The sequence below is a fragment of the Tamandua tetradactyla genome, chromosome 26 (genome assembly GCF_023851605.1).
Source record: "Tamandua tetradactyla isolate mTamTet1 chromosome 26, mTamTet1.pri, whole genome shotgun sequence".
In the NCBI taxonomy this organism is placed as follows: domain Eukaryota; kingdom Metazoa; phylum Chordata; class Mammalia; order Pilosa; family Myrmecophagidae; genus Tamandua; species Tamandua tetradactyla.
The window spans coordinates 44,608,671-44,744,125 of NC_135352.1; the positions used below are offsets into that span (position 1 = coordinate 44,608,671).

General features: G+C 40.2%; 1 protein-coding gene across 1 annotated transcript; it reads left to right on the forward strand.

Moving 5' to 3' along the window:
• The first annotated feature begins 1,266 nt into the window (after window positions 1–1,266).
• LOC143669770 (putative ATP-dependent RNA helicase DDX60) lies at window positions 1,267–112,501 on the forward strand. The gene is given in 39 exon segments (XM_077144370.1): window positions 1,267–1,405; window positions 1,496–1,605; window positions 1,780–1,849; window positions 2,401–2,590; window positions 3,546–3,887; window positions 11,792–11,908; window positions 23,022–23,189; window positions 32,033–32,191; window positions 36,616–36,757; window positions 37,747–37,902; window positions 41,651–41,756; window positions 42,175–42,290; window positions 43,467–43,627; window positions 54,179–54,431; window positions 56,535–56,701; window positions 57,202–57,360; window positions 58,667–58,816; window positions 60,900–61,019; window positions 62,767–62,862; window positions 64,395–64,510; window positions 65,273–65,415; window positions 65,516–65,625; window positions 75,560–75,664; window positions 76,230–76,358; window positions 76,650–76,774; window positions 79,768–79,889; window positions 79,892–79,919; window positions 89,663–89,810; window positions 91,161–91,313; window positions 95,456–95,560; window positions 96,375–96,575; window positions 98,137–98,241; window positions 98,546–98,687; window positions 100,466–100,587; window positions 101,520–101,667; window positions 102,868–103,010; window positions 104,859–105,010; window positions 105,963–106,025; window positions 110,727–112,501. Coding segments are annotated over 38 exon segments (5,136 nt in total). The 5' UTR covers window positions 1,267–1,405; window positions 1,496–1,601; the 3' UTR covers window positions 110,827–112,501.
• Window positions 112,502–135,455: the final 22,954 nt, after the last annotated feature.

The window sequence follows — 135,455 nt, forward strand, 5'->3', positions numbered from 1 at the left end:
AGGATCCACCCCCTGCAGCTGATTGGGGGCGGGGGGGCTCCTTTTCAAGGGTCTCGTGCATTCCTGGGAGAAATGATTTTTGCCAAAGCACCCAGCCCTTTATACTGTAACACTTGATTTAATTCTCTGTGACCCTTCACCAGGTTGTGAGGGGATCAGACTATGTTTCATGCATTTTTGCAGCAAGTACAGTGCTTGGCGAAGATTAGATGCTCTATAAATCTTTAAGAAAGAATAACTGGGTCGGTGAGAGACCATGCCTAAACCCATATGTCCATTAAGCGTTTTCTACACATCCAGCCTCGAGTAATTTCTCACACAGGGCCTGACATGCCCATTTCATAAGTAATCAGTATGTACCTCCTGTTAAATTGCTCCTCAATGGCATGGAATATGAATCTCTATTCCTATCATTTATATCTAAATATTTTATGTTTAACACTGTTATCGCATTATATGGCATATATGAGGAATGTATTGATACTTGGTTTCCATAACAAAACGCTCAAGTGCATTTTTCTACCTTTCTGATAGTTCTTTCTCAATTATTTTTGTAGACTCTTCCTGCCCTCTCCTGCCATTTATTGAAATTAGTGGCCCTTAAAACTGCATTTCCATTCCTCTTCTCTTCCCCCATGTGGTCTTAGTATTTGTCCAAGTAAACTCCTGCACCAATGTCCTCAGTTATCATTAATACTCCAGTGACTCACGGATTCATATCTAGCCTGGACCTTGTGTTTGCCCTTTCGAGCAGCTTATTCACCTACTCACGTGACGTTTCCGTGGCAATTCTCACAAGCAGCTCGCACTCCAGCTGTGCGCAAGCGAACGCATGATCGTTCCCTGAGATGTGGTCTCATCCCAGGCCCCCGCCCCTGGGGCCATCATTTATATCCTGGAGGATAGTTTTCCCCCACCTCTGCCAACAGGAACTTTGCTCCATCCTAACTGTATTCTGTGCCGCAGCCAGGGCAGTCCTTTCTAAATGCAAAGCCAATCACAGTAGCACATGCTTAAAATTCCTCATTGGCTTATCTTAGATTTTTAGGATGAAAAGCAAATTTCATAACGTCTTCAAAGGCTCTGTGTCCTTCTACTTGTCTGTCTCAGTCTAGCACACGTGGCTCTCCCCTCCACCGTCTCTGCTCCACCCACACTCCTTTACACCACAGGACTTTGCACCTGGCACTCCCTCTGCCTGGACTGCTTAAGGAATTATTGTTACATCTTTCAGAACTCAGAACAAGCTTTGCTTCTTTGGAGAAGCTTCCTCTGACCTGTCTGACTTTGTCACATTCGCAGTTTTCCATTGCTTATATGATTATGTGATATTTGCCTTTTCTGGTAGAAGTAAAGTCCATGAGATCTGACATCAGATTTACTGCTGTTCGTTCTTGTATTTCTAGTACATAACATTTTGCTTAAAACATAGCAATCGTCATTCAACACATATTTGTTGATGGAGTAATTTCTTATTTTTCTTCTTTTATTGCAGGTCTGCTATGTACATTCATAACCACCATTTAGAGGTACCAAAGTAAAGGATATCTGCTCTATGTTATATCTGCCGGTTCAGTTTGGAGGCACATACAGCAGCAAAAATGGGTAAATTTAAATTTAAAATATTTATAAGTTATAAAACAATGATTCTGTAAGTTACACAAATTGAATAGGATAAAAATAACTATATTACTATTTCTTCTTTCCCAAGTGACAGCTAAATGATAGCACCATTAAAAAGGATTGATGACTGAAACTAATGTATTCTCTTTTTTTTAGATTCAAAAAAGTACACGAAATTTTTAGGATACATGTCATGTCTGATTATGGAGGAATTGCCACGGGCTGAGTGAGTGCAACTGTGATAATAAATAGGCGTGATATCATATTGTCTGTATATCTATTTGTCCTTAAATTGATATGTGTGTGTGAGTGCATTGCTCAACCATCCCTATTAGAACTGTTTGATGGTGGTAAAAAGTTTTCTCTTATTTCACTTGTTCAGAGTTATCAGTGAACCCATTGTTTCATAAAAGAATATAATTGATTAAGCAGAACAGTATTATAATATAGCTCTATTTTCAGAATCCAGGTGTTAAAGGCAAATGTTCCTGAGTTCAGTCCTGGCACTGCCGTATGGTCTTGGATAATTTGGCCTCTCTCTCTGAACCGAAATTTCTTTTTCTGTAAAATGGAAATAATCCTACCTTCTTCCTCTGGAGGACAGTTGTGCATATGAATATATTCAAAGTGCTTTGGCAAAGAACCTGCCATATGATAATTACTCAAAAAATTACTGCTATCGATAATAATGATGATGAAATAATGATAATGCTGTTGCTTTTTCTGGACACTATTTAATCCACATATGATTTTTGTTATAACCGTGTTTCATTTTAGATATTCCAGTCTATTCAATGACTTTGTGGAGTCTGACTTTTTTGTGATCGATGGAGATGCACTGTTTGTCATGTGCCTGTGTGACAGGTCCCTGGGGCAGGGACAGAACCTGCACTTCTTCTACCTGGTTGAACGCTACCTTGCGGACCTGATGAGCAAAGGAGGACACTTCGCCATTGTTTTCTTTAAGGTAACAGCTGACAGTGGAGTTCTTTTCCATGAATTATGGAGGCTAAAATCCCTTGAATTATTTTATAAACCATTACTTCCTATTGCAAGTTAAAATGTGCCCACTAAAATCCAGCATATTTAGAGGGAAGAACAGGGAAAATGCCTATCATCCCAGTGCTCAGAGAGGAGTGCGTTTAAGAGTATTTTCCTGCACCATCATGAAGCTGTGTTGGAAGGTCACACAGGATCACGAGAGGGTGAGGGACAGCGTGCACAGTGCTCCAGGCCACCTTGCATGCGCGCGTCGAAGAGCACTTCTGCCTTTAGACTCAGCGGTTGATTTATTTGTGCCCAGGCGAGCAACAGACTCCCCAACCCTACTTCACTACTGTTTGCGCTAAAGTTATGTCTCCAGGAGAATGCTACACTTTAATTTATTTTTAAAATTATGAATATAATTCTATCAAATTATGTGCACAACCAGTACCACCCGTCCCCAGCCTGTCCCTAAAGATAAGGCATCCGAACCTCCTGAGGACATGGGGCCTGTCTAGTCATCGTGTAATGCAGATTTTCGGTGTTTGAGCACCGTGGCTGTTTGAAGCCGGGTTCTGGGTAAAGAGCAGGGCTCTGGTCTAAGGTGAATACCGAGTTTCCTTCCTTCCGCAGCCTGGTCTAAGGAAGATCTATTGTCTTAAGGCGGAGCAAATGACCAGAGCCATCCTCTCTAGCACAGGGGTTCACCTCGGCTTCCCACCTTCCCAGTTTCTATCCACCAGTCGCTTTTCAAAGCTCTTTTGTTCTTTTTCTTTCTAAAGTGAGACTGGAGGGAAAAAAGCCGAGTGTGGGAAGGGAAAGCGTGACACACCCTGTACCGTGCGCCTGTGAAATGGCACAACTGGATTATTAAGTGTTACTCTACTAAACTCATAAACCGCTAAACGGTAATCTCAAAACAATACTCTCTCCCCCAGGATGCTGAATATGCGTATTTCACCTGTCCTGGAGTCCTCCCCTTGAGGGCCGCCCTGATTCTCCACCTCCAGCGGAACACGGGCGTGGAGGTGCGCACTGAATTCTCTGGATGCCTGACCCAAGAGTGGGAGCTTTTCTTGGAAGAGCGCTACCCGTATTTTCTGATAGTTTCGGATGAAGGCCTGAACCATCTACAAACCTACCTTTTCAACTTCTTAATCATTCAGTCGTGGGCAGTGAAGGTCAACGTCGTGCTTTCCTCCGGGCAAGAGTCCGACCTTCTGCGGCTCTACGCGTACCTCATGCCCAGCAAGCACACGCACCGACGGTTTTTCAAGGAGGTGAGTCACACCCCAAAGCAAGTCCCTTCTCGGCTTCCACACGGTTCCTAAACGACTTGGCTCAGGTCTGCTTTCTCCTTCCCCGTGGAAGCGCCGTGGGCCTAATGCAGCGGGCTGCAGCCGTGTATGAGCACTGAGGCCGCGGTGCTCCGTGTCTCCCTGCCTTGTGCCAGCACCCTCTCCGCGCCCGTGTGAGCAGCCGTCGGTGCCATCCGTGTGCTCCACACGAGGGTGGACGCGCCATGGAGGCCCCTCCACGCGGAGGCTGGCGGAGGGAGAAGGGATGTGCAGGGCAGGCCGAGGCCCGCGGGCCTGTGCGGCTGCTCATAGCTGGGGACCGGCCCCACCCCCCGCAGCCCCGGCCGCCCCCCTCCGCGGCCCCGGCCACCCTTGCTGGGCAGACACACGCGCTCGCTGGCCGTCCCCACGCTGCCTTTCCTGAGAAAACGTAGAAGAGCTTCATGAGTGAGGGAGATAAACGAGGAAATTGTATTTCTTAATACTAAGACATGAATTCTGTGGACGTTTCAAAAATACTTAGCATTTCAATTCCATGATCTTCCTATTTCCCTATGTTGGCGTATTTGACAATTATTGTCTCGAAATTGTAGGAATCAAAAATGTGTACTAAGGGACTTCCTGGAAGATGGCGGCTTAGTAAGACGCGCGGATCTTAGTTTCTTCTCCAGGACACCTACTAGGGGAGTAGAAACGATACAGAAAGCGCCCAAAGCCACAACAGAGATAAAAAAGACAGCGTACCCCATCCTGGAACGGCTGGCTGGCTGAGAGAAGCAGCTCGGGTGAGATCGCCGAGGCGCGCGGGCCTCACCGGGCGGGCGGGAAGCGGCCGGAGTTACTCCCTTCCCCCTTCCCGGGCCGGCTGGGAGAATTGGAGAGGCGGTCCCCTGAAACCAAGGCGACTGGCGCCCACACCACGTGCAGCCCCCGGACCAACTGAGAGAATTGGATCGGAAACCCCCAGGCCGCGGAGAACGATGACCCCGTGACTCCCGGGGAACGTGCACTCTCTCGGGCGGGCCGCTGCCGCTGGCGCCCTCCCGCCACGCCTGTTGCCCAGGGCCGACTAGGAAATTCGGACGGGCTCTTTCCCTGGCTGCGGCGACCAGCAACCCTCCCTGCGTTCGGACCCCGGGCCGGCTCAAGCCGTTTCGGCTAGCGAACCCCCAGGATGGCGAGAGTTTTCCAAAGTTTAAGGTCCCACAGCACCTTTTACTGGTGGGACCCGCAGACAAACGGGTGCCACGAGCGCCACCTACTGGGCAGGATAAGAAAAACAGAACCCAGAGATTTCACAGAAAAATATTACAACCTTGCTGGGTCCAACACCAAGAGAAATCTGAATAAATGCCCAGACGCCAGCAGCAGAAGATAACTGTCCACGCTCAAAAGATTGAGAATATGGCTCAGTCAAAGGAACAAACCAATAGCTCAAATGAGACACAAGAGCTGAGACAACTAATGCTGAATATACGAACAGAAATGGAAAACCTCTTCAAAAATGAAATCGATAAATTGAGGGAGGACATGAAGAGGACATGGGCTGAACATAAAGAAGAAATAGAAAAACTGAAAAAACAAATCGCAGAACTTATGGAAGTGAAGGATAAAGTAGCAAACATAGAAAAAATAATGGATAGCTACAATGATAGATTTAAAGAGACAGAAGATAGAATTAGTGATTTGGAGGATGGAACATCTGAATTCCAAAAAGAAACAGAAACTATAGGGAAAAGAATGGAAAAATTTGAACAGGGTATCAGGGAACTCAAGGACAATATGAACCGCACAAATATACGTGTTGTGGGTGTCCCAGAAGGAGAAGAGAAGGGAAAAGGAGGAGAAAAACTAATGGAAGAAATTATCACTGAAAATTTCCCAACTCTTATGAAAGACCTAAAATTACAGATCCAAGAAGTGCAGCGCACCCCAAAGAGATTAGACCCAAATAGGCGTTCTCCAAGACACTTACTAGTTAGAATGTCAGAGGTCAAAGAGAAAGAGAAGATCTTGAAAGCAGCAAGAGAAAAACAATCCATTACATACAAGGGAAACCCAATAAGATTTTGTGTAGATTTCTCAGCAGAAACCATGGAAGCTAGAAGACAGTGGGATGATATATTTAAAATACTAAAAGAGAAAAACTGCCAACCAAGACTCCTATATCCAGCAAAATTATCCTTCAAAAATGAGGGAGAAATTAAAACATTCTCAGACAAAAAGTCACTGAGAGAATTTGTGACCAAGAGACCAGCTCTGCAAGAAATACTAAAGGGAGCACTAGAGTCAGATACAAAAAGACAGAAGAGAGAGATATGGAAAAGAGTGTAGAAAGAAGGAAAATCAGATATGATATATATAATACAAAAGGCAAAATGTTAGAGGAAAATATTATCCAAACAGTAATAACACTAAATGTCAATGGACTGAATTCCCCAATCAAAAGACATAGATTGGCAGAATGGATTAAAAAACAGGATCCTTCTATATGCTGTCTACAGGAAACACATCTTAGACCCAAAGATAAACATAGGTTGAAAGTGAAAGGTTGGGAAAAGATATTTCATGCAAATAACAAGCAGAAAAGAGCAGGAGTGGCTATACTAATATCCAACAAATTAGACTTCAAATGTAAAACAGTTAAAAGAGACAAAGAAGGACACTATATACTAATAAAAGGAACAATTAAACAAGAAGACATAACAATCATAAATATTTACGCACCGAATCAGAATGCCCCAAAATACGTGAGGAATATACTGCAAACATTGAAAAGGGAAATAGACTCATATACCATAATAGTTGGAGACTTCAACTCACCACTCTCATCAAGGGACAGAACATCTAGACAGAGGATCAACAAAGAAATAGAGAATCTGAATATTACTATAAATGAACTAGACTTAATAGATATTTATAGGACATTACATCCCACAACAGCAGGATACACCTTTTTCTCAAGTGCTCATGGATCATTCTCAAAGATAGACCATATGCTGGGTCACAAAGCAAGTCTTAACAAATTTAAAAAGATTGAAATCTTACACAACACTTTCTCGGACCATAAAGGAATGATGTTGGAAATCAATAATAGGCAGAGTGCCAGAAAATTCACAAATACGTGGAGGCTCAACAACACACTCCTAAACAACGACTGGGTCAAAGAAGAAATTGCAAGGGAAATTAGCAAATACCTCGAGGCGAATGAAAATGAAAACACAACATATCAAAACTTATGGGACGCAGCAAAGGCAGTGCTAAGAGGGAAATTTATTGCCCTAAATGCCTTTATCAGAAAAGAAGAAAAGGCAAAAATGCAGGAATTAACTGTCCACTTGGAAGAACTGGAGAAAGAACAGCAAGCTAACCCCAAAGCAAGCAAAAGGAAAGAAATAACAAAGATTAGAGCAGAAATAAATGAAATTGAAAACATGAAAACAATAGAGAAAATCAATAAGACCAGAAGTTGGTTCTATGAGAAAATCAATAAGATTGATGGGCCCTTAGCAAGATTGACAAAAAGAAGAAGAGAGAGGATGCAAATAAATAAGATCAGAAATGGAAGAGGAGACATAACTACTGACCTCACAGAAATAAAGGAGGTAATAACAGGATACTATGAACAACTCTACGCTAATAAATACAACAATTTAGAGGAAATGGACGGGTTCCTGGAAAGACATGAACAACCAACTTTGACTCAAGAAGACATAGATGACCTCAACAAACCAATCACAAGTAAAGAAATTGAATTAGTCATTCAAAAGCTTCCTAAAAAGAAAAGTCCAGGACCAGATGGCTTCACATGTGAATTCTACCAAACGTTCCAGAAAGAATTAGTACCAATTCTCTTCAAACTCTTCAAAAAAATCGAAGTGGAGGGAAAACTACCTAATTCATTCTATGAAGCCAACATCACCCTCATACCAAAACCAGGCAAAGATATTACAAAAAAAGAAAACTACAGACCAATCTCTCTAATGAATACAGATGCAAAAATCCTCAATAAAATTCTAGCAAATCGTATCCAACAGCACATTAAAAGAATTATATATCATGACCAAGTAGGATTCATCCCAGGTATGCAAGGATGGTTCAACATAAGAAAATCAATTAATGTAATACACCATATCAACAAATCAAAGCAGAAAAATCACATGATCATCTCAATTGATGCAGAGAAGGCATTCGACAAGATTCAACATCCTTTCCTGTTGAAAACACTTCAAAAGATAGGAATACAAGGGAACTTCCTTAAAATGATAGAGGGAATATATGAAAAACCCACAGCTAATATCATCCTCAATGGGGAAAAATTGAAAACTTTCCCCCTAAGATCAGGAACAAGACAAGGATGTCCACTATCACCACTATTATTCAACATTGTGTTGGAGGTTCTAACCAGAGCAATTAGACAAGAAAAAGAAATACAAGGCATCAAAATTGGAAAGGAAGAAGTAAAACTATCACTGTTTGCAGACGATATGATACTATACGTCGAAAACCCGGAAAAATCCACAACAAAACTACTAGAGCTAATAAATGAGTACAGCAAAGTAGCAGGTTACAAGATCAACATTCAAAAATCTGTAGCATTTCTCTACACTAGTAATGAACAAGCTGAGGGGGAAATCAAGAAACGAATCCCATTTACAATTGCAACTAAAAGAATAAAATACCTAGGAATAAATTTAACTAAAGAGACAAAAAACCTATATAAAGAAAACTACAAAAAACTGCTAAAAGAAATCACAGAAGACCTAAATAGATGGAAGGGCATACCGTGTTCATGGATTGGAAGACTAAATATAGTTACGATGTCAATCCTACCTAAATTGATTTACAGATTCAATGCAATACCAATCAAAATCCCAACAACTTATTTTTCAGAAATAGAAAAACCAATAAGCAAATTTATCTGGAAGGGCAGGGTGCCCCGAATTGCTAAAAACATCATGAGGAAAAAAAAACGAAGCTGGAGGTCTCGCGCTGCCTGACTTTAAGGCATATTATGAAGCCACAGTGGTCAAAACAGCATGGTATTGGCATAAAGATAGATATATCGACCAATGGAATCGAATAGAGTGCTCAGATATAGACCCTCTCATCTATGGACATTTGATCTTTGATAAGGCAGTCAAGCCAACTCACCTGGGACAGAGCAGTCTCTTCAATAAATGGTGCCTAGAGAACTGGATATCCATATGCAAAAGAATGAAAGAAGACCCATCTCTCACACCCTATACAAAAGTTAACTCAAAATGGATCAAAGATCTAAACATTAGGTCTAAGACCATAAAACAGTTAGAGGAAAATGTTGGGAGATATCTTATGAATCTTACAACTGGAGGCAGTTTTATGGACCTTAAACCTAAAGCAAGAGCACTGAAGAAGGAAATAAATAAATGGGAACTCCTCAAAATTAAACACTTTTGTGCATCAAAGAACTTCATCAAGAAAGTAGAAAGACAGCCTTCACAATGGGAGACAATATTTGGAAATGATATATCAGATAAAGGTCTAGTATCCAGAATTTATAAAGAGATTGTTCATCTCAACAACAAAAAGACAGCCAACCCAATTACAAAATGGGAAAAAGACTTGAACAGACACCTCTCAGAAGAGGAAATACGGATGGCCAAGAGGCACATGAAGAGATGCTCAATGTCCCTGGCCATTAGAGAAATGCAAATCAAAACCACAATGAGATATCATCTCACACCCACCAGAATGGCCATTATCAACAAAACAGAAAATGACAAGTGCTGGAGAGGATGCGGAGAAAGAGGCACACTTATCCACTGTTGGTGGGAATGTCAAAGGGTGCAACCACTGTGGAAGGCAGTTTGGCGGTTCCTCAAAAAGCTGAATATAGAACTGCCATACGACCCAGCAATACCATTGCTAGGTATCTACTCAAAGGACTTAAGGGCAAAGACACAAACGGACATTTGCACACCAATGTTTATAGCAGCATTATTTACAATTGCAAAGAGATGGAAACAGCCAAAATCTCCATCAACAGAAGAGTGGCTAAACAAACTGTGGTATATACATACGATGGAATATTATGCAGCTTTAAGACAAGATAAACTTATGAACCATGTAATAACATGGATGGACCTAGAGAATATTATGCTGAGTGAATCCAGCCAAAAACTAAAGGACAAATACTGTATGGTCCCACTGATGTGAACGGACATTCGAGAATAAACTTGAAATATGTCATTGGTAACAGAGTTCAGCAGGAGTTAGAAACAGGGTAAGACAATGGGTAATTGAAGCTGAAGGGATACAGACTGTGCAACAGGACTAGATACAAAAACTCAAAAATGGACAGCACAATAATACCTAATTGTAAAGTAATCATGTTAAAACACTGAATGAAGCTGCATCTGAGCTATAGGTTTTTGTTTTGTTTTGTGTTGTTTTGTTTTGATTTTACTATTATTACTTTTATTTTTTTCTCTATATTAACATTCTATATCTTTTTCGGTTATGTTGCTAGTTCTTCTAAACCAATGCAAATGTACTAAGAAATGATGATCATGCATCTATGTGATGATGTTAAGAATTAATGATTGCATGTGTAGAATGGTATGATCTCTAAATGTTGGGTTAATTTCTTTTTTTCCGTTAATTAAAAAAACAAAAAAAAAAAAGAGAAAGGATAATTGGAGATGAAGGGATACAGACTGTACAACGGGACTGGATATAAAAACTCAGAAATGGACAGCACAATACTACCCAATTGTAATGCAATTATGTTAAAACACTGAATGAAGCTGCATGTGAGGTATAGGTTTTTTGTTTTTGTTTTTTTTTTTGTTTGTTTGTTTTTGTTTTTTTTCTTTCTATTATTGTTTTAATTCTTATTCTGTTGTCTTTTTGTTTCTTTTTCTGAATCGATGCAAATGTACTAAGAAATGATGAATATGCAACTATGTGATGTTATTGAGAATTGCCTATTGTACATGTAGATTGGAATGATTTCTAATTGTTTTGTTAATTCTTTTTTTAATTAATAAAAAAAAAAATAAAATAAAGATAAAAAAAAAAAAATGTGTACTAAGAATACACCTAGTTAGTTTCTGTTTAATTTTCCTTACTTGTAGTAAGACGTGAGTGTGCAGACGTTCTCTCTTTCATCAAAATGGTTTTGAATCCCACTATTTGCGATTCTTTGTGAGTTGTGTGGCTCCCCTCCTGGCATGCTGGGGACTTCCAGACGGGCGTTGTGACATCGGAGACGATGGCTTAGTTCGCCTTAGTCTGGCCTCCCACTCAACTCGCTCAGCTCTGTTGATTTTCTGTGAGCAGGAACAGTGTTGGGATTCAGTTTTATGATTGGAGCAAGTGCTGTTGTCAATTCTGTTAAAGCAATCCTTGAATCTGGGTTTTAAGAGAACTTCCTGCCCTGTCTCTCTGGGAGCAGAATACTTAAAATATCATTAAGATATTTCATAGCAAAAATGTAATGCGTCAAATGGACGCAATATTTGTTTTGTGGTTTTGGAAATGTTCTAAAATTAGATGGTGTTCATGGTTGTACAACTTTTGAAGTTTACTAAAAATCACTGAATTAGTACATTTAAAATGCGGGAATTTTAAAATATTGATTATACATCCAGAGAAGCTGTACTAAATTAAAAAACAAAATGCACTATATCCCTAAACAAAAATTAGTTTGGCAAAGGGGAAAATAGTGCTGTTTAACAGGCTGTAAAAACACTGTTGACTGTCTGCAATTATGTTAGTATAATTTTTTATATAAGAAATATATTTGTAACATAATTATAACTTAAATATCTGATGTTATGTAGCTAGAAATCCATGAAATATTTTATTTATGACAATTTTATGTAACTTTCCTCCCTTTGCAGAATAAACAGATGATTGAAAATGCTTACAAATGGCTGATTAAACAATTGGTAAAATGTACAGTTTCGGAATTAGCATCGCTTTTTGGAAACTTAACACAGAAAAATATGATGGAAGAGGTACAAAAACTTTTAAAAACCCTTTGTATTTTGAACTAATTTTAATTTTGTTGTTTTGTTATGATTACTTATTATTTGAACTAATTTTTAATTATGGAAAATAGTATAGACTTTCTGGATGGTCTGACCCACTTCCCCGAGGGACAGCATCATATAACTCCTGTGCATTAATCAAAACCAAGAAATGAATGTTGATACCATGCTATTAACTAAACTTTAGACCTTGTTTGAATTTCACTTGTTTTTCCACTAATGTCCTTTTCTGTTTCAGGAACCCATCCAGGATTCACATGCATTGATCTTTCGTCTCTTTTGACCTACAACAGTTTCTCTGTCTTTCCTTTTCTCTCACAGCCTTGACATTTTTGCAGAGTACTGACGATTTGTTTTTTGTGTGTGTGCCTCAATTTGGGCTTGTCTGGTGTTCTCTCGTGATCGGGATGAGGCTGTACTTTTTGGGCAAGAGGACCCACAGTTGATGCTGTGCCTCAGGCCTGATATCAAAGTGCTTGGTCTGCCTTACGCCCGGCCCAGGGGTCCTGGCCAGCTCTCTCCCCTGTGTGGTTGCTGTCTTTTTCTTTGTAGTTAATAAATATCATGGTGGATTTGCCTCCTGACTTTACAAATGCTGTTTATTCTCAATCATTTGCTAATTTATTGTAGCATCCAAAGTGGATCTCATCTGCACAGTCATTACTGATGTTTTTCACTATTAGTATTTTCTATTTCACTCTTTCCTTCTATAAATGTTAACTGTAATCCTACTATAAAACAGAGTTGCCTTATTATTTAATTCTTCATTGGGTTATTTATTTATTTCAGTGTAGGCTAATGGGCATTTACTTTATGGGTTAAAATTCAATATTTTCATTCTTTGTATTGATGCTCAAATTGTTCCAAGCTTGCCCATTTAAGTTAGCCCGTGCATTTGTTTTGCCAAGCCCCTATCTTTTTGAGCACTTTTTTTTTTTAGCCTTCTGAAACATAAGGTGTTACAATCTCATCTTGTATTTTTTGTACCCAAGCCCTGAAACCAACCAAGAAATTCTGGTGGCTTCTATTAGAAAATATCATTTGGAAGCCGAGATCTGGGTGCCGTGTTTGTGTTTTGCCTCGAGGACATTTCAGCAGACAAGGCTAAGAAACACATGTGTATGGGCTAACTCGTGCCTACATACACATCTGCACTTTAATATCTCTGTTCATCAGCATCATCTATCCTCTATCTGTATGGATATTAAATATTATGCATTCATACTAGCTTTTTTTCCAGTCCAACTGCATATGGTTCATTTTAGCACTCCCACTCTTCCTTATTTACAGCTTCTTTTTCCAACAATGGGAAATTCATCTCTCATTAGCTACAATGTATTTACTTTTTAAATTCTAGTATGCATATAAAATAGTTTTATAATTGCTCGCTCATCCCTGTGAGAAGCAGTTTCACTAAGTAGACTACAGCAGTCACGTGCAGTTCTTTTCATCGAGTAGCCCTAGCACATGTCATAGACTACCTATCCATGCATTAGGGGGGTTCTTTTTTTCACCACACTCTTTTGCATTCTGGGTCAATTGTGATTATGTTATTCATTTATAATACAGGTGGACTCATTTGTTAGTGTTTGGGTTTTGTTTTGTGTTCCTCTCGCTATATAGTGGTTGGTTTTCAGTGTCTGTTTACTTTGGAGGGTGTTTCAGTGTCTGTTTACTTTGGAGGGTGTGCGAAGGCTGTATTGAATATTATAGAGTTCTAAGAATCAGAAGTATTAAAAAAGTTATACTCAAGAAACACTTTCTTCTCTCCTCTGCTACTCTATCCTGTTTTCCCTTCTATCTGCTTCCTTGCCCTGTACTTACAGTAGGCACCCAGCCCCTTTGGTCTCTGCTTTACCTTTCCTATATTTCTGGTACACAGAAAAGTAGGTATGTGTGTATTTTTCTTATATCCATTTCTTTCTTAAAAGGAGGTAGCATATCATAGATATTCTTTAGCAGGTTGATTTTTATAGCAACAGAATGTCTTGAAAATCATTCCACACTAGTTTATAGATATATTCCCCATTACCTTATACAGCTGCATAGCACTCCCTTATGTGCAACTACTGTAGTTCCTTTAATCAATGTTTGTATGGCATTTATGTTGCTTCTGATATTTTCACTTACCAAGTGCTGTAATGGTTAGGGGCATACTTTCAGAGTAGATCTAGAAATGGAATTGCTGAATTAAAAGATAAATTTATATGTAGTTTAGATATTGTTAAATACCTCTCTAGAAGAATTGTACCAATTTACATTCTTACCAGCAATGTATTAGGGTGTCTGTTTCCCTACAGCCTTAACAACAGAATGCATGTCATGTTTTTAAAATTTTGCCAGTCTCTGATAAGTAAGAAATGGTACCTTATTGTTGTTTTAGTTTGCAGTTGTCTAATTATGAATGAATTTGAAATTCTTTTTTTATGATTTTATGCTGAGTTGATTTTTGAATAAGTTGATAAATGTATAAGTATATATATATATTTGAAAATGGAGATTGAGTTTTCTCAGCACCAGTGGTTGAAGAGACTGTTATTTCTCAACTGAGTGGTCTTTGCCCCTTGTCAAAAGATCAGTTGGCCGTAAACATGAGCATTGACTTCTGAGCTCTGGATTCTATTCCATTTGTCTGTGTGTCTGCATTTGTGCTAGTACCAAGCTGTTTTGATTATGGCAGCTTTGTAATAAGTTTTAAGACCTGGAAGTGTGAATCCTCTAGCTCTGTTCTTTTTTTTTCCAGGTGGCATTGGTTGTTCAGGGCCCCTTAGCCATTCATATAAATCTGATTCTCTTTTTAATTTCTGAAACGAAGGTTATTGGGATATTGATTGGAATTTTGTTGCATCTATAAATCACTTTAGATAGGATTGACATCTTAACAATATTTAGTCTCCCAATCCACGATCACTGAAAATCCTTCCATTTATTCAGATTTTCTTTTTGCAGTGTTTTTGAGGTTTCTGTGTATAAGTCCTTTACAAGCTTGGTTAGATTTATTCCTACTTATTTGATTATTTTAGTTACTATTGTAAATGGATTTTTTTATTGACTTCTTCTTCTAACTGTTCATTGCTGTGTATAGAATTACTGCTGATTTTTTGGTTGTTCATCTTGGATCCTACCACATTGCTAAATTCATTTGTTAGCTCTAGGTACTTTTGCAAATTTCTTAGGTTTTTCTGCATATAGGATCATTTTATCAGCAGGTGGTGGAAATTTTACTTCCTCCTTTACAATTTGAATGCCTTTTATTTTTTTTTCTTGCTTAATTGCCCTGGCAGAAACTTCCAGAAAAACGCTGAGTACCAGTGGTGACGGTGGACATCCTTGTCTTGTTCCAGATCTTAGAGGGGAAGCTTTCAGCCTTTCATCAAGTAGGATGTTAGCTGTGAGTTTTTCATATATGTCTTTTATCATATTCAGGAAATTTTCTGCTGTTCCTAGTTACATGAGTGTTTTATCAAGAAGTGGTCTGAATTTTGTCACATGCCTTTTCTACATCAATTGAGATGATCATGCAGTGTTGTCTCTTCATTCTGTTAATGTGGTGTATTACAGTAATTGTTTTTCTCATGTGAACCACCCCTGCATATGAGGGCTAAATCACACTGGAGCATGGTGCCTGACTCTTTCAATGTGCTGTGGTATAGTGCTTGCTAGTATTTTGCTGAGGATTTTGCATCTATATTCATAAGAGATAATGGTCTGTAATCTTCTTTTCTTGTGATGTCTTCTCTGACTTCTGTATGAGGGTGATATTGACCTTGTACAATAAACTAGGGAGTTTTCCTTCCTCTTCAGTGTTTTTGAAGAGTTTTAGCAGACATGGAGCTAAGTCTTCTTGGAATGTTTGGTAAAATTCCCCTTTGAAACCAGTCCTGGGCTTTTCACTCCTGGGAGGCTTTTGTTTACCAGAGTTTTCCTTCCTCTTCAGTTTTTTTGAAGAGTTTTAACAGACCTGGAACTAAGCCTTCTCGGAATGTTTGGTAAAATTCCCCTTTGAAACCAGTCCTGGGCTTTTCACTGCTGGCAGGTTTTTGTTTACCAGTTCAATCCCTTCCTGTAATGGGTTTGTTCAATTTATCTATTTCTTTTTGAGTCAGTGGAGGCAGTTTGTGTGTTTCCAAGTATTTGTCCATTTCATCTAGGTTATCTAGTTTACTGTGTTGTATTGTTCATAGGCTCATCTTACAGTCCTTTTTATTTCATTGGGCCATTAGTGATGTCCCCCTTTAGATTTCTGATTTTTGTTATTTATTGCCACTTTTTTTGGGGCAATCTAGTTAAAGGTTTTTCAGTTTTATTTATCTTTTCAAACAACTGACTTCTGGTTTTGTTGATTCACTCTCTTTTTTTTGTTCCCTATTTCATTTATTTCTATTATACTCTTTGTTATTTCCCTAGTTCTTCTCACTTAGATTTAGTTGTCTTATTTTCCTACTCATCCAGTTTTGAGAGTAGGTCTCCGTGGCAGTGAGGTTCAGGTGTCAGTTTGGCCAGGCGATGGTGCCCAGCTGTTCGGTTGCTGTGAACATAAACCACTAGCAAGTGAAACATCTGTAGTTGGTCACATCTACAGTCGGCTAAGGGCAGTGCCTTCTTCAGTGAGTGATGCTTAATTTAAACAGCTGGAGGCTTGAAAGAGAGAGGTCAGAAGCGAGCTCAGCAGCTCAGCATACCTCATCTCAGCACTTGCAACTCAGCCCAGATGTTTGGCAATGCAGGAAGGAATCACCCTGGGGAAAGCTTTTGGAACCCAGAAGCCAGGAGAGAAGGCTACCAGACATTGCCCTCTGCCTTCCCGTGTAAGAGAACCTCAGGCGAGAGCCAGCTGCCTTTACTCTGAAGAACTATAAATTTTTAACTAAATAAGTCCCCTTTTATTAAAAGCCAGTCCATCTCTGGTGTGCCGCATCTGGCAGCTTTAGCAGATTAAAACAGTCTCTGATTTGAATTTTTTCTTCTTTTTTAATGTAAGCTTTTAGAGTATTAAATTTGTCACTCAGCAGAGCCCTTGCTACATTCCATACTTTTTGTGTATGTTGTATTTCATTTTCATCTGCCTCAAGATATTGCTCACTTTCCCTTGTAAATTCTTCTTCAACCCATTGGTTGTTTAAAAATATGTGGTTTAATTTTTCACATATTTGTGAATTTTACATTTCTCCCCCTTTTCTTGATTTCTATCTTCATTTGATTGTGAAGAAGATACATTGCCTGATATTAATATTTTTGAATTTGTTGAGACTTGTTTTGTGCCTGACGTGTGGCTACCCTGGAGAACGCTCCACACGCGCTGGGGAAGGGCGTGTGTTCTGTTGTTAGCAGCTGGCATGTTCCGTGAATGCCGTCACGCCGAGCTGTCTTAGAATATTGCTCAAGTCTTGTATTTCCTCACTGGTGTTATGACTAAATGTTCTGTCGTTATTGATAGTGGCGTATTAACATCTCCCACTGCCAACATAGAACTGTCAATTTCTCCCTTCAAATCTGTCATTATTTGCTTCATGTATTTTGGGTGCTGCTGTTAGGTGCCTTTATGTCTACAGCTGTTAATGTTTTCTTGGTGAATCGACTAATTTATCAGTATTTAATGACCGTCTTTGTCCATCATGACTTCTTTTGACTTAAAGTCTGTTCTACCTGATATTAGGATGGCTGCCCCACCTCTCTTTTGGCTACTACTTGCATGGTGTATATTTTCCATCCTTTCACTTTCAATTTATTTGTGTCTTTCAATTTAAGTTGAGGCTCCTGCAGGTAGCATCAGTTGGGCCTTGCTTTTGCATTCATAATGCCAATCTTTGTTTTGCCTGGAGAGTTTAATCCACTTATCTTTGATGTCACTACTGAAAAATGCAGGGCTTGCTTCTGCTTTTTTTCTATTTGTCCTTTGCAAGTTTTACACCTTTTCCCTCCTCAATTCTGCCGCTAATGCCTACTTTTATATTTGTTTGATTTTTTGTGAGTACCACATTAAGTGCTTTCTCTTTTCTAGCTGGATACGTTTTTCGTATATTTTCCTTGTGGCTACCATTGGGCTAAAATTTAACATCCTAAATATAAAACAATCATACTTGGTTCGACACCAACTTAACTTCGATAGCATATGCGTATGCTTTTCTAGATCCCTCCAGCCTTCCGCTTTTTCTTGGTATTTGTTATCAATTGTATCTTTGTACATTGTATGTCCAAAACCATAGATTCATTATTACTTTCTGCACATTTGCATTTTAGCACTTTTAGAAAGCAAGAGGCAGAGTATTATATAAAAAAAAGATTAATACTAATGCTTATAAATACCCAATGGTTACCTTTTCTAGATGTCATTATTTCTTTTACCGCTTTGAATCCCTATCTTGATCCTTCCTTTGCAGGCAGAAGAACTCTCTTTATTATTATTGCTTATAACACAGGTCTAGTTGTGAACTCCCTCAGCTTAAAAAACAATCTGGGACTGTCGTCCTCTCTCCCTCACTTTTGAAAGGAATCTCACTGAATATAAAATTCTTGGTGGCAGTTGTTTTCTTTCAGCACTTTAATATTTCAACCCACTGTTTTCTTGACATGTTTTTTGATTAGAAATCAGAAGTGAATCTAATTGAAACTCCCTTGTATATAGCATGTTGCTTTTCTCTTATTGTTTTCAGAACATTCTCCTTGTCCTTTGCTTAAAATAGTGTGATCAATATACAATGGGGTATAATTTTCTTTATGTTTATCTTGCTTTATGTTCTCTGTGTTTATTGGATGTGCATATTCATATCTGTGTTAGGTTGCTAATGCTGCTGAAAAGCAATATTTCAGTAATGGAGTGGCTTTTAAAAAGGGAATTTAATAAGTTACAGGTTTACAGTTCTAAGGCTAAGAAAATGTCCAAATTAAGGTACTGGCAAGATGTTACCTTCACTTAAGAAAGGCTGATGGGTCAGGAACCCCTCTGTCAGCTGGGAATTCATGCGGCTGGGATCTGCTGGTCCCTTGCCCCTGGGCTCTGTTGCATTCAGCCTCTGTTCCTGTGGGGGCTCCTCACTTGGCATCTGAAGGCCTTCGTTGAGCTCCTCCAGGACACGTCTGGGTTCTGGACTGCTCAGCATCTCATGGGAAGGCATATGGTGACGGCTGCAGGGCCCTGCATCTCCGAATGTCTGGGTCTCGTGTTGGCTGTCAGCTCTGCCTGCTTCTGCTCTCCGAGCGTCAACATCTGCTCTCAGCTCTGGGCGCTCTCCAAAATGTTTCCGCTTTTAAGGAACTTTAGTAAACTAACCAAGACCCATCTTGAGTGGGTGGAGTCACATCTCCCTCTAATGTAAGGTTAATACCCACAATTGGGTACATCACATCTCCATGGAGATAATATAATTAAAAGTTTCCATCCTACAGTAGTGAATCGGGATTAAAATATTGGATCAGGATTAAAGCATGACTTTTCTGGGGTACATAATAGTTTCAAACTGGTGCAACATCTTTTGCTAAGATTGGGAAATTTTCTTTCTTTGTTTCTTTGCGTATTCCTTCTCCCCCTTTCTCTCTCTTCTCTGCCTGGGCTTCCCTATAACCTCTATATTGGTTGCACTTGGTGATGTCTCAGAGGTGTCCTTGGCTATTTTCGCTTCTGTAATTCTTTTTTCTTTCTGCTCCTCAGCTAGACTTCTTTCAGTTGTCTTGTCTTGGAGTTCACTGATTGTTTCTGCCAGCTCCAACCTGCTGTGGAAACCCTCCTGGGAATTTTCACTGCAGTTATTGTGCTCTTCAACTCTAATAGTTCTCCATAGTTTCTTTGTAAATGTTTCTATCTCTTTACTGAGATTCTCATTATTTTCCCCCTGACATCCTTCATTTCTTTGTATTTCCCTTCACCTCCTCGAGCGTTTTGAAGAATGCTTTTTTTTTTTTTTTAAGTCTGATCAATATGGCCACATTCTGTTATTTTTTTGTGGGCATTTTCTGGGTTTTTCTCCTCTTCCTTTGGATGGGCCAGCATTTCCTGTCTTTTTGTTTACTTGCGCACTCTTGTTGCACACTGTTTTTAAAATATAAACTCTTGATTTTTCCCTTCTGGATCTGTTTCTTGATTTTGTAAACAGCTGTTGATAAGTCAGAGATTTTCTTGAGGCCCAGCCTTCCTTCCTGCCAGGTCTGCCCAAGGTGAATGCAGCATGCAGGCCCCCCTTGCCTTTTCTGGGCTGTGTCCTTTTAGTTTTTTGGGGGTTCCCCTGTTTATAAGAGTTTAGTGCCACTTGAATGTCCCAGGACACAGACCTGCATCTCCTGGGTGTTTAAAGCAGGCAAGCCTTTGCCCCACACTGTCAGCCTCTTTGTTTCTCGTGGTCCTTTCATTGTCTCAAGCTGCTTTTCATCTGGCATGCAAACTCTGGGAGGGCTGCGGCTGGAGGGGACTTTCCCAGGCCAGTGGTTCCCAGCTGATGCAGGGCTGGGACTCAGGGATGGGCACAGGCCAGCTGCAGAGTGCTCCGGTGAGCAGAGCTTCTTCCGCGGCTCCCCAAAGCTGGGCTTTCTTGCCTGCCCAGCAAATGCAGTCCTTCAACTGTCCCCTGCAGCCCTCGGGTGGGGTGGGTAAAGACCCCTTCTTTGGCGCTGTGGTCTGGGGTGCCCTTTAGCAGCGTCCTCACTGCTGCACCCCGTGGTCTGATGTCCTAACCAGACGCATGATTGTCCCTCAGCTGTGCCCAGCTGGGGTCTGGGAAGAGGATTTTTCTGGCCCTTTCTCCTGGCAGGACCCCTCAGTGCCCTGCCATGGTGAGCGAAGGGGCCAGTAACACCCCATTTTTTGTCAGTCTAGCAAAATCCAGGCGTGTTAACTGTATTTTTATTTGTTTGTTTATTTGTTTTGATGGTGGGTGAGGGGTTCTGAGTCTTCAAAGTTGTGGTTTTCTTTAGTATTTCAGACCTTACATATTCCCCTTGTCTTCTTTTCACCTTTATCACCTAATTGCTTAAGGGTGCTTCCTTCTCCCTTTTCACTATCTCTCCCCTCCATACCCACCCAAACATGTATTTTTGGAAAACTGTCTCTTTAAATGGTTTTTGTTCTTAAAACACTTCCAATCTGTTAGGCACAGGGTCACTAAAGTTTTCCACAGGAGACAGCGAGGTAAAGCTTAAGGGGTTTATTGCTGGAAAGAAAGAGACAGAAAGCAAAAGGAGAGCAGGCAGGTGGGGGGCAGCGAAACCTGCTAGCAAAAGGGAAAGGAGAAATGGTCCCACTCTCTTTCTGATCGTTGTGGTTTCAAAGGAACAGCCATGCCGAGAAGGGTGGGGTGACGTGTGGCCACGGGCACCGCCGGAGGGGCCGGGCAGGGGCAGCTTGTGACTGATGGTCACAGTTAGGTGGTCTGGCCTCTGGCGGGTGGGGGTGGCACATGCTGTGACATCTCACCGGCACATTAGGGCCTGTCAGAAGAGCTGCCGAGTGAGAGGAACTGAAGGGGCCCCGTGTTACAGAATCTGTTTTGTGTGTTAGGTTTTATTTTCTGATTCCTGATACAATCCTTTAAATCACGCTTCTTCTTTTAAGGCACGTCTGTCTCTTTAAATCGAATGCCTAATCCTTTAATAAGGCATCTGTCTCTCTAAATCACTCGCCAGTCCCCCTAAATGCCATTTGATTAAAAAATCGTGTATGGCTTGGAATTCCTGTCTTGCAGTCAGAGCACTATTCTAACCTATTATGTTTTAGTATTTTCAGATTTAGGGTAGATTTTATCTTTCTTGAATGATAAAGAAAGATACTTCACCTTTCTCTAATGTCACTCCTCGAGGTTTCCAGTAGTTTCTCTCAATCTCTCTTTGGTTATGGCAAGGTCTTGAGAGGGAGGAAAGTGGAAAAGGAGTGCGAGGGATGGCAGAGCTGTGGTTTGTTGGTCTTTTCTCTTGCACGCACATGCACACCCATGCACACACAGGTATTGTGCAGTTTCAGCATCCTCTTCTCAAGTAATGCTGAGGATGTGCATTTGTATACAATTTTATAGTTGTGAAAATACTCTCTATCATTTGGGAAGAGTCTGGGGAAGTTGATTTCTACAAACCCTGTGGTTTCAACAGCTTGGACTCTGACAATACTATGTACGTGTGTATGTGTGTGTGTGAATGTATTTCTGGAAAATTCATGGTGGACTTTGAAAAATGTAAAAATATCCTGTGAGTAATCCACTGCCTAATACTGGAATATATGTTGATGTAAATTTAAAGAATAGAAGTATAAAATTTGGATTTCAGAATGGCACAGTCTTATGACTCCTCTGATTACCTTTCATTCTCGTTATATCACAATTACTAATGCTACCAATTCTTAGATGTAAAAACACACTTTATGAGTGTATTATTTCAGTGGTACCTTATGTATTTTGCACATTTGAGAGCAATACCTTTTTTATTCACCCTCCAAATTAATAAGATATGAGCATTTTCTCTTTTCATTCAATAATTATTCACCAATTTAATTTTTAATGGCTGCCTTGAAATTGAAAAACTGGTTTTTACAAATAACTCTGTGAGGAAAATCTTACTGCTTAAACTTTGTAATATTTTGGATTATTTGACTAGGTTGGATAACTAGAACTTGAATAGCCAATCAAAATATATCAAAATATTTATCAATAGTCATATGTATTGCTTTGCTAACTTTCTCATTAGCAAGAGAAATAACCTATCACATGATTTCAAGTCCCATTTATTACCATTTAAAAATACTTTGCTAAGTTGAAAATGCTATCTATTTTCTTCTGTTATTATCAAAGAGACTGAACATTTTATTCTATTCTATTAACATTTATATTTCTGTTGTGAATTATCTGCTCGTATTTTATTTAAGGTTTAGGCATTTTCCTATAGATTTACAGAAGCACTTTCATATTTATATTTTTAAAGGTTCATTGATGTATTTGTTGCAATTATTTTCCTTTTAAAATTTGTTAATCATTTTTTAGCAAAAATATCTATAGTTCTATGTGGTTATCTCTATCAATTTTTTCTGCAGTTTTTCTAATAGGATCAATTATAAGTAAATATTTTTCTAAATATCATGACATTTTACAATTTCCTTCTATGATAGGCACTTAAGACTATGTCTCTGCTTAAGCAACTCTGGCCAGAAGGATCTGACATCCGGCGGGTTCTTTGTGTTGCCTCCTGCTCACTGTCTTTGAGGATGTACCATCGCTTTTTAGGAAACAAGAAGAATGAAAAGGCTGTCTCTGGTCAGGAAATGAACTCTCAACAGGTGTGATCAGTGTAATTGTACTGGGAAACTCCATTGCTCTCTGCTTCTGAAATTTTATTGATTTGATCTACCATTTTTTTTCCATTTGATAATTAATAATTGATTCTCCTAAAAATAGAGGAAAATTTAGAATTTGTGTTTATAGGAAAGCATCTATTGGGCTGTTGCATGGTTTAATATTTGACTATACAAGTGTTTTACCAGAGAGTGCCCTTAGTGTGTATTTAGTCTAATTTGATAACTCAAAGGAGGGGAAATGAGAAGAGAGTAACGTAGCACTTTTGGGAGCCTACTGCACCCTGTGCTCTGGGTTCTTCGTGTGCACCGTGCCATCGCTTCTCATATCAACATTTCAAGGGAAATATTATTGTTTTTATGTCACAAATGGAAAGAGTGTGGAGTGCGTGGGGAGAACACAGGCTCAGAGACAACAGAAGCTTTCAGCAAGTCACCGCTTTGTCACCTACACAGTCCAAAGGGACCCCAAGAGCAGGGGAAGGACCTCATCATGGCTCTTCTCCTTCCTAGGAGGAGAGGAACAGATCTGAGCTGCTGGAGGGCAGGGTTTGATATGACCCCAGGGCGGGGGTTCCTGCCCGCCAGATCCTGCCCCGATAGGCAGCTGGCACTGCTTGTCCCCTGGCTTGAGGTGTATCAGGCCTTGTCCTTATACCTGACACTTGCCGCAGTCTGCAGAATGGAGAGGTACTGAAACACCTGCACACGAAAGAAAAGGGGTGGGGTAGCTGAGAGCTGGAAGGTGGCCTCTAGGTGTGCCTGACCTTCCCATCAGACAGGCCAAAAGGGGCCAGGAGTCAGACACAGGTTTTATTAGGACTTGCCTCAGACCACAGTTCATGAATAGTCAGAATTGAACTCAGGTCTGTCTTGTCCTGGTTTCATAACACCAAACTTCTTTTTTTTTTTTAAGCGATTTTATTGATATATATATAATTACATATCATGTAATCATCCATGGTATACAACTGATGATTTACAGTGTCATCATGTAGCTGTGCATTCATCATCACAATAGATTTTTGAACATTTTCATTACTTTAAAAAAATGAAAATAAAATCAACATAAAAGTACAAGTGAAAAAGAACACCCAAAACTTCTCATATCCCATCATCCTGTTTATTTATTTATTAGCTCTGTTTTCTTACTCATCTGTTCTTACACCAGATAAAGGGAGTGCCAGTCACGAGTTTTCACATTCATATAGTCACACCATGAAAGCTCTATAGTTACTCAGGCATCTTCAAGAAGCAACACTACTGGATTGCAGTTGAAGAGTTCCAGATATTTCCCTCTAGCTATAACAATATGTGAAAAACTGACAAGGGATATCTATATATTGCATAAGATCTCTTGACTCTAAAATCTTTCAGCCACTGAAACTTTATGTTTTCTCATTTTTCTGTTCCCTTTTTTGGTCAGGAAGGTTTTCTCAATCTCATGATGCCAGCTCTCAGCTTGTCGCCTGGAATCCCATCCTACATTGCCAGGGAAATTTATTCTCCTGGGAGTCATGTCCCATGTTGAGGGAAGGGCGGTGAGTTCACTTGCCATGTTGGCTTAGAGAGAAAGGCCGCATCTGAGCAACAAAAGAGTTTCTCTTGGGGTGACTCTTAGGCATAATCATAAGTGGCGCTAACCTATCCTTTGCAGGAATAAGTTTCATAAGGGCGAGCACCAAGATTGAGGGTGCCGCTCATCAACTTGGCAATTCCCTATGATTTTGACAATATCAGGTCCTCCCCAGGTGGGGAAGTTTAATTTTTCCACCTTTCTCCAAGTTCCTCAAGGTGACTTTCAAACTGTCTTTTCAAAGAACATTTATGTTGCAGTGTCTTGGTGTCATTCTAACTGAAGAGATACTGAAAAAATTCTTAACCTTCCTTTGGCTAATAGGGCCCATTAGGAATCTGTTGACCAGTATGGATTCACTCCCCAACTAAACACTCATCCCTGTATATATAATGTGTGCATGCACACACACACACACACACACCCCTACACAATAAAATATACATGTATACACGTCTATTTTGTGTATTTTGTGTACAGTGTGAGTTCTGGGGGATTCTTGAGTAGAGATTCCTACTAAAGAAATGTCTTCCATGATTTCAGAAATGGGCATTTGGATTTTCAGTATCTATTTGAAATTTTTTATTGAAATTTACATGTATGACTAGGCATGCCAAATTTAATTGTCCTCACAAATATGATAATAAGCCAAATCTATCTCTCAAGAACTTCTTTTTGTTGGGCCTCATCCGTAGAAGGGATACTTCCAAATTTGAGTTCGTCACTCAGTGTGGCCAATGAAATCACACTTAATGGGCTGAGGAGGAAGAAGAGGTTTATTTATGCTGGCAGGAGAACTGGGGAGGTTTCCCAAATCAGTCTCTCTGAAGTGATTTTTCAGTTAGCTTTTATGCAGGTCAGAGACTAAGAGAGATAACTATCTTACCTGACAGGTAACAGAGATCTGGAGAATGTCTGTAGTTTATCCTTTGTGTCATAGAAGCTTTTGATTTTGAGGAGTTCCCATGCGTCTATTTTTTCTTTTGTTGCTTGTGCTTTGGGTGTAAAGTTTAAGAAGCTACCTTCTATTACTAGGTCTTGAAGATGTTTCTCTGCATTTTCTTCTAGGAGTTTTATGGTATTGTCTTTTATATTTAGGTCTTTGATACATTTTGAATTAATTTTTGTGTAGAGTGTAAGGTAGGGATTCTGTTTCATTTTTTTTGGCTATTGATACCCAGTTCCCCCATGCCATTTATTGAAAAGACTGTTTTGTCCCAATTCAGTGGGTTTGGGGGATTTGTTGAAGATTAATTGACCATAGATTTGATGATCAATCTCTGTACTGTCAATTTAGTTCCGTTGGTCGATACGTCTATCTTGCGCCAGTACCATGCTGTTTTGACCACTGTGGCTTTATAGTAAGCTTTAAAGTAGGGAAGTGTTAGTACTTTTACTTTTTTTTTTTTTAAGGATGTCTCTAGCTATTTGAGTTATCTTTCCCTTCCGAATAAGTGTAATCACAAGATTTTCCAAGTCCTCAAAGTAGATTGTTGGAATTTTGATTGATACTGCACTGAAACTGTAGATCAGTTTGGGTGGAATTGACATCTTGAAGACGTCAGTCTTCCTGTCATTGAGCGTGAAATGTCTTTCCATCTATGTGAACTTCTTTGATTTACTTTGGCAATGTCTGGTAGTTTTCCATGTACAAATTCCTAACATCTCTGGTTAAGCTTATCCCTAGATACTTGATTCTTTTAGTTGCTGTTTTGAATGAATTTTTTCCTTAATTGTCACCTGTGTATAGAATCATCACTGATTTTTGTACTTTGGTCTTGTATCCTACCACTTTGCTAGAATTTGTTTATTGGCTCAAGAAGCATTATTGTAGATTGCTCAGGATTTTCCAAGTATAGCATCATGTTTGCAAAAAATGAATGTTTTACTTCTTCCTTTCCTATTTGGGTGCCGTTATTTCTCTCTCTCCTGTCTGGTTGCCCTAGCTAGGACTTCTAGCACAATGTTGAATAATTGTGGTGACAATGATATCCTCTTCTTGTTCCTGATCTTAGGGGGAATGTTTTCAGCCTCTCACTGTTAGGTATGTTGCTGGCTATAGGTTTTCCATATATGCCTTTTATGATATTGAGGAAGTTTCCTTTGACTCTTGCCTTTTGAAGTGTTTTTATCAGAAAAGGATGCTGAATTTTGCCAAGTGCTTTTACAGCATTAATTAATATGATCATGTGAGTTTTCCCTTTTGAATTGTTGATGTACTGTTATATATGATTGCTTTTCATATATCGAACCACCCTTTTAATATGTTGTTTGATTCGATTTGCTGATGTTTTATTGAGAATTTTTGCATCAATGTTCATTAGAGAGATTGGTTCTGTAGTTTTCCTTTCTTATAGCATCTTACCTGGTTTTGGTGTTAGAGTGATTTTAGCATCATAAAATGAGTTAGGTAGCATTCCTTTTTCCTCAATTTTTTGAAGAGTTTGAGCAACATTGGAATTAGTTCTTTTTGGAATGTTTGATAAAATTCCCTTGTGAGGCCATTTGGCCCTGTACTTTTCTTTGTAGGAAGATTTTTGATTACTGATTGAATCTCTTTACTTGTGATTGGTTTGTTGAGATCTTCTGTTTCCTCTCGAGTCACTGTAGGTAATTTGTGTCTCTAGGAATTTGTTTATTTCGTCTAAGTTGTTTAGTTTATTGGCTTCAGTTTTTGCCAATGTTTGTCTCATGTATTTTGGAGCTCCTTGATTGGAAGTATAAACGTTTATGATTGTAATTTCTTGTTGGTAGATTGTCCCTTTTATTAATAGGTAGTCTCTTATGACGTCTTTACATTTAAAGTATATTTTTTCTGATATTACTATAGATATTCCTGCTTTCTTTTGGTTGTAGCTTGCATGGAAATCTTTTTCCATGCTTTCCCTTTCAATCTATTTATATCCTTGTGTCTAAGATGAGTCTCTTGTAAGAAGCATTAAATGGGTCATATAGTTGTTGGTGTATAGTCATTCATAGTATTCTCATGATTTTAGGATCCATGGTAACAACCCCCCTCTCATTTCTGATTTTGTTTATTTGTGTCTTCTTTTTTTCTTTGTCAGCCCAGCTGGGGGGATGATCAATTTTATTGATTTTCTCAAAGAACCAACTTTTGGTCTTAGTGATTTTTCTATTGTTTTTTTTCAATTGTTTATTCCTGCTTTATTCTTTATTATTTATCTTCTTCTGTTAGTTTGCTGTTCTTTCTCTAGTTCCTCCAGGTGAGCAGTTAGGTCCTTGATTTTTGCTCATTTTTTAAAAAATATAGGCATTTAGGAAAATAAAAATTTCCCTCTCAGCGCTGCCTTTGCTGCATTACATCAATTCTGATCTGTTGTATTCTCATTTGCATTCATCTTCAGGTATTTACTAATTTCTGTAGCAATTTCTTCTTTGACCCACTGATTGTTTAAGAGTGTGATGTTTAATCTCCATGTATTTGTGAAAGCTCTGATTCTTTGATGGTTATTGACTTCCAGCTGCATTCCGTTGTGGTCCTAGAAAATACTTTGAATAATGTCAATCTCATTAAATTTATAAGGACCTGTTTTGTGCCCCAGCATGTGATCTATCCTGGAGAATCTTCCATGAGCACTAGAGAAGAATGTATATCCTCATGCTCTAGGGTGTAGTGATACATATATAATGTCTGTCAGGTCCAATTCATTGATCACATTAACTGCTTCCTTGTTGATCCTCTGTCTGGTTGTTCTGTTTGTACAGGAGAGTGGTATGTTGAAGTCTCCTACTATTATTGTTGAAACATCTTCTGCTACCTTCAGTTTTGCCAATGTTTGTCTCATGTACTTTGTAGCTCCTTAATTGGGAGTGTAAACATTTATGATTGTTATTTCTTGTTGGTAGATTGCCCTTTTATTAATAGGTAGTCTCTTATGACAGCTGTATATTTAAAATATATTTTTCTGATATTGGTATAAATATTCCTGCTTTCTTTTGGTTATAGCTTGCATGGAAGATCTTTTTTCCATCCTTTCCCTGTCAATCTATTTATATCCTTCTGTCTAAGATGAGTCTCTTGTAAGCAGCATTTAAGGGCATCATATTTTTAAATCCATTCTGCCAATCTGTATCTTTTAATTGGTGAATTTAGTCCATCAACATTCAGAGTTATTACTGTGAAGGCATTTCTTGCATCTACAATTTTATCTTTTTAGTTTTTATTTGTTAGATCTATATATACTTTTCTCTCTCTCTTTTCATCATCTGAGTGACCTTACTGATACCCTTCACCTCTGTGCCCTCCTCCAGACCCTCCTCTTCTGTCTTTTTTTTCTTTTTCATCTGCTAGAACTCCTGTAGAATTATTACTTGTCAGGCAGGCCTCTTGTTGGCAGGTTCTCTCAGCCTTTATTTGTCTGAGAAGGTTTTAATTTCTCCATCAATTTTAAAGGACAACGTGGCTGGATAAAGGATCTTGACTTGAAGCTTTTTTCATTCAGGATCATAAATATATCATACTGTTGCCTTCTCATCTCTGTGGTTCCCACTGAGTAGTCCAAACTCAGTCTTATGTGGTTTCCCTTGTATGTAGTAGATTTCTTTTCTCATGTTGCTTTCAGAAGTTTCTGCCTCTCTTCAACATTTGACAGCTTAATTAGTATGTGTCTTGGAGTAGGCCTATTCAGATTTACTCTACTTGGAGTTCATTGGGATTCTTTGATTTGTGTATTTATGTCTTTGGTTAAGAGTTTGAAAGTTTTCTCCCAATATCTCTTCTGCTAACATTCCTAGCCCCTTGCTCTTTGCTTCTTTTGGTGCACCAATGATTCTTATATTTGTGTTCTTCAAGCTATCAGTTCCCTGAAATCTTCTTCCATTTTTTCCCTCTTTCTTGCCATTTGTTCTTTTGTGTGCTCTAGATTAATCGTTCTTTCTTCTAGCTCACTTTTTCTTTCTTCTGCCTCTTCAAATCTACTGTTTTGTTTCTCCAATATATTTTTAGCTTAGTCTACACTACCTTCCATCTCTATGAGATCCACTGCTGTTTTTCTATTTATCTTTTCAAATTCTTCTTTGTGCTCCTTCAGTGTCTTCTTGATATCCTTTCTGTCATTATGAACATCCTTGATGAATTGTTTCGAGTTTCTTGTCCCGTCAGTGTTTTTATTTTGGCTGGGCCACGTCTACCTGTATCTTCACATGCTTAGTGATTTTCTGTTGCATTCAGGGCATTTGTTTATCTTTATGAGGTTATTTGTAAGTTGATTTCCTTGACTCCTCTATGGTTTTGTATTTGTTTGGGTTTATGAAGAATGTCCTGCTTTGCACTCAGTTTGTCAATAATTACCTGCCAAATCAAGTCCCCAGTCTCTTGGAGGGGATGCAATTCTACTTGAGGCTTCTCAACAGGTGATGCTCTTTATCCATGTCTCCCCCTCAGTCCTGCCTCTTTCCGACTCTGAGCAAGAGGGCATGGGTCAGGGGAAACGGCTGCTCTCGGTGCCTGGCTCTTCATAACACCTGGCGGGTGGCTGGTCCTGGCAGGCTGAGAAAGGCTTCTCATTCCTTCCCACTGGGGAGGGGCACCAGCCACTGTGGTTTTGCAGACTCACAGTTCCGAGTGGGATCTAGGCTGTTCCACATTCCTGACCAGGGCACAATGTGCATGGTCACTGAGGTCCCGCACTTAGCTGTCCCACCCAGCTCCTGGCCGTTCACCAGCGACCCTGGATTCTGGGCCACATTCTGCTCCTCACCATGCCACCATTTTCATAGTACTATAAAAATATGATGCCCTGGATAGAATACAGCATTTAATATACTGCTCCATCAGTGCAGAGTCCTGTGGGGTCATTTTTCTATAGTTGTTTGTCAACTTATTTAAAGTTTGGTTCAATTGAAACTCCTGAAAAATGCAGTTCCAACTCAGGCTTTGGAGGGCTCAGATTGGCACAGCCCCAAGATCAAAGAATATGCCAGGCATGGAAATACACATGAGTTTTATTAGGACTTATGAACAGGTGAAGATTCTCCCAATGGCAGCCATTCAGGAAGTCATCAGTTTGCAAAGGGTGGGTGCAGTGCAAAGGGCAGTTTATGAGGGTTTAAGACAAGGACATGACATAGGGTTTGAGAACAGAGTTTTAACAGAGTCTCATGACGCAGGAGTTTGGAAATTTGTTATCAAAATATCAGGGGAAAGGCATTTTTATACTTAACAAGGTAAGTGGTTTATGATACCATGTTGTTCTAGCTTGCTCATTGCCAGAATGCAATATACCAGAAACGGAATGGCTCTTAAAAGAGAGAATTTAATGAGTTACTTGTTTACAGTTCTAAGGCCAAGAAAATGTCCCAATTAAAACAAGTCTGTAGAAATGTCAATCTGAAGCATCCATCCAGGGAGAGATACCTTGGTTCAAGAAGGCTGATGAAATTCAGGGTTTCTCTCTCAAATGAGAAGACACATGGCGAATACAATCAGGGCTTCTCTCTCAGCTGGAAGGGCACATGGCAAATAAGGCGTTATCTGCTAGCTTTCTCTCCTGGCTTTTGGTTTCATGAAGCTCCCTGGGAGGAGTTTTCCTTCTTCATCTCCAAAGGTCGCTGGCTGGTGGACTCTCTGCTTCGTGGTACTGCAGCATTCTCTGCTCTCTCTGAATCTCCCATTCTCCAAAATGTTTCCCCTTTTATAGGACTCCAATAAACCAATCAAGACCCACCCAAATGGGTGGAGAAATGTCATCACCTAATCCAGTTTAACAACCACTCTTGACTAAGTCACATCATCCAGGGGAATGATCTGATTACAGTTTCAAACATACAGTATTGAGTAGGGATTATTCTGCCTTTATGAAATGGGATTTTGATTAAAACATGGCTTTTCTAGGGGACATACATCTTTTCAAACCAGCCCACGTGTTAACATTCTTCTCCTCTGTGAGTGGTCAGGTGACCTTTAATTTCTCTCCTGGTGACCCAGGCGTCCGTGTGCAGTAATTTACTCTCAGTATGGAGGGGGGTCCCAGGTCTGGGTCTCCACAAATGCTTTATGTGAACCGCTATCAAGCGGCAATTTCTCCTGCCCCTTTCCCCCTTCTGTATAAATGCAGTTGAGTTTACATACTGTGTATGCAGTTGAGAAGGACCTTCTAAAAGGTAGATGGAGAGTATAGTAACTCCGGCTTCTTGTACGGCAAATTGGGCTGCCTACCTTGTCATGTCACCTGTTTATTATGTTATGCCATAACCTGCTTTTCTCTGGTTTACATTCTTTTATTTTTTTTAGGTGGACAGCATTTGCTTATCGCTACAAGATATGGAAGATTTGTGTAAACTGCGTTGTCTCAGTGTGGTTTTTCTACTCCATTTACCTCTTTCTCAAAGAGCTTGTTCTAGGGTCATCACTTCCCATTGGATTAAACACATTCGTACTTCCTTAAAAATGGTAAATATATTCTTCAATACTTTTTTTTTTTTTTCTGGGTGCATGGTCCGGAAATCGAACCTGGGTCTCCAGCATGAAAGGTGAGGATTCTAACCACTGGAACACCCATGACCCTCTTCTTCATTACTTTATTACTTTATTTTCTTCAACTGTTTGTTAGGTTAAAACCGCAATCACCTTCAAAAATAGATTTACATTGGAACCATGACAATCCCTTGAGGGCTTTAAGATTTAATGACCACTTTGTAGTTTCTGCAACTATTTTTAGTAGTAATAACAAACAGCATTATATGTATCTAACCTGTGGAAAATATCCACTTCCATATTTTTCCTTCTTCAAATCTCTGATAAGATTAGGTCTTAATGTCATCAACTGTAGAAGATTGTTTAGTGACCATGTTGTTCTGTTTTTGAGAAGAATTGAAGAAATCACTGTATTTATTATTTGTCTACTATAGAGAGCATGTAGAGAAAATTTGTGGACTTTAGGAAAATAGAGACTAAGTAAAGAAAAACTTACCCAGAGTTCGACCACTCTAATCTATACTCGTAACTATTAATATTTTGATTTATTTTCTTTGTTTTAAATGCATAGATTTTGCTTTCATTATTGTTATAGTTTCTTACATTACAATCATTGTGAATACATATATATATATATTTCTGTTTCACTTCATACTATTATGAGTATTGGAAGCTTCGATTGTATTATGCAGGCTGCAGTTCTCTGGGGTCTTTGTACACAAAGCTTTCCTTGTAACGTGGGGCTATTTACCTCGGCTCTTTCTTAGTTTCTTGGGGCTTCCATAATGAAGTGCTGCAGCCTGGGTTGCTTAGAACAACAGGAGTTTATTGTCTCGGTTTTGGGAAGCTAGACGTCTGAAATAAGGTGTCAGCATGGCTATGCATCCTCTGAACTCTGTAGGGTTCTGGTGGTGCCTGAGAATCTAGGGGATTCTTTTGCTTGTGGCATAACAAGATTGGATTAGGATTAAGATAACCTGGCTTTTCTGGGGTACATAACAGTTTCAAACCAGCACAGGCTCCTTTGGCAGTCTGGTGAATTCTGTAAGAACTTCCTCAGAATAATGTAAATGTGTAAAATAAAATACATAAGGTTACAAAGGAAACTAGTTAAGTTGAAATACTGTTAGCAAAATGCCACATAGTGGCTCAAACATGAGAATTTGTTGACTAATGATTTCAGAAGCTGGGCATCCCGTATTGCACACTGGCAAAGCCATACTTTCACCCCAGATTCTGAGGTGTTCTGCTCACAGCTTGCCCCAGTTCTTGTGGCTCCTTGGCATGCATCTCTGCTCCCTGGCACCTGGTGATGTCTCGGATATCCCCTTCTGGGGTCTTTCTCTGATTTCTCCCTTTTTGGAAGGCTTCTGGGAAAATGGATTAAGACCCACCTGGACCCAGTAGGTCACTCCTAAATGGGATCTTTCAGGTTCCTATTTACAAGTGAGTTACACCCTGACTCATCTTGATATATTCAAAGCCATACAATTGCTGCACCCTCAGGATTAAGGGTAAGAACGTGCCCTTCCTTGGGACACGTAGCTCGGTCTCTCACAAGTACCTGGCGCTCTGACCACGGGGTGGTGGCAGCAGCCCCTACTGTCTTAGCTTCCAGGGCTGCTTTAACAAAGGATCACAGCCTGGGTGGCCTAGGACAGCAGAAATTGATTCTCACACTGCTGAGGCCAAAGTCTGAATTTGAGGTGCCATCAGGGCCAAGCTCCATCTCAAACTTGTAGGGAGAATTTTCCTGTGCCTCTCCCTTGCTCTGGTGGCTGTCAGTCCTTGTTGTTCCTCAGCTGGAATAGCTGCATCTCCAATTTCAGCTTCCATCTTTATGTGCCCATCCTCCTTCTGCGTGTCTCTCTGTCTTCAGATCTCCTTCTCCTTAGAAGGACCCCGTCATTGGGTCTCGGGCCACCCTAATCCAGCAAAACCTCATTTTAACTTGATTACATCTGCAAAGACCCTACTTGCAAATAGCACCCCATAAACAGGTACCGGGGGTTATGACGGAAATATGTCTTTTGGGTGGATGCAGTTCAATCAACAATATCCATTAAATTCTTAGGCCCCCACTCCAAATACACTAAATCAGAAACTCTGGGGATGAGGCCTCATCATCTAGTTTTTTTTTTTAGTTTTATCTTTTTTTAAAAATATTTTTATTGAGAAATATCCACACATGTACAGTCCAGTCATATTATACAATCAGTGGCTCACAATATCATCTCACAGTTGTGTATTCTTCACCGTGATCATTTTTAGAATGTATGCATCACTCCAGAAAAAGAAATAAAAAGAAAAAATTCATACATACCATACCCCTTACCCCTCCCTCTCATTGACCCACAGTATTTCAATCTACCCAGTTTTTACCCTTTATCTCTCCCTATTATTTTTTCCCCATATATATATATATATATATATATATATATATATATTTTACTCATCTGTCCATACCCTGGATAAAAGACGCATCAGACACAATCATGTAATTTTACAGTTGTGAAAGCTGTAGAGTTATACAGTCATCTTCAAGAGTCAAGGCTACTGGAACACAGCTCAACAGTTTCAGGTACTTCCCTCCAGCCCCTCCAATACACCATAAACTGAAAAGGGGATGTCTATATAATGTGTAAGAATAACCTCCAGGATAACCTCTCAACTCTGAAATCTCTCAATCTCTGACGCTTTATTTTGTTTCATTTCTCTCTTCCCCCTTTTGATCAAGAAGGCTTTCTCAATCCCTTGATGCCAGGTCACAGCTGGTCTCGGGAGCCATGTCCCAGGTTGCCAGGGAGATTTACACCCCTGGGAGTCATGTCCCCCATGGCGGGGGGAGGGCAGTGAGTTCACCTGCTGAGCTGTGACTATCTATTTTAATGACCTTTCTAGGGAAGGCCATTGCATGCTGAAATTGGGTAATCACTGCTGCATGGCTCCGGGGAGCTTTCTTTATTGTTTAATTTGTAGACAAACCTGCACTTTAAGTTGGCGATTCCTGCTTCTTTGATTTCACTGTGAACCTTTGGTAGCCCCTGACTCGCTTGGTTAGAGCCGGGCAGTCCGGTGCAGCAGCCAGCCCCAAATGGCCCCGGAGGACCTGAAATGTGGGTAGTCTGAATCACGATGCGCTGCGGTGTAAAAACACAACAGGTGTTGATGCGGGAGACCCGGGTTTGATTCCTGGATCATGCATCCATCCAAAAACAAGCAAACAAATAAGAAACACCAGACTTTGATGATGCAGTATGAAGACATGTAAGATAGCTTGTCAATGTTTTCGTATTGATTACATGTTCAACTGATAATCTTTAAGATATATTAGCATAAATACATAAATAATTAAAATTGATTTCAGTTCTTTTTATTTTTTACATATGTGGCTTCTGGAAAATTAAAAATAACATATGCAGGGGGGTGCAAGTGCAGTTCAGTGGTAGAATTCTTGCCTGCCATGCGGGAGACCCAGGTTCGAGTCCAGGCCCAAATTCCTCCCAAAGAAACAAACAAACAAATGAAAAACCAATACAAACAAAAATTCAGCAAATGGTGCTGCAATAAGGGGATACTCACAAGGGAAAGGAATGGCATGTGACCCCTGTTATACAGCATACAAAAAAAATTTTTAAAATAACATGTGCAGCTTGCCCTTATTGCATCTCCACTGGAGAGTGCAGGGTTGAAGTTCCGTATCAATGCGGATAAATAAGCAGTGCACGCTTGGAGGCACGTGTGCTCCGAGGAGGGAGTGTGGAGTAGGAAATCTCTGTTCTTCCCCCTCGGCTCAGCTCTCGTGCACTGCTGTGCCGGAGAGGCTGCCAGCTCTCACCTGCCGACCGTAGGCTCTTGCATCCACCCTGAGGGGAAAGTGGGGGGACACAGCCTCGTCGTCACAAGCCCTGTAGCTGCGCACCCCTGCAGGTACGTGGGAGTCTTGGAGACTGAAGCATTCAGCATCTTCTAGATTCCTAACAATCAAAATATTTGAGAAAAAATTGCTCTTTTGATCTGAAAGCAAAATTGGAAAACGTTGAAGTCCACGTAAAAAACAGAGGCGCATTGGAAAGCAGAGCTCTTCCTGTGGCTTTTGAACTGTATCTGTGGATTACAGTGTGAAAAAAAAATCATACTGAGAGCCAAATACCCATTGACCTAATTCAGAATAAGGAATGCACTGAATCTACTTTTGGTCAGTTTTTATTTTACCCAATGCTGTAATCTTTTATGATGAGAGCCTTCATTGTTATGCACCAGAATTGGCCTTCCACTGATGTACGGAACCGTCCTGCCGACCTGCCTTTCGGCCGTGTTACAGGAGGGCACGAAGCCGTTCTATGGCTTATTGCCAATATGAAAATTGATAGTAACTTTGCTTTGCTTTCAATTTTCAGATAAGGTGGTGTGAATATTTCATCCTAAGTAATATAAACACTTTTGAATTTGGGAATCTGAATTTAATTCATCTTTCTGACTTAAGTGATGAACTTTTGTTGAAGAATATTGCTTTTTACTACGAAAATGAAAATGTTCAAGGTACCACCTTAATATATATATCATTGTAATGTGTATTACAACAATTAAAATTTCACCCAGAGATAGACATAATAAAGGATTAAATACTTCAAAGCATTTTCCCATATTTCCAACATATGCAACAATCAATTTCTTTTTTCCAATCTTTGTTTATGTATGTAAGTAATTTCTATTTAATTAATGCCACTTAATTTTTGAATCACAAATTTATTTTCATTTAAGGTTATTCTGGAAAGAGTTTTGAAAAAATATGAATTTGGTTGTTTGGCATTTCTTCATAATTTTAGCATTTGAATTTTTCATTTAAATGCATGCGTGATCTTTCTTCCTAGTATTTCTCTAAAGTAGTCATTCTACTAGGGTATTTAGGATAATTTAATTATTTAGGATAATTTAATTTCTTTTCTAAAGATAATGTTGCTTTATATATTTACTGTATATAATTTGTTTTTCTTACTTGGAATTACTTCTTTTGAATAAATTTTCTAGTGTTTCTTAACAGTAACACACACATACATTTAGGTGGAGTTACTGATTGAGCTTTATTAATGCATCTTTGACCTTTGGGAATTGGCTCCTTCAAATTGTAAGCATTGCAATTAATTAGCTACATATAAATTTAGCAGTCCTATGTAAATTTTTTGAATTCTCAAAAATCATAGTCTTTATTCCGTTTTGTTGATTGTAAACTCATGTGTGGTATAGCATTTTTTATTACCTTAAAGGATAATTAAGTATTCAGCATCTGTTATCATTAAGTAACCTAGTTATAATTTTAATGCTTAGTTATCAAATATCAAATGAAGATGCATTTTTAAGATCTGCAGTTGCATGGCCAACGTGAGTGACTGTTTTCATTTTGGCAATGTGGCAGTCACTGAAAATTTCACTGTTTCACAAGTGTTTTGGAGCTCTACGAATTTGGTCAAAATGTGTGTTTCTGTATATATGTAAAGAATTCTCAGTATTTAGTGTTTTAAATTATGTAGGACTCCATTTGAATTTGGGCAATGTCATTGTGAAGGAGTATGAACATCTCTGGAATACTGTGTCAGACTTGGTCAGAGAGTTTGATGTTGGAAATCCATTTCCTCTGCGGACAACAAAACTTCATTTTCTTATAGAGAATCCATCACCAATTAAAGGTAACAAATCCTTAAATTAATTTAAATTAAAGCATTATTCCCCTGAATATGTTTTGAAAACACTATTAACTCAATGCTATAAGCACAAATCATTTTCTGGCACTATGCATTTTAATGAGAAAAATGAATTACCTTTATTGTCATAGCATTTAGAGGTAGTATGCTATTGCTGTAATTTTGAAGGTTTTTATGTTTCAATTTGCCAATTAAAGAGAAGCCAGATATATGTGACCTTCATTTCCAGCAAGATGGCAGGACAAATGAACTGAAAAATTGAAATGCTGGATAAAAGATACCAAACATCTTTTTGTATAATTATAGCTAAGCTAAAAAAAAAAAAACGTAACAGAAGTGTTAGAAGCCAAAGACCAAAGGGGTGTGTGAGCGAGAGACCATTCTGGAAAGTCATCCCTGACGCCGTCGCTGGCCTGGGGCAGCTGTTGGTCGTGGGGACGCAGAGTCCTGCTGGAGAACTGAGAGCCCTGCACCTGAGGAGCACGTGGGAAAGAGCAGGTCCCAAGCCTGGTTTTCAGCAAAGGAGGGCAGCAAACTAATGGCACTGGGTCTGGTCTCTGGGCAGGACAAAGTAAGCCGAGCTGAGTGTTGGTGACCCAGGCCCACCCTCCCAAGAACCTGGGGATTAAATTTACCTGCTGGTGGGTCTGGGCGACCCTTAGCCAGAAAATTAACTTATAGTGGCCAAAGGAATCTGAAAAATTCTCTATAGAGGAATACACCGATTCTCTATAGAGGCTTCCTAGAGGTAAGACACTACCAAATGTGAGCTAAATACAAAATTATAAAATGGAAGAATTAGTCACTAAGAGAACCAGTGAGCCATAGAACTAAAACTCCAAATACTTCGAATTTTAGAATTGTCACAAGTAGGTATGTTATGCCTGTGTTTAAAAATGTTTAAAGACATACAATATGAAATGTGAACTCTGATAGAAGAAGAAATATGAAAAACATCAATCACATTTTAAAATAACCAAATAGAACTTTAGAAGTGAAAAATATTGCCCACACATGGGTTAAAAAGTTAATTGGAAAGTTCACGAACTAGAACTAGATCAAAGGAATTATTCAGTTCTATGAGTCAGGGTTTCCCAGAGAAACAGAAATTCTGGTAAGAGTTAATATAGGAATCTTAAGCCCAAACTCCAAAGGGGAGGGCAGCAGGCTGGAAACTCAGAGAGGAGTAGAGTGTGTAGTCTTCAGAAAGAGTTTCTTATCATCTCTGAAATGCTTCGGTCTTGGCACTTAAGGTGTCCAACTGATTGGATGAGACCCACCCCCATGCCCGAGGTTATCCTCCTTCACTTAAAGTCAACTGATGGTAGATGCCACAGCCACTTACAAAATGCTTCCACAGCATCACCTAGGCCAGTGTCTGACCAAACATCAGGGCGCCGTAACTAAGTCAAGTTGACACAGAAAAAATAGTTCATTATAACAGTTAAAGCACAGATGAAAAATATGAGAGAACTGTTAAGAGACTTGGAAGATAGAAAGAGAAAACCCATTTCCATTTGGAGATTCAGGAGAGAATGAATCCATATGGGTTGGGCAATATTGAAAAGATAATAGCAGGGAACTTTCTTGGATTGATAAAAGACAAGAATTTGCACATAAAGGATGCATATATCACAAATGGAATAAATTAAAACATGCACATATACACTAACACCCAAATAGATATGATAGACACAACATATTGAAATTGCAGAATACAAAAAAATAAAGCAATGTCTTAAAAGAACCAGAGTTAACTACAAAGAAACAAAAATTAGTCTAATGACAGAATTTCCAATAACAAAGATAGAACTCAGAAAACAGTGGAATTACATGTGATTCTGAAAATATAATTTAATTCTTAATATCATCACATAGATGTATGATCATCATTTCTTAGTACATTTGCATATGTAGAATGGAATGATTTCTAAATGTTGTGTTAATTTCTTTTTTTTCTAATTAATAATAATAAAAAAAAAAGAACCACATATATAACCAGAAAAAAAAAATGAATGGAAATGCCTGTATTCTCTCTGGACTCTTGGTCCGTTGTTTCTTTAGAAGGTCCAGGAAAACAGCTCCATTGATCCAGTAGTGGTGGCTAAGAGAATGAAAAGGAAACAATGTCATTTACCATCTACACGTGTTCCTGAAGTAACCTGCTTATCTTGGCCACCATCACAACTATTCAATACCCATGGCTTACTAAACTTTGCAAGTTGCCTTCAGTTCTTCAGTCTTTCATCATCCTTTTTCTTATGTAAACTGGGCCAGCTTCCAAACCTGATGCTTTCTTATGCTGATTTGGGAGTTCACAGGGAAACACAACAGGTGTGGAACATCTTTGATATTACACTCTAGACTCCCCAGGTAGGATGTTTCCTGATGGAATAGTCTCACAGCCACCCACTTCATGGCCAGCCCTTGATCCAATTGGGCATTTCTTTCTGAGACATCCAAATTGTGGACACCAATGGAGTTGAAAAGTATTTTTCAGAAGTGATAGAAACTGAACCAAGCAGAGTTTTGTTAGGCCAATCCAGTTGACGTTGTTTTTATTTTCCTTTTTCAAATCGTCTGTATCCTTACAAACTTTTTTATTATTTTACATATAAAAACTGAGAGAAGTGGAAAAAAAATATATATATATATAATTTAAGAATTAAGAAGTAATTTTGGACATATTTTTGAAAAACAAAAGCATGTTTTCCCATCATCACATCATTGAAGATATTTCTATATGATGAATTTCAGGTAGATGGAAATTATCCTGGAAGGACATAAGAAAGAAAGTCAGGGGAACTTAAGATACTTTGACATGGGATATATTTTCAGAATATGGAGGAAGAACATATGTCACTTTTCCTTTTGTCAGGATAGAGTCCATCAAACAGAGACCCTGGAACACAAGCCCTTTATTGATCCAAGGAGCCCCAGGAGGAGGGAGGGGAGGTTACATCAGGAGGGCAGGAAAACCAGAGCCGGATGTGCTCATGAGTAACTTTCCACTCTGGGCAAGTAGAGGTGAATTTCGCTTCCAGTCTCTAGGGATGGTGTAGAAACTGCTTACCTGAAGAGCACAGCAGCTGCGTATTTGTCTTCCAGTCCCTGCCCAGCCTTTGGCTAAGGGCTGTCCCCAGGGACCCTCAGTCCTTAGCCCTTCTTGCCTGCTCCTTTGTGCCATAAGAAGTGTAAAGTCGAGAGCCTAAGCTGGCAGGGCTCCTGGGGCGGGCGTCCAGTCAACTTTTTAACCCATATGTGGGCAATATTTTTCACTTCTAAAGTTCTATTTGATTATTTTAAAATGTGATTTTTTTCCCTGCTTTTTTATTTCATTTTCATAAAATGGCATGCATGTACACAGGCGATCTCTGAAGGAAGCATCTATCTTTGAGATTCTTCTCTCGTGTAGGGAATAATAAAGGCAATAAACACTTTAAGTAGGAAACTTCGGTGATGTGTTTTTCCTCTTTCCCTATTATCTGTCTGAATGTTTAAACGAAATCTATGCAGTTATACTCTGCTTTGTGCCAAGATGTGTTAATAAGAGATAAATAGTTTTGTGGGAAGGGCTGAAATTGGTCTGTGTAAATAAGAACACTATGAAATGTTTTCTAATGTGAATTTCAGAAAATAACGTGTTTTACATTTGACCTTGTAAATGTAAAACATTTTTTGTTTTCCATGTAAAATAAAAATGTAATAAAAACATTTTTTATTTGCTTTACAGAAAGTGCCAAGGAAATGATGCCTAATTTGGGTTTTATTCCAATGTCATCTAATCTGGTTAATAAATTTGTTGGAGACATTTTGAAAGATTTGCCTTTTTTAAAGAGGTATAGAATTAAAAGTATGCCTCATTAAATGCTTGTGGAATGTGTTCATCTTTTATTAAAGATTATTTGACATCAATATATTAAGCCAAATATATTAAATGGAATATGTGTTTGTGATACAGAATGGATTTAATATTAAATTTATCAACTCTGGTTATTACTAGGTAAAATCTATGTGGTCTTAATTTTTAGAGCAAAATCACTCCAATTACATGCTTTTAGTGTTGATGGGACTTTAAGGGAATGGGGAGGATTCTGTGTTTTCAAACCTCTAACAAACTACTCTTTGGATTCTATCATCCACATCATATCATAGAAACAGAAAAGGGCTTTTAAAAGTATTAAAAAGGAATCTGTATGTTATTATATTTTATGTCATGCAATTTAAAATATGCATATGTTTATTTTTGTCTCACAGTGATGATCCCATTGTTACTTCACTGGTTAAACAAAAGGAATTTGATGAACTTGTACACTGGCATTCTCACAAACCCCTTAGTGATGATTATGACAGGACAAAATGCCAGTTTGATGGTAAGCTCTGTGACTCTGATTAAATACGTTTAAATCAGCTTCACTTTCTGCTTTTTGTTGTATAGTGAACACTTGTGTATTATCAGGAAGGATGTGGATGAAAATTTCCCACCTTATTTACCGAAGTGCACATTTAGTTGGGTATGAAAATGTCTCAAGAGAGTGCACAGATATGACATTTATCAACTCAAAAGTCAAACTCTGTAAAGGAAAGATGGTTTGTAGTTTAAGAAAGCTGAGTATTCTTTGCAGTCAAATATATTGACAGAACCATAGACTTCCAGCAGTTTTAGCAGCTTTCACATTGCCCAGTTCAGTGCAGGGACAAGTGCAAGCATCTGCTCTTTGTTCATGATCAGGGGGTTGGAACCGCAAAAGGAGGTCCCTGAAACCGTGGACAGTAGATCATCAGAGGCTGAAGTAGGGTTTTTGTCTCTAGCTAATTCCTTGTCTTCATTCCCCCCTGTTCTACTGCCGTTCTCACCCCATCCTTTGGGCTGGTGGTGAGCATGCTCACACAGAGTGTGCTAATCATTCTGCTGATATGAGGAGCTACAGCATCCTGCACGGTGTGAGGTGGCACTGTGGATTAGCCACTACAACCTTCAAACCAAGTGGTCTGACTTGATCCGTGTAGGGTCAGGCATAGAAAAAAATAGTCAACTAGTTTCCTTTTCCCCTTCAAGTGAGTTTTCTTTTGGTATGCAAGTGAATTATACCAGGACTGCTGGGATTTCCCATGTCCCTGGATTTTACAGTAGTGGTAGAGGCTTTAGCTTTCCTTACACACCGGCTCCCGGCTCCGTGGCTGCGGCGCTCAGCAGGGATCTTCTTACATCGGGATGCAGGAAGCCAGAGGGCTGGATGATTACTTCCTCAGCTCTGCCTCTGCCTTCTCCTTAACTCTGTTCGTAGGGCATGAGGCAGAAATGAAGTTCAGATGGGTCATTTTTTTGTAGCACCCTGATGTTTGCTTTTGGAGTGGACCATGAAAGGCTGTTTTATATTTAATAAAACCAGGAATTATTTTTACAGACAAGAGATAGCTGAACTAGGTAATCAGTTTAAATTGTTGCTCTAAAACCAAAAAGTATATTGTGGATAAGATGGTGTGAAGAATCAGTGAGAATGTTATTGAAAAATGTGGAAATGTTACATTTACGTCTCCTTTTTCAGAAAAATCGAAAGATCCTAGGGTTCTTAAATCTGTGCAAAGGTTTCATGTTTTTCAACGATTTTATGGGAATTCACTAGAATCAGTCTCATCGAAACTCATTGTGACTCAGGCTGTCAAGCCTAAGAAGGGTTTCAGCCAATCCAAGAGCAAAAAGGCACACGTAAGTTTGACAAATTCTGTCCAGTGTCTTCACTTTGTTTTTCCATTTCTTAAACTGATATTTGTTCATCACTTCAGAGTTTCTTTTCATGCTATGCTTTTTCCTTTTATGTAGGATTGCTTAATACTATAAATATTTGTTAAGAAAGTTTAACCAGCGTATAAAAGGTTATATATGGGTCTCTATGCATAATAAAAATATATTCATTTGATAAGGAATATAAGGCATTGCATGAATAAAGGCATGGATTTAGAAATGTTGAATTAGGAACTTATTAATTAATGACAATGAAAGCCTTTTTATTTATAGGTGGAGAGAATGGATATGAAAAACGTATCTGCTTTTTTGGCGGAATTTGATTTTAAAGTTTGTCTACAGTTTTCCAAAATAGTTAAGTAATTAGTCAATTCACCACCTTGGTTTAAGTGGAAAGTAAGAACATTACATTTCCTTTTCGTTTGTGGGTGGATTCCTGCAAACTTATCTTCTTCCTTTATAATGGGTCATTGATCTACCCCTTTCCCAATTGGGGGCTGAGTACAGGGAGTGAATAAGGAAAGCTGAAACTTATTCTTGGAATAGTATAGTAATGACTTATGGTGTGAGAAATGATCAGTTAATCCTGATGATATTAATTGCTAAATAAATAAATTTTTATATTAAAACTGTATTTCCTGATTTTATGTTTTTAGGGCAATGATTTTGCTATCTTTTTAATGAAAATGAACATTTTATTAGGCTTTAGTATATTTAGTACATTTATGCTCCAAATTTGGAAAGGCATTTGCACTCTTTACACTAAAAGTTCTTCCTAAGGTCAAAGCCTTTGAGTATGAGAGTGAGCACCCACTTAACTAAGCCAGTCGTGAACAAAGGCAGGTGCTGCCCATCTGCCTCGCCGTGCCAGCACAGCAGAGTCATGGGAAATGAAACGGAGGTAAAAATGGATTAGAATGAAATGTTTAAGTGGCGATGACTGGAATCAACTTCATCATAGGAAACATTTGCATAGGATTTCACGACTAAACAGAACGATGAAGACTTTGTTGAAATTCTTTGGCTTTTAGGACAGTTTTTTTGGTAGACTAATAAAACGATTTTTAGTGAAGCATAGTAAAAGTAGTTCCAGAGGGTGCTTCACATCAGTCTTGAAGGCATTTCGAGATAGCCCCCGCTGGTCAGTCGGGTTCGTGCTATTCTTCTGTGAGCACCTTTTCTTCATTCCCTTCCCTTCCCTAATTCAGTCATCAGACGTCATGGATGAACTGCTTTGTGCTTGGGACACTCACACGGACATGGTACGTTCTGGTCTCAAGAATCTCAGTGTGGAGGGGAAGAACGGCGAGTAAAGTCATGACTATGACATGTTGCTGAGCGCTTTGATAGAGAGATGCTTGTGTGACAAAGAGCAGACTTGGGAGAGTTCGGGAAGGCTTTAGGGAGAAGTGTCTTCAGAAGTGAAAAGAAGTTAGAGAAGAGACTGTGTAGGAATGGAAGAGGAAAGATGATTCAAGAGAGCAACAAGTCTGTGCATGGAGACATGAAAGAACCTGAGCTGTTGTCTCATTGACTTCATAACATTTACTCCTTAATTTATAATCTATGGTATTTGGAAATACAGAATATTATCTTAAGAGAGCCTTTATACTTACTAAATTGAATTTTCTTAAGTTTTCAATTAACTGAGGGTTTGATTTGTTTTTTTAACTTTTTAAATTGTATAATATGACATTTATACAAAGCAAAGAAAGAAAAAAGCAATAGTTTTCAAGGCACTCTGCAACAAGTAGTTATAAGACTGATACCACAGTTTGTCATGGACTACCACACCATCATCTCAGACTTTTCCTTCTAGCTGCTCTGGAACATTGGAGCCTAGAAAGAATAAATATTTTTTTTATCATCACTATCGACTGTTTTTTCCTTTTTTTGTGAAAAATCATATAAATTTCAAAAAAGCAATAAATTTCAAAGCGCAGCACAACAGTTAGTTGTAGAACAGATTTCCGAGTTTGGTATGGGTTACTTACTATTCTACAATTTTAGGTTTTTATTTCTAGCTGCTCAAAGATATTGGAGACTAAAAGAGATATCAGTTTAATGATTCAACAATCATATTTATTTGTTAAACCCTACATTCTCTGTATAACTCTACCATCAACTTTGATCTTTCTCCCTCTCTTTAGGGGTATTTGGTCTGTGCCCATTCTAACTTTTTCATGTTGGAAGGGGATGTCAGTAATAAGGGTAGGGAGATGGAACTAGCTGATGTTCAGGAGAGGCTGGCCCCTCTAGGTTTCAGGACTTATCTGGTCCAGGGACCCATCTGGAGGTTGTAGGTTTCTGGGAAATTGCCCTAGTGCATGGAACCTTTGTAGAATCTTATATGTTGCCCTAGGTGTTCTTTAGGATTGGCTGGAATGGTTTTGGTTGGGGTTTGGCAAGTTATGATAGGTATAGCAATGTCTAACTGAAGTTTGCATAAGAGTGACCTCTAGAGTAGCCTCTTGACTCTATTTGAACTCTCTCTGCCACTAATACCTTATTTGTTCCACTTCTTTTTCCCCTTTTGGTCAGGATGGAATTGTTGATCCCATGGTGCCAGGGCTAGACTCATCCCTGGGAGTCATCTCCCATGTCACCAGGGAGACTTTCGCCCCTGGATATCATGTCCCATGTAAGGGGGAGGGCAATGATTTCACTTGTTGAGTTAGGCTTAGACAGAGTGAGGCCACATCTGAGCAACAAAAGAGGTCCTCTGGAGGTGACTCATAGGCACACTTATAGGCAGGCTAAGCTTCTCCACTACCTACATAAGCTTCACAAGAGCAAGCCTTAAGATCAAGGGCTTGGCCTATTGATTTGGATGTCCCTAATGTTTGACACAGTATCAGGGGATTCCCTGGTGGTAAAGTTTAATAGTGTTTCAGTTTGCTAGCTGCTGGAATGCAATATACCAGAAACGGAATGGCTTTTAAAAGGGGAATTTAATGAGTTGCTAGTTTACAGTTCTAAGGCCAAGAAAATGTCCCAATTACAACAAGGCTATAGTAATGTCCAATCAAAGGCATCCAGGGAAAAATACCTTGGTTCAAGAAGGCTGATGAAGTTCAGGGTCTCTCTCTCAAGTGAGAAGGCACATGGCGAACACAGTCAGGGCTTCTCTCTCTGCTGAAAGGGCACATGGCGAATACGGTGTCATCGGCTAGCTTTGTCTCCTGGCTTCCTGTTTCATGAAGCTCCCCGGGAGGCGTTTTCCTTCTTCATCTCCAAAGGTCGCTGGCTGGTGGACTCTCTGCTTCGTGGTGCTGCAGCATTCTCTGCTCTCTCTGAGTCTCTCTGAATTGCTGAATGTTTCCTCTTTTATAGGACTTCAGAAACTAATCAAGACCCACTCAGATGGGTGGAGACATGTCATCCCCTAATCCAGTTTAACAACCGTTCTTAACTAAATCTCATCAACCAGGGAGATGATCCCATCACAGTCCCAAATACACAGCATTGAATAGAGACTATTCTACCTTTAAGAAATGAGATTTATATTAAAACATGGCTTTTCTTAGGGGGCATGCTTCCTTTCAAACCAGCACAAATAGTTTCATATTTTTTTCTCCCATGCCTTAAGGAACTTCACCAATACTTTTTGATTATCTGCTTAGTATGTTCTGGGATATATCCAGGCAACATTAAGCTATACAGATTAAAGGCCTTCATTTTTATTTTGAGCTCCCTGTGTTTAGATTGTTTAAATGATCTATCCAGACAGGTTGAGTTAGATTGATTTTGTGCCACAGAAAATTTAGGCTCTGGACAAAATAAAACTTTCTTCTATGTCTCAAAGAGTAGGTGAGGTTCTAAAATAGCCACGCTGTCTTCCTTACCCCTATGTTCTGAATTGCTTTAACCCTGGCCTGCTCACCTTTGTTTCTGTCTTTGAATACCAGGTTATACATCTATAAAATAGCCTCTAAAAATTCAGAAATAATAATTACTACTATGCACAAAATGTGACTGCTACTGCTACAAGAGCTTACAATCTAGGCCCCTGCTTTCTTATAAGCATTTTCTAAATGAGACCATACAATAATTGCTCTTTTGTTTCTGGCTTATTTTGCCTCAATGAATGTCCCACAGGTTCATTCACAATTTTGCATGCTTCACAACCTTGTTCCTTTTTGTAGAAGCACAAATATTCACTCATATGTATACACCATCGTTCATCAATTTGCTTCTCAGTCAGTGCATCCTTCAGCCACCTGCATTCATCAGGCATCATGTATAAGGTCCAATGTTCACAGTCCTTCAAGATTCTCAATTTTAGATAATTTCATTGTTCCCAAGAGAAAGATAACCAATAAGCACACCCTGACCAAACAGGAAATCAAATAGGAAACCTCCCCTTAACTCTTTTCCTTCCCCCCATTATTTAGCCCTGCTGTTGCTGCACTACTGCTGATGCTTTCCTGTTCAACACAGCCCACAGCATGTGATAGCTGTTACTCCCCTGTACCCTGAATTTAAATTCTCATTGTACAAGAATCATACCTTTGAAGTTGGTCATGCAAGAAATTGATATTTGTAGTGTTAATCAGTGGGACCCATAGGTCTATACAACCCCTTTCCATCTTGTTCACCTTCAATGTGGTTATATTAGTTATAGACACACTGGAGAACCACCTTCACTTCTATCTATCCCTTTACGTTAGCTAACAGTTCACCATCTCCAGCTTCTATGTGTCTCTAAGTCCCTTATATTCTGTATTATAAGCCTCTGATTTTACCTTTGCCATGGTCATAAAGGTGAAATCATACAGTATCTATCATTTGTGTCTGGCTTATTCCACTCAGCATATTCCTCAAGGCTCATCCATCTTGTCATGTACTTCAGGACGTCATTTCATCTTACTGCTGCATATATATATACACACCACATTTTGTTGATTCACTCGTCTGTTGATGGGCATTTGGTTTGTTTCCATCTTTTGGCAATTGTGAATAATGCTGCTATGAACATCGGGGTGCAATTGTCTGTGTGTATCGTTCCTTTCAGCTCTTCTGGGTATAGACTGAGGAGTGCTATTGCTGGGTCATAGGGCAACTTGATATTTAGTTTCCTAAGGAACAGCCAAACTGTCTTCCAATGTGGCTGCACCATTGCACATTCCCACCAGTAGTGCTTAAGTGTCCCAGTTTCTCTACATCTTCTCCAATGTTTATAGTTTCCTGTTTTTTTTAATAGCAGCTATTCTTATAGGTGTGAGGTGGTATCTCAATTTAATCTTGATCTGCATTTCCTTAAAGTTAACGAAAATGAGCATCTCTTCATGTGCTTTTTTTTCCCCATGGGTAGGCTCCAGGAATTGAACCTGGATTTCTGGCATGGCAGGTGAGAATTCTGCCACTGAACAGGTTGCAGCACCCTCTTTATGTGCTTTTGAACCATCTATGTTTGCTCTTCAGAAAAATGCCATTTATATCTGTAACCCAGTTTTATAATTGGGTTGTTCATTCTTTTGTTGTTGAGTGGTATGATTTCTTTATATATATATAGGATATAAAACCTTTGTCCAATGTGATTTCCAAATAGTTTCTCCTGTTGAGTTGGCTGCCTCTTCACCTTTTTGACAGTCTTTTGAGGTGCAAAAGTGTTTGATTTTGTGGAGTTTCCATTTGTCTATTTTATCTTTTATTACTTGTGCTTTGAGTTTAAAGTTTAAGAAGCTACCTCCTATTAGTAGGTCTTGAAGATGTTTCCTTATATTTTTTCTAGAAGCTTTATGGTGCTAGTTCTTATATTTAGATATTTGATTCACTTTGAGTTAATTTTTGTGGAGGGTGTAAAATAGGGGCCCTCTTTCATTCTTTTGGCTGTTGATATCCAGTTCTTCCATACCCAATTATTGAAAATACTATTTTGTCCTAGTTCAGATGTTTTGGCGGCCTTGTCAAAAATCAGTTGCCCATATGTTTGGTAGTCTATTTCTGCACTCTTGATTTGATTCCATTGATCAATGCTTCTATCTTTATGCCAGTAACATGCTGTTTTGACCACTGTGGCTTTATAATAGGTTTTTAAATCAGGAAGCATTAATCCTCCCACTTTGTTCTTTTTTAGGATGCCTTTGGCTATTCAGGGTCTCTTTCCCTTCCAGATGAATTTGGTAACTGGCTTTTCCAAGTCTTCAAAGTAGGTTGTTGGGATTTTCATTGGTATTGCTTTGAATCTGTAGATCAATTTGGGTAGAATTGACATCTGAGCTGTATTTAACCTATCCATGAGCACAGAATGCCTTTCCACCTATTTAGATCTTAGATTTTTTTTTAGCAATGTTATGTAGTTTTCCGTGTAGAAGTCCTTTACATCCCTAGTTAAGTTCATTCCTAGGTACTTGATTCTTTTAGTTGCTATTTTGAGTGGAATTTGTTCCTTAACTGACTGCTCAGTTAGGTCATCACTTGTGTATAGAAACATTATTGATTTTTGCACATTAATTTTATAACCTACCACCTTGCTGAATTTGTTTATTAGCTCAAATAACTTTGTTGTAGATTTCTCAGGATTTTCTGATCTTGTGAGTTTTCCGTTTCAATTTGTTAATGTGTGGTATAACATTAATTGATTTTCATGGTGTATAATTCTTTTTATTTGTTGTTGGATTTGATTTGCTAGTATTTTGTTGAGCATTTTGAAATATATGTTCATTAGGGAGCTTGGCCTGTCGTTTTCTTTTCTTATAGCATCTTTACCCAGTTTTGATATCAAAGTGATGTTAGCTTCTTAAAATGAGTTAGGCAGCATTCCTTTTTCCTCCATTTTTTTGGGAAAAGTTTGAGTAGGGTTGGTGTTAGTTCTTTTTGGGATGTTTGATTAAGTTGCCCTCTGAAACCGTCTGGCCCTGGGCTTTTCTTTGTAGGAAGATTTTTGATGACTGATTGAATCTCTTTACTTGTGATTGGTTTGTGAGATCTTCTGTTTCTTCCTGAGCTAGTGTAGCTTGCTTGTGTGTTTCCAGGAATTTATCTATTTCATCTAAGTTGTCTAGTTTGTTGTTCATAGTATTGTCTTATGATTTCTGATATTTCTTCAGGGTCTGCAGTAACAGACCCCTCTCATTTCTAATTTTATTTGCATCCTCTCTCTTTTTTTATTTGTCAGTCTTACCAGGGGCCCATTGATTATACTGATTTCCTCAAAGAACCAGCATTTGGTTTTATTGATTCTTTCTTATGTTCTTTTGTTCTCCCATTCACTTAACTCAGCTTTAATCTTTGTTATTTCTCTTCTGTTTGCTTTGAGATTAGCTTGCTGTTCTTTCTCAAGTTCCTCCAGGTTTTCTGTTAAGTCCTTGATGTTTGCTCATTCTTATTTTTTAATACAGACATTTAGGACAATAAATTTCCCTTTCAGCACAGCCTTTGCCACATCCCATAAGTTCTGATAAGTTGTATTCTCATTTTCATTCATCTCCAAATAGCTACTGACTTCTCTAGCAATTTCTGCTTTGACCGACTGGTTGTTTAAGAGTGTGTTATTTAATCTCATATATTTGTGAAAGTTCCCATTCTTTGGTGGTTATTGAGATCCAGCTTCATTGTGTCGTGATCAGAGAAGGTGCTTTGAAAAATTTCAATGTTTTCAAATTTATAAAGATCTGTTTTGTGCCCCAGCATATGATCTGTCCTGGAGAATGTTCTATGAGCACTAGGGCAGAGGGTATATGTTGGTGTTTTGGGGTGTAATGACCTATATATGTCTGCTAGGTCTAATTCATTTATCAAGTTGTTTAACTTCTCTATGTCCTTGTTGATACTCTGGTTGTTCTGTCTATAGAGGATAGTGTTGTACTGAAATCTCCTACTATTATTGTTGAAACATCTATTGCTCCTTTCAGTTTTGCCAGTGCCTTTCTCAGGTACTTTGGAGCCCCTTGATTGGGAGCATAAACATTTATGAGTGTTATTTCTTCTTGGTGAATTTTCCCTTTTATTAATACATAGGGTCCTTCTTTGTCTCTTATGATGTCTTTACATTTAAAGTCTATTTTGTCTGATATTAGTATAGCTTTCTTTTAGTTACAACTTGCATGGAACATCTTTTTACATCCTTTCACTTTCAACCTGTTTTTATCCTTATGTCTAAGATGAGTCTCTTGTAAGCAGCATATATCTGGATTATATTTCTTAATCCACTTTTCCAATATATATCTTTTAATTTGTAAGTTTAGTCCATTAACATTCAAACTTATTACTGAAAAGGCATTCCTTGATCCACCATCTCATCTTCTTGATTTTGTTTGTCAGATCTACATGCTATTTTCCTCTGTCTCTTTTTATCCTTTAAGTAACCCTTACTTGAGGTCTTCAGTTCTGTGCCCTCCTCCAGACCTCCCTCTCCTGTCTTTTTTTTTCAACTGGCAGAACTCTCTTTAGTATTTCTTTTAGGGCTGGTCTCTTATTGACAAATTCTTTCAGGATTTGTTTGTCTGTGAAAATTTTAATCTTTCCTTCAGTTTTGAAGAACAGTTTGGTTGGGTGTGGAATTCTTGGCTGGAAGTCTTTCTCATTCAGGATCTTAAATATATCCTACCACTGCCTTCTCACCTCCACTGTGCTAGTTGAGTAGTCTGAACTCAATCTTATGTGGTTTCCTTTGTATGTAGTAGATTGTTTTTCTCTTGCCATTTTCAGGATTTTCTGCTTCTCTTCAACACTTAACAGACTGATTAGTATGTGTCTTGGGGAAGACTTATTTTGATTTATTCTGTTTGGAATTCATTAGGGTTCTTTGATTTGTGTATTTATGTCCTTTATAAGGGTTGGGAAGTTTTCCCCATTATATCTTCAACTACTCTTCCTAGCCCTTTACTCTTCTCTTCTCTTCCTGGGACACCAGTGATTCTTATATTTGTGCACTTTGTTTTGTCTATCATTTTCCTGAGATCCAGTTCAAATTTTTCCACCTTTTTTTGCTATTTGCTGTTTTGAGTGTTTGAAGTCAGTTGTCCTGTACTCTTGTTCACTCATTCTTTCTTCTGCCTCTTCAAATCTTCTGTTGTGTGCTTCTAGTATATTTTTTATTTGGTCTACATATCTTTAATCTCTGTGGTATTGCTATTTTTCTATGTATTCCTTCAAATTCCTCTTTTTGCCCTTCTAGTGTCTTCTTGATCTGCTTTATGCCATTAGCATCCCATTTATTTTATTTAGTAGAGTTATAGAAACATCTTTGATTAGTTGTTCCAAATTCTGTGTCTGCTCTGGTGTTTTAATTTGGTCATTAGGTTGGGCTATATCTGTCTGCATCTTAATGTGCTTAGTGATTGTCTGTTGTCTTTGCACAGATGGATTGGTTTACTTTGTAAGTTGATTTCCTTCAGTAGTCTAAAACTTTATATTTGTGGGATGGATGTGGAGCGGGATGTGGGGTGTGGCACGACAGTGCAGTGATGCCTTGCAGCACAGGTATAGGTGCAGGTTTGGGTACAAAGGTGGTGCCTTTGAACATGGGGTGTGGGTCATGGGGTTGTACAGGTGTGGGGGTGGGGGTATAGCTCAGGCAGATCTCGGAAAGCAGGAGCAGGGTGCAGCATGGGAGACACAGAGGTGGAGCCTTCCTAGGCCCTGTCTCCCCATTATGCACTCCTCAGGGCTCTGGGCTTCCATTTGGAAAGGGGTGTGTTAGGCTGTTTGCACCAGCTGGATGGTCTCTGGTCCTCTGCATCTCAGGTCTTCAGCTTTTCGAAATAGGGCCTCCCGATGTGGTGTAGGAGACCCTCCCGGGTCACTTGTACTCTGGAATCGCTGTCTCAGTCACCTTCCCATCCCTTCTCTCGCTGTTCCTTGGGGCAGGGGTGAACTCAATCAGTCCTATTCCACCATCTTCCCAGAACCTTGGCTCCAGCCCTTTTGTAGTATTTTGTGCTGTTTGACACAAAAAACCTCATTTTTTCCCCCCTTTTTTCCCCACCAGACCCACCTCCTCTCTGCATGGGTAAAAACTCCTAGCACCTTTAACGCTTATTACAGGTTTATCTGTGCTGGAGGTGTATTTTCAGTAGTCAGAAATTGTTAATTAATTCTGCAAGTGGAGTTCGGCTGAGCTAAGCCCCTGCTGCTAGTAATTCTGTTTCCTTTCCCCTTGGGAACCAGCCCGCCATGCCCATGGGAGAGGGGCACCAGCCTCCACAGCTTGGGGGCCTTATAGTTCGGTGCGGGGTGTCAGTTAGTTTGGTGTCCAGACTGGGGTACACTGTGTGTCTGGTCACTGATGTGGCCCCAGCAGTTGTTCTGTCCTGTTCCTGGCTATTTACTAGTGGCTCTGGAGGACAAAATAAATTCCGCACCTCACAAAGCCACCGTCTTGCCCCCATCCCCAATTAACAGAGGGTTTGATTTTAAGGAACAGGTATGGAAACTGAAATTGTGCCCATTCAAGGATAAGATAATGGTCAAATCCATCAATATACCCTTAAAAATACTGTCTCATTAATGAAATGTCACTTTGGCATACTTTCAACATGTTTCATGAAATGTTTCTTTCCTTTTGGGCAGGAGACCAAAGCTGAAATAATTACTAGAGAGAATAAGAAGAGGTTATTTGCCAAGGAAGAACAAAAAGAAGAACAAAAATGGCATGCTCTCTCGTTTTCTATTGAACAGAAAATGAAAGAGAATTTAAACTCTGGAATAGAGAGTTTGGAAGATTTCTTGAAATCATGTAAAAGTAATCCAGTGAAATTTCAAGTTGAAATGGCAGGGTTAACTGCGTGCTTGAAGGCATGGAAAGAATATTGCCAAGATAAAGGTATGCAACCCTGTTATTTTGCTTCAGTGAATTTGGTAATTAAAAAAATATAATGATAATGGCTTTCATTTATTAACTGGAAATTTACATGGAAGCTTTGTACGCATTAGCTGATATACAAAATCTCTATAAAAACCTTCAAGACAAGCATTGTTGTCTCTATTTTATCAATGAGTAGTAAAATCTCAGAGAGGGTCCCAGCAGCAAATATTTAGCAAATTCAGAAGCACAATCAACAACAGTATTTTAAAAAGAACCGTCTACAGAGTATAAGCTCCATGAAGGGAACCGCAGAGAAGGTGAGGACTCAGGGACAGTCACTCACCCTCGAGGTCTGAAACATGCGCTTTACAGCTAAGATCATGCTGGCCTAGTGTGTGGACTTCTTCTGAAGTTTGCTGTGGCTTTCCATGTGCTCTACTTCATCCACACTGCAGCAGTAAAGAGGAGGAGACACGACAAGAGAAAGATGAGGGAGAAACAGGGCTGCGTTGAAATGTACTATTGGGAGTCAAACTCTCTCAAACTCTCTTCTTCTAAGTAAACCTTGTCCATCTCTTAGTCTTGAGCCCCTCATACTCAAATTCATTTTATGCATGGTCACTGAGTTCGTTTTTATTTGTGTTCCCTTCTCATTCTATCCGAATCCCACCCTCACTCCCTCCAGCTTCTCACTGTGTGTAGCATGAGAGTGAGGGGAAAAGCTTTCGCTTATGTATTTCCTCCCATCCAGATGTTGTTGCAGTTAGGATCTGTAGTTGGCTGCTGCTAAGAGAGGTCCGAATTGACAGTGGCCTAGGGAAGGCAGGTGCTTATTTCCCTCAGACTTCCCTAGGCGGTCCGTCCAGGGCTGCGGTGGAAGCTGTGGAAGCCATCAGTGACCAGGACCCTCGGTCTTTACACCCCTTATCCCTGGTGATTGGCTTCCATTCTCCAAGTCACCTCGTAGTCCCAGATGACTCCACTCTGCCAGATATTAGGAGAAAGGAAAGAAGACGATGGCTTTTCATTCCAGCTGTAGGTCTCCCTTTAAGTAGCTTTCTTAGAAATTCAATCAAGCAACTTTTACTTGGCTTTCATTAACCAGAGCTTTCACATCGAACCATAAGAGGTGCTGGAAAATGTAGGTTTTTTAAAATCTGGGCACATTGCAGCTTGTAATAAACAAGGATATGTAAGGAACATTGGATGATGTACATTAGTAGACAGCTGGTAGTATTTGCCACAGACATTCTCTCCTTGTCTTTTGTCTTCCTAAAGTCTGCCTGTTTTCCAAGCCCATTCCCTCGGGCATCTTTCCATGAAGCCTTCCTCAAGTAAGCCCGTTTGTATAACTCCTCTTGCCTCTTTCATTAAATTTGGGCAGAGGGAAGGCTATGTAGTATCTCTGTTGAAGTGGATGCTCCCAGAGGGTAAGAAATGTGCATTGCTTTCCTGCCCTCTTACAACATTCAGTAGGAATTTAGTCACATTTGTTAACTATATAAAATATGGGGTTAGAATAAAAGGGCCACCAAAACAACCCTGACTTAGGACACATGAAAGGACTGGGAGAGGAATGAAGAAGATACACATGCTACAACTGAACATAAAGTAATGGAGTGGGAGTAGCTAAGTCTGGATTTGGAGGTTTGAATTGACTGACTGACTTGAAGAGTTGAACTGATTACTCCAATGGACAAGAGAAAGATTCAAAAAATGGGGCTGTGTTTTTGACCAGATATTTAAAGTCATATATATGCTTTTTATTTGAGCATCGTAGAGAAGTAATATGAAAATAATAGGTGAAGGAAACTTTGTTTCCCAGAAACTTATACAAAGGTGAGCTTTAACAGTCTTATTTCTGTCACCAACTGTAAAAGTTTTCTTTTTATCAAATAGTTCAAAGCAACTTTCCGTGGAGATGATGAAGTGAGGGTAGTTGCACTGTAAGGTTATCTTAGTCATTAAGTTCAGCCCTCTCTTCTCCAGATAAACCTCCATTAATGTCAAGTTTAATAGATCAGATTGATTGAGAGGCTGACTGATTAATCTTAGCTAATGAAAACTTTGTTAGCTTTGATCATATTTATAAAGCAGTTTTATTATTTACTCTCTACAAAGGCAGAACTTCAAACGATTTAAGTATAGCTGTTCAAATGATGAAAAGGATCCACTCCTTGATGGAAAAATACCCAGAACTTTTGCAAGAGGCAGATCATCAACTTATAGCCAGATGTCTTAAGTATTTAGGTTTTGATGAGTTGGCAAATTCTTTATATCCAAACCAGGTAATGTGTTTAAAGGTAATCCCTATGTGTACATAGTGTCTTGTAAATAGTCATCTCTCCTAAAATTTTTTTATGTTGAAAATACTTACTGAATTCCTAATCACTTTTACTAATCAAGGTACCCAAACTGAAGTAATCAAGAATTAGGAAACTTGTGTAAAGCTTACCTGGAAAAAAAGCCTAAAGGCCAGATCATCTCTGAAGACCCTTAAAATGAACGCTGTACTTAATTCTAGCAAAATATCTCAAAACTATAGTGTAATTGTTCAATAGTCCTTAAATACATCAGGTTGAAGCTACAAATACTATGCATGTTTGAAGCTCTGAATGGCTGCCAATTTATATATAGTTAAGATAATTTTGGTGGCAAAGGAATTCTTCAATAAATGACAGTTCAAAAAGTGGTAAAAATGCTTTTCTCATAGGAGGTACTTAGTAAAAATATTTAAATCATTTAAATATTACACTCAACATCATCTCTTTCCAAATAAATAATGAAGAGTGCAGGAAGTGGCATAAAGGAGAAGAAAAAGGATAAATATTCAGTTGGTGTTGGACCAGTTCGGTTTCAGCTACAATTCATGGGCCATTATTTGCTGCGAGATGAGAGAAAAGACCCTGACCCCCGAGTTCTGGATTTTATTCCTGACACGTGGCAGGTAATGAGGTGACATGAAACCAACATTCTGGCATTTTCTTCTTAGATGTGATCTCAAGGGTTTCTTGTTATTGTGGCTCTACCCATTACATTTGGTGTGAACTTCTTAATATTTTGTCATGTCGCTGTCATTTAAAATCATTCTGTCATTGAAAATGTGAAATGTAGGCTTTTTTCCATTTAAAGAAAGTGACATTTTTGTATGGAGACCATTTTCTTAGAGGCCTCTGGATGGACTCCCATGCCTGTTCTTGATGTGTCATCCAGACTCATCGTCAGTGGCGATCTCGAGGTGCTCTTTGGGCCAGTAAGAATTCATGTGCAAATATATAAATGTATGCGGAGAAATTGAGTAGTGTAAACAGTGTACACAATTGTTTAGCTATTTCCACACTTTACATGTCACTGTAGTAGCTATTCCACCAAGGCGTGTAAAGTTAGTATTGATTGATACAAAATTTGGAATAAAGTAGTGTCTTCCTGTATGGATTGAGCCATATAAAATTGCTGATCAGTTGAACATTTACCTACAAAAAATGTGATTTCATAGATCCAGCCTAATAGACTAGACTGTCTCGCTTAGAGTCTGGCTCTACCTTTTGTAGGTTGATGATGGTGGAGTATCTTCAACAATTCATGTCTCCTGATCTAGAGCTGGAGGCTCATTTCGTGCTTCAGTGCAGGGCACAGGGCAGTGCGGCGGGCTCTGGGGCTGCCCTGGACACTGCCGAGCTGCCCCTGGCCCTGTGCTCTGAGTGGACCCAGATGGGGCCTTTGTCCACAGCCTGCTCACCGGAGCCTCTTGGCTCTTTGGTCACGAGGCTGATGTAGTGAGAGCCCAGGGTGCTCTCACACACCCTCCAAGATAGTTCTTGGCTCTTTCTTTATAGAAAATAGGAAATAAACAGTAAACTTGAGTCTTTGATGCTTTCTATCCTGTCATTTTTCACCATCAGCTAAATGCATGCTAGCTACTTCTTAGAACTTCATTTCTCACAGCCACTCTGCACTTACTAAATGACAAGTAATTAGAGAAAATGTCTTTCCAATAAAAAGATGATGTTTTCATCAATCTCACTCTCCATTTTTTCCAGTCTGTGCTTCTACCGCCTTCCAATGCTAATAGAATATGCATGGTCTCTTCTGAGAGAGTGACCCACGTTCCTCCCATTTTCCTGTGACTCTCTCTGGGTGTTTGCGTGCCCCGCGGTTCCTTTCGAGGTCCGGGGACTCCCACTGACAGTGTTTAATCTGTGCTGACGACATCACGCTGGCCGCCCTGACCCCGGTGCCCTCTGAACTTGCAGCGAGAGCTCCTGGACGTGGTGGACAACAGCGAGTCGGCCGTGATCGTGGCCCCGACGTCCTCAGGAAAGACGTTCGCTTCCTACTACTGCGTGGAGAAGGTGTTGAGGGAGAGTGACGAGGGCGTGGTCGTGTACGTCGCACCGACAAAGGTAGAGCTCAGGTGGCTCAGCGTTTCTCTTTCATTCCCTTCTCTCTTCAGACACGGCACATGGCCACATATGGAGCCGATTCTGCTTTCATGTTTGACCTGCACGTTCTCCTGACCTGCAGGAGCCGTGGTGGCACTTTCCTGAGAACTGCAGCGAGGAAGTCTGGCCTTCCCACGTGGCCCTTAGGCTTCATGTTTGGATGGAGAGAAGCAGCCACACTTTTGCTGGGCTGTTTTCAGAGTCCGCAGTGGACCCGCAGGGTTTGTGGGAAGTATCCGATGGTCCGCTGTGGTCAGCCACTGGCCTGTCTCTCAAACCTGCTCAATTTGCCATGCTTCTTTTATGTCGAGCACGGCTTGATTTTGAACTTGAAAACAGAAAGAGAAGTCTTTGTCATTTAGGAGACAGTCTGATGTTTGCAAAACTAGAGGTTTGCATATTCCCATTATTGACCCCTTGTATTTAATGTGGTTATTGCTAAGAAAGACAGATTTGGTTGAGTTGATTAATGCTTTCCATTTTAGTCTATAGAAAAATGTGTGGTATAGAGTGACTTGTGGTTAGCTTTAGAACTGAATTGAGTTATGTGATTAGTTTAAATTACTTCTTCATTTTTTATTATAGCATTCCTTGTTTCTCATGATGATAAAACAATATGAGCCCATTGAAGGAAATTAATAAAATATAATAAGAAAAAAATTAAGATAACTAGAAGTGGCATTGCTAGGTCAAATGCAATCCTACTGTGAAATTACTCTTCTGAAAATCTGAATCCATGACATCTATGAAAAGTTTTTGCCATAATGATAGATGAAAACTGTTGTGTTTGAACTTACATTTCTGTGATTACTAGTGACTCGAACATCTATAAATGTGATTTGGAGGTATTGACATTTCTGTATTTGGGAATTATCTGTCGCGTTTACCCATTTTCCTTTTTCTTGGGGGAGGTTGTGTTTTTATTGATTTATCAGAACTTTACATAAGAAGCTTATCAACCCTTTTTCTGATATAAATATTACAAATATTCTTTCACATTTATCATTTTATCTTTTTACTATATTTAATGTCATTTTAATAATAATAATGCTTAATTCATATCTTTGTATAGTCAAGTATATCAGTATTTTCATGTAGGGTTTCTTGAGTGTGAAAATATTTGAAAATATTCACTTACTAGTACTTTTATGGTTTAAGTTAAAAATTTACATTTTACTCTATAGGAATTCCTCCCTCCCTCCCTCCCTTCCTTCTTTTCCTCTCTCTCTCTTTCTTTCTCTCCCTTCCTTCCTCCTGTCCTCTTTCTTTCTTTTTCTGCATTAACCGTGACGTGGAGAAAGCCGGGTCTGCAGATTTCCCCTCACTCAGATTCCTCTTCCGAGGCTCCTTGCTTGGCCGCATGAGTGGGGGAGCGTGTTCACGCGTGGGGGAGCGTGTTCATGTGTGGGGGAGCGTGTTCACGTGTGGGGGAGCGTGTTCACGCGGGTGGGGGAGCGTGTTCACGCGGGTGGGGGAGAGTGTTCACGCGTGGGGGGAGCGTGTTCACGCGGGTGGGGGAGCGTGTTCACGCGTGGGGGGAGCGTGTTCACACGGGTGGGGGAGCGTGTTCACGCATGGGGGAGCGTGTTCACGCACGTGGGGGAGCGTGTTCACGCGCGTGGGGGAGCGTGTTCACGCAGGTGGGGGAGCGTGTTCACGCGGGTGGCGCCGGGCAGACCTCGCGCAGGAGCGCATGGCTGGCTTGGCCGTCACCTGACCTTTTCTCCCGTCGCAAACTCACAGCTCTTCCTGAGCCCGGGCCGTGCAGACGCTCAGCCGCCTGCTGTGATGTGTGAAGATCGTTTTCGTTTCTCCCCTTCGGGTGAATCCATCCTCTTTTTTTTTTTTTTTACCTTTTACTCTAGCTTCAGGCTTTTCAGTGAGTTTTACATGTTAGTGCACAACGCTTAGCGTGTCAAGTGTAGATGGGTATAAGGAAAGGACTATTAATTTTCTACATTAATAAGAGAACCTGCGTTTAGCCAGGTTTTGTTGTCCTGTCTCTGCTCTGCTGCGCGACTAACGGTCTCTGTCTGTCCACCAGGCCCTTGTAAATCAGGTGGCAGCGACTGTCCAGCACCGGTTTACGAAGCACGCGCCCAGTGGTGTGGCTCTGTGCGGCATCTTTACCAGGGATTATCGCCACGATGCTTTAAACTGTCAGGTTGGCTATGTTAATTGGTTTATTTATTGTCAAATTATGGAAGAGTACTTACCTATATATTTTCACTAGGAACTCAATGTCTTCATAAGGCATTCGGAAGTCATCTCCTTGAATTTATGAAAGATGGAATGATTTTGATGAAAATCCTTATCATTACATTCCAAAGAGTTAAATATAACTCATCTTTCCCTAAAGACACTTAAAGTTTGACTTCATATTTCAGTTGATATTTCATTGCATCATATTTATTTATAAATGGATTCAGAATGATTTGAAAAACCCAAGAACTTCTAAAAAAACTCCAGTTACTTTTTCTTGATAAGTCGTATAAGGGTGCTCATTGTAGTTCCAAAAGTGTTATATAATTGATGTGCCCAGCGTTTGGTAAAACATAGAACAATACATATTGTCCTCCTTAGTGAACTCCTGTTAGACAATTAGGACTAAATGCAAGGTGGAGCCATAATGACAGAGCCCTGCGTGGTGGACGAGCAGACGTGCACACCAGGCGCCCTCTGAGGATGGCCTTTATACCTGTCAAGGGCGACACGGTGGAGACAGACGCCAGCCCAGCGCCCCTGCCCCTGCCCCACCCCTGCCCCGCCCCTGCCCCCGCACCTGCCCCCGCACCTGCCCCCGCCCCTGCCCCCGCCCCTGCCCCCACCCCTGCCCCCACCTGCCCCCACCCCTGCCCTCCACCTGCCCCCACCCCTGCCCCCCACCTGCCCCCACCCCTGCCCCCCACCTGCCCCCGCACCTGCCCCCGCACCTGCCCCCGCCCCTGCCCCCACCCCTGCCCCCACCTGCCCCCACCCCTGCCCCCCACCTGCCCCCACCCCTGCCCCCCACCTGCCCCCACCCCTGCCCCCCACCTGCCCCCCGCCCCTGCCCCCCACCCCTGCCCCCGCACCTGCCCCCCACCTGCCCCCCGCCCCTGCCCCCCACCTGCCCCCCGCCCCTGCCCCCGCCCCTGCCCCCGCACCTGCCCCCCACCTGCCCCCACCCCTGCCCCCCACCTGCCCCCCACCCCTGCCCCCCACCTGCCCCCCACCTGCCCCCCACCTGCCCCCCGCCCCTGCCCCACACCTGCCCCCCGCCCCTGCCCCCGCCCCTGCCCCCGCACCTGCCCCCCACCTGCCCCCACCCCTGCCCCCCACCTGCCCCCCACCCCTGCCCCCCACCTGCCCCCCGCCCCTGCCCCCGCCCCTGCCCCCGCACCTGCTTCCGCAGCTGCCCCGACACTGCATGTGATACGCCTGGGAAGGCAGGGGTGCAAACGCCCAGCCATTTCGGGGCACGTGGGGCCCTGTGGCAGGCAATGGGCCTGCGGGAACTGTGGCCTCAGCGGGCAGTTTGTTTTCTCCCCGTCCGGCCCTTCCTCCCATCCCTTACACAGTTGGTCCTGCAGAAGCATCTTGCACCCAGAACCCTCTCCAGGCCATATTCTAGAGCACCAGACCCAAGACAACAGAGCTGTTCCTGCATGTGTTTCTCTGAATGCTCATAAGTAAAGGCATTTGAACTTCAGATCTGATGTTTTACTGGCATTGACCTGCAGAATTGGAAGTTTCACGTGGGCAGCTACTGCATTACAGTTTTAACGAAACTAATTCTCAGAAGCAATATCACATCCCCATTGTCATCAAGTGCATTCGGTGACACATAAACTTACCTTTTCTAGTCTTATAACTATGCCTGCCCATAGTAAAGCTTCACATGTTAATCCGCACAATGTTGTTATTTTCAGGTTCTTGTTACAGTGCCTGCCTGCTTCGAAATCCTTCTGCTTGCTCCTCATCGCCAAAGATGGGTGCAGAGAATCAGATACGTCATATTTGATGAGGTGGGTCTGGGGTTGTCGCCACGGTGTGAAGGTCTCGGGTGCTTCTGGACACCTGCTCTTGCTGGGGTCGCTAGAGACACTACCTCCTCTGCAGTTTTCCCAGGGTCGCAACCAATTGTTTTGCTTCATTTTCCTGTTGTGGGTATTTTCGAGCAGGCTACGGAGCTTTTATGGGGGAGATGCCTTACACTGGTGACTACTGCATTAGTGGGACAGGATTCACCCACCAGGGCATAAGCTTCCCTGGAAAGAGATTTCAAATCCAATCTTTGCTATCCAAAGCAAAGAGTTTTAGACCCCAGCAGTAATGGCACTTATGTGAGTTATTTCATCAGCTAAGAAACCAGCAGAAAACAGCACACTCAAAATACAGTAATTCAAGAAGGCTGTTTTCCAAAGGTATGTGTGTGAGGAAGCAATAAAGATTAGTGCTGGAATTATCTTACCCTTAGGCCTAGAGGGAAAAGGCAGGAAGCGTTCCTGAGACCCAAAGGGAGTCTCCTATGGAGCTGCCCACATGGGCAGGGGCAGTTTCCTTGCTGAGGGACCCAGGCAGCTCTGGGGAGCCTTGCGGGGAGAGAGTCAAGTGAAGGAAGACCTCAGCTTCCTTCCAACTCCCTCTGCCCCTTGCAGGGGCTCCCCATTGGCCAGGCCCAGGGCAGCAAGGCTGGGCGCTGTCTGAGGCAGTCCTTACAGGCAGCTTCCCTGGGAAGACAGCAGCATGGAGAACACTGGAGATGCATGGGGGCAAATGGAAAATATTTAGGAAAGTTATATGACAGCATTATTTATCATATTTGTTCAAAGAGACTTAAAACATTAAAAAAATATGCATTCTTTTGCCCCAAGGAATTTTCAATTTAAAAGGGAAATAGACAAACCACTTTTAACATACCTTTTTCTTATAAACTTGAAACCACCGAACAGACTGTACTTTGATTTGTTTGATCCTGAATTGTTCTATTTGTTTTTGGTTAATCTGTGTACATTTTATCTCAAGGACATTGAATATTCCTGTTTAAAAGCAAAACAAAGATGAAATCTTTCTTTGCTAGCTAGAACCTTGGCTTGTAGTCTAATATCAAAAGTTTGAAGTGATATAACATGGGTTTCCTCAGTTTTCCCAATTTCACATAAGGATTTCGAGGTTACTGTCTAACCTGGAAGAGTCAGGGAAAAATACTTGTTAGTGCAAAGCATGTGGTTAACATGTCGCAAAGTGGTATGTTATCTGGTTAGGACAAAGCGAGATGGCGATTGGAAATAATTCAGTTTCCTTTCTTTCTTGCTGTGAAAGTTATTGGGGTCTGATGGTAAGTCCTTTGCAGCTGATTGCCAGGTATGCTAAGTTAGTCTGATTGCCGAAGACCCCATTTGGGAATCTTCCCTGAATGTAGTTCAGTTGGACAGAATGGCTCTCGAAGCTCTGCTGAAGGTGTCTGAGAATCTATGATGGTTTCAGATGTCTGTGTCTTACTTTCATTTACCATTTTTAAGTCAAATTTTCAACTGAGAAGTTTTTTCTTTACTAGGTCCATTGCCTTGGTGGAAACATTGGAGCAGAAATCTGGGAGCATCTCCTCGTCATGATCCGATGTCCTTTTTTGGCTCTTTCAGCCACTATAAGTAACCCTGAGCATCTCACTGAGTAGGCATTAGGTTCCATTTTGGACAGAATAGCTCTCTACTTTAAACGCCTGAATTTCATTCTTTCTATGTGGATTCTGAGGAGTTCCGTAACTTTTGGGTGAATTTATGAAGTCATCTCTGCATCTTTAAGAAACAGAGCCTTTCTACTATTGCCAAGCCAAGCCATCCTCCCCTCGAGGAAACTGAGCACTCCCCCAGCCAGATCTGAAATTGGAATAGGAAATTTATGTTCCTTTTGCTTTGTACTTCACCAAGAAATAAAAATAAAATGCAAAATAATGCAGTCATAGCCATGGGCCCTGAGATAGTCTTTATTCTGTCCTACTTTGTAGAGGATGATTAGGAAAATAATGAAACCTTATTAGTTGAAATCCCTCATCAGACTTGATTTTTTCCTGGTAATAATAACAATTATGCAAAGACTCATGAAATGCTTCCTGTATGCCAGGTGCTAGTCTAACTGCTTTGCATATATTAATTTATTCATATGGCCAAGAACCCTACTGATTTGGGAACTACTACTGTTCCCATTTTACAATGTGAAAATGACATGGAGAGGTCCTTGCTAAATGACTCAACCAAGAGCCATAGCAGGTAAGGAGGCTGGGATTCGATTCAGGTAACCTGCCTCCAGAGTCTGCTCTCTAAAGTACGATGTTCAGGTCACATGACACTTTCTTTACTTAAGTTATTTAATTTCATGGAAAGTACTTTCATGCTCTGCCTAAATAAAATGGAAAATTTTTACATATTTTGGTAGGTGGCTACAATCAGTAAAATGGTACTGGAAGCAAGCAGACAATATAATTGAAAAAAATAATGTTTCTGAAAGGGATGTTGGCGCGCGTGCCAGATTTCACAAAGACTACTTGAAAATAAAGCGATCATATAAAGTGAGGCTTGGTATGTTTGATATGTTCATATTAATTTTCATCTTTCAGTCTAAATTTATTCCAGAACTTACATGTCCATTGATTTGAAAATACTTGCTCTTCATTTTTAGTGCTCTATGGAGAGAGGTACAACGATCTAGAGAAGCACATCTGTTCAGTGACACAGGATGACATTTATTTTGAACATTTTCACCCATGTGCTGCACTAACAACAGATCATGTAAGTAGCATTTTAGCCATATTTATTCTGAGTAATGTAAATTATTAGTAGATATCATAATTGATAAACCTGCCTAATGGATACTTAACAGAACTGTGGCATAGATACTCTCCAGTGCTTTCAACCTTAGTTCTGAGAGCAACAAGGATGTTCTCCAGGGTTTTCATTTCGTTCCTCAGTGGTGTCTGCATATGCAAAGCTTAAAAACTACTAAAAAGTTTAACATGAATTTTTGTGTTAATTTTCTTTTTTTCCTGAACGTTATTGTTTGCCCATTTTTTCCCTTCCATGTGTTTGTGCTCATCTCTCGTCTCTCTGCACAAACTCTTCTCTCAGTGCAGCTGTGATTTTATGTGGACAACACCAGTGCATGTGAGAGTCTGGTCACTATGGATTAGCTTAAACAAGGAAGAGGCACTTCTCACTGGTTTAACACTACAAATGAGTGGGGGCCGTTAAAGGGTCTCAGGGGATTGGGAGGTGAAATGGGGGTGGAGGTGGAGATTTACTTATTTTTCTTGCCTATATCTCCTCTTCTCTTATCCTGTTCCTATGAATGGGTTATGCAGGATCTCTTTGCCTCTGAAAGGTATAATAGCATCAGCCAGTGATTTGTCTTCCTTCTACAATCTGGTGAGTTAGATATATCCCAAATTCTGCTGTTCGATTAACCCTTCCACACAGCATAATTCTGATCTTGCCATGCCTTCAATGTCTCTCTTTTAGTCTTAGCTTGCCAAGGTTGCTGTAACAAATGCCACAAATGGGTTGCCTTAGGCATTAGGGATTTACCGACTCAGAGTTCAGGAAACTACAAGTCTGATATGGAGGTAGTGTCAAGACCAGGCTTTCCCTGGAGGCTGTAGAGCTCTGGGGTGGAGGGGCACCCCACCTCACTCACATGGCAATCTCGCTTCTCTCTCCTCCAGAACCTTCTATTGTCACTTGACCAGTTGCCTCTGTTTTTAGGTCTTCAGTCCTATTGGGCTAAGTTCCCTCTGATTCATTTTGGCCTTAACATCTTCAAAGATCCTATTTACAAATGAGTTCCCACCACAGGACTGGGGAGTAGGATTGAACATGTCTCTGTGGGGTGTGTGATCCAATCCCAAACACCACTGAATATGGGAAACTGTGCAGCTCCTTAGTGGGGCAGCCAAGGTCTTCTATGGCCTTATGTTAACCCCATTTCCATTGATCCTCTTTCCTGGAAGCTTTCCTGGATCTTTCCTGGAAGCGCTCATGCTATATATTGTTCCTGGAATGTTTCACCGTAGATTCCAGATGCCAGGTGTCCAGATTCTGTTCATTTTCATGACTCTTCTTTGTTTCCCTTCATTAGAGAAGTTGTAGACTTATGGAATATTCAAGCATAAAATACAGGGCACCCAGACACCACCGTGTTATTACCACTTGCATTGGTGTGGAACATTTGTTGCTATAGATTAAAGAACATTTTTATGATTGTGCTATTAATCGTAGTCCATGGTTTAACTTGGTCTCCACCATGTAGTGCAGGTCCTTTTTAAAAATTTTTATTCTGTTAACACATATGCAATCTAAAATGTCCTCTTTTAACCACATTCATCTTTTAACTACTGAATATCTAGTTCAGTGCTGTTAGTTACTTTCACCATGTTGTGCTACCATCACAACCATCCATTTCCAAACCGCTTCCATGGTTTTGAATAGGAACTCTGAATACTTTAAACCTTAACTTCCTATTCACTAATCCGCCATCATCCCCTGGTAACCTATAATCTAGATTCTGACTCTATGAATTTGCTTATTCTCAATTATTCCAAACCAGTGAGATCACACTGTATTTGTCCTTTGATGTCTGGCTTATTTCTCTCAACCTGATGTCTTCAAGGACCGTTCCTGTTGTTGCATGTATCAGAACTTCACTCCTTTTTCCAGCAGAATAATATTCCACAGTATGTATATACCATGTTTCATTTATCCATTAGCCGTTGATGGACACTTGGGTTGCTCCCATCTTTTTTCAATGGTGAACAAATGCTGCTATGAACATCTGTGTGCAAATAACTGATGGAGTTCCTGCCTCTAGTTCTTTTGGGTATTCATGTAGAATGGGATTGCCAGATCAAATGGTAATGTTATACTTAACTTATTCATGAACTGCTAAACTGTCTTCCTCAGCAGCTGTGTGATTTTAAATTGCCACCAGCAATTTTCCTATTTCTCTGGTCCTCTCCAACACTTGCAATTTTCTGTTTTCCTTTTCCTTAATAGCAGCCATTCTAATCGGTGTGAAATGGTATCTCATTGTGGTTTTGATTTGCATTTCCCTGATGGTTAGTGATGGTTAATGATATTGAGCATCTTCTTGTGTGCTTTCTGGCCATTAGTATATCTTCTTTGGAGAGATGTCTATTCAAGTCTTTTACCCATTTTTAAATTACATTGCTTGACTTTCTGTTGTTAATTTGAAGGATTTTTTAAAAACATATTCTGTGTTTTAAACCATTGTCAGATACATGGTTTCCAAATATTTTCTCCCATTATGTAGGTTGTCATTTTACTAACATGATAAAGCCCTTTAAGGCTCAAAATCTTTTAATTTTGTTGAGGGCCCTTTCATCTATTTTTTCCTTTGTTGCTTGTGCTTTGATGTCTATGAAACCAAGGCCGAACACAAGGTCCTGAGGATGTTTCCCTAGGTTTTCTTCTAGGCGTTTGATAGTTTTGACACTTTTATTTAGGGTTCCATTCCAGTTTAAGTTGATTTTGTATAAGGCCTTCTTTTTTTTTTTTCTTTGTATAAGGCAGAACCTCCTTTTTTTTTTTTTAGCAAACTGAGATTGAGTTTTCCTGGCACCATTTGTTGTAGAGACCATCTTTTCCAATAGAATGGTCATTTTCCCCTTGTCAAAAATCAGTGGACCATCAATGATAAGATTAACTTATGAGCTCTCGATTTGATTCCATTGGTGTATATATCTGTCCTTGTACCAGTACCATGTGTTTGGATTCCTGTGGCTTTGTAATAGGTTTTAAGATCAGGGCGTTTCAGTCCTCCAACTTTGTTCCTTTTCAAGGTGGCATCGGCTATTCAGGGTACCTTATTTCATCCACATACATTTTATGATTAGCTTTTCCGTTTCTGCAAAGAAGGTTGTTGGAATGTGGGTTGGGATTGTGCTGAATCTAGGAATTGCTTTGAGTAGGATTGACATCTTAACAATATTTAATCTTCCAATTCATGAACATGGATTATTCTTCAATTTATTCAGGTTTTCTTTGATTTCTTCTAGCAAACTTTTGCAGTTTTGTATATACACATCCTTTATATTCTTGGCTATATTTATTCCAAGATATTTGATTCTTTCAGCTGGTATTATTAAGGAATTGCTTCTTGATTTCTTATTGCAATTATTCATTGCATGTTTATTGAAATGATAATGAACATTGGATGTTGATCTTATACCCTATCCTTTCAATGAGTTCATTTATTAGGTCTAGGAATGTTACTGTGGCATTTCAGGATTTTCTATATAGAGGATCAGATCATGTGCAAATGTGGTATGCTTTCCTTACCAATTTGGATGCCTTTTATTTCTTTTTTCTGGCCTAATTGCTCTAACTAGACCTTCCAGTACGATGTTGACTAACAGTGATGACAGTGGGCGTCCTTGTCTTCCTGATTTTGGAGGGAAAGCTTTCTGTCTTTCCCCACTGAGGATGATGTCAGCTGTGAGTTTTCACATATGCCGTTTATCATGCTGAGTAGATTTCCTTCCATTCCTAGTGCCCTAAGTGTGTTTTTATAAAGAAGGGGTGCAGGACTTGGTTAAATGCGTTTTCTGCATCAATTGATCATGTGATTTTTTTCCTTCATTCTATTAATATGGTATGATATATTAATTGATTTTCTAATGTTGAATCAAACTTATATATGGGGTAAGTTCCCTTGAGCAAAGTGTTTTATTCTTCTAATGTATTATGGGATGCAGTTTGCTAGTACTTTGTTGAGGATTTTTACATCTACATTCATAAGAGATATTGGTTTATAATTTTCTTGTTATATCTTCCTCTGGCTGGGTATGAGTGTGATATTGGCCCCGTAGAATGAATTAGATTGTTTTCTCCTTTTCATTTTTTTTACAAAGAGTTTGAGCAGAATTGGAGTTGTTTTCCTGGAATGCTTGATAAAATTCCCCTGCAAAGCCATCTGGCCCTTGGCTTTTCTTTGTTGCATGGCTTTTTATTAGTGATTAAATTTCTTTGGTAGTAATTTGTTTGTTGAGATCTATATCATCTCAAATCATTGTACGTTGTTTGAGTATTTCTGAGAATTTTTCCATTTGATCTAGGTTATCTAATTTGCTGGTACACAGTTGTTCATAGTATATTCTTTTTATTTTAGGAGGGTCAGTAATGATTTCCCCTGTTTTATGTCTGATTTTAGTGATCTGTGTCCTCTCTTTATTTTTCTTTGCCAGTCTGTCTAAAGGATAGTCAATTTAATTGATGTTTTCATAGAACCAACTTTTGGTTTTGTTGATTCTCTCTATTGTCTTTATTTTCTCTGTTTAATTTATCTGTGCTCTGATCTTTGTTATTTCTTTCCGTGTGCGTGCTTGAATTCAGTTTGCTTTTTTTTTTTTCTAGGTCTACTGGTTTTGAACTCAAGTCTCTGATTTGAAGTCATTCTTATTTTTTTATGTAAACATTTGGTGCTATAAATTTGCCTCCCAGCACTGCCCTTGCTACCTTCATGCATTTGCCTCAAGATAGCTCTAATTTCCCTTGTGATTTCCCCCTTAACCCATTGTTTGTTTAAGAAAGTACATTGCTTAATTTCCATATATTTATGAATTTGCCATTTCTCCTCTACGTTATTGATTTCTAGCTGCATTCCCTTGTGGTTGGAAGACATACCTTTTATAATGCCAATATTTAAAAAAATTTTGAGGCTTGTTTTGTGACTTAAGATATGGTCTCTCCTGGAGAACCCCATGTGTGCTCAGGAAGGATGTGTATTCTGTTGTTGTGCTGTGAAGTTTTCCGTATAAGCCTGTAAGGTTTGGTTGGTTTAGAGTGTCATTAAAGTCTTGTATTTCCTTATTGATCTTTCTGACTAAATGTTGTATCCATAATTGAAAGTGGCATGTTGGTGTCTCCTATGTTAACATAGTACCATCAATATCTCCCTCCAAAACTGTCATTTTTGCTTTATATATTTTGGGGGCTCTGCTGTTAGGTCCCTATAAATGTATAGCTGTTACATCTTCTGGTTGAATTGACCAATTTTTCAGGACATCATGACCATCTTCGTCATAACTTTTTAAAATTTACAGTCTATTTTATCTGATATTGGAATACCTACCCTACTTGTCTTTGACTACTACTTGCAGGGTGTGGTGGCTAGGCTCAGGTGCCAGCTTGGCTGGAAAAGTGGGGACAGAAAAGGGACAAATTGGAGTGGGCAGAGTGAGAATGTTGGAAGCTTGGTTCTGAAGCCAGGAAACCTCAGGCCCAGAGACTGGTCCACCCGTACATGTGGAGGGATGAGTCTTCCCCAGGAGCAGAGAGCAGGCCTTCTGCCTCGCTGCTCAAGAAGAGCTGTGCCACCCCAGGCATTGTAGAGAGTGGAGCACGGAAACCAGGGATTGAGGAGAACCTGGCTGCCACCCCATTTTTCTGGAGGGGTTGAGCATATACCCTGGAGATGGCTGCTGCCCTGAAGCTTGGAGAGGGTAGAGCCGAGAAAAAGGTGGTCTCCGCAATGTTCTCCAAGATTGCAACCTCCCCAGTGTTTGATGAGAGAGCAAGACCACTGCTCAGGCCCTTGGAAAGGGCACGACTGCTGCTTTCTGAAGCCCAGAGGAGAAATAACTCTCAGACTTTGAAATCCCATGGGGTTTACTCTGCAGGCTTTCAGAACTATTGGGTCTGGTGACTCCTGGGTTCCTTCCAATTTGTGATTGATGTGTATACTTTTAACACCCCATTTTAGAGATGAGGAAAGGCAAAGAGAAGTTAACTAACCAGCTCAATGTTGTACCATTTTTCAGTAGATACTGGGACAAGGATGAAATCTCAGAAAGATTGACTCGGGTCTTTACTCTCCCCACATTCTTTTGAAAGATTTGCTGAATAAATACCCAAATGAGGGAATGAATGAGAATCACTTGATAGCCTTATGCTATGATGCAATGTCTTTTAAAAGCAGCTGAATGATTCTCAGTGATGGTAATTTTTGAATAGCATTTTATTATGGAAGCTTCTTTTCTGTGTGGAAATGACTCAATCCAAACTCTAAATAAAACTACAGTATAGACAAAATTATGTTACTCAGCTCACACCCTGAGTCTGGAATATAGATGAAATCTACACATAAGTAACAAAAGAGCCTTTCTTTCCCTTCTCCCTTCTTCCTTCTATTTTCCTTTCTCTTTCTCTTCTTCTCTCTCTCTCTCTCCCTCTTTCCTTGATTTCTTTCCCTTTCCTGCTGTTCATCCTCCTTCTCTCCCTTCTTTCCTCCTTTATTCTTCCGTTGTCCAGTGACTAACATTTTCCTCATTGCCTGGCATTTAAAAAAATGGAGAGTGCTCTTGAAACTTATTTATTCTGCTTAGGATGGGCCAAGGCAGGTTGTCTTTAAGCAGTGATGAGTGGAGTGGCTTGGAGTCCTTGGTGGGTTTGCCATTTTGGTTCAGGTTCCTTTCCTCCATCCTCAGTTGCTGTTAACGGAGTAACTGGGAAGCAGTAGCACTGCTGGGGTGAGCTTTGGTCCCTAACAACTTCGGCAAAGGCCATCCTGTTGGATTGTTGGATGAGTCCTGTTACGCTGTCTGGACTTGTGCAGCAGGAATGCAGGATAGACACAAAGTCTTGGACATTATTGATTATATTTTTGCCAGCTATAGTATAGTGTGCATTTATATGGGATATTTCTGAAGAAAATAGTGATTAAAACGCACTTTCCAAATTAGTAAACTATTCCTCATCTTGTATAGTATGATTCAGATTAATAAGAAAGAAACAAGTGGAAAAAGAAAACAAAATAAATTTGTAACATAAAGAAAAGAATCTTCTGCCATGGTGCACCTCTATCATGGACATGGTTTCAGGAGGGAAGGGATGAGGCAGTTATGCGTGAACTGGGCTTATTCCAAATGTGATGCATATGGATTGAGATCACCTTCAGTCCATATGCAGCTTGGTTGTGTGGCCAACAGTTATTATGCTGCATAGGAGCAGCTGCTCAGCCTTGGAGGGCTCTCGACTGAGGGAAATACTTGAAAGAACTGCCTTCTATCTCTGCTCAGCTAGGATCAATGCTTTCCATCATCTCAGATTCTAGGGACAACTTGGCTTGCAAAAAGAACACTGCAGTGTAAATATTATTGTACTTAAGAATGAAGGATAGGGCAGATCTATGACCTTTTTATTCCTTTTAATCTATGACCTTTTATTTCCCTTCCTTTGCAACCAAGTCTGGCTTGAATTTTTTAATGCAATTTTATTGAGATATATTCACATACCACTGAATTATGCAAAGTATGCAATCAGTGGTTCACAGTATCTCCGTATAGTTGTACATTCATCACCGTAATCAACTTTGCATTTTCATTTCTCCAGAAACAGAGAATAAAGATAAAAAAGAATGCCCAAAACATCCCATACCCTTTACCTCCCCTATTATTTATTTATTTATTGTCTTTATTTTCTTATTCGTGTGTTCATACACTGGATAAAGGGAATGTTAGTCATAAGGTTTTCACAATCACATGGTCACACTATAAAAGCTATATAGTTAGGCAATGATCTTTAAGAATCAAGGCTACTGGATTACAATTCAACAGTTTTAAGTATTTCCTTTTAGCTATTCTAATACACTAAAACTAGAAATGGATGTCTGCATAATACATGAGTAACCTCCAGAATGACCTCTCAGCTCTATTTGAAATCTCTCAGTCACTAAAACTTTATTTTGTCTCATTTTTCTTCTCTCTTTTGGTTAAGAAAGCTTTTCAATCCTATGATGCCAGGTCCCAGCTCATCCTGGGAGTTCTGTCCCACATTGCCGGGGAGATTTACACTCCTGGGAGTCATGTCCCACGTTGCCGGGGAGATTTACACTCCTGGGAGTCATGTCCCACGTTGCCGGGGAGATTTACACTCCTGGGAGTCATGTCCCACGTTGCCGGGGAGATTTACACTCCTGGGAGTCATGTCCCACGTTGCCGGGGAGATTTACACTCCTGGGAGTCATGTCCCACGTTGCCGGGGAGATTTACACTCCTGGGAGTCATGTCCCACGTTGCTGGGGAGATTTATACCCCTGGGAGTCTGGCTTGCATTTTGCCAGCTCCTTAGTTACTGTGCATTGGAGAAAAACTGAATTGATTGCACAGCTTTTAGCCATAGAATTGTTAAACTGTTTTGAAAAATTAAAACCTGCGGGTTGATAATTAATCAGTCACATTAACAGGCGAGGCATCAAACAGGCATTCTGCTAATATGTATTCTCTGATTTAATTCTCACAGAGAGTCTATGGCCTAGGCAGAATTATCTCCCATTTTTGATAAGAGGAAAATCAGGCCTCTATAAAAGGCTAAGAGACTTAAGAAATTATCCTAGTTCCCAAGCTAGAAGAGATTCATTTCTACTTTTATATTTTATTTTAGTTAGGCAGACTAAGTAACCACTTTTAAGTAATAATACGAGGACAAAATGATAACATTGCAAAGCAATATATGCAGTTACTATTATTGTGTAATGAATCTTTGCCATTTAAATAGTTTTAAAAGATCAAACAGATATTTCAATGATGATTCCATGCAGTCATTTCCATATTATGGTATAAGAAGTTTAAAAAAGGCATGCTGATATATTAATCTGGTCTGATCTCACCACAGTCTGTAAGGCAGTAGTCCGAATAGTTTCGCTCCTACACTGTGGATAAAGAACTAGCATTCAGAGGTAGAATTAGAATCAGACATTCTGATTCAAACTCTACTACTGCACTTTCCATTTTTTCCAAAAGTGTTTTCCAAGAGTGTATGTCAGACTCCTTTAGCCCAGAATTTCCAAACCTGTGCCTCAAACCTGCTGATAGCTTTAATCGAAAATAGATACCCTGTTGTCAACTAATTTTGGAAAAATCTTCATACTATCATCTCTTTTTTAAGATTTTAACATTTCTAATGCTAATTCTTAAAGAAGCGTGTTTTATAGAACACTCTGAAGTCCCACCCTCCACCCCTGACGTTGAAGCCTCCCTGTTATTGTCTCGGGGATCCTGGTTTCATACACGGCTCATAGCAGTAGGGGGTGGAAACAGCAGAACATGCTACAATGCGAACTTTTTGAGATCAGTATTTTAAAATTTTCCATGAAAAATGTTTGTGGGGGAAATGAATGGTCTATATGTTCAGGACGCTAGGACAGGCCCAGTTGAGTAGCCTGGAGGAGAAGGTTGAGTATCTCAAAGGGGGGTCTGGGCACCTTTGTGTTTATGTTGACTCATAATTTATGCAAATGAGATTTGTCCCCTGTAGGCTGGCTTGAGGCTTATGAAAGTGAATACTTACCTTTACAATTAAATCAATTTCCATTTCTGCTGCAGGTGGTATCATCTTATCTAAATCAGATTCACGTATCTTCCAGCTATCCAACATCCTGATTTGAGTTCTGGGAGCTGTTTTTAGAGCATTAGCTAAATTTAAAGTCTTAGGAAGTAATATAAGTTTTTTTGGTGGGCTTTTGTGGTTATTCTACTTCAGGAACTCAGGGGTACTCTTATTTCATATTTAGTTAGCAGTTAGTGCCTATTCGTATTTGCATTTTAGTCTAGTTTCTTGCAATGTCTGCGTTCATGATAGTGACCAGGAGGCAAAGGAGGGGACATAAGATAAAATAAAAAGAAAAGTAAAATGTCCCATTTTGTTTAAAATACAGATTGAAAGATGTGGATTCCCTTCTGATCTTAGTTTTTCACCTCGAGAAAGCATTCAGCTTTATGACACCATGGCTGAAGTCTGGGAAACTTGGCCCAGGGCCCAGGTAAATAATAACGGTGGAAATTAATCGCAATTGATGTTATTAAAGAGGATGGTAACACAGCAGTTCAGAAAAACAAATTTTCATCCTTTCTAAGTAGTTGTATCTGATCTTTTAAAATGATCAATGGACTCTTTCCCAAGTAAAATAAATCAGTTCTTCTCTGACATTGTTTTATTAACATTTGTGTTTTATTTTGATGGGTGGAAATCTATTGAATTCCTGAAAATATTTCTTCTTTCAACTTCTGGGATGCTATAATATTTCATTCTCCTATCTCTTGGATTTATATTCTTCTATATTCTTTCACTGCAACAGTTTTTTCTTTATGCCTTAATTACTATCTGTTTGCATCTCCTCCTTGACTTTGCTTTCCATTTTTTCCTTTGAAGAGCCCGATGTCTTAATATGTTTATGCCTTAGAAACCATGGCAGATGAAGAGAATTTTAACATGCTCTGTACTCTACTAATGTTAATATGACACATTATTAGCAGGACACACATGACAGGAACATCTTTGGATTTTCTTTTGTGATTTTATATAATTTTGTGATATTTGTTTTCAAGGAATTGTGCCCAGAGAATTTCACTTATTTTAAGAATAAAATAGTTATTAAGAAGATGGATGCTAAAAAGTACGAAGAAAGCTTAAAGACAGAATTAACAAATTGGATTAAAAATGGCAATGTACAGGAGGTAATTTTCACACTTTTTGGGAAAAAGTATTCTATATTCTTTATTATTTTCTTAAGTTGCATTGTTCAGACATACCATTTTTTTTAAATCTTCAATTTTTCCTTTTAGAGTTATAAGTTGAGTATGAAATCTAGGGATTCTGAGGAAAAGAGGGGTGGATAAATTTGTCTAATCCTTTGACAGTTGTTTGCATAGTTTCATAATATGCTTTTGTAGATCATTAGATAAAACAACAGAAAAACATGGATGAAGCAGAATTTAAAACAAATAATATTTTATTCATTACTGCAGGCCAAGATGGTACTGAAGAATCTTAGTTCTCACAGAGTTTGTAGTTCAGGAGACATGGCAAAAATGTTTCCTCTTCTTGTTGAGAAGCTAGAAAAAATGGAGAAGTTGCCCGCACTGTTTTTCTTGTAAGTTATTTAATTTAAAATGGTTTTGTTTATACTTTCTACTAAATTCTGTCCTTTAAAGTGAAGAAAGGCATGCAGACTTTCCTGTTGTCATGTAGTATTCATCACTGTTGTTTCGTCTGTTATCAGCAATGTGTATCAGAGGCCTCTAGGAAGGAGCCCTTCCTTTCTCTTCTAGAGACCAGCCGTGTGAAGTCAGGGTGGCAGTGAGGCCAGGCCGTGTCAGAGCCCTGTAGAAGGGAGCTCTTCCTTCCTCTCTGTGCTCTGGGGTTAGCCTGCAGGGCTTGGTGCTCCCTGTCTGGGAGGTGCATCTCTGCCTCTCTCTTCTCAGGGGCTTCTTTTTCCTTTCCTGCTTCGCTGGACATTCTCCTCTGTGTCCTTCTCTGTGTCTCTTCTGATACAACACCTGTCACATTGTTTTAGAGCCCAGCCTATTCCACTCTGGCTTCTCCATAACTTATAACATCTTTAAAGATCCTGGTTCCAAATCAGGTCACGTGTACCTGGCCAGGAGTTAGGACTTGAAAATGACTTTTGGGGGCACACAGTGTTCAACCCATAACTCCATGGAAGCTTTACGTAAAATGGAGTAGCAGAATCCTGCTCATAATGGTATATCTGTTCACCTGTAAACAGAATAATAAAGCATCACTGATGATATAAATTTGAAATAATGATGGCAGACAAATGTAAGGTTGTAGTTGAAAACTTGGGGGACTGCAAGTAAAGTTGCTCCTCTTATCTTTTTTATTGGGCCAAGGAAAATAAATTGCTCTACTCTATCTCTACTGAGATAGTTGCAATGCTCACCTACGTCAATTGCAAGTGTCACTGTAGATTTTATTTAGAAACAAAAGCCATTCTGTACCTCTGGGATATTTGAATATTTCTGAAAGCATAACTGCAGAAACAGACAAACAAAAAGATCTAGCTTCATTATTTATATGCTCATGCACATTAAAAACATTCACAAAACAGTAAAAGTTTAATTTTCTTGGGGAATTGGATCTTGGCACATGTCTATGGAATTTCGGGTTCCCTATAACACGTACTATGGCACTCTTTGGTCTTATGTAGTTTGATGTATTCCTGAGTAGCTGCAGTTGCAAGATCTCTGAGAATTTGTCAGGGCTCGAGCTGTACCTCCAGAATCTTTTCAAGTACTGGTGCACCTGCCTTTGCCCTCCAGTGTGGGCTCCAGAAAGGGGCACGTGTGTGCGGAGTGTTTGGCGTGACTAGGAGAGTGTACTGAACCACGCGCTTTGCTTCCGTGCCCCGCCTCGAGCGCACTCTGCCTTGATGGGCTGTGTTAGCTACTTTCAGCCATGGGCCTTCGCTTCCTCATTTGCAAAGTGAGATGATAACAATAACAATACACAGGGTTGGAGTGAGACCGAAATGAAAAATATGTTATCAAAGCACTCAGTCCAGTACCCCAACTTATTGGTTGAGTTCCAGTCTCTAGATTGCATTCTTTATCGATAGGTTCTTAGAGGGATTTAAGAGACAATATTATTTCTAAGTGTTCCAGATTTTGTGAAATAAAGTATTATGATTGAAAATTCCACCATTTAATACCTTAATATGAGCCTAGACCTCAGTCACTTGCTTTGATGCAAAAAGAAGGCAACGGGATGCTGTTAGGGACTTGGCCTCTGAGGCCAGACCCTGCTACGTGCCAGCTGCGACATTCAGGGCAGGTCTCTTAATCTGTTTATGTCTCCTTTTTCCCATCTGAGAAATAGGGATAATAATCATACCATGCTGGGTTGCTGTGAGGGCTAACTGAATCAATATATTTAAGCCATTGATATAGTGCCTGAGAATAGTAAGTACAATGTGTTACACTTGCTATCTAATTGTCTACCATGCCAAATTTCTTGCCAGGTGATATTAGACCATAGTTTTCTTAATCTTTATTTCACCATTGTATCATTTACTTACTCTTCACTGGCAAACAACATTCCCTCTTTTTTTTTTTGGGCAGGTACGGGAAGCGAATCCGGGTCTCCGGCATGGGGGCAAACTCTGCGTGCTGAGCCACGTGGCCAGCCCAACTTCCCCTTAATACTGTTCTATAAAGATGTAGGGAAGGACTTTTGCTTTCCAGCTGACATTTTAAAAGCTTTGTGTTGGACACACCTTTGAGTTGCTACGATGAGCTGTGTAAACACACTGATACTCGTCCTTGATTATTGCCAGCAAGAATTACAGGAAATAAAATGTCCTGGATTTTTTAAGTACTCCTCTAAAAAGCCTTAGATTCCTGAGATGGGGGTCTATAGAACAAAGTTAGGCAATGCTTGTTTTTACTTCCCCTAGGAACACATTACTCTTCGCATCTCGTGAGAATTAGGTCTGTGGCTATTTATCTAGTTAATTGCTCAGGTCTGGTACAGCCTGGCCGGGGCACCTAAGTCAAGCCCCAAGGTGCCCAAAGACTGAGACCTATTTCTCTGGATGCTGACGTTTCAAATGTGTACGTCCCAGTCCTTGGAAACGTCTCAGGATTGTAAAGGCTGGCAACACCCGGGTTTATCTGATCTCTGAAAGGAGTATCCATATTCCAGAATTTAGGTTGTGTGCCCATGACCCTTCACATTCTGTCTAAAAGAGCAAAAGTTTTTTGTTCCAAAAAACTTTCTTCTCATTTTTCAGGGGTGCAGGGGGGGGCTTCACTCCCTGTATGTGAATGGAGTACATTTATCTCTGAACCTCATCTAAATGTCTGATAATTCGTATAGGATAAGATCTGGGACAAGGTGGGGAGGGAAAGTGATGTACTCATTATTATTATTATTATTTTGCTTTAAATAGTTAATAGGAAATATATTTATGATCCAGAACATGTCATATGTACATTGAAGATAAAATTAGTAAATATGAATATTTAAAACCTAGCAGTTTATATGTGTCAGGATGATAGTGAAGGTGAAAACATGATTTGAATTTCATTTATGACTCAAGCCAAGCCTTCTTTAATTTGTTTCAAGATTCAGTTTAAGAGACGTAGAACAATGGCCTAAAACTGTGAGTAATTCCTGGAGGCAAAGCAGAGAAAAAAGGCCTCCCAAAGCTGATAAAGAAGTCCATATTGGCTATAAACTTCGAAAAGTTCAAAATCCATGGAGAAACAAAAAGTAATGTAAGTATTTATCTAAACAAATTGGTTATAAAGGATAAAGACACCTCCCAAGTCCCCTTGGAACCAAAAGTTGAATGTGGTCCACAAGGGTCTATCATTTCTTGGCCTTGTTTCCCAGTTGAGTGCATTTGGGTGGGAGAACGGGGTAAAGCTTAGTGACCATAATGCATGTCGGAGTCTCCTCTAGGACTTCGGGGCAGGACTGCAGCCTAGGAGCCTAGGTAGATTATGCACCCTAAACATTTGTTCAATTCATCCCTCAAAATAACCACATCCTGCACATATGGGAACTGATAATATGGTTCCTACTGCCCTGAATAAATATTGTATAATGAGGAATGGTTACTGAGAAGGTTACAGTTCCTATACTGTCTCTGTTTTGGCTCTTCAGAAATTACAGAACAGTGAGGGGGAAGATAAGCAAGCAGAAGGAACTACCATTCATTTAAAAATATTAAAGGAACACTATTGCTGCCGCAATTAAGCACAGGAGATTAAAAAAAAAAATGTAGTCTTTGCTATGAAGAAGCTTGCAATTTAGGAAAAAGAAAGATATGCAAAGATACAACAGCAATTCATTATGATAATTGATCTATTGAATATTGAAAGTGCAGCAAGAATGCAGGAAGGGTCCTAAGTCTAACTGGAAGAATCAGGACAAGATTCAGAGAGGAGTAAAAGTTATGAGTACAAGCTTTGGAGGTAGTCAGAAGAAGGACATTGAAACAAATGTGCCACCTTTGGAAAAAGCATGAAGATGCAAAACAAGACATGAGAGTACAACCCTGAATGTTGAGTATTGTAGGTAGTGGTAAGACATGAGGCTGAAGAAATCAATGCAAACCAAAGCATGTTTTCCTGTCAACAGTACCCAAATACTGTGGCTAGAAGATGATGGAGCAGGAGGTCTAAGATGTGGTCCCTCCACCAGAACAACGATCAAACAGGCAAAACTGCTTGAACAACTATTTCAAATTCCAGAGTCCAATACTGTAGAGTATCCAGGGAAGAGTGGAGGTAGAGAATGTAAATCATAGTCAAAACCAGGAAATTGCTCTCTTTGTGGCAGTTCGCAGCACCCATCCCCCCTCTCGCTGCCGGCCACCATGAGTCCGGTCACTAGTTAACTCGTGGGTGACAGAAACGGATGTGAAAATCCACCTCAAGATCAAGAGTGTTACAGCAGGTTGCCGTGTGATCACATCTTATTAGTGACTTGGGCCACTGGGGAACCTGGCTCTGAAGGCGGGCCATCGTTCCAGTCCCTCTGGGGAAAGGTGGATGAGAAGACTTAAACATGCTCTGCTTCCTCAGTGCTGGGGGGGAGGGGAAGGGCATCTGAAACACATGTGCCAACTGGGTTGCATTTGCAGTCAGGTCAAGTAAGAGCAATTTGGGAAGCCATTGAAGAAGCACTGGCGCCTTTTCTGATCCCCTTTCTAGGGTCATTGGGAGCCAGTCTGCATGCCATTCATAATCCCTGACCTTGTTCTGCCTAAGAAAGAATGCTTGGGGACACTCTTCTCCTGCACACCCCATCACTCAGAATTTGCCTTCCAAGTAAAAGTATGGAGAAGCAATGAAAGCAGTGTAAGAAACAGTTGTGCAGATGGTGTGGGGCAGAGGTTTATCTGCTTTAAACAACTGGATGGGTTGAAAGGGCAGTCTCCTGGGGGGGGTCCAGTGTTATCAAACTCCTATAAACAGGGGAACTCCAAAGCAACTAAGGGGCACAAATCCAGACAGGAAGGACCCTGCTCTTTGCCTGCACTTTGAGTAGACCTCTTGAAAGGAGGGTAGCACCGGGAAAATCTCTCTTATCACCAGCTGCTTAAAAATCGAGAAGCCAACATCTCAGGGAACAATTAACACTTTAAAGTTGTAAAATGTACAGAGTGCAACAAAAGATAACAAGAGAGACAAAGAAAAAGGAAATGATGGCCCATCCAAAGGAAGAAGGTAAAATCCAGAAAATTCTAACGAGGGAGAACAGACAGTGGACATATTGAGCAAATAATTTTAAAAAGATGATCTTAAAAATACTCAACGGGTGAAGGAAAATACAAAGAACTGAAAGATATTAGGAAAGCAATGAATGAGCAATATGAGACTCATTAAAGAGTTAGAAAATTTTTAATGGAAACAAACAGAACTAACAGAATGGAAGACCACAAACGAAATGAAAAATTTCTAGCAGGGTTTCAAGAGTACATTGGAGCTGGCAGAAGAAAGAACCAATGAACTTGAAGACACGACACTTGAAATGAATCTGGCTGAGGAGCAGAAAGAAAAAGATTTATAAACAGTGAAAATAGCCTAACACACCTTTGGGACATCAAGCATAGCAATATATGCATTATAGTATACGAGTACTTAAAGTGGAAGAAAGAGAGAAAGGTACAGAAGAAATAGTCAAAGAAATAATGGCAGAGAACTTCCCAAGCTCAGCAAAAGATGTGAGTATGCATCTGTAAGAAGCCCAGAGAATTTCAAACAGGATAAATGTGAAGAAAAATGTGCCCCTTTTGTATTTTGATCACATTGTCTAATTCAAAGGAGAAGCAAAGAGTTCTGAAAGCCTCAAGAGACTAGCAATGTACAAGGGAGCCCAATCGGGGATGGGGGTGGGGTTCCATTTATCTTAGAAAACTATGGAGGGGAGAAGGCAGTGGGCTGAAAAAGGTGCTGAAAGAAAACAACCACCAGCCAAGACTTTTATATCCAGCGAGACTTTCTTTCCAAAATAAGGGAGAAATTAAGACAGTCCCAGATAGAAAAAAAAACTGAGGGAGTTCACCTCAGCTAGAAATGCCTTACCAGAAGTGCTCAAGGGAGGTCTTCAGACTGAAAGGAAATGTCACTAGACAGTGGTTAAAGCGGTATAAACCAATTAAGACCTCCAGTAAAAGTACTTGAGAAATTGTAAATGTCAGTACAATTGTATCTTTTGATATGTAATTCTATTTCCTAATTCCTACAGATACTAAAATGCAAATACATAAAAAGTGATGATAAATCTATGGTTTAGATAAAATGAACAAAGATATAATTGATAACAAGCACACAAAAAAAAGGTGGGGTGGGTGTGGAGGGTAGGGGAGTGATGTATGTGGGTGCTATTTAAGTCAAACTGGTGTCAACCAAACAAGATTGTTCTATTTTTTGGATGTTAAATTTTAACTGCATGATTACCACAAGGAAATAGGTAAAAATGTGTCCAGATAGAAATGAGATGGCACTCAATATGGTACAATATAAAAAACAAATAAATATAAATGTAGGCATTAATGAAGAGCTGAGAGATAATAAATGTATAAGACCCTAAACAGCAAAATGGCAGAAGAAAGTCCTAAGTGAACAGCAGTGACTCTAAATGGAAATGGATTAAAGTCTCCAGTCAAAGGTCAGAAATTGCCATCATGGTTCAAAAGACATGACCCAGCTAGGTGCTGTCTGCAGGGGACTCACCTGAGGTTCAAAGGTGCATGTAGGTTGAAAGTGAAAGGATGGAAGAAATATACCATGCAAGTATTAACAGAAAGAGAGCTGAGGTAGATTTATTAACATCAGATAAAATGGACTTTAAGTTAAGAAAGTTATGATGGACAAAATGGCCCTTGAATACTGATAAATTGGTCAATTTAACAAGAAGATATAACATTTATAAGCATATATGCACCTAACAGCAGAGCACCAATCTCTATGGAGCAAATACAGATTTGAAGGGAGAAATTGATGGTTCTGCATTAATAGTAAGGGGCATTAATATACCACTTTCAATAATGGGTAGCACTTCTAATCAGAAAATCAATGTGGAAATACAAGACTCGAATAATAGTCTAAACCAGCTTCACCCAACAGGCATACAGAGAACAATTAACCCAACAGCAACAGAACACTCGTCCTTCCTGAGTGCACATGGGTCATTCCTTAGGGAAAACCACATGTTAGGTCACAAACCAAGTCTCAATAAATTTGAAAATCTTATAATGTATTTTTTCCTCCCACAACAGAATGAAGCTAGAAATAAATAACATAAAGACAAATGGTAAATTCACAAATATGAGGAAATTAAATAACATATCTTAAGTAACCAATAGATTAATGAGGAAACCATAAAGGAAATTAGCAAATATCTTGAGGTGAATGAAAATGAAAATGTAGCATACCAAAATGTATGGGAACTGGCAAAAGAAGTACAGAGTGGGAAATTTGTAGTTCTAAATTCTTACATTTAGAAAGTAGAAAGATTTAAAATAAAAGACTTAATCTAAAAACTGGAGGAACTAAAAAATAGAAGAGGAAAGTAAATCAAAAGCAAACAGAAGGAAATAAATAAAAAAGATCAGAGATAAATGAAAGAAAAAAAAAATGGAGAGACTCAGCAATCCCAAATATTGGTTCTCTGAAAAAAATCAATAACAGTGACAAACCTTTTAGCTAGACTGACAAAGAAAAATAGAGAGAGGACACAGCTAAAATTAGAAAAGGGGAATGCTACTACTGACCCTTCTGAAATCAAAAGGACTCTAAGAGGATACTTTGAACAACTGTCTGCCAATAAATTATGTATCTAAATGAATGGGCAAATTCCTAAGAACGTACAAACTCCCTCCACTGACTGAAGGAGAAATAGAAGATCTCAACAAACCAATAACTACTGAAGAGATTGGATCAGTAATCAGAATCTTCCCAATAAAGTAAATACTTAGACCAAATGGCTTCACAGGGGAATTTTAGTAAAAATTCTAAGAACTGCCACCAAACCTGTTGAAACTCTTCCAAAAAATTGAGGAGTGAATACTCCCTCCTTCATTCTATGAGGACATCACCCTCATACCAAAGCCAGGTAATGACATCACAAGAAAGTTACAGCCCCATATTTCTTATGAATATAGATATGAAAATCCTTAACAAAATATAAGCAAACTGGACCCGGGTTTGATTCCCGGTGCCTGCCCATGCAAAAAAAGAAAAAAAAGCAAACTGAATCCAATAGCACATTAAAATAATTATGTAACATGGTCCAGTATGATTTACTCCTGGTGTGCAAGGGTGGTTCAACCTAAGGAAATCAACATGTAATGCACCACATTAACAGAATGAATGGTCAAAACTGCATGCTTATCTCAACTGATGCAGAAACGGCACATGACAAAATCCAGCATCCCTTCTTGATAAAAAAACACATTCATATTATTTGAAATAGAAGGAAACTTCCTCAACATGATAAACAGCATATCTGAAAATCCGCACTACCATCATCATATTTATTGGTGAAAGACTAAAAGCTTTCTCACTAAGATCAGTAACAAGATAGAGATGTCCACTGTGACCACTGTTGTTCAACATTGTGTTAGAAGTTCTAGTCAGATAAGGCAAGAAAAATAAATAAAAGTCATCCAGATTGGAAAGAAAGAAGTAAAACTTTACCCATTTGCAGATGACATTATCCCATATGCAGAAACTTCTAAAAATCCATAAGAAAGCTTCTAGAGCTAATAAATGAATTCAGCAAAGTGGCAAGGTACAAAACCAACCCCCAAAATTCAGCAGTGCTTTGTATATAGATTAATGAGGAAACAATCTGAGAAAGAAATCAAGAAACCCCATTTACTATAGCAACTAAAAGAATCAAATATCTACAAATAAACTTAACCAAGGATATAAAGCACATGTATACATAAAACTACAAAACGTTGCTAAAAGAAATAAAAAGGACCTACATAAAAGAAAAGTTGTTCTGTGTTCGTAAATATTGAGATGTCAATCCTACCCAAAGTTACTTATAGATTCAGTTCAATTCCAATAAAAATTCTAACCACCTTCTTTACAAAAATGGAAAGCCAATCATGAAATTTATATGCCAGGGTAAGGGACCTCAAATAGTCAAAGCCATCGTGTAAAAGAAGAATGAAATTGGAGGACTCATACTTCATGATCTTAAAATTTATTAAAAAGCCACAGTGATCAAAATGGCATGATACTGGCACAAGGACCGAAATATACGACAATGGAATTGAATCGAGAGCTTAGAAATCAACCCTCACATTTATGGCCAACTGATATTTGACAAGGGTCAGAGACCACTCTATTGGGAAAGAATCGTCTCTTCAACCAATGATGTTAGGAAATCTTGATCTGCATTTGCAAAAGAATGGAGAGGAGCCCAACTTCACACCTTATACAAAAGCCAAGTCAAAATGGATCAAAGACCTAAATATAAGAGGCAGAACTATCAAATCCTTAGGAGAAAAGTTAGGGAAGGATCTTCATAACATTGTATCACACCGTAGTTTCTTAGACTTTACACTACAAGCACAAGTAACAAGAAAAAAATAGATAAATAGGACTTCATTAAAATTAAAATATTTTGAGCCTCAAAGAACTTTATCATGAAAGCAAAATGACAGCCTATACAATGGGAGGAAATATTTGGAAACCAGGTATCTGGAAAGGTTTACTATCCAGAGTATATAACAACAATTCAACAACAAAAAGACAAACAGCCTGATTAAAATTGGGCAAGAAACGTGAGTAGACTTCTCTCCAGAGAAGATAAACAGATGACCAGAAAGCACATGAGATGGTGCTGATCATCACTAGTAATCAGGGAAATGCAAATCAAAACCACAATGAGATACCGTTTCACATCCGCTAGAAGGGTGCTATTAAAAACAAACTGAAAATTACAAGTTTTGGAAAGAATGTAGAGAGATAGGACCACTCATTTATTGTTGCTGACAATGTAAAATGGTGCAGTCATTGGGGAAATCCATTTGGTGATTCTTCAGAAAGGGAAGGATAGAATTATCATAAGACCTAGTATATACTGCTATGTATAGACCAAAAAAAATTGAAGGCAGGGATGCGAACAGATACTTGTGCATCAGTGTTCATGGCGGTCTTATTCACAATTGCCTGAAGACAGAAGCTGCCTGATGAATGGGTAAACAAATGTGCTATACACACACAAGAGACTATCAATTTAGTTGTAAAAAGGAATGAAATTCTGATACATGTGGCAGCATGGATGAACCTTGAAGACTCAAATTGAATGAAATAAGCCAGACACAAAATGACAAATATTATATGATCTAATTGATATGAAATAATTGGAATAATCGAACTCATAGGGTTAGAATCTAGAATGTAGGCTACTAGGAGATTGGATGGGTAGAGGGAATAGGGATTTAAGGCTTAAAACATGCAGTCTTCCTACTTGGAATGATGGACATATTTTGGTAATGGATGGTGGTGATAGTAGCACAGAATGGTGAACAATGTTACCACTGAAATATGTATCTATATATCTGAGTGTATTTTAAAGGGAAAATGTTAGATTGTGCATTTTTTATACAAATATTGTATAGAAATTACATTTGTGTATTTGGTAATAGAATAAAAAAATTAAAAATCCATGGGGCGGGTGGGCCACGGTGGCTCAGCAGGCAAGAATGCTCTTCTGCCATGCCAGAAGACCTGGGTTCGATTCCTGGTGTCTGCCCATGTTAAAAAAAAAAAATCCATGGGGCTGTGCTACATAAACAGTGGATCCGAAGGTAAATGATGGACTATATTTAATGTTTAAATATAAAAGAATGCTTTTGTGAATTCTAACAGATGTACCACACCAAAGTGAGGTATTAATAATAAGATGGCATATGGGAATATATAATATATGAAATTGATCAATTTGAATGTTAGCAATGTCATATGTTGGTTAGTGTGGACATCAGTATGCCCCAAGACCCTGGAATTCAAGAGGATCTTAGCAACCATCCAGACAATACGAGATGAGCATCTAAACCAGTCAATGAATAAAGATGGAGAGGACAATAGGGAGAGAATAAGTATTTAGGATGTAGAGTTGTCATCCTAAATGACATCCAACAAGGAAGTAGAGTCACAATAGCAAAGTCTTATCAAGCATAAAATGTGCATTTCTATCCATTCTTGAACTCATTCTCTGATCACCTAAGATTGTGGTGGTAAACCTTGTGAAAATGTGGAGTCATAATTCACAATAATGTGTCCAAAATATTCTTGTTTTGAAGGATGAATTGAACATATTTTTTAGGCTACATAATCTACCTACACTTGTAGGCTGTAGTTCTGTCTCTCTCACATTCTAAAGGGGACTGATCTGTGCTACTCAGGAATATATATGATGATGGTCACTCATCTTTGCCTCTCTTGGTTCAAACTCTGCAAATGTTGAGGCCAGATCTTTCCGTAAGTATGATGTTCTCCCCTGTGTTACGAGTAAAGATAGTTGGGGTGAGAGTAGTTAATGTGTAATACAGGGCCACTTATCTGCTCATATTTGGAGTTGCCTTACCACTTTTAAGAGACGAACTGAAAAATCAAAGATAAGATTGGCAGCCTGAATGTCTCTAAAGGCTGTTAACATTGAAGGGTAATGGACATTATACTCTGATGAAATAGAATCAAGCCATAGTTTATGGTGGGCGGTGCTTTAGTTTCCTGGGCTGCTTAAAGCAATACCATGGAAGGTTCAGCTTAAGCAATACGTGAAATGGTTCCGCTTAAGCAATGGGGATTCATTCACTTATGATTAGATCCTGGGAAAATGTCCAAATCAAAGCATCATCACGGTGATGCTTTCTTCTTGAAGACTGACTGGCAGTGATCCTTGGCTCCTCTGCCACATGGCAAGGTATATGGCAGCATCTGCTGCTCTCTCCCTTATCTGTTGGGTTTCGTTGATTTCAGCTTCTTGTTCCCATGGTTTTCTCTTTCTCTGTATTCGTTCCATTTACAAAGGACTCCAGTAATAGGATTATGTCCTATCCTGAAAGATGGGTCACACCTTAGCTGAAGTTGCCTCATCACGAGATCCTGCTTACAATGGGTTTATGCCCACAGTAATGAGTTGGATTTAACAGCATGTTTTTCTAAGGTCCATACAGCTTCAAATCACCATAGGTGTCTTAGGTCAGACTTCCTAACAGCACACAGAGTTGGGGATATCTGTGCAAGTGATTTATTGATGGGGTACAAGCATGAGGAGCCTGTAAGAAAGTGAGGGAAGCAGGAGAGGGCAGGTGAAGAAAATGAGCCAGGTGCATGTTCTGATAGAGTCTCACCTGAGCCTACTTGTACACAAACTCTGGAATACCAAGAATTGTTCCACCTTGAGCCACGGGGTCTGAGTTTCATACCTCATAGCAGTTAGTCATTGGCAGTGGGCAACTTTCTCTTGCCCACAAGCATCTGTAGGTGGTACCTATCAGTAGAAGGCAATGCTCCAGGGAACAGTACAGCCCAAAGCTCTTAGCAATCGAATTCAGATTGTAGCAGTTACTGTAAGGAGGGAAGGAGAATGTCCTGGAATTGGGCACATGAGCAAGGAGGACGCCTCTGTCACCTCCAGGCCTGCTGTCATAAAGTCGAGGAATAGAAGGTGATCATCATGTTAGCATGCGGCAGGGGAAGCAAGGAGATCTGGAGAAAACTGGATTTGGGCTACAGCAAGTAAATAAGGGCACTTCAGAGGAAAGACGAGCATGTAGTGGCTACTGCTGATGAAAGGCCATAAATTCCAGGGGAGTGCATGAGAAGACGACTGAGCCAGGACAGGCACAGACGCAGACAGGAGCGAACCCCAGAATGTCCGGGTGATGGTGGGACTGGAAGACCCAGTCTTCCTGCGGTAGACTTCCTGTGGTATATTTTTGGACATAAATACTCATTACTTAAAATTTTATTTGTATCAACAGTGATGAAAAAAGTTCAAAAAAACCCAGAAAAATGGATCAAACCCTAATACATGAAGCTGAACGTGGTAGTCTTCAGAAGAGTCTCGAGAAGCACCTGGAAATCCCTCCGGATTGCACGTACGCAGATCACAAAGCGATAGACCACAAGGTCAGCCCTTAGAATGGACGTTTGGCAGCAAGTCATTTCCTTCACCAGCCATAAGTTTTTAGTTATTATGGGTGTTTAATGTGATGAATAAATGCAGTGCCCCAGAATAGAGATCTCTGTGCATGACCTCCTGTCTACACAACCTAAAAGAGGATAAATTTAGGATTTATAGACCATTTCATGTTCAATAACTGTATACTTCTGAGAATGTCTGTCCTTTCATCATTTCTCTGTATTATGTAGTTTTCCACCCCAGCTTCTAGGTTTCAGTCTCATGGGCCTCATTTGAATGTTGTCCATCTTTGAAGAATATTTACAGAATTTCTAAAAATCTGAGACCTTCTGAATTATAGCCAAACAGTCCACAAAATAGGCGCTGAGATATATGAAAGTCATGTGTCATTTGCGGTTTAAAATGTTTTGTTTTGCAAAGAATTTGTATTCATGGTAGACAAATTTGGAAGTATAAATTAGCAACAATGAAAGCGATGACATCATTCAGAGATAACCTCTGCTCTTTCAGACCAGCATGCTTCTGTGCCTGTACTCATGCCCCATACACCTGCTCTCTCTTTTTCTCTCTTCTATTCTGTCAGTCTAATCATGTATCTATCAGTTATCTGTTTAGTCGACATTCTTCCATTCCATGTATTTTAACAGAAATGAAATTATATTAAACATGTAATGTAATTTGGTTTTCTCTGTTATGAATATTTTCCCTTTTAATGACTATATATTTTTATGATCATTTTAATGGTTCTTGATATTCCATTGTGTAGATTACTATACATTTGGTAACTGGTTGGACAATTAGGGCAATTAGACGCCCCCTCCCCTGGTAAACAATGTGTATCTTTCTAAGATAACCCTGCGCACAACAAGATTTCCTCCATAGCGGGTGGATATTTCCAAGTCCATGTGGGATTGCTTCATCGTGGGAAGTCAGCATTCTATGACCATCCAGAGAACAGAAGTTCTTGGAGACGTCTCGCTGTCTCCAAGGAGAATTCCTCAAGTTCCAGTAGGGAACCGACTTCTCAGGCTGCAGTACATTGCACACTCACCCTGCCCTGGGGGTTTATCTCCTGCTTCAGCAGCACTTTTCACCCATGAACATAATGCCATGCTCTGAGAGAGTCTGTTAAAAGACTGTCAGGGATCATGGAGGTGGTTCCTGTAGTTTCTGCCACAACATGTTCTTTTTACTCATGTAGAGTCATTTTCGAAGAGTTGTTCATTTAACCCGATGTTACATAGTATTTTTGGTATTTTCCACTTAAACCTTCTTTGATTTTTGTTTAAATTAGTTAAAGGATTATTACGATGCCTAAATTTCTTGCTTCTTTTTAGACTTTGCAGATGGTGTTTGACCGGGTAAAATTTTCAAGGAAAGGTGGCGAACTGAAGGCTTTGGCAGAAAGGGGCATTGGGTATCATCACAGCTCCTTGAACTTCAAAGAAAAGCAGTTAGTTGAGATTCTCTTTAGGAAAGGATTTATTAGGGTAGGTACATTTTTGCTCTCTAAAGATTGAGTTTTCTACATGAACCCAGTGTCAATGACTGAGTGACAAATACAACTGCTTTTGTTTCCATCTAACTTACATGTCTTTTTTTTTTTTTTTAACAACCTATGATCTGACTGTTTGTCCCCATCTTATTTAATTGGGGAGAGGGAGGCTTGAAATGTATCCTTCAGTTTATCTATAACTTTTTCTTGTAGAAAAAATATTCCCTAAATTGATACTCTTCCAACTGTTTTGGTAATGAAATATACTTATGGTGATTTAGGCATAACTCCTAGCTTTTTTGTTTCTATGTCTAGGTTTTTCATCAATTGCCCGTATAATTTTGGTTGCAGATATCCCTTCATGGGCTTGGAAATAACTTATGCTGGAGTTTTGGTCAGATGCTTTTCTAATGTAATAACTGAAGGCAAAGCGAGGTCATGTCTCCTCCTCAGGACCCGCTGTCTGTCTAGGCAGGGATGTAGTTGTCGTTACTCCTGAGTGCCCTCTCCACCATCATTGACAGAGGTCAAGGGAAGACCACTGCCTCAACCACCCTGCAGACCAGCCCATTCCTAGCTTCTGTTTAATATGTCCCAGGAGGATGCCTGGGAGTAGTCTGGATGAATTCATGGTAGGGTTTCATAATTTCATAGTAAATTTAAATCTTGAGTAATAATTAAAAATAGACCCTGATATTTTCAAAATATCCACTTAAAAGTTTTTGTAACATACATTATCTTTGTGTATGTGTGAGAGACAGAGAGAGAAAGAGAGAGAGGGAGTTATTAGGCTCTTCTAGGGACCATCTTTTAATCCTACTGAAGGAAATATTGAGGAAGCCCTATCATAATTAAAAATTAATTCTGTTATCTGGGAACATTTATAACAAGTTGGCTTAGCTTTTCTCTTGACCAATAACCAGTTACTTATTTGCTATTCTTGAGGTCAATAACTGGAGACACATTTTTATGCAGGAATATCTCACTTTATTGCACTTTGCAAATGTTGCGTTTCTTACAAATTGAAGATTTATGGCAACCTGGCATCAAGCATGCCTGTGGTGCCATTTTTTGACAGCATGTGCTCGCATCACGCCTCTGTGTCACATTTTGCTAATTCTTGCAATATTTCAAACTTTTTCATTATTACCATATCTATGTTCATTGACCTTTGATGTGACTATTGTGATTATTTTGGGATGCCAAGAACTGTGCAGATTTAGACTATGAGCTTAATTGATAATTGTGTGTGTTGGCATGGGCAGGCTCTGGGAATTGAACCCAGGTTTCTAAATATGTGTTTTAACTATTCCACCCTTCAGCAGTTACTGTCTCTTCTTGCCCTAGGAGCTTCCTACTTCCTAACACACAACAATACTGAAATTAGGCCAAGTAATAACTCTACAATGGCCTCTGAGTGTCCAAGTGGAAAGAAGAGTCTCACATCTCTCATATTAAATCAAAAGCTGTATATGATAAGCTTATTGAGGAAGCCTGTCAAAGCCAAGATAGACCAAATATGAGGCCTCTTTCACAGTTAGCCAAGTTGTGAATGCAAAAGAAAAGTTCTTGAAGAAAATTAAAAGTGCGACTCCAGTGAACAAAGGAATGATAAGAGAGAAAAGCAGCCTTCTTGCTGACATGGGGAAAGTTTCATTGGTCTGGATAGAAGATCGAACCAACCACAACGTTCCTTTAAGCCAAAGCCTAATCCAAGGCAAGGCCCTAAATCTGTTCAATTCTGTGAGGGCTAAGGGAGGTGAAAAAGCTGCAGAAGAAAAGTTTGAAGCTAGAAGAGGTTGGTTTATGAGGTTTCAGGAAAGAAGCCATCTTCTTCACATAGAAGTGCAGGATGAAGCAGCAGGTGCTGATGCAGAAGCTGCAGTGATATCCAGAAGATCTAGCTGAGATGACTGATGAAGGTGGCAACACTGAGGACAGATTTTCCATGGAAACAGCCCTCTACTGGAAGAAGATGCCATCCAGGACTTTCATAGCTAGGAAGTCTCAGTGTCTGGCTTCAAAGCTTCAAAGGACAGGCTGCCTCTCCTGTTAGGTGCTAACCCAGTTGGTGGCTGGAAGTGGAAGCCAATTGCTCATTACCATTCTGAAAATTCTAGGCCTCTTAAGAATCATGCTAATCGACTCTGCTTGTGCTCTATAGATGGAACTACAGAGCCTGATGGCAGCACCTCTCTTTACAACATGGTTTACTGAGCATTTTAAGCCCATTGTTGAGATCAACTGCTTAGAAAAAAGATTCCTATCAGAAGATTACTGCTCACTGGCAGTGCACCTGGTTCCGATGGAAATGTACAACAAAATGAAGGTTGTTTTCATGCCTGTTAATGCAACATCCATTCTGCAGCCAGTGATTGAAGGAGTAACGTCAACTTTCAAGTCTTAGTATTTAGGGAATACGCTTTGTAAGGCTGTCCCTGCCATAGGTAGGGATTCCTTTGATGGTGGGCAAAGTAAATTTGAAAACCTCTGAAAAGGATTCATCATTCTAGATGCCATTAAGAATATTTGCAATTTGGGGGAGGAGGTCAAAATAGAAATGTTAACAGGAGTTTGGAGGAAGTGATTCCAACCCTCACGTGTGACTTTCAGGGGTTCAGGACTTCAGTGGAAGAAAGAAACTGCAGATTTGGTAAAAATAGGAAGAGAACTAGAGTTAGAAGTGGAACCTGAAGATGTGGCTCAGCTGCCGTCATCTGATAAGACTTGGAGGAAGGAGGAATTGCTTCTCAGGGAGGAAGAAAGAAAGCAGTTTCTTGAAATAGAATCTGCTCCTGAAGGAGATGCTGTGAACATTGTTGAAATGACAGTGAAGTATTTAGAATATTGCCTGAACTTAGTTGACTAGGCAGTGGCAGGTTTTGAGAGGATTGACTCCAATTTCGAAAGAAGTTCTACAATGGGTAAAATGCTATCAAACAGTACTGTGTGCTACAGAAATTTTTTTGTGTAAGGAAAAGTCAACTGATGTGGCAAACTATTGTTGTTTTATTGTAAAGACTGCCATGGCCATCCCACCTTCAGCCACCAGCACCCACCCAGTCAGCAGCTGGCAGCACGAGGCGAAGACCCTCCAGCAGCAGATCGATTATGATGCAGCAAAAGCTCAGATGATGGCTAGCATTTTTTACAACAAAGTAATTTTAATAAGGGCTTACACATCGTTTTTTAAGACATAATACTTTATATATTTATTAGACCACAGTATAGTGCAAAAAACACTCATATACACCGGGAAACCAAAAAGAGTTTATGTGGCTTGCTTTATTATGATGTCCACGTAACTGCGGCGGTGTAGAACTGAACTTGCGCTATCTATGAGGGAAGCCTGTATAGGGTTATGAGTTGAAGGAAGGAGGCACACCTATTTTGAACAGCATATCTAGTGTGTAAAAGAGGAGCTATTAAATAGCTGCTTAAGTACTATTAGTTTAATGAATGAATACTACATCACTCCAGAAAAGGTACTTTGGAAGTAATGATAGCTTTGTTATAGAGAACACATTTTTTTTTTTTTTTTTTTTTTAAAGGAAAGACAGAGAGAAGGAAGGAAGGATAGAAGGAAGGAAGGAAGGAAGAAAGGGAAACATTTTTAAACATTTTCTTGTTTTATTGTATTCTGTTTCTCCGTTTTTGTTACATGGGCTGGGGCCGGGAATCGAACCGAGGTCCTCCGGCATAGCAGGCAAGCACTTTGCCCGCTGAGCCACCGCGGCCCGCCCGAGAACACATTTTTTTTTTTTTTTTTTTGAAAGGTGTTTATTCCAATTATTTTCTAAATTCAATGTTTCTCAGTAGCGTAGTGAGGGGTGATTAGGGTGCAGAGAGTTGTTTTAGATGCTGTGGCTCAGAATTTCCTCTTTGACATCTGAGGAGAGAACTGGAGAAGCCAACAAAAGAGTATTTGTGGGGAAAATGTCCTGTGCAGAACGCGCAGTGGTGGCTGTGGTGCTGAGCTGGGGATGTACGTGGTGTGTGTGTTTGGCTGGTGTGTCTCTAGCTTCTCCACTTGGTTTAATTGAAGTTTAACATGTTTCTCAGTCATTTTTGAGCAGAAAGTGCTTGCATTCTATGGAATTGCTATTTTATAGTGCAATTGTTTTATTGTCTTTCTAGGTGGTGACAGCTACAGGGACGCTTGCTTTAGGAGTTAATATGCCTTGCAAATCTGTGGTTTTTGCTCAAAATTCAATATATCTGGATGCTTTAAACTACAGACAGGTATTGAAATGTGTCTAAATTATCTTATTATATTACTAAAGTATGAGCATAAAATATTAAAAATATGAACTCTTAGTTTTCAAAGATGCTGCAGTTCATGGTCTTTGGTACCTTGGCATCTATTCAGGCCCAGCTGTCACTTCTCCCTGGGGTAGGAGGGAGGCACACGAGTTTGGGGTTTGCTAATGAGATGAGCAAACTTGGTGAGATGTTTAAACTGCCTCCTTCTCCTGGACCTTCCGCTTCCCGGTTGCTTGTCCATGGACAGGTTTATGTTCCCTGTACTGCAGCTTCCTCATTTCACAGTGGGATAATGATTATATGTAGCTCATTTGGTTGCTGTGAAGCCTGGTTAAACCATTTCCTTGATTGTCTCATTGGTTTGCTGTAGGATTTATAACTCAGCACATCTGTGTGTGCGTGGGGTGGGGTGATGAATAAGAGAGGGGAGAGTAGGAGGAAAGAATGGGGGAAGGAGAGGAGATGGTGAACAGGGTCCAGCCGTAAGTTCCCTGAAATCAGTGTCTGGTTTTCATTCTTGTTTACTTCTTCTATATATTATTATAAAAATATCTAGTAGAATTGTTGGCGTGAAATAAGTGCCTTGTAATGACAAAGTGTCTCATTCTCCACTCTGTATCAGCCACAGTGAATTTCCTAAGTGCTTCATAACTGGGTACTAATTTCAGCCAATTAATTCTTTGGCATATGCATAATTTATTCATTCCAATACAAAACAGGAGACTGGAATCTTCTACTGTGACGGGGAAAGCTTTTATGAACGTTTTACATTGTGACACTACTGTATTTCCAGATGTCTGGACGTGCTGGAAGGAGAGGCCAAGACCTTCTGGGAGATGTGTATTTCTTTGATGTTCCATTGCCCAAAATAGAAAAACTCATCACGTCCAATGTTCCTGCACTGAGAGGACAGTTCCCTCTGAGCATAAGCCTGGTGCTGCGACTCATGCTTCTGGCTTCCAAGGGCGACGACGCTGAGGACGCCAAGGCCAAGGTGCTGGCCGGGCCCCACACGGGGCTACTCGTCTTTAGAAGCCTTCCATGTCTTCTGTCCTTTAATGCGTGTGATTTGTTCAATAGTGTAGGATCGTGGAGTGGGTGGAGGAATAGTTTTGTTTGGCTCCGCTGTCAGACCAAGAATGTGGCTGGGTGGGCACTGGGACTCACCCAAGGTGGTGGCTTTTGTGTGGGCTGGATGAGGACCTTGCGTCTTCCTGCTCTCCCACACTGCCCACTTCCTGCGCCACCTGCACTCCACCTTGTTCTGAGAACCATGGCTCCCGCTGTTTCTTCTCCCTGGAAACTCTTCCCTCAAACATTTGCTTGGCCTCCCCTGACCAAACCTTCTGAATTGTAAATGTACCCCCTCTGCTGCACTGACATGTTCCCTCCTTATTTATACATAATATTTATCAGTCTTTACATAGCATCAAATATATCCCTCTCCATCTCTCCATCTATCTATCTATCTATCTATCATCTGTCTATCTATCTGTCATCTATCTATAGCTATCGACTATTTTGTTTGCACTTATTTTCTCTGTGCTTCTTAGAAGAATATATGCACTTTAAAGACAGCAATATTTGTCTTATTTCTTGATACTTAATAGATATTTGTTGAATGACTCAATAATTTTAAGAAGATAATCGATTATCTTATGAAGATTTGAGCTATAAGCCTCATGTGAGTTTTCCTATTTTCTCACTTTTGATTAAGGTATATCAATCTAAATTTGATGGTTTGCCAAGTAATAAGATGTATTAATTTTCTTCTGGCTTTACTTTTTGTTCATTTAAATGCTGTTTAAATGACATATAAAACCAGAAGCTGGATGTACAGCTCTTATTGAAATCTCAGTGTTCAGCAGATTTTCACCTTATGTAGCTATTTTTGACCAAAAATCTGTCTTCTTCCACCTCTGCTGCCAGTCTTACAGCCGAGCACCAGGCAACACTACGAACTAAAGTGCACGTTTCTGCCAGGATCCTCACTCACTTAGTGAGACTTACATTATGGGGTCTGCACTTCTAGGGCTACAGTGGCCCGTCATGAGCTCCTCACCCTACCGACTGACCCGCCTCATTCTGGGTATTGCAGTTCTGACCAGGTGTAGTGTAAGACAGAAACGAGCTTGTGGGACAGGGCATTTTGACTCTCTCAGAAAGTGATGCCCCACAGTAAAGGAGAAAGGTAGCACCCCCTTTCCCTCTTCCCCCTCTCCTCCATGGGGTCCATGGGCCTTACAGCGATTGAAGAGTCTTCCTAAGTTCTAGTAAGCTATCAGGCCTAAAGCCAGTGAGGCTACATTTTGGGGATGTTGAGAGGCTTTTCCTTTTATGATAATTCTGTTAGGTATTCTGTTTTGTTTAGAGAACGATGTGCCACATACGAACATGGTAGAACAAATCACATGAAACCTATTCGAATCTTTTCTATTGCTGGCATTGCATTTATTGGTGGTATAATATATATGGGTAATACCTATCAGTACTATCATTATAAGTGCATTTCCCAACACCTAACAGTGAATGAGTGGATGTGCCCTTCTTTAAAGGTGCTGTCAGTGCTGAAGCATTCATTGCTGTCCTTCAAGCAACCCAGGATCTTGGAGATGCTGAAACTTTACTTCTTGTTTTCTTTGCAGTTCCTTATGAAAGAGGTATGATTGTGCTTTGTCTCTTCTGTTAAATAGAATTGTCGCTATTCAGAAATTCTTATCAAGCTGAACTAATTGTAGTTTTCAAAAGTTGCATCCAATGATATGCTACTAATTGACATATTACTGAAATATTAATATTACTTATAATTTATATCATCATCAAAATTGGGTCATTAGTGGTTGATTGGTTGTCAATCCCTATTAGGTGGTCATTAAATATTATTTAAAATTGGTACTTAAATTAATTATTAACTACTAGACATGGTGACTTGAGTCAAACTAATAATTTATTTTTATGCTTTAGGGCTATTTAGATCAAGAAGGTAACCCGATGGGGTTTGCTGGACTTGTGTCACATTTGCATTACCATGAACCTTCTAATCTTATTTTTGTCAGTTTTCTTGTGAAAGGCCTTTTCCATAAGCTCTGTCAGCCAGTCAGTAAAGGTAAGCTTGAAATTGTCATATATGTAGTCCAAGAGAATCAACAGATTTCTAGAAAACTAACCCTGTAGGAATTCCTTTTTCCATAATGAGATTATAAATAAACATTTAGGTAATTTACAAAACTCAAAATTAGAAGCTTAAAATTATATACCTACTAATACAGATCATATGAGACAGGGTCATGTTTCACAAAAATGTGAATATAATTTCTTGAAAGTATTAGCATTAGTGATTCTTTGCCTTCAGAGTTAAGAATATATTCAATGTCTGATTTTTAAATGATATTTTCTTCTGATTAAATGCATCACATGGTCATCATAGAAAAAAGTAAACATAGAAATGTAAGAAAGTATTGCATTAGAAGTAAAATTACCCATAATTCTACTCTCTGTAGATAATCATTAACATTTGTGCATACTTTTTCAATCATATTTTCTTTGAATACAATTTTATAATATATTTAAATAGTTGATTTTTAATTAGCTGTATAATTTAACACCTTGTATTTCCCTTAAACATATCATAATTTTTGCCCATATCATGTAAGTTTTTTTTATATATACTGATTGCAATGTCTACCTAATATGCCATTAACAGGTAATTATTAAAAGTTTTATATATATGTATGTATATATATATATTTTTTTTACATGGGCAGGCACTGGGAATCAAACCCGGGTCCTCGGGCATGGCAGGCAAGCATTCTTACCTGCTGAGCCACCGTGGCCCGCCCTTTATTTTTGTATTTAAACAATAAATCCCTTACAAAGTGTCTCTAAAAGTAGTACTTCCATCTTGTAATATTTTTGCTTAAAATTATTATAGTTACTGCCCAGAGACTTCGATGCCTTTTGCAGCACGGCTTTATCTGCTGTCACGCACGGAGAGGACACTCTGCTTTGTGCAGTCATCTCATCGTTAGGCTCTGAGCATGCACTGTTCTGTAACATAAAGTTACTCAGGACGTTTTCCCCCAAAACACCCTGGAGAAGATCATTTCAGGCAACGTGAGGTGCAGATGTGTGTATTGGTGTTTGGGGTGTGTGTTGTGTGTGTAAGCACGAATATAGGACATTTGTAACACACTTATGAGGTAGCTAATATTACTGCCGTTATTTTGTGAGTTAACGGTGACTCAGAGAAATTAAGTAAAGTGACCACACAGATTTAATAAGCGTCAGAACCAGATTCAGATGGAGGCAGTCTGACTCTAGAGCCCAGACTGTCAAGTGCAGCCGCTTTTTAACCAGTAGGTTAACCCAGTAGGGTGCAGTGCCATGGGTGTGAAGGATAGAGGGTAAGTCAGGTCGACCATAACTTTCTATGAGTGGCAGGATGGTAGGGCATGTGAGTAAGGTGGGAAGTTATATGGATGAGTTATTTGGGATGAATTTGGAAAAGTTTGAATGCTAAGATAACAAGTCTGGATTTTGTTTACTAGGCAAAAATATCAGACATTTTTGAGTAGGGGGGAGACATGATGATAAAACATTTTAGGAAAACCAGCCAGGTAAGGAGATAAGAGAGTAGGTGATTTGGGGTTTGGTGGGCGATTTCGGGTTTGGATGACTGGATCTGAAATAAGTGGGTGTGGCAAGAATGAAAAAGAAGGTTCAGAAATGAAGTTGCCTGCAGATTTAGCCATTCCTTAGTTGATATATAAGTGTCAAATTTTTACTTTTCATGAAATGGGATGTAATATACCATTCAATTTAAACATGGAAAAAATAGGCTCAACACATTAGCCTATATCCAATAAGATGTTTTGGTTTGGACAGGTTCAAGACGTTTTTCTCAAGATGTTATGGAAAAGTTAGTGTTAGTATTGGCAAATCTGTTTGGGAGAAGATATCTTCCAGCAAAATTCCAAGACACTTCTCTCAAGTTCTATCAATCAAAGGTAAAATTTATGATTCTGATCAAGTTTAAAATTAAGATAATTAAATATATGCTGCCAGAAGTAATGACTCAAAAACAGTAGAATTGTATTTATACGGGTAGTTTGTCTAGTAAAAAAATAGTTTGCATTTTCTGTAATCATATTTAATCTATATTTCATGTCCCCCCCATAAATCTACCAAAAGATAGATAAGGAAAGTGTAGCTTTCCAAAATGGACCAAGGAATATTTAGGAACATCAAGTATCTGGTACCAAAAAAATTTAATCTATTATTTAGCACTTTTCCCACAAAGGAAACTCTGAGCACAGATGGTTCTCTGGTGAATATTTGAAACATTTAATGGATAACACCCATTTTTCACAGTGTTCTAACTTTTTCTAGGATAACAAACTTAATGCCAAAACCTGACAAGGAGCAAAAAAGGAAAATGAGATGCACATTTCTTTCATGAATATAGGTGCAGAAATTCTTAATAAAATAATAAATTTAATACAATATTGAAAATATTAAAGTTAATATTTAATAAAATACTAAATCTACAAAATGATATTTGAAAAACCCTTATGACCAAGTTACCCCAGGCATGCGAGTATGCTTTAACTAGTTCTGCCCGCTCTCCAATTGTCTCACTTGATTCTTTGATGTCGTCACCAACTCTCACATCATTTGAGAGCATTCTTCTATTTAAAATGTCGCTTTGGTTAGGCAATGGCCAAGCAAATTTTTAAGAGTAAAGCTGTATGCTTTTATAAGTACAAATAGAAAATTAAAATGATTTTTACTTCCATTTTACAAATGAAGGGACCAAGTAGTGATATATTGAATAAGTTGAAAACTATTAGATTATATTGCCTTATTCTTTATCCATACCCTCCTAAAGTTTCAATTTTCAATGAAAGTACATAGATGTTTGAAAAATATTTGCCTGTAGGTGTTCCTTGACAAGCTCCCTGATGATTTTAATGGCGCTCTACGTGAATATAACAGGAGAGTGACCGAAGACTTCACTGCTTTCCTACTCATTGTCTCCAGGTTGGCTGATAGGAAACAGGAATATCAACTCCCTTTGTCAAAAATCGGTAAGTCGAGTTTCGTTCCGCTGTGGACCAATTAAAAGAATAAATATTCTTGTCTAAAAATAGTTTATCCCCAAAAGAAGAGTGAAGCCCTGAAAAGGTCAACTCACCTTAGAAGAGGCTTCCCTTCTGTTTGCCAAAGAAAAAAGCTGAGATTAGTAGATATGAACAGGGCAATGGAGAATGAAACAAACCAAAAAAACGTTTTTTCAAGCCATGATGATTGAAGGTTGCGTTTGACTCAAGCCTGGGAAATGGAATCAGGACATCAGAAATGAAGAGAAATCGAGGGCCCTTGTGTTTCACCCTCCTTCTTGAGAAGAAGTGCCGTTTTGGCCCTGAGCACGGGTGCTAGGACGATGGTCTGTTCAGAGTTCGGCTCTGCTCCTTCTCAGCAGTGAGGTCTTGAGCAGGTGACCGAACGTCCCCGTGACTTCTTTCTCAACAGACATGTGGGAACGGGAGGACATGACCTAACCTCGAGGAGTCTTCTGAATAAGTGAATAGATATGAATATCTTAAGACATGTGATGAGCACATAGTAAACTCTGCTTGCCTTTGCTGTGTTTTTCTTTTATGTCAGCTATTGGGGAAGCTTTCTAAGGGAAAATAAACAGAGAAAGGAGACTAGGCCCACGGAAGCGGGTTGAGCTCTGGTAGTGATTTTCTGGTTTCACTGCACCTCAGCTTCCTTATCTGGAATAAAAGTCGAGGAGGTGAGGCTGGTGGCACCCTGGGAAGTGGTGTGGACAAGGCAGACGGTCCGATGCGGCTGAGAGCTGGGAGACGAGGTGGGTGGGAGCGGGGGCTATGCCTCCGTGCAAGCGGATGCCGGCTCTGACAGCAGCCTAGAGGATCCTGAAGCCAAGTCTGGGTTCCGTAAGAAAGTAACCAAGTATATAACAGTGATTCTCTGTTTAGAAAGTATACGACATAAAATTAGCCTTTCATTTCTGATGGATCAAAGTAACTCAAATAGAATACAGATTTTGATAACGATAACGTTAATTACTAAATGTATCAGGACATATGTAGATACCACATTTTCTGTGCCACCCTGTGCTTATCACGTTATGTATGATATATCTTATTCAGACTTCACTGTTCTGCTGCCTGGAAAGCTGGATGCTTTGAGCAAGTGCATAGGGTGTGGCGTTTTGGCTTATTTTTACAAACTGATGTATCCTAATCCATTATGATTAGAATTCACAGGTAAAGAATGTGAAGAGTCCCAACTTGTGTCTCATTTGATGAACTGCACAGAAGGCAGAGCAGCTGTCTCCCCCTTTGTCTGTCTCTCTGGGAACTCTGACAGTGATTTGCTTCAACCAGAGATGATTAACCAAGTAAGTGAAGAATGGGGTTTGCGAATGAACAGTGTTGAAAAGAGAATGTATCTGCATTGCTAGGCAGCCAAGGAAGGTCTTCCAGTTCCCAAAACTAAGAAAGAAGTCCATATGTATCAGCACAAATTTTAAGGGAGATTGTGCTCTGGTGGCCGGCCGGGTTTCTCTCTGTCTGAGATGGCCATGCCCTCTCTGCTCCTTTGTGGAGACCTCCAGGCAACACCACTTCTCCATTTCTGAAGACTGGGGAGCCGGACCTGCTCCGGAGCCCAGGGCCACCTTCAGGCTTTCTCAGTTCGGATCTACAGCCATGTCACAAATTCTGTTTACACTGCAGCAGGGGCGTCTGAAACGGGGTGCCCAGAACTAGTGCATTTGGGAGATCCCACACAACCCACTTGAGTGCTGGAAGAAACTTGTGGAAACGTAATTTATATTTTGACATAAAATTTGAGAAATAAAATGTGCATGGATATTTTTCTCTTGAACTTTTATTTTTGTCCCATATTCCCTCACAGATTCTTCATATTAATGCAATGTGTTTTTACCTTGAAAGTTATCTTTTATTTCTCTGCTGAAAGTATGCAATTTAAATTAATATTTATTTCTGCTGATCACAGTAACTTAAATATAATACAAATATTAAGTAATTATTAAACTCGAAAATACTGGATTTTAAAATACATATCTTCATGAGATGGATGGAGCTATTTCTTTTTTATTTAGCACATATGCTCAGGAGTGAAAGTTGCTAGAATAAGACAGAGCTCCGGCTTCAATTTTATTATATGAATGGCGATACATGTTATTTATATAAATAAATAGATAGAAGTGGAGGGACTTCTGTTATAATAAAGTCACACTTTTTTTTTATCTCCTCCTGTGGTATGTGCCGTAAATCACCTAGTGATCTAGCAACAAAATTCATTTTAATTTTATCTCAGTTAACAACTTGATTAGATCTTCCTTCAATTTTGTTGAATTCAAATAATTGTAAAGTACCTCACCTGTATAACATTTATCTGTATATGCATATGCGCATATATATGTGTGTGTGTCTTTGTGTTCATTTTATTTTTTCACTTTCTCAGTAAGAAAGCAATACTGTCCTTGTGTTGTTGTCCTGTCCGTTTTCAACCCCCAGGAGATGCACAGTGAGCTGGAGGAGAGCTGTTTGTTTTGTAAAGTGAGAGAAAAATATTCATGAAAGTAGAGATGAGGAAAGCTACCCTCTAAGGCATCTCAACTTAGGTCACTCCCCAGGCAATTTTTGCATACCTAGTAAATTTATTATGCATATTATTTGGTTTAACAACTCTTAAAATAGAGAGTTGGCTTAAAATTATTAGTGAAAAGACATAAAGTGGAGTTGGCAAACAACTAGCAGATATGGAAAACCATCCCTTTGTTTCCTTCCTCTTACTTTCCATCTTCCTTCCCTCCTCCTCCTTCTCTTCCCTTCTCCCCTTTCCTTCCTTCTCTTCTTTTTTCCTACTAATTGTATCACAAAGCTTGTTCGAGTTTTCAGCTGAATTTTTCCCTTGGGACATAGGATCCACTAGCTCTCTGATGCCTTGTTTAGAAACATAATCCCTGCACCAGCTGGATATGATACAGCAGTCTCTGAGCTTTCTTTCTTGGCTCACTGAGCATTCTTTCTTGGCTGGCCTTGCCATGAGCAGCAAGGTAAGACCAGCCCTCCATGCGCTGCCCTCTTTGTGTAGCCTGTTTTTGGAAGGGTTTGCTTTAGACACGTCGATGAAAGGAAGCAGCTACAAGGCACAGCAAGGAAGTCACTGAATTTCCTTACACATAGAAGGGGTATTAAGAAGAAGTGTCTTCCTTTAGGTGTCTCTGCGCATGATGGGTATCAGCTGCCAGCAGGCTCCTCTGCTGTACCCCGAGCGTTGGGACTGCCAAGGGCGAAGGATGCCGCTGAACGCGTATGCCCTGGACTTCTACAAGCATGGCTCGCTGGTTGGCTTAGTCCAGGACAACAGGTATGCGCTTTCCTCCACCTCTGCTCTTGGTCTGTGGCTAATGAATGAATTGAATGAGTTTTAGGACAAACTCTTTTTGCAGTTTCCAGTGTGGATGGATGAATCATGCTAGACATACTGATTTGTTTTTTACAGACCAAGAACAAAGATGAAAAAAAATTCTTTATTATTTTTCTTTGTGCTTTACTGCAAAATCTTGGGCTGGTGCTCTTGACATACAGATGATCTAAAACAGAACTCTTATATCCATTATTAGATTTTTAAAACTTTGAATAGCAAAAATGCCAAACATAATCTGAGGAGTACAATGATTGTTCTTTTAAAAGTATGTACTTCACACGTCTGAGGACTGAGGACATGACACTTGTTTTGGCTATTGGTAGGGAAATAATTTTTTAAAAACAGTAAACAGGGGTAAACATTTCTGGCTTCCCCTGGGAATGGAGAAAGTGGCTGGACACAGGACATACATTCTGTCTCACAGAATCAGAAGTTCAGTCGTATTTTACATAAAATTTTGAGCAATCCTTATATCACGTTATTTTAAAACTTCTGACACTCTTGGGAAACATTGCTTATTGTCTTTTTACTTTTAATTTCACTGTGTACTGTGATAAAGTCCCGGTGACATTACTTAATAAATCATAAATCTGTTTAATCTCGATATTCTGGCTCCCGGTAGCTTTCTGAGTTTTACTTTCGCAGTCCAGGTTCTCCTGAGAGGACAGCCTGGGGTTAGTCAGTATCTGAGACACTGACGCTTGATTTCACCATCATCATCATTACAAGTTAATTCATCATCTGAGAGTCTGCAGTAGAAATGTTTCTGGTTATACATCTTGGCAGACAAAAGTAAACTATTACTAACAACTCTAACATCTAAATACAAAATGCAGAGTTTTATAAGATGCTTTTTTTAAATCTTTAATTTTCAAAATTCTTCTTTGTTTAGGATGAATGAAGGAGAAGCTTATTGGTGTTTGAAAGATTTTGCACTCAGCATTCAATCTATCAGGTGTGTTAAATGTTCTAAATATCGATTTTGATTTTTCCCAGTAATTTAATGGTACTCTGATAAATGCTAAGCCCTTGAATGAGCCAGGTACTTGGAGGTGCACTGCCCCAAGGGTTCTGGGCAACTTCTCAACACCCCCTTGCCCGATTTTTAAAATGTGGAATAGGTTTTATTGTTTTTTAAATGGTTTGGGATTTGGTTTTAAATCAGGCTGCACAGCTCTCAGCAGTCTGCCATCTCACTCACCAGGTCAAACTGGCTTCAGCTTGCAGTATTTCATTAAATCCCAAATCCAGTTCTTTAAAACACAGTAAGGGCTAATGCTCCCTTCTCCTCCCACAGAAGCAGGAATGTACTTCTCCTAACTGAGGTAGGCACTGATACTGGTAGACACACACACACACACACACACACAGCAGAAGTCAGAGCATGTCGGAGGGAAAAGGTCGCCACGGTATTGACCCAAACCCTCGGGGGCAAACGACGTCCACCTGAGCCGGGAGGGTACGCTGTTTGGACCTTGAACTGATGTTAACGGACTCTATTGTCATGTTCCGAAATAAGGAATTTCTGAAGGAGCATCACCTTTCGCTTTAAAATCCTAGGAGCCATTTCCAAAAGCGTGGTTTTGTTTTGTTTTGGGGGATGGGGAGGGGAGGGTCTACAGCTCTGCTTCTAGCTCCAGCTCGGCCCGGGTCCAGCAAGAAGAAACGGGCAGCTGCACAGCAGGCCAGCATCTGAGGTGCCGTCCGGAGAAGCCGAGGCCGGGGCCCCTTCCGGCTGGCCTGGCTGACCCTGACAAAGCGGGACAGCCATGGCTCTGCACGGTAAACTCCAGCAGGACAGGATGACCCTAACCCCGTATTTGGAGCATTATTAAACATGAAATATCTAGGAGAAAGGAGCGCCAGAGCCCCAGTGGGGCCCCTAAGCGTGCGGTGCCAACACAGCCCACCATGCCGCCTCCACAGAGGACAGAGAAGAGCGTGGCCGGGCAGGTGACCCAGTACCTAACATATGAAACGCCCGCACCTGCCGAGACGCACCTGCCGAGACGCACCTGCCGAGAGGCCCGCACCTGCCGAGGCGCCCGCACCTGGCACACAGCGCCGCCCTGTCTCTCCTCAGCCCCCATGCAGCCTCCTGCGGACGTGGGCTCACCAGCATTTCAGTTTTGAACCAGCAATTAAAATCTCAAAAGAACCTAATAAGAAAATAACGGGGCAATCAGTGGATAGACTGAACTGTACATGCAGGGGCGGTTTGGAAAATACCCACCAGAGACATCTCTCAAGTCCAAAATATCATGTCTTTTCTGCTGCTCCTTTAACCGTTCCTGAAAATCCAGAGTACAGATCCACCCTAAATAAAAGTGTCAGCCTCCCAGCATTCTCTGACATCAGCAGACAGAAAACCGGAGAGAGGGTGCTGGGTGCTCGTGCCTGGGCACTCCTGTGACGGCCTGGAGATTCCCGTCAGAGAACACATTTCTGGGACATCCACTCAGCCCCATCGGATGGAAAAGGGGAGAGTTCCACCCTCAGCTGTGTTCTTTGAAAAGAAAGACTCCTCTTAAAATCCCATTTGCCCACTAATTTCCCAAAACAAAAACGGTCTTGGCTACTTAGCCTAACATAAGTAGGGTTTTCCGGAAAATAAACGAAAACGAAGGCCTATGGCCAGCGCAGACTGGACCCCACCGGGAGCGCGCAGTCCACGTGCGGCTCTCGGTTTCCCCCGGCTGCCATGCGGCACGCGTCGAAGCGACAAGAGTGCCTCCTCCTCTATCTACAGCTTGTATCGGGGGAAAGGGACGTGGGGGAAAGGAGAGAAGGCAGGGAAAGATACTCGTCCCCCCACCCCCTCCAGAAATAGAAAAGTTAAAAAAAAAAGAACCCCCACCACTGGGAGGCCCATGTACCGAGCGTGACGGGAGAGTGCTGGTGCACTGTGTTTGTAATGGAGTTAAACCCCTAGTCCATTTGAAATAACATTCTGTTAGCCGGGCCTCAAACCCAGGGGTCACCCACCCACAAACTGCGCCATTCCAGAGCTTCATGGACCCACATCCCGCTGCTTTCAGTTTCCACCGTCAGCTCCGGACACAAGAGAATTCAGGGGCCCCCAGGACCCCGTCAGGCTCACACCCGCGCACACACCCCTGCATCTCTTGATTTGTCCAGTGTTTCGTCCAGGCCTTGCCTAACTCTGACCTTTCATGTCAGCTTTGTGTTTTCGTGTTTCACGGCGCCCAGTGAGGACCCAGGCCACATGCAGATGCCCCCCCGACCCCGCCTTGGTCTCCTGGTGCTGCTGTGGCCATAGGCGTCCATCTCCACAAAGTCTCCTGCACTTCCGTGCGTTGTATACATTTATCCACGGATCACTTCATCATGGGATCCTTGCTAGTACGGCTGTGGTTTTCTATCTGGTCTGGGTTGTATCAGACCCATTTGGGCGTTTCTACAGAGAATGAAACTTCGGGGATGCTGTAGTAGAAGGGAACTAGTCTACCTGTGTAGGATGTGTCTAGATAAAGATTCCTTGAATGGCCCATAGTTAACCCAATTGCAATCTCCAGAGCATTCCAAGAAACTCTAGACACTTCGTGGCTGTCTCAAAAGTTGGGCTTGGGAAAATCATTCATTCATTCAACTAACAGCTATTTAGGTTTTGTTGGTTTGAGACACACTTCTAAGAATTTGAAGTATAAACAATGGTGAAATGTATCCCTTCTTCTAAAGATCTTACAGTGTAGTGTAGTGAGGGAAACCGACTTGTGGACAATAATACTATGAAAGCGCAGATAAGGGAGTGTCAAATTCTACCCTGGATTCAGAGAAGATTCTCAAATGAAGCAGATTTTCAACCAGGTCTTAAAGAATGAGCGAGAGCTTATTAAACAGGACAAAAAGAAGGTGGAAGATTCTAGGCAGAGGGAATAATGTCCCCATAGTACAGAAATGGGGAGGGACCTGAAGTGCCAGGGATAGGTTCCAGGGTCACTCTGGTGGCATGTAGGATGTGGGGTTGTGAGGGGGCTGAGAAAGACGCTGAGCTGCAGTAAAGGGAATTTGTTTTTATTGGGGAAGGGTCTTAATGGTCTAATTATAGAGTTTGGGCCTCATATTTTGAGCGGTGGGTAAACGTGGGTAAGTGTGAGTTTGACGCAGGCCTGTGGTTTGGATGTGTGTAGAGCTGTGTGGCTCTGAGTAACAAGAAAGAGAAGCTGGAGGTGGGGCACTAAGGAAGCGAGTTATCATAGCAGTGCAGGCGGTAGTGAGTGAGGGTCTGAACCAAGCAAACAGAATTAATGATGGAGAAGAAGGATGAGAGAAATATTTATAAACTAGAATTCACAGAATTTGGAAATAAATTTAATGCAGGTAATGGAGATGTCTGAGGTTTCAATTTTAGTTGATGATACATGGGAAACATAGGGTGAGGGTGAGATGGGGGATTGAGAGCTGAAGATGGTGAGCTGGAATTTATATATGTCATGGGATGTCTGTGGGGATATTGTTCAGAGGCAAATATCTGGGAATCAGAATTTTAGATCTGTGACTTGGGAGGAAATTCAGAGTTGTAGACACAGAGCTGGGTATTCGTGGTAGTAGGCTGGCTAATACATTTAGCGGAAAAAATATTGGAACTCTATCATAAGGTGGTTCTAATAGTAAAAGGCTGATGAAAAGTTAGATCCTGGTTGATTTTAGTGCTTGGACAGAACCATGCACTGGATTCTTTCTTGGATTCCTTCTCTCCTCTCTCAGCCCCTTTATATCTGCTTTGTATTGTTGCTGTACCGGATGACCAACAAATTAGTGATTTAAAGCAACACAAATTTATTATCTTTCCTTTTTGGAGGCCAGAAGTCTAAAATGGGTCTTACTGGGCGAAACTCAAGATGTTCTTGGCAGGGCTGCCACCCTTTGTGGAGACTCGTAGAAAATGCATTTTCTTGACTTTCGTCTCCAGAGGCTGCACTCAGGCACTGTTTGGCTTGTGCCCTCCTTTCATTTTCAAAGCTAACAATGACTGGTTGCATCTTTTTCACACTGCCTCTCTCTGCCATTGACGCTTTCCTGCCTCCCTCTTCTCTGGATGCTGTGGTTACATTGGCCCCAGCCAGATAATTCAGATGAATCTCTCCATCTCAAACTCAGCTGAATAGCAACTTTAATTTCATCTGCAACCTTAATTCGTAGATTCCAGGGATTAGAATATGAACATCTTTGGGGTGGGGGGTGCATTATTATGCTGTGCTCCCTAATTTCTCTGCACCAATGTAGTGAAAGGACAACTTTGCTCTTCATAAATGTAGAAGAAACAAGTAGCAGAAGAAACAAGATGATTCCATAAAAAAAGTGTGGAGAAAAGAAAAGGAATTTGTGTTGTTGACAGGAAGGGGCTTCAAGTTCCATGGAACTCGGTTATGTGGAATCTTTCAAACCTCCTTGTTAATAGAACTGGGGAGGAAATGCTCAGGGGTGATCCCATTACATTTTCTATCACCCCCCTTCTGCTCCACTTCCTAAAAGCTTTGGGGAATAAATATGTTTCTTGTCATTAATCTTCATAGTTACATGATTCATCACCTGTTAGAATTTACTGATGTCTGATGACTGGAGAAAGCCCTTCTCCATAGTTTTGAATCTCCCTACAATGCTGCTTTATTTATATGTATATTTCTACTTACAGCGTTTCCTTGAGAGAGCTCTGTGAAAATGAAGATGACAACGTGGTCTTAGCATTTGAACAACTGAGCAAAACCTTCTTTGAGAAACTTAACGCTGTGTAAAAACAAAATTCATTCAAATGACTTAAAATATTACATGGGAGGTTTTATTTTCCCAAGTCATTTGTGATTTTTACCAGAAATACACCTTGGGTGCAATGTGCTAAAGTGGAAAGGGCTCACACTTTGGCGCCAGGGAGAGTTGTCATCGATGCCGCCACGTTCTATCACGAGTACCATGGAAATTATTTGGTATTTCTGAGTCTTGGTTTATTTACATAGTTGATTAATAATGTTTAGTTCTCAGGCAGTTTAAGCAAATGTATGAAAAGTGACTTGCATAGAGTAAGAGATCAATAAATAGTCGTTTTTTTTTTTGTATTTAGAGCAGACTTCATTTCCACACTGAAGTTTTAAAAATTATTTCCCAAACTTTCTGAGAACTCAAATTAAATAATAACAATAATTAATTAATAAGAAGAAAAATAACATTGAGACTGCAATGAAGCCGCTTGGTATAGTTTCAAAGCACTGTTTTTGGAGAAGAACATATGATTTACACTATCTTTCTAGTATCCATGATAACTTTATTCTGTCACCCACATTTTCTCTTTACATTTCCCAGAGAGCATCAGCATAATTTATAATTCCTGGCAGTGATCAAGGGTTATGTGTGTGACTGAAGAAGAGTTTTCACTCTGTGAGACCTACACAAACATTAGATTATCAATGTTTTTCTCTTCAGCATCATATAACTTTTTAGAAGCCTATTAAGGCTTCAATAAATGATTAGCATATCCTGGGCATGAAATATATTCTCTCCAATGAACTTAATTATAGTTACATGACTTAGATATATAGCTGTTAAAATAGTACCTTTTAGTAAATTTAAACTATTTTTTAAATTACTTTAGATGAGGGGTTTGATATAAATTCTGTGATGCTTTAAAAGAAAACATAATGCTTATGATTTGCCTTTATTTTAATTGTATATAAAGTTAAAAGTGACTGAAAAACCATAATGAAATAAAGTTGTTACTCTATTCACCACTGATCTCTTTGTGCTAATTCTAAGTATCTACCAATCCATGTGCACACACGCATGCAGTGCATATATAATAGTTTATAATACTTTTTCCCTCCCTAGCTTCAGCCTCAGGTCACAGTACTAGCATCTATTTTAGACCTCTTACTAAAACTCTTACCAGGAGAGATGTTTTACTGAAACATCATTTATTGCATGGCATTAGTAATAGAGAGTGTGGCTTAGAAAAGCACCTTTGGTCTGTTCGGTCTGGAGACAGATCTGTATTCTCTGAGTCTGACCCATCATTGGCCTGTGTCAGGCATATGCCATGTTAGGGTCTCTACTTTCTTTGGGCTAAACCCATTCTTGTTATTTTAAAATAAGCACAGCAACAACAATTTCTGGACACCAAGTCACTTAGAAACTGAAATGTCTTCTACTCTCCCCCTCTCTATTCAAAACAAAATACACAACTATATTAGGGTTCTCTAGAGAAACAGAATCAACAGGAAACACTCGCAAATATAAAATTTATAATATGATATTTATGATATGTATGAGTTTCTTCTTTTTATTTCTTTTTCTGGAATGATGCAAATGTTCTAAAAAAAATGATCATGGAGATGAATATACTACCATGTGATGATATTGTGAGCTGTTGATTGTATACCATGTATGGAATGTTTGTATGCTAAGAATGTTTGTTTGTATGTTGTTTTGTCAATAAAAATATTTTAAAAAGTATGCTAAGCAGAAAACTTATTAACAAATATTCAAGGTAAAAATAATGTTATTATTTGTTTCTCTTGCAAAGTTGATCCTTCCCAAAATTATTGAAGGTGGCAAATTAAAAAAAAATCCAAAAAAAAAAGAAAGTGTCTCACATGACCGTGGGAACGCAGTGTCCAAAATCTGCAGGGCAGGCTGTTGAAGCCAACGACTCCGATGGAGGGTCTGGATGAACTCCACAGAAGAGGCTCACCAGCCGAAGCAGGAAGAAGACTGTCTCTTCTGAATCCTCCTTAAAAGGCTTCCCGTGATTAGATTAAGCATCACTCATTACAGAAGACCCTCCCCTTGGCTGATTACAAATGGGATCAGCTGTGGATGCAGCTGACGTAATCATGATTTAATTCTATGAAACGTCCTCATCGCAACAGACAGGCCAGCACTTGCTGAACCAGACAAACAGGTACCACCACTTGGCCAAGTTGACACATGAAACTGACCATGACAGCAATAATTAACATATTGTCATGTTTGTACCCACCCTGTACTTGTAGTTGAGTCTTGTGAAATAAGTTAAATAAGCTCTTTTATTCTTTTTTTTTTCTGTTCATTCTGTTATTTTCATTTTCTGCGCTTTTTGTTTTCTTTTTATTGGCAAGTAACTGGGCTGATCTGGATGCCCAGTTCTGTGGTGGATAATAAGTTTATTTATTGCAGTCTGATATCTTCATAAAAGAGGGGGTGTTATCTCATCTCCTTAAAGTGGGTCCAATGGGCAGATTCCCTTTTGATTTTATGCAACAGCTTTAAAGATGGGCATGATTGGGTACAACATTGTGAGCTTAATTGAGACCATGCTAAATTATATATTTGATTGGGACTGAAATGGGAATATTTTATTGTATATTGGCACTAGAACAAAAATTAAAAATAACCTGGAGCAATTTATGAAGAACGAGTTTACATAGGAACTCTGAAAGCATTTTATATCTAATTTGTTGTAATGATATGAAATTTTTCTTTTGGAGAAACATGCACAAGATTATGATACTTTTCTGGAAGATAATTATTATGTTCATAATATATCACCATCTTCTTCCAAAGAGAGGGAAAATCATATTGGAAGTAGGTCTATAAAGGATCTCCTGGAAGAGTCATTTATTAAATATTTTATTTTGATAAAATTATAGATGTAAATGCAACAACAATAAATAATAAAGAGCAATCCCATGTCCCCTTAACCCAGTTTCCCCTAATGTAACATCTTACAAAGTTGTAACTCAATGTCACAGCAGGAAATGGCCATTGACAGTATTCGGATTTCATGAGTTCTGCGTGTGTGTGAGTATTCAGCTTTACATGTAGATGAACTTATGAACCGCTCAATAATGGAACATTTCCATCCCCAAAAGGTCTTGTTTCCCTTTTATAGCCACACCCACCTCCATCCTCCCTGCCCTGGGGAGAGGGAAAGGCAAAGGTGGACAGTAACAAAGGAGGGGGGAGGGGAGGGGACAGTGGGAGAAGAGCGCTGATCAGACGGGGTGCAGGGGATAAGGGAAGACTCCGACAGCATACTTCCGAATCAACAGCAAAGCAGGGTAGAATGGGGAGAGTGGAGAATCAGCCGGGGCTGAGATCACTGAAAGGGTGGGGATTTGGTGCCGCTCTCAGGGCACCCTGGTCCTTCACCAGACCCTCAGCTCTTACCCCCACACTGCCCCCGGCTGAGCGGCCGCCCCGAGTTCCGTGCGTCAGAGCCACCGACAGTGATTGAAAGTGCTAGGAGGGAGTCCAGGCTTCCAGTGGGAATGGGGGGAGTGTGGGAGGGGTGGGCACCACGGAGAAAATGGATGAAGAAAGGATGAGCACATCTGAGGGACAGTGCCTGTGCCCATGCCGGGCGTCATGAGATGCCACCACGTGTCGGGCAGCTGGCTGGCCACCCAGGCTTCAGGTGCTGCCCCACAGAACAACCCCTCTTCTGCAAGTGCGCCTAGCCCTGCCCTCACGTCGGACAGGCTTTTAACACATGATGCCACCGTTAGGTTGAAGGGTACATGCTTTCATTTGACACTGAAGACTTGGAGCACTTCAGACCTTAAGGAAGAGCTTATACAGACTCACAGGAAGAAGAAGTGCCCCAAACCGCATGCTCTGTTTCAGCGGGCATCGCACATCATCAGCATCAGTGATATATAAGCAGAGACAAGCTGTGGGGATGCTTTTCAGACTGGGGGTGTTAAGGTTGGTGAACTTCGAGGACACGTTTGCTAAAAGCACTGTCTCATTTCCTCCCTGGGAATGAAAGGGGCAACAGTGAACCCCGACAGCTTAAAAGAGAGGACAGTCCACCTCGCCCCTAAACTCTCACCTTAGAGGGACAGTCCGCAAACATGTAAGCACCTTTTATTCCATTCCTTTTAATACATTTTTACATAGCTAATGCAATAATACTTATGGGGCAGGCCACGGTGGCAGAGTTCTCACCTGCCATGCTGGAGACCCGGGTTCCATTCCCGGTGCCTGCCCACGCCAAACAAAACAAAACAAAACAAAAAATGTAATCAATGTTGAGCAATTACTTTGCTTAATATTATGTAATTAGTTGTATTATTTAATTAGCATTACACAATAAATACCTTAATGCACGAATAATACATCATTATATAGTCATATAGTTTGCTTAAATATTTCACTAGTATTGCAAAGTCTTGATAAAACTTTTATCAAAAGTTCGGCATTTCTGACAGGAACAAAAAACAATATGCTAAAAATAAACGCACAGATTGTGTAGCTATGTTTATATTAAACAAAATATATTTTAAGGTAAGAACGGTACCAGTCCTACAGAGGGTCACACAATAAGAAAGTTAAAATAATTTCAAATTTTTACATTATATCACAAGTTCAAAATATGGAAAGCAAAAATTGCAGAACCAACAAATATACATTACGAGTGGGAGATTTTAAGACACTTTGTACTCTCAATAATTCTATTCTCAGCCACCGATAAGAGGACAAACATTTCTGACGTGGACTGCAACAGAACCACCACGAGGGCGGACAAAATGCCACGGCCATGGTCTGTAGGACCCGTATTTTAAAGGATGTCTGGGGCATTCATAAAATGACATTCTATTGGGTCTGGAAGCAAATCTCTACATATTTAAATGGATTAAAATCTGCAATCATCAAAATATGCATGTGTATTAGAATCCAATAAGAGAACTACAAAAATCTTCATTTGTTTGGAAATTGAGAATTGTTAATGGGTTAGAAAAAGAAACTATTGTGGAAACAAGAAAGTATGTTGACTAATAGGTGAATAAAATGCTGTATAACCAAACTTATGGGATGCAGCTAAACTAGTTTAAGCGAAAAACGTCTCGCCCTGAATGTGTCTGTGTGCAGAGAAGGAGGCTGAAGGAGAAAGAGGCGGGTAGGACAGCTCAGGTAGGTCTGGAGAGGCCAGAGAGAAGACAGCGTCCACATGACGCTGCCCGTCTTCTCTAAGAAATGTGAGCCAAAGCAGTATTTTTACATCGAGGTAGGGAAAGCAAAACTCCCAGGAAATGTCATTTAATCTTCCATTTTCCTTATTCTCTATATCTAAACAATCAGAATTCATCAGCAAGTGTTATCAACCCATATTGCGTATATATCCAAATATACACTCCATATACATATGTATATACACACACTCTCTTCTATTGAGAATACTATTTCCTACTCTGTCACATCATTGTATCTTGCCTAAAATAATCTAAAATCCTCCTAGCAGATCATTCAGCTGTCATTCATCACCACCAAAAATTAATTCTTCACAGAGTAGCCAGAGCACATTTAAAAAAGTAATTATGTCACTCATTTTTCTGTTAAAATGTAAACTCCTTACATTGATTTTTAAAATTCTGGATATGACCCTGAGTCCAGTTTTACCTCTGATTTTATTCCCCACTATCTTCTCTCTTTAGAAATCTTTTCATCTGAAAGTGATAGTCTTTTATAATCTATTTTTTATAATAGATTTTTACAATAGATTTTATAATCTATTAATATAATAGATTTTTAAAATTTAATATAATAATTATTTTATTATAATAGATTTTAAAATATATTATATAATATAATAGATTTTTATAATAGATTTTATAATATATTGTTATTATTTATGCAAAAATAGTTAATAGTTACTGGGTGGTTTTGATTTAGCATTATTTGTATAACCAGTAAATGCTAGTAATATTAAGAAAACATTAAACAGAATACGACTCTCTCTCAGACTCAGTTACAAAAATGACCTACCATTATTTATTCCAAAAGAAAATGTAGAATTTGTAATTTTTTGGTGATATTGGCTTACCATTGGTGTATATTAGTTGTCAACTTTTACTCAAGAAGAATTGGTTGAAAGTCTAGCCTAGTTAATATTCACTGCTCATGCTTGCATCTGTGCATTCTTTTATATATAGATTTTCTCCTCCACCCGTAGGTGGTAGCAGCGACCTCATCACTTGCTTTAGGGACTAATATGTCATGTCAATCCATTGTTTTTACAAACGACTCTGTTTATTTGGATGCCTTGCATTTTCGACAGGTCTGTACATGATATTCCTTATATTACATTTGTATATACAGGGATCTGGAACGACCATCAACATATCCAGATAAACCCTACTTATTCTTAAACAATTGAGGACCATAAAATGTTTGAAAATAGGTCCTATATTTAACAGCTTAAGAATATGGGTAATTAGAGGGTTTTTTTTGCATGGGCAGGCACCGGAAATTGAACCCGGGTCTCTGGCATGGCAGGCGAGAACTCTGCCACTGAACCACCGTGGCCCACCCTGAACAGAGATTTTTAAAGCACTCATTGCCTGGTTACATTGACTAGTTGTCTTGAGAATAGCATCTGTTTGATAAATATTTTTTAACATAAACAAAAGTAATAGTAGGTAAAAGTAATAGAGTAGATCACCACATTTTTTGAGCATCCAACTGGTGCCAAGCACCTTCTGTTTAGTCAGTCATTCATTAAATGTTTATAAATTGAGTTTCCACTATGTTCTGGGTTCAAGGTAGTTTCTGGAAATACACTGATAAACAAAAGCTGTCTTGCTGTAAAGGTCATGGCCATTGCAGAGGAGACACCCCTTACTAAAACAGTAATTATTCTTAAAAATAAATTTGCAAATAAAATTTTAAATTTTGCTGAAATCAATGTCATAATTTAAAATGAATGTACCAAGAAACAACTCTTTCAATTCCACATCATTTAAGTAAAGCTTAATGCTCCAGATTGTATAGGGAGATTAAAAATTACTCATAGCCAGTGCTAAGTTTCCAAATCATTTGAAAAGTTAAGTGACAATCCTTTTCAGCTGTCTGGCAGTGCAGGATGACGCGGAGAAGATCTTCTGGGAAACGCGTCCTTCTGCGATAATCCATACCCAAGACAGACGGGCTCTCTGAATCTGGCACACCCGCACTGCAGGCGCAGTTTCCTCTGAGCGCACGCTCGGTCCTGAGACCCAAAGCAGATGGCACGGGGGTCGCCAAGCAGGGGTACAGCTTTCCCTAGTTTTAGAGTATTTAAATGAACATAATTACTTCAGCTCAGTTTTATGTTATATAAGTAATACAAGCTGAAAGGAATAAAAAAGAAAGCTGCTGTAAATGAACTCAGAGCAATGTTTGATTTTATCTCATAGAACACGCTTTTAATTTTCATGTTTTCAAACATATGGGAAATTAAACAGCACTTTTCTTGATCTAATACCCCTGGGGTCTACATGTTTTGTAAAAGGAAACACTTTTTATATAAATATATCTGGCCTAAAACACTTTAACAATCAAATCTAAAAAGTAGTTAGTCGTTGAAAAGTTTGCAGGAAACTGAAATGCTTGAGATTCTGGTGTCTATACTTTTATAGCTTATTTTTACTTCTTACCTGTCATATATAAAGTTGTACTTATTCATTTCTCCCCCTAAATTTGCCTTACCACTTTTCTGTTACACACTTACACATACAGGTACATTATAGAAATTATATTGTGTACTATCTAATTATAACAAACAATATAATATGTAATATGAATACCTAATTTACAATATAAAGCTTATTATACATTGGTCGATATATCTATCTTTATGCCAATACCATGCTGTTTTGACCACTTTGGCTTCATAATATGCCTTAAAGTCCGGCATCGCGAGACGTCCAGCTTCGTTTTTTTTCCTCAAGATGTTTTTAGCAATTCGGGGCAACCTGCCCTTCCAGATAAATTTGCTTATTGGTTTTTCTAATTCTGAAAAATAAGTTGTTGGGATTTTGATTGGCATTGCATTAAATCTGTAGATCAGTTTAGGTAGGATTGACATCTTAATTATATTTAGTCTTCCAATCCATGAACACGGTATGCCCTTCCATCTATTTAGGTCTTCTGTGATTTCTTTTAGCAGTTTTTTGTAGTTTTTGAATAGAGTGTTCAGATATAGACCCTCTCATCTATGGACATTTGATTTTTGATAAGGCAGTCAAGCCAACTCACCTGGGACAGAACAGTCTCTTCAATAAATGGTGCCTAGAGAACTGGATATCCATATGTAAAAGAATGAAAGAAGACCCATATCTCACACCTTATACAAAAGTTAACTCAAAATGGATCGAAGATCTAAACATTAGGTCTAAGACCATAAAACAGTTAGAGGAAAATGTAGGGAGATAGCTTATGAATCTTACAACTGGAGGCGGTTTTATGGACCTTAAACCTAAAGCAAGAGCACTGAAGAAATAAATAAATAAATGGGAGCTCCTCAAAATTAAACACTTTTGTGCATCAAAGAGCTTCATCAAGAAAGTAGAAAGATAGCCTACACAATGGGAGATAATATTTGGAAATGACATATCAGATAAAGGTCTAGTATCCAGAATTTATAAAGAGATTGTTCAACTCAACAACAAAAAGACAGCCAACCCAATTACAAAATGGGAAAAAGACTTGAACAGACACCTACCAGAAGAGGAAATACAGATGGCCAAGAGGCACATGAAGAGATGCTCAATGTCCCTGGCCATTAGAGAAATGCAAATCAAAACCACAATGAGATATCATCTCACACCCACCAGAATGGCCATTATCAAGAAAACAGAAAATGACAAGTGCTGGAGGGGATGCGGAGAAAGAGGCACACTTATCCACTGTTGGTGGGAATGTCAAATGGTGCAACCACTGTGGAAGGCAGTTTGGCAGTTCCTCAAAAAGCTGAATATAGAATTGCCATACGACCCAGCAATACCATTGCTGGGTATCTACTCAAAGGACTTAAGGGCAAAGACACAAACGGACATTTGCACACCAATGTTTATAGCAGCATTATTTACAATTGCAAAGAGATGGAAACAGCCAAAATGTCCATCAACAGAAGAATGGCTAAACAAACTGTGGTATATACATACGATGGAATATTATGCGGCTTTAAGACAAGATAAACTTATGAAGCATGTAATAACATGGATGGACCTAGAGAACATTATGCTGAGTGAGTCCAGCCAAAAACTAAAGGACAAATACTGTATGGTCCCACTGATGTGAACGGACATTCGAGAATAAACTTGAAATATGTCATTGGTAACAGAGTCCAGCAGTAGTTAGAAACAGGGTAAGATAATGGGTAATTGAAGCTGAAGGGATACAGACTGTGCAACAGGACTAGATACAAAAACTCAAAAATGGACAGCACAATAATACCTAATTGTAAAGTAATCATGTTAAAACACTGAATGAAGCTGCATCTGAGCTATGATTTTCTTTTTTTTTTTTTTTTACTATTATTACTACTTTTATTTCTTTTCTCTATATTAACATTTTATATCTTTTTCTGTTGTGTTGCTAGTTCCTCTAAACTGATGCAAATGTACTAAGAAACGATGATCATGCATCTATGTGATGATGTTAAGAATTACTGAGTGCATATGTAGAATGGTATGATTTCTAAATGTTGTGTTAATTTTTTTTCTTTCCGTTAATAAAAAAAAAAGCTTATTATACATTATATGTAGTATATAAAAATATATTACCATGTTATATAATAGAAATTGGAATTGTCCTTTTTAATATTACAACCTAAAGGCACAATGCAAAATTCATTTAATACCTAACTCGGCGCTTTGATAAGTGTTTGTATGGGTGTCATCACTTCTCCAGTGCCCCTTGGTGTCCTTCAGGCAACCAGAAACCAACTGCATGTTTTTTTTTTCACATGGGCAGGCACCGGGAATCGAACCAGGGTCCTCTAGCGTGGCAGGTGAGCATTCTTGCCTGCTGAGCCACCGTGGCCCACCCAACTGCATGTTAAAATGTTATTTTGTATATTCCTTGCAGATCTTGGTCACAGAGGTAAGAGTTAAACTTTTCACCAAACGTTTAGCTCTACTGTACTGAGCTCTCCGCTGATGGCTGACTTGTTTGATTTATCTGTGATTTAGTGGCTGAAGTTAAATTGCTAAATTGCTGAAATGCTACAATTGACTGATAGGGTTACCAGGACCAAGACTGCTTGCCCGTGGGATATTCTGGACTTGGGTCCTGTGGGAAACTGCTTATGGCACCGGCAGTGTGCGGGCCATCTTAGGTACTAACTCAAGTTTTTATCTCAGGTTAAGTTTCTGTTTCCTCACTTCTGCTCTGCATTTCCCCGAAATCAGCTGACCAGCCTTGGCTGATCTGCCTTTCCCAGCTTGGTCTCTGCTGATTGGTTGCTTAACCGCAGGGTAATGCGCAACCTCTGCTGACATCCGATACAAGTCACCTCCCCTTCCTTACTGCATAAATACCCTGGATTTGCCCTTAATAAACGAGACTTGATCAGAATCCTGTCTTGTCTCCATTCTCTGTGTCTTTTGTCTCCCGTTCTACCTCCCTCCCTCAGGTCCAGGTTCGTCTGTCCCGCAGGACGGGACAAGTGGCGCCGGAACAGGGACCTGAGTACGAGGGCCCAGCGAAGAACGCTGACAAGTGAAACCCTGGCCCGGTGGAAAAAAGAGGCTCAAAGGAGAAGCCTAGAGGACACGGCGAGGGAACCTGCCCTGCTGGCAGGACCTTGGTAAGTAGTGAGGACGCTGCGGGAGAACCTGCCCTGCAGAAAGGACCTCTGTAAGTGGTCAGCAATTATGGGACAAGCAATTAGTCAGCATGAAACTTTTCTAGAAGGTTAAAAGATGCTTTAAAGACACAGGGAGTAAAGGTTAAAATGAAAGATTTGTTAAAATTTTTTGAATTTTTAAAAGAAATCTGTCCCTGGTTTCCTCAAGAAGGTAGTATAGATGAAAAAAGATGGGCGAGAGTAGGAGACGCCTTAAAGGACTTTTACAGTACTTTCGGCCTGGAAAAAGTCCCTGTAACGGCTTTTTCATATTGGAATCTTATTAATGAAACTCTCAGCGTTGGGTTTAAAGATAGTAAAGTTGCCACAGTTGTAGAAACTGGTGAGGCTCTCCTGCAAAAAGAACAAAGCTCAAATCCGAAACGGACAGATCCGAGCATAGATACTAAAGACCTCGAAGAAAAGGTCGTAGTTAAACCCAAAAAGAACAAGTTTGAGGAAGACTTAATTTCTCTAGGAAGTGAGGAAGAAACAGAAACTCAAATCGGGAAAAAGGATAAATCTAAAAAGGGTGGGGCCCAAATTAAACATTCCAAAAATATTCATAAGGGAGGGCTTTACCCGGATCTCAAAACTTATAAGATACTAAATAATCCAGAAGATGAACAGACAAGTAGCTCGGAGGAGGAGGAGGAAGAGGTGACATGGTCGCCCTCCCTGGAACGGCCTCCGCCATACAGACCTCCTCCCTCCTCAGCGCCGCCCGTAGTAATGCCTGCCATAGACCCAAGAAAGGAATTAATACAAAAAATAGAAAAGTTAAAAGAGCAAATTCAATTAGAAGAAGAGCATCAAGAACTTATAAATCAATTAGAAAAATTAAAAATAGGAAAGGCAAAAATAAAACTAGTTTTGCTCAAACCCCCGCTAAACCACCAGTTCGCGGAGCTATTCTAAAAACATCCCAAATTTCTAACACCTTAATTGATATGCAAGAACCTGAGGCTTTCCTCGTCACTGAGACTACTGATAACCAAGGACAAATGTGGAGACACCATAATGGCTTTGAGTTCAAAATTATTAAGGATATAAAAACTGTTGTTGCACAATACGGGGCTACTGCTCCCTATACTATGGCTGTTGTAGAATCTGTTGCAGAAAATTGGCTCACTCCCACGGACTGGCACACTATTGCCCGTGCTACGTTATCAGGGGGAGATTATTTACTATGGAAATCAGAATATGTTGAATTATATAAAGATACTGCCAGGTGTAACGCTCAGGCAGGCAATGGCTGGATTCTAGACATGTTAATAGAAGAAGGGAATTATGCCACTAATGACACTCAAATGCAATTTGACCCTGGACTTTTTGCTCAAATTCAAACGGCAGCCACCTGAGCATGGAGAAAACTGCCTACAAAAGGAGACCTTAGCTCTCCCCTTACTAACATTAAGCAAGGACCTGACGAGCCATTTGAAGATTTTGTACATCGGCTCATAACAGCAGCAGGGAGGATATTTGGAAACACGGATGCAGGCATTGATTTTGTAAGACAGTTGGCATATGAAAATGCTAATACCGCATGCCAAGCCGCTATCCGCCCATACAAAAAGAAAACAGACCTCACAGGCTACATCTGGCTGTGCTCAGACATAGGAGCCGCTTATCAACAAGGATTGGCAATGGCTGCGGCTTTACAGGGTTACACGGTCAAGCAATACTTGGCTCAACAAAGTAAAAGAAAATGTTTCAATTGTGGTGAGGAGGGGCACTTTGCAAAGATTGTAAGCAATCAGAAAATGTTATTAATAGAAATCAAATCTCCAAATTATGCCCTCGATGTCACCGAGGTAAACATTGGGCCAAAAACTGTTATTCCAAAACCGATGCCCAAGGTCAGCCCTTACCTCCCCTCTCGGGAAACGGGAATCGGGGCCAGCCCCAGGCCCCCAAACCCCAACAAGCTTATGGGGCGATCAGTTTTGTACCATCTCGCAAAAATCCATTTCTACCCTCTGCTGAGCCACCCCAGGAAGTGCAGGATTGGACCTCTGTCCCACCTCCCACACAGTACTAACACCTCAAATGGGAGTGCAAGCATTAGGAATGGGTGTGTTTGGTCCATTGCCGCTGCACACCTCTGGGCTAATTATAGGGCGGAGTAGTTCCACAATTAATGGACTCCACGTTTCTCCAGGTGTCATAGACAATGATTATAAGGGAGAAATTAGGGTCATGGCTTCCTCCCCACAAGTCATCACTACTATTCCCTTGGGTCAAAGAATTGCTCAATTGTTGTTATTACCATTATTTGAAACTGACAAAATTATGAGTCTTGAACGAAGCACAGGCGGGTTTGGATCCTCTGATGCCTATTGGGTACAATCTATTTCTAACACCAAACCCATGTTGACCCTGTGGTTAGACGGAAGGGAATTTGATGGCCTAGTTGACACAGGTGCAGATGTTACCATCCTAAGAAAAGAGACTTGGCCGCAAAATTGGCCACTTTCCCCTACCCTCACAAATTTAAAAGGGATAGGTCAAAGTCAAAACCCTGAAAAAAGTGCAAAAATGTTAATCTGGAAAGACAAGGAAGGAAATCAAAGAACTATACAGCCACATATTATCCAAGGGCTCCCCATTAATCTCTGGGGTAGAGATCTATTGTCCCAATTAGGACTCCTTATGTTCAGCCCCAGTGACGTAGTCGCTGCTGAAATGCTTTCTCAAGGGTTCCGGCCAGGAAAAGGGCTAGGAAAAAATGAATCAGGCATTGTACAACCCTTAGAGATCAAAGGACAACTTGACAAAAAGGGACTAGGAAATTTATCCTAAGGGTCATTGATCCCCCTGTACCCCATGCAAGAAAAATCACTTGGCTCTCGGATGAGCTAGTATGGGGAGATCAATGGCCCTTGTCTACTGAAAAACTTCAGGCTGCACAACAGTTAGTACAGGAACAGGTTAGTGCAGGTCATATCACTGAAAGTAGCTCACCTTGGAACACACCTATCTTTGTGATTAAGAAAAAATCAGGAAAATGGAGGTTATTGCAGGACTTAAGGGTGGTTAACAAAACTATGGTACTTATGGGAGCTTTACAGCCAGGACTGCCCTCGCCTGTAGCCATCCCCATCAATTACTATAAAATCATTATAGATCTCAAAGACTGTTTCTTTACCATTCCTCTACACCCAGAAGATCGAAAACGCTTTGTGTTCCGTGTACCATCCACCAATTTCAGGGAACCCATGAATAGATACCAATGGAAAGTTCTGCCCCAAGGTATGGCTAATAGCCCTACCTTGTGCCAGAAATTTGTGAGTTTAGCCATCTCAGGTACTAGAGAAAAGTGGGAAGCTCTGTACATTATTCATTATATGGATGGTATATTAATAGCAGGAAAAAACGGTCAGGATGTTTTAAAATGTTATTATGATCTAACTAAGGCTTTAGCATTTCATGGACTCCAAATAGCCCCTGAAAAGTTTCAGTTACAAGACCCATACACATACCTAGGGTTTCACTTAAACGGAAATAAAATCACCAACCAAAAAATGGAATTACAATTGGACAAATTATCAACATTAAATGACTTCCAAAAACTTTTAGGAGATATTAACTGGCTCCGGCCTTACTTAAATTGACTACTGGGGATCTTAAGTCATTATTTGACCTCCTTCAGGGAGACTCTAACCCTAATTCCCCTAGAATCATTACCCCCGAAGGACGTGAAGCAATTAATAAAGTAGAACAAGCTGTCCAATCACTATTTGTTACTTGCATAGATTACACTCAACCATTAGCTCTAATAATTTGTCGGACAGCTTTCACACCCACGGCTGTGTTCTGGCAAAAGGCACCTATTATGTGGGTTCATCTACACGCTTCTCCCGCAAAAACTATTTACCCTACTACCAGGCGGTTGTGATATCTTTCTCTGAGGTCGAGAACCAAGTGTTAAATATTTTGGTAAAGATCCAGACACAATTATCCAACCATACACTATAGCGCAGGTTAACTGGTTTTTGCAAACTACAGACTGTTGGCCTATCACCTGCGCCTCTTACTCTGGCCAAATAGACAGTCATTACCCTAACAATAAACTTTTGCATTTCATTAGCACTCATAACTTTGTATTTCCCCTTAAAATTTCCTTGCAGCCAATTGAGGATGCCCTCTTAATATTTACTGATGGGTCCTCATCAGGGATTGCTGCTTACGTTGTCAATAATGAAATTATTCAATTCCAAACGCATTGCGATTCTGCTCAAATAACGGAACCGCAAGCAGTTGTAGCAGTGTTTTCAGCCTATCCAGACAGATCCTTTAATCTTTATACAGATAGTGCCTATATTGCTCAATCTGTGCCACTATTGGAAACTGCAGCTCAAATTAAAAATGCTTCTCAAGCAGCTTGTCTGTTTATTCAGCTACAATCCCTCATTCAGAATAAAGCCCAACAATTCTTTATTGGTCACCTTAGAGCTCATACTAATCTCCCTGGGCCACTGTCCTTGGGAAATCAATTAGCTGACCAAGCCACACGTGTCGCGTGCTGTGCAAACATTGTCCTCAGCAATCAATTACCTGACCTAGTCACAAAGGCTGTAGAAGCTCATAAATTGCATCATCTCAATGCTCGCACCTTAAGGCTAATGTTTCATATCACCAGAGAGCAAGCTCGCCAAATAGTTAAACAGTGTCCAGGCTGCATCACACATCTGCCTACACCACATTTCGGGGTTAACCCCCAAGGTTTAGTGCCCAATGCATTATGGCTAATGGATGTAACGCACATCCCAGAATTTGGCAATCTTAAATATGTGCGTGTTAGTATAGATACCTTTAGTGGATTTGTATTTGCTACGCCCCAGACTGGTGAAACAGGAAAACATATTATTGCACACATGTTGGCAGCCACGGCTGCACTGGGGACCCTACGGCATATAAAAACTGATGACGGTCCTGGATACACAGATCAAATGTTTACAAAATTTTGCCAACAACTACCAACTAAACATACCACAGGCATACCATATAACCCACAAGGACAAGGAATAATAGAACGAGCAAATTTATCCTTAAAAAACACCATTGAAAAAATAAAAAAGGGGGAGTGGTACCCCACTAAAAGATCACCCAGAAACCTAATATCACATTCTCTTTTAATTCTAAATTTTTTAACTTTGGATCAAGATGGACGTTCTGCTGCAGAGCGATTCTGGCACACAAAGTCTAAAACACAGTTTGCCACTGTCCTCTGGAAGGACCCATTAGATAATACATGGCATGGACCAGATCCTGTTCTAATATGGGACAGGGGATCGGTCTGCATATATTCTAAAGAATTAGATTCTGCCAGATGGTTACCAGAACGCTTAATAAAACAAATAGACAATAACAATCTGTCCAGGGCAGAGAAATCACCCTGAGAAAGATATTTCTCTCTCTTTTTCTTTTCCAGCACATCTAAAGCCACTAACAGACCGGCAAGCCTTGCTATAGCCCACTCGAAGACGGCTAGCCCACACACGGCCAAAGTCTAAGAGCTTAACTTTCTGGTAAAACCCCCCTACTGGTATCACATGCATTGCTAGCTCCTACTGCCAATTAGCTCACTAGCCCTGTTGTTTGCAGCTTGATTTGCAACAGTTGCTCCTAGGGATTGGAACCCATTAGAGAGAAGTCTGATCGCTGTGGTTATAAATTTAAATAACATTGCTGAAAATAAATCTATTATTCACTAAGTAATATTTAAATCATATATATACCCACACTCTTTTAAGCCAAAATATTTTAATGCTTTCTCCAGTGTTTATATAAACTACTTAGGTATAAACTATATTTATCCCAAAATAGCCTTGACTTAAATCAGATACAAATCCAATTTGAAAGCCAAAAGTAAGAGAAAATATACTTGTGGAGTCTGTTCTAGTCACCTAATGTTGCCATTACATGCAGCTTATGTTGCTATCGCATGTCCTTGAAAAGAAACAATTAAACTGTGCACTGTAGCTGGGAGGACTGGCTATCCTCCCGGACAGAGAGGTACTTTCATAAAAATATCTAGGTCCCAGGAAACTCCTCTTGGTCCCTAGCCAGTTCCCAGAGGACCAAACTGGGCCCGGTCATGCAAGCAAATTGGAATTTGACCATTATGAATCTTCATTCCTGCATACTTATTATTTTGAGTTTACTCTTGAGAGGCTCTTACGGTGGCTGGGATGACCCACAGGCTATCAGAAAGCTGATAAATAAAATTCATGCCGGCGCTTGCGACTGCTATGAGGAAATTACAACCACACCTTTGGCGGGAACGTATACATTGCAGCGAAATTGTGATGAGAAGGTAGACTACCTATTAGCTGGTCACCGCTCTGAGGCAGGGAATTATCAAAGATGGGTTTGTTTAAAGCCTCCTGACCTAGAATTCCCCGTTAATGGGGTATTACCAAAATGTAATTGTACCACAATATATCCCTGTATTAATGCTCAATACTATACGGCATATTTGCAGTGCATAGACAAAAGTAATAACAAAACTTACTGTTTTACAAAATTGGCTCGCACAGATTTAATGTTTAAGCTGCCTGAAGGCTTAGGTACCTCTAAGCTTCAACTAAGTAACTGCGGCGGCAGCAGTGCCAGAATAGGGAAGGAGGTGTGCTGGCCACCTACACCTCCAATACACATGCCAGACGGAGGAGGCCCACAAGATCAGGTCAGAGAGCTCGTAGTCAAGAAGAAATTACAAACAATGATTGATCACTTGTATCCTCAGATTCATTATCACCTGTTAGCTAAAGTAAAAACCCAAGATATAAATTTAGACCCTCAAACTTTGAATATTTTAACCACTACTTGGAAGTTACTTAATATCTCCAAGCCAGATTTGGCTTCTGATTGCTGGCTTTGCCTACGAATGGGAGGCCCCCTGCCCCTTGCCTTGCCACCACGCAATAATACCTATGGCAACCTCATCTCGGCGTACTCTCTATCGGCTGTCAGGAGACAATCCATATCACTGATCCCCTCTGTCCCACTGACGGCACTGTATTCATATGCGGCAGCAGCCTTGCTTATTCTACACTCCCACAAAACTGGACTGGGTTGTGTGTCTTAGGTATACTCCTCCCTAACATTGATGTCATTGACGGGGAGGAGCCAGTGCCTATCCCCAGACTAGACCTTATTGCTGGCCGCCACAAAAGGCCCGTGCAGATGGTTCCCCTCCTAGCTACGTTAGGTATTCTTGGAGTTTTAGGTACTGGGTCTGCTGGTTTAGGGGTCTCTATCACTCAGTATACTGAATTATCTAAACAGTTAACTGAGGATGTGCAAGCTTTATCAGGCACTATTCAGGATATTCAAGATCAATTAGACTCCCTTGCCAAGGTAGTCCTTCAAAACCGAAGGGGATTAGATTTATTAACCGCAGAGCATGGGGGAATATGCTTGGCTTTACAGGAATGCTGCTGCTTCTGCGCCAACAAATCTGGCATCGTCAGAGACAAAATTAAAAAATTGCAAGAAGATCTGATGAAAAGAAGAAGAGAACTGGCTGAGACCCCTCTGTGGAGCGGGTTCAATGGACTGTTGCCTTATTTTCTCCCATTTCTAGGACCCTTGCTTGTCTTACTAATACTAATTTCGCTAGGACCTGTCCTCTTCAATAAAGTGATGGCCTTCTTAAAACAACAAATTGAAGCCATAAAAATGCAGCCCCTTCAGGTTCACTATCAGAGACTAGACGCAGCAGATCGCGATGGTAATCTTGATGAATACCTATAAAAGACACTCCATCCACACATTCCAGAGTGCTGGACTGGGTAGCCAATGACGGGCAACTGGACACCTTAGTCTGAGCAATCTACCACCGAAGCCAGAGGCCTGGCCCTATGCTGCCCTAAGCCTCCATGACGGGTAAGGTTTCAGGTTGCCGACTTTGTGGTGTCCCGACCTAAGACAGGCACAGTCCCCCTGGGATAGGCTGTTGTCGCAGTCTCCATCTTTTTGAAAATAATAAAAAAGGGGGACCTGTGGGAAACTGCTTATGGCACCGGCAGTGTGCCCGCCATCTTGTGGTCTGACGCCATTTTAGGGACTAACTCAAGTTAAGTTTCTCTCTCAAGTTAAGTTTCTATTTCCTCACTTCTGCTCTGCCTTTCCCGGAAATCAGCTGACCAGCCTTGGCTGATCTGCTTTTCCCAGCTTGGTCTCTGCTGATTGGTTGCTTAACCGCAGGGTAATGCCCAACCTCTGCTGACGTCCAATACAAGTCACCTCCCCTTTCTTGCTGAATAAATACCCTGGATTTACCCTCAATAAACAAGACTTGATCAGAATCCTGTCTTGTCTCCATTCTCTGTGTCTTTTGTCCCTGTTCTACCTCCCTCCCTCAGGTCCAGGTTTGTCTGTCCCGCAGGATGGGACAGGCCCCATTTGCACGGCCATGAACCTGCAAATTTGGTTTTAGTAGATTTCTGGTAAAGCAGTTATTTCCCAAGTTGTCTACTCCAGTCAACACAGATGGTAAACAAATATCCTTTCCCCAAACTTCTATTTGTTGAGCTGCACACATGCACACCTTCCCGACACAAATTTTACTCATTCCCCAGAACTCTCTCTGGAAGGGATGTTTTCTTATTGCTTTTTCTTTTAAGGTAACTTAATCATTTTTCTTTTCATTTTTGTATTATCATATGTTGTCCTAATAATTGTCATCACGTTATTAAGATGTGCATGATGTATGCATAGTGTATAGTAATGTCAAATTATTCTTTATGTACCGGGTTAAAAATTAAAATCCTTAAAATTATTCTTAGAAGATACTAAGTATCATTCTTCTGAATTACAAGGAATTAAAAACTTTTTAAATATGTAACATTTGAAATAAACTATAATAATATATGTAAAATCACTATTTTTGTCTATTGTATGTCTGGTCACTGACATTAAAAATAAGCCCTTTCACGATATTCTCATATTTGTGTCATAATGACTAGTTATGCAATAGTCAAATATTAAGGTAATAGTTCAAAGTTAAACATGAATTATAGGAATTTATCGGCATGAAAATGTTGTCATCTGTAATTCTTTCTTTCTTTTTGTAGATGATCTTTTCCCATTTCACTAACTGTAACATCAGCTAAAGAGGGTGTGCAAAACGCAGATGCTGGCAGCTGGGAACTGAAATATTGAATTAATATTCCATTGTCCTATTTTATCTTTGGTAAACTACCAACTCCTGTTAAGAGTATGAAGCGCATAACTGATACTTCGCAGCACACCCCAGAACTTCCAGGGCACTGGTGTGTGGGGTCTTGTGCCCGTCGGCAGCTCCGTCACGCGGGCCTGTGTCCCCCCCATCCCCACTGGGGGCCGAGGGAAACCTGTTCCCAAACAAAGCCACTTCCTTGCAGATCTGACCCCTCTAAGTTACCACATGCTGAAGGAAAGACCAGATTGTGTCTTCTGGGTAGACAACTGGGTATAAAACAGAGAGAAGAAGTCAAAAACACAAAAAACAAAAAGGAGGAGAGAGGCAGAAAGACCGACAGAGGCAGAATGTTGGAGAAGTAGGTGTGGGGAAAGAAAAGACAGATGCAGAGACAGCAGGACAGAGCAGGACAGACATGGAGAGAGAACGAGAGACAGAAACAGACACAGAAAGACAGAAATAGAAATAGAGACAGAAAAAACTGAGAAAGAGGAAAGGCAAACACAAGGACGAAAAGACAGACGGAGAGAGACAGAGAGAAGAAGAGCTTAGCCCTGGGACAGAGATAGGGCTGCAGGATGGGCAGAGAGAGGCAGGAGCGCGGGCAGCCGAGGGGACACGGTGAGAGAGGGACGCATGGAGCCCCGGGGGCTGCCAGAGGCGGGACAGCGACTCGGGTTGGGCGGGACGGTAGCTCTGTCTCCCAAAGTCACCACCCAGGCCACGTTTCTCTCCCTACTGGAGAGTCAAGTAGGAATTCCCTCCACTCTAAGGCAATGGGAAGAGTGGACTTAGTCACATGAGAAAGTGGGCAGTGACGCCAATTTTATATCTATTATAAAACATGCTACGATTTTGTGGTAGCAGCATGAGAAGCATTAACTGATTGCGAAATTCAGTTTAAAGGACGGGAAGACAGGGTGGTGTGTGGCCTGGGGTCCGCAGACCTTCCAGTGTCCAATGAAGCATGTGTTTCCTATTTTTTAAAGTGTGTCTTTCCAGTTTCCGGGTAAACCACGGGATTACCGCCCTGGACCGAATAATCCCACGGACAGCAGAGCAGAGTGGACTGAGCTCATCTCAGGCAGACCAGCCTCTCCGCGTGCTCCGGGAACACAGCTTTCAAACTCTCATCACGAGTGTGTCCTTTAAAACATACTTGGGAGTGGGCCGCGGTGGCTCAGCAGGCAGAGTTCTCACCTGCCATGCAGGAGACCCGGGTTCAATTCCTGGTGCCTGCCCATGCAAAAAAAAAAAGATTTAAAAAATTCTTGGCTTAGTAATGATGGTAGAACAGATACGACTTGTCTTCAATAATCTGTGTACACCAGGAGAACAGTTTTCAATTCAATTTTTATTTTGCTTTTCCACTCTTTCCTAATTAGACTTCTCAGGTGAAGAACGTGAAGGCTGAAGTGGCGTCTCACTCCACACCTGGAGCTGAAAGCAGACGTGCTGTCTCCCCACTGGCCTGCCTGTCCAGTGTGGCAGATCAAGCTGTCTCCCCAGCGGCCTGCCTGTCCAGTGTGGCAGACCTGCTGTCTCCCCACCGGCCTGCCTGTCCAGTGTGGTAGACCTGCCGTCTCCCCACCAGCCTGCCTGCCCAGTGTGGCAGACGTGCTGTCTCCCCACCGGCCTGCCTGTCCAGTGTGGTAGACCTGCCGTCTCCCCATCGGCCTGCCTGCCCAGTGTGGCAGATCAAGTCTATCTGATATTAATGTGATAAGCTAGGTATGTAATTTTGGTGTACAACTTCCCTTTACCCTGTTTGTTCAAGCAAGAGAAACATTTTTATTATGATTCTAATACTCGCTGCGTGTCCAGTAAAGGAGACTGTCGTGCGCCTGTGCAGAGTAGCCGTGCTTTTGGTTGGTTTGTTTGGGTTTGGCACGCTCAGGCTCCAGGGATCGAAGCCGTCGCACCGCCCAGGGACACTTGTAACTTCAGTGGAAAAAGTTCTTTTTTTGTATCTGAGTAATCCAGAAGTGGGAGAAGGTGGAGCCAGGTGGGGAGGACCCTGGCTATGTCCCCTCAGCGGTCGCCGTGGTTCCTGGTCTTGCTGGGAGGCACGGAGCCCGGAGCCTTTCTTGCGGTCCCAGGCGGGTGGCGTGGGCGTCTCCTCTCAGAGCCGCGGAGACCCGGCCGGGCCGAATCTGAGCTCACCTCCCGCGCCCAGCCGGGGCTTTGCGGTCTGCTCCCTGCGTGTTCGCGCCCCTGCGCGTTCTGTGCGCCCTGTTTGCACAGAGCAGGAGCTCAGCCGGGACGGAGCATCTCAGTTTTAAGACTAAGACACCGGCTCATGGTTCCATCCCCGCCTCGCGGAGCCAGCCCGCCAGCCCCTCCAGGGGAGACGGGCGCGAGCCAAGTGCTGACTTCTGTGACCGCGAGTCTATCGGCCAAAATCAGGCGCTCCTACCCCAAAAGGGACAGCGCAGAAAACAAGTGTTAGAACGAGAGGCAGAAGCTCTAGCGTGGCCGGTGCCAACGTAGGTTTTATAAGCTCAAGAATTTATTTTTCGGGAAAAAAGTGTAAAATACTTGTAATGGATTTCTCAGGTTGTTAAAATGACTTTGCGACTTCCAGTTGCCAATACAGTGGAAGCCTGGTTTCCATATAAAAAGTAATTACATTAAGAATTGATGTTTCTACCGATTTTATTGGATCATTTATATTAAAGTTTGGAGAGATTCATTCTAAAACAAAGATAGTCAAGTTCTATAATAGATTAAGGCACATCTTTAAAAAACGCTAATAATCTAAAATCTCTGCATTTCCTCAGATTGTGTTATGAACACTTAACGTGAACATAAATATTCCTTTCCTTTGGTTGAACAGATGTGATATGAATGGAAGGAAGCTTCCATTGGATGCTTATGCATTAACCTTTTATAAACACAGTTCTCTGAAAGCACTGACTTTGAACAATCAGTAAGAACCTTTTTGGATTTAACCTTCTTATGTTCATGTATGCTTACTGGATGTCAGTTGTGCTGTGGGATTTTGGTTTATGAAGAATAATTTAAGACGCAGTATGTTGAACTTATTTGCCCTGTTTTTGAGGTATGTGAAATAGCTAAACTTTAGTAAATTAATGTACTAATATACAAGCGGACTGAAGTTGTATTTTTAGCCAGATGATTAGCATTTTCACTAGTGGCTGTTTTAGGGCTAAGTGGAGAATAGGGAAACACGGGAGCTGAGGGCGTGGGCACTCCACCGTACGTCCGCGTCTGGTTTTTCCTGTTTCTGAACTAGGCACATTGCAGCAAGGAGAACGTGGCCGAAGTCCAGTAATACAACAGCGAGTGTCATTCCCTTCACGCCAGCTTGGGAGCACGCCCCAAACAATTTCTTTCCCTTCAATATTCCCTTGTCTTTTACCCCATGGGTTAAATATGGGAGATGCTTTTACTTAATTTGGAGACTTCGCACCCACTCTTCAATCTGTCAGATACCTGCACATTTCTGCATTTGAAAGTCATACCGTCTAAATGTCAGTAAGCACAAATCACAAGGATAACAATCCAAGTTCTTACGCTTTTACAGGATTTCACCAAGTGAAGTATGTGATGATGGAGGTGGCAATGTCGTGTTGGCATTTACACACCTGAGCAAAGCATTCACGGCCAAACTTGGGGGAAGGAACATGTGGGACGCCACCTGAGCCCTGCTCCCCAGCAAATAGGGCTGGTTACGAAATCCCCCATCCTTTTATGTTTCAAGAGATGGCTCACTGCAAAGAACACTTCCCCATACGACTTGGATAAGATGAGCTTTTGCTAGCCTACGACAAGGTCAGACTGAGGACCTTCCAAAGTATCATTTTTTTTCTGTCCCATAAATGACTTGGTGAGCGGCTTGCCCCCACCTCCCAATCCGGACAGAGTATCCACTAACTTGATTTGACCAAGCTTTAGTCTGACTCCTCACTTCCCCAAACCTTGACCTACGCCCAGGGGGAGCCTGCAAAGGGATGCCGAACCGCCCATCGCTAAGCACCCTCTTTGACCACCAAGAAAGACATTCCAGCCCGATGCCCGGCCGGGCACCTGCTCGCCCACCGCCCACCCCGCCCTCGCCTCGCCGGCCTCTCTCTTGCCTTTAGGAGAAAACCTTCCGCTGGCCGGTGTTTGCGACCCCTGCAGGTCGGTGTTTGCTCTATTGCAGCAGCCCTCCTCCCCTAAAAGGGGTAGTTTTTTTAAATGAAATCTCCTTTTCCTAAGTCTATATGTGCCTTTTTTTTTTTTTTGACAACACCTTGCCATGCCAAAGAAGTAAAATGCATTCCCTAGTAAAGTGCTGATTTCATAGTTTATTGAACTAAGGTCTTTCTATTCCTAAACTAGGAAGACTTCCTAGTGAGGAAAGATTTTCTTTTAGTATTTAAATCCTCGACAGGTATTCTAAAAACATCTTTATATTCTATTAAAAATTTTAGGGGTCAAAAGTAATACCTATTCTTGCTTCTGTCTTGAAATATTACCTATGTTGTCTAGGTTAGAAATCTAATCTGATTTGACATGATACAGCATCATGTCGCACAGCAGTGCTTACAACTTGGATGCTGACATTAAGAAGTGAAGACAGCAACAAC